This window comes from Anabrus simplex, chromosome 4 (assembly GCF_040414725.1).
Source record: "Anabrus simplex isolate iqAnaSimp1 chromosome 4, ASM4041472v1, whole genome shotgun sequence".
Taxonomy (NCBI): domain Eukaryota; kingdom Metazoa; phylum Arthropoda; class Insecta; order Orthoptera; family Tettigoniidae; genus Anabrus; species Anabrus simplex.
The window spans coordinates 32,986,374-33,130,552 of record NC_090268.1 but is presented as its reverse complement, the minus strand read 5'-3'; the positions used below and the strand labels follow the sequence as shown (position 1 = coordinate 33,130,552).

At 38.7% G+C, this 144,179-nt stretch overlaps 1 protein-coding gene across 1 annotated transcript; it reads left to right on the top strand.

The window, feature by feature from the left end:
* Positions 1–30,275: 30,275 nt before the first annotated feature.
* LOC136872370 (PX domain-containing protein kinase-like protein) lies at positions 30,276–134,125 on the top strand. The gene is made up of 10 exons (XM_067146180.2): positions 30,276–30,483; positions 30,756–30,944; positions 54,271–54,367; positions 57,074–57,300; positions 67,342–67,585; positions 67,674–67,916; positions 82,752–82,978; positions 83,072–83,152; positions 102,683–102,875; positions 133,530–134,125. The coding sequence occupies exons 1-10, from the start codon at positions 30,382–30,384 to the stop codon at positions 133,700–133,702; spliced, it is 1,776 nt and encodes a 591-aa protein (XP_067002281.2). The 5' UTR covers positions 30,276–30,381; the 3' UTR covers positions 133,703–134,125.
* The last annotated feature ends 10,054 nt before the right edge of the window (positions 134,126–144,179 follow it).

The following is a 144,179-nucleotide window of genomic DNA, read 5'->3' as shown; positions in this document are numbered from 1 at the left end:
AGACAAAGGCCACGAAGGGCATGAAAATGAAAGACTCCGTAGGCTTCGAGTACTCTAATACCGTTAGGGTCGGAAAATAACAAATGTGACCAAGGGAGGTCGGATAGGATAGATGAAAGTGAGGAGCCTGGCACAAGTAAGTGGAAGGAATGCCAGGACTCAGCTCAGGTCCCCGTGGTCGCCAAACCGCACTCCTAAGTTAAGAGCACCTGGGGCTCTGGTTAGTCGCCTCTTACGGCAAGCAGGGGATACCGTGGGTGTTTTTATACCGCCCCCACCCACAGGGGTTGGTTCGTTGGGAAGAACGTACGTTGGACAATCCTGCAGATAGCCAAATGCATGCTCTCCATCGACAACGACATCATGTAACGATGCATACTTGATAAATGCGGAGTGTATTAAAAGATTTCTACAATGGTCCAGGGAAAGTGCCCTGACAGGAGAGAATGGTTCACTAATGTAGGCCTACTGATTTGTATTGTGATATTTGACCTTGAATTATCAGCTGTCGTTGCGGAATCCAACAAGAACAGTAAGGGCTACCAATAAACATAGGATCCGTACACGCTTCCTCCTTCTGAACCACTTTCTCGCTCTTGATAATCTGGAAAATGTTAGTTTCACTCTTTATTGTATAATTAGTTTCACATGGTGCTTACGGTACCCCAATAAAATCAGTAGCGTAGCCAGGATCGGCCAATGGGGGGGGGGGGGGTTACAGTTACAAAATTAAGATATTACATAATGAAAGTGCTTGTGCTTGTGCGTGTCTGGTACGCGCATGCATGACTGTCATAAGGATACTGATACAAGAGTGAATTACTGTATGTGATATTCAGATTGCAATACACTACAAAATTCTTACTTTAAAATACAGAACAAGAACAATATGATCGAGGTCAGCAGTTTTATCTCAAACGGTATGTTCAGTTTACAATCTAAAATCTAATTTTCGAGGCTTCCTAGAAAATAAATTTAACACATCTGTTGGTTTTACAACTATGTCTCTGTGAATGTTCAAGGGAGCCAACCCGTTGAGTCGACTTTCACTTGTGGTATTTCTAAGGTAGGTTTTAAGGCGTCTTAATGTTGAAAATGATCTCTCACTGGCTGCAGTGGTGACAGGTAGGGTGGCAAACACTCTCAACAAGCAGTAGATTGCAGGGAGTTTATCTTGATCACATAAAAGAAGTTTATTGTTTACTGTCAGTTTCTATTTATTTTCTTTTTGTGAAAGTTCAATGGGGGGGGGGGTTCTAACCCCCAGTAACCCCCCCTGGCTACGCCCCTGAATAAAATATATACTTCCTTTACGATATTCTGCTATATATAATTAAAGCTGAATTAGACCTAGTTTGTTTTCGGTTATCCAAGAATAGCAATTGTATGTACATAACCAAGCACGACCAAATATATTTACTTTCATGTTTGCAATTATAACACTGAGATTCACTACGCATAGATGATTTAAAAGTGCAATATCAGCAATTACCTTCATCGTTTCAGCCAAGTATAGGGTCCTAAGAACGTTTATTTTCTTTTTCACATCCTCAACCGTAATTCCCGGCAAATGACCCTTACGTTCACTTGCCATATCATTGTACTTCTTCAAACGTAATTCTCTTTTTTTTTAAATGTCGACTTCGCGTTATAGAGGAAATCCAAGGTAGGTGGAGTATCTTGAGGAAATCGTTCTGGTAAAACTTTGTATAACCCTCACCAGGATAAATAACATATTCTAATAATCATGGCTGGCGGTGGCGCGAATGGACTCTGCCATTGGTTGAAGATTACGGCAATGAAACGTCGCTCCCATAATTCAAGACAGCGAGAAGTTATGACCAACTTACGTGGTATAAAAAGACTTAAAACAATGAGGCAATGTAACCGAGAAGATAATCATCCTTGTAGTCCGGAGTAAGAATGGAAAGGTTAAGCATATGTAATTAATAAGAATTGTTCCGAGGTATCTGTGGAAGAGCAGAGGTGAAAGAAGGTGCGGGGGTGAACGGGCCTCAAAATACGAAATTAAAGTTAAGATAAAATTTAACAAGGTTATATTTTCTTTTAAAAATCAAGAAATAACAAGCATGGCAGGTACAGAGTAGCAAGGCAACAAAAGTACAATTACAGTATTTACAGGATTTAGGCTTCGAGCCCCGAACTCACAATTCTTGAGCAATTAGCCCAGCTTTACCCCAAAACAAGTTTCAACAGAGGGGCAGAAAACCCCATTCATGCCCAGGAGCACTTGCTCCAAATTACACAGTAAAGCCTCCTCGAGGCACGCAGAACCAAATTTCAAAAAGAGCAAACCGCTCTCAACGTTCAAGCCTATAAAAGGCCACACCAAACTCCACCTTCAAGTTGTCCTCCAAGGACATGAAAACAGGGGGAAAATACCCAACCTACTGAGGCCTATTAAGTAAGGAAAGGTTAATTACATGGCCTCTAAAATACCAATTTGAGAGGAGGCGTTCTTGCACTCCTAATACACTTTATATAAAACCTACTTGGCACTAGGCCGTTAATGCAAGGGCTAATCCCATACTAAAGAGGTGACTTATATGAGAAGACAATTTACATTACGCTAGACTGGAAGAAACGGTTGAGAAAAATAAGTTCACCTCAAAGCAATATGAGTGGGAGCTCGAGAGGGTTAAGCACTCTCTATCCCAATTTGTAGTTTAAAAGATAGAATATATACTAAGTGTCTTTACATTTTAGGGGAAAAGTTACATGGTGGAAAAGCTTCGGACCTGCCCCGAGAGTTAAACTGCTGAGCTAGCAAGAAAAGAATTTATTAAACGGCCATTACCTTGTGGATGAACTGCTGCCCGAAGAAAGAGGCGCTTCCCGCCCCCTGCTACGTACTTTACACACTGAAAGATGTTACTGAAGTGGCGCGGAGATCCGAAAATCAGCAGTTTATATACTCTCGCGGAAAGTTCGAGGCGTTTCAGGAATGAGAACACCCTCCCACAAGAATTTTATTGGCTAGGGTTAAGCAACATATCCCTGTTGAGGAAGATACACCTGATTGGTCATACATTAATTAAAGGAATTCGGGATTGGCTAAATTCAAAACAAGGGGAAAGAAAGGGTTATACAGCCAACTTAAACAATAACAGAAAGAAATTTAACAAGGAACAAACTTTTGAAATAAAAATTTCTCCAAAAAACAGTTCTTTCACTTCGCACTAGGGTGCACCATTGTAGTTCTTCAGTAGTGTCCTCTAGAAGAGAATGATCACACTTCTTACTACAGGCAAAACAAAAATACATCGAAAACGACCCAGTTCAGAAACTTCAAAATTTCCAAGTAGTGACATCTTCTGAGAAACTTGAAAATTAACACATTAGATAAAGTTCAGACTTACTCCAGTAGGGGAGTTTCAACTGGCGCAAAGTTTGAATTAGCGACGTGGAGGTGTACCACCCGGTACAGACCTCCCCCCCCCACAAAAAAAAAAGAAGTTCCTCCAAGGAGCGACACAGAAGAACATAAACTTTTGTTTCAACCTAAGGTCCAAGCTATGATGTTGATATGGAAGTTAATTGCAGAAGTATTTACCAGCAAATTTTCTTAAAATGATTGGATCCAGTTTCAAAATTCTTGTAGTAACTTTTGAAGTAATGTCTTTGTGTTTGTAGAAGTTGAATTCAGAAGAAAACTTTTAGTTTTTAAAGTTGAGGAAGGATTTTCTAAGTCCACCAGATATTGCAGTTGGATTCAAAACTGTAGTAATTGTTGGTGTTAAATGTCCATGTAGCTGATTACATATATCCAAGGTTGATTACGTTAGACGGCCAGACCGGCCGCTGCTGCTTGTGTCCAGAGGAGGCCGCTCGGACCCCTCAAGTACACTGAGATACCGCTCGCCCGCACTATGAGAGGACTGAGATACCGCTCGCCCGCACTATGAGAGGAGTAGTGGAGTTGAAGCACGCCGCGCAGGTCGCGGGCCAGTTACAGGTTGTGCGCCGCACATCAGCCTTGGCCGGGAGGAGGACTCCGGCTCGCCGTACACAGGTTGGCCTCACTGGAGAAGGGCGGGCCCGTACCCTGCCTCAGGAGCGGTACGGCGCCGCGCTGCTGCGGGGGCACTGAAACATTAAAGCTCGGCGGCAGAATTTTGTTTGACCAGAATGATTTTTTTTGAGGGCACATTCATTGTGGCGAGGTTGAGGGGTCAGCGGCGTGGAGAAATTTATTTAACTTGAAAGCCACTGTGTGTTATGTTACAGGAGACGGGAGCGTGGTAATGGCCATGGTAAGGACAGGGTGGCAGTTTAACTGATCGGGGGAGGTTTACAATAAATAATTACACACAAAGGAAACAGATTCCAAGGGCAGAAGGCCTTAAAAGTGAAACCCCTCAAAAAATATAACCTTCCTATTTCTTTCAAGATTATATGAAGCAAGTTAGCACAGAAATTATACAGGTTTCACCTGCGACAGGTGAACCCTAAATATCCTCTCGGTGGCTGGATCGCTTAACAATAAGGTAACGGGAGTAAGGAAATCGAGAATGATACACGGCCCATGAAATCTGGGGGCAAGCTTGCCCGCGGGAACAAAATTCTTGACCATCACCTGGTCACCTACCTTCAAATGGGTGGGTCTCCGTCCACGACCATATCTTTCCCTAACCTTTTCATGAGACACTTTAAGATTGGCTTTAGCCTTCTTCCAAAGATCTTTAATGTTATTTGGGTCTATTGTCTCAGGTAGAATGTCACTCAGAGACCAGAGGTTAGAGAGCGGCGTGTTGGGAACAAACTTGAACATCAGCGAAGCTGGCGTAAACTTATGAGATTCATGAACCGCCGAGTTCAAAGCAAAGGCTAACCAATGCAGAGACGTGTCCCACCTAGAATGATCTTCATGATGATAGGCGATAAGGGCCGACCTGAGATTACGATTAACCCGTTCAGCCAGAGATGGTTGAGGATAATAAGCAGACGTTGTCACATGAGCGATGGACAGGTCAAAACAGAATTTACGAAAAAGATTGGATGTGAAAGCCTTAGCATTATCAGACACAATATATTGACACGGACCAAAAGAAGCAAAGATAGAATTTAGACAAGTAATGGTGGACTGAGCGGTAGCCAGCTTAGTCGGAAATAACCGGGAAAATCTTGTAAAACCATCTACACATACAAAGATGAACTTGTTGGCATTTCCCTTCGACTGGGGGAAGGGTCCTACATAATCAATATACAGGCGTTCCATAGGGCGCGACGCTTGGTGAGAAGACAACAGGCCTACCTTGGTGGACATGGTGGGTTTACTAAGCAAGCAGGATTTACAAGCCTTTACTAGTTCACGGATTTCACCGTCCATACCTTTCCAGATGAACCTTTCATGAATCTTCTCACGAGTTTTAAAGATGCCTAGATGACCCCCAATGGGGTCTCATGATAGTACTTGAGGATCATTGGTACAATAACCGCTGGAACTACAACCTTCATCATCTTATCATGCCTCGAAGGGCAACATAAAACACCATTCCTCAGTACATAAGGGACAACATGTTCCCCAGAAGAAAGGGTTTCCATAATCGGAGCCAGCATCGGATCTTCATGTTGGTATTTCTCAATGTCCCTAAAGAGCATGGGAGCATCTGTTAAGATGACATTAACCTCAGATAGTATGGACTCGGGAGGTGATGAACTATCGACCGATTCAGGGGTCGCGATGTCATTGGAAAACATACGGCTGAGTCCGTCAGCAACAACATTTTCAGTACCTCTGATATGCCTGACATCGAATTGGAAGGCAGAAATTCGGATTGCCCAACGGGCTATACGACCAGTACGACGCGGCCTACCTAAGACCCAGCTTAAGGCTTGATTATCTGTCTCCAGGTCGAATTTGACATGTTCCAGATAGAGACGGAACTTTTCTAAGGCAAATAAGACTGCCAAACCTTCGAGCTCATAGATGGAATACTTGGCTTCTTGAGCCGACAGAGTCCTAGATGCATAGGCGATGGGTCGCCTCCCTAGTTCAGTCTCTTGAAGAAGGACTGCAGCTACCGCCGACGACGACGCGTCGGTTTGGACGATGAATTTCTTCGAGAAATCGGGCATAGCAAGGACAGGGGCATTACAGAGAGCTAATTTAAGATCTTCGAAAGCGGCTTGTTGAGAAGGTCCCCACTCAAATTTGATGCCTTTCCTACGAAGAAGGTTCAAGGGTGCCGCTCTATTAGCAAAGTTAGGAATAAACTTCCTGAAGAAATTCACCATACCAATGAACCTGGCGATACCTTTGATGTCCTTGGGAGGTTTAATATCACGGATGGCCTGTGTTCTAGAATGATCGACTGCAACACCATCAGGTGACACAATATGCCCTAGGAATGACATGGAGGGCTTAGCAAAGGCAACCTTGGACAACTTCACAGTTAACCCAGCCTTACGAAGGCGATTGAGAACTTCTCGCAGATGATCTAGATGTTCTTCGAAAGTCTCCGAAAATACGACGACATCATCAAGATAGTGATACAAGTACTCAAATTTGATGTCGGAAAAGACCCTATCTAGCAGTCTAGTGAGTACAGCTGCTCCCGTGGGGAGCCCGAAAGGCACGCGGTTGTATTCATACAAATTCCAATCCGTGGCAAACGCTGTAAGGTGTTTAGACTCTTCGGCTAGGGGAATTTGATTATAAGCCTGATTCAAATCCAAGATGGTGAAGAACTTGGCCTTAAGAAACCATGAAAAACAAGAATGAAGGTCAGGAAGGGGCACAGATTGTAACACCACCTTCCGATTGAGAGCCCTATAATCAATGACAGGCCTGAAGCCACCTTGGGGTTTCGGGACTAGAAAAATAGGTGAAGAATACGCCGACTTAGAGGGCCGAATAATACCATCCTTCAACATTTGATCAATGATTTCCTTCAGAGCCTTCATTTTAGGTGGAGACAGCCTATATGATGGAAAACGGACAGGAAACGAATTCGTGACCTCAATTTTGTATTCGATCAGGTCAGTAACACCAAGAGTATCCGAGAACACATCTGGAAACGACTGACACAACTTACGAATACTATCAGCATGCTCCTCAGGTAGATGTCTAAGGTCTAACAACATCTCATCCTGGGTAGGCGAAATAGATGAACATGATACAGAATTACACTTTAACAAGGGGATTTTACAATTGGAAGCAAATTTGAATGTGCACGCCTTACTCTGGAGGTCGAGCACTAGACCGGTGTGAGAAATGAAGTCAGCTCCCAATATAATGGGGCAAGACAAGTGCTTGGCCACAAACAATTTAATTTTCCATTTAAATTTAAAAATACGAATTTTGACATTTAAAGAACCTAGAATTTCTAATGGAGATGAATTAGCCGAAATATATTGAACAGGAGATGAGCCATAGTCAGGTAGTTTACAAATAGATTTCAATTTTGAATACCATTGATCCGAAATAATTGAACAAACACTACCTGAATCTAAAAGAGCTGTTACAGGTTCATTATTTAATTCAATCTTGAGAAAAGGAACAGGTGCGGGGGTATCCGCCGCAATCCTAAGACATTCTTTGGGGCATTCAAAAGATAACTCTGAAGATTGAGTTTTCCCTGAATTTTCGACCTGTTTACCAGGGGCTGAGCCTTGGGAAGCAGAATTGGTCGACTCAGCCGAAGCCGCTAGTCACTATTATTAGTGACATTGGTGGAAGTTGCACTAGAAGTTGAGCAGGAGGGGGTGCTATTTGAATTTGGGCAATTCTTGGCGATATGTGAGAAAGCCCCACATTTAAAACAGCCTGGTGATGAACCAGCTCCATTATTTGCCCTACTAGATTTGATCAATGGACACTTATTGCGAAGATGGTCAGGCGACCCGCAAGCATTGCATTTACGGGGCGTGACTGGTCGGCGAGGTGGAGGCCGAGGATTACTAAAAGAAGGAGGGGGTTCTTTCGCGACACGCAAGGAATCGGCGTATCTAACTCCTTCCGCTGAGACGGCCAATGCTTCAAGTTCCGAGAAGGTTTGCGGGCACGCCGCGAAACACAAGTATGACCTATAAGATGGTGAAATACCTTCCACAATAGCTTGTACAATCTGATCCTCAGGGAAGTGAAGAGCAAACACCCTAGTATAGAACTTAATATCTTGGATGAAATCTGCCAAGTTTTCATCCAAGCGCTGTACACGATAATAGTACTTCTGAATAAGTGAGGACCTTGCCCTAGCCGGGATGAAGTTAGCTAGCAAGTGGGCGTGGAAGTCTTCAATAGATGATTGCTCGGCAATGGCTCTTACTATTTTGTCTGAGAGAATACCAATTGCATAGGGATAGACGATTTGCAAAATCTGACATGGAGAAAGAGAAAAAACAAGAGCATGGTCCTGAAATTCAACTAAAAACCTTAAGAATGAAATTACTTCACTGGTAGTGTTAACAGAAAACTTAGAGATACCTCTGAGCAACATTGCTAAAGGATGAGGCAAGCTGCTGAACCCAGGTGACATAGTAGGTAAAGGTTTAAGTGGCAAATATATTAATTCAGAGCGTACATTATTCAACGAGGTACGGCGTTCAGACTCGTTGTCCAATGGGGCAGAGGTTGTTTGAGCTCCAACGGTTTTCCTATTGACTTCTCCCTTAGGAGGCTCTTCCTCGCTACCTACATTCACCGTGGTGGGTTGATCAGTTTTGGGAGGAACTTCCCCAGTTAACAATTGGGTAACCTTACTGGACAATTCAGAAAGATTTTCAAGAAACATACTAGCTTCCTTCCTCTGAACGTCATTCAACTTCAGAGACAACAGATCGTTAACTCTATTAGAGAAATGAAATAACCTGGCTTGCACACGTTTAATTTGATTAGGAGAAGGATCATTTTCTTCAAAAAAACTAACAACAGATGCTAGCTCAGTAGTATTGTCAGTGATCGTGGAAAGAGAGTCGTCAATTTCTTTCTCTCCCAAAGTGGGGATGAAAATGGGCAAATCAAGGGACTCTCTAAGCTTATTTGTGTCTACCGCAACCGTGCCTCCAGATTGTACATTTCTAATAGTTAATTCATAGATCAACTCCTCCTTGCGCAAATAGTTAAGATGGAGAACATCGCGAGGGCCGGGCATGATGACAGAACAATTTTGAAAAAAGAAAAATCAACAAATTCCAGCAACTGAGAAAATTGTTAGAGTTCGGATCAAAGCAATGTTTAGCCTTCAAAAGGGGCTAAATTGAGACCCATTCAACCACGCTCTGCTACCACTTGTTCCGAGGTATCTGTGGAACAGCAGAGTTGAAAGAAGGTTCGGGGGTCAACGGGCCTCAAAATACGAAATTAAAGTTAAGATAAAATTTAACAAGGTTATATTTTCTTTTAAAAATCAAGAAATAACAAGCATGGCAGGTACAGAGTAGCAAGGCGACAAAAGTACAATTAGAGTATTTACAGGATTTGGGCTTCGAGCTCCGAACTCACAATTCTTGAGCAATTAGCCCAGCTTTACCCCAAAACAAGTTTCAACAGAGGGGCAGAAAACCCCATTCATGCCCAGGAGCACTTGCTGCAAATTACACAATAAAGCCTCCTCGAGGCACGCAGAACCAAATTTCAAAAAGAGCAAACCGCTCTCAACGTTCAAGCCTATAAAAGGCCACACCAAACTCCACCTTCAAGTTGTCCTCCAAGGACATGAAAACAGGGGGAAAATACCCAACCTACTGAGGCCTATTAAGTAAGGAAAGGTTAATTACATGGCCTCTAAAATACCAATTTGAGAGGAGGCGTTCTTGCACTCCTAATACACTTTATATAAAACCTACTTGGCACTAGGCCGTTAATGCAAGGGCTAATCCCATACTAAAGAGGTGACTTATATGAGAAGACAATTTACATTACGCTAGACTGGAAGAAACGGTTGAGAAAAATAAGTTCACCTCAAAGCAATATGAGTGGGAGCTCAAGAGGGTTAAGCACTCTCTATCCCAATTTGTAGTTTAAAAGATAGAATATATACTAAGTGTCTTTACATTTTAGGGGAAAAGTTACATGGTGGAAAAGCTTCGGACCTGCCCCGAGAGTTAAACTGCTGAGCTAGCAAGAAAAGAATTTATTAAACGGCCATTACCTTGTGGATGAACTGCTGCCCGAAGAAAGAGGCGCTTCCCGCCCCCTGCTACGTACTTTACACACTGAAAGATGTTACTGAAGTGGCGCGGAGATCCGAAAATCAGCAGTTTATATACTCTCGCGGAAAGTTCGAGGCGTTTCAGGAATGAGAACACCCTCCCACAAGAATTTTATTGGCTAGGGTTAAGCAACATATCCCTGTTGAGGAAGATACACCTGATTGGTCATAAATTAATTAAAGGAATTCGGGATTGGCTAAATTCAAAACAAGGGGAAAGAAAGGGTTATACAGCCAACTTAAACAATAACAGAAAGAAATTTAACAAGGAACAAACTTTTGAAATAAAAATTTCTCCAAAAAACAGTTCTTTCACTTCGCACTAGGGTGCACCATTGTAGTTCTTCAGTAGTGTCCTCTAGAAGAGAATGTTCACACTTCTTACTACAGGCAAAACAAAAATACATCGAAAACGACCCAGTTCAGAAACTTCAAAATTTCCAAGTAGTGACATCTTCTGAGAAACTTGAAAATTAACACATTAGATAAAGTTCAGACTTACTCCAGTAGGGGAGTTTCAACTGGCGCAAAGTTTGAATTAGCGACGTGGAGGTGTACCACCCGGTACAAGTATAATAACATTTCGCTGTCTAGAATTATGGGAGTGACGTTTCATAGGGCAAATATTCAGCCAATGGCAGAGTCCATTCGTGCCACCGCCAGCCATGATTTAATAAGAATAACATAGACAACTGCCTGCTGTCATTTCTTGATGCATCCATCTCTTGGCATAGGCCAGAGTAAAGTGTAGCTTCCACCGAAGTCCCAGTCAACATCCATGGCTGTGACAATATGGAAGTTGCTGGGGTATGGGTAGTGCTGAGTAATGACATTCAGAGCACGACTAGTGCATCTGAGTGTTATGAAAGGTGCTGCTCATAGGGTCAGTCGTGCTGCAATAGTACTTTCTGACCCAGTGAGGAAAGCAATGGCAAACTACCTCACTCCTCATCTTGCCTAGTACGCCTCATTTTGGTGCTGCCATTGGTTTTTGGGGTTTCCTTATAACCACATAACCTTTGGTGGTGCTATTTGAGGATCCAACCAGCCTCTGGGCTGATGACCTAACAGACAGACAACATAGACAAATAACAACATGTTTAAATAGTTCAGTGGTAGCGATGCAATAATTACGGATCTCAACACTGCAAAGCATTGCACCACTTATGATTTAATATGAATAAGAAAGATACCGTAAATAATAACATATTGAAATGGTTCTGAGCTAGCGGTACAATAATTACAGATCTCGTCACTTTAAAGCATAGATTACGCTGTTGTCACCCTTGGAATTCACATGACCCCAAATAATGGAAACAGAATTATATGTATACAAGAGAACAGTAGTATTTATAAGTGGTCCAGATCTGACGGTAACGTAAAACTCGACACAGTAAGATGTATATTGTGCTGATGACAACAGGCCTAAATCCACCTTACAGCCCTCACCTGGGGGCTTACGGCCCCAGACCCCCTTTGCTTGATCACAGTCCAATGGGTTTGCCGCTAGCCGGACCCAACCTATCCAGAACAATGATTTGTCACTAGCCGGACCTAACCTATTCAGACCAATGGGTTTGTCACTAGCCGGACCTAACCTATCCAGTTAAATGATTTTCTGACTAGCCGGGCCTCTGAAAAGTAACACTAATGGTCCAGGGTAGACGAATGCTGAAAAATTATTTCATACACACACATAACCAAAGTTTAACGTATATACATAGGAGGAGGGAAGGAAGTTTTATATCAAATTTTAGCATACCATATTGGAGAGCATCTAAAGAATAATTCGTTCCCTCGAAAATAAATACTTCTGACATAACAACCTCCGTACGGAACAACATCCATGTTTAACAATACCTTGTTGATTACCGTAGTAACGAAGAATTTATTTATGACCGTAGCACCTAACCACGAGTAAATTAAACAGCTCAACCAAAGTTGGTACTAGGAATTAGGAATTAAGTGAAGTTGGTACCAGGAGTCTCCAAGAATTTACTTACTTTCCCTTCGAACATACAAACTAATGACAAATGAACATTAAAGTCCGGCTCCATGGCAAAATGGTTAGCGTGCTGTCCTTTGGTCACAGGGATCGCGGGTTCGATTCCCGCAAGGGTCTGGAGTTCTAACCATCATTGGTTAATTTCACTGACACGGGGGCTAGGTGTATGTATCGTCTTCATAATAATTTCATCCTCATCATGACGCGCAGGTCGCCTACAGGTGTCAAATAGAAAGACCTGCACCTGGCGAGCCGAACATGTCCTCGGACACTCCCGGCACTAAAAAGCCATACGCCCAGTGAGCGGATTTATATGTAAATACATTTCTCTTTAGGAAGCTAAAATGAATTATATGTTGCATTTCTTTACGAATCATGACGTTGGAGTTGAAAAATGGAGTATTCATTTTCCATATTTTTCAATATTTTGGAGTTTAGCACATATGTTCCATATTCTTCGTCATTAACATCAATATAGTCCATATTTCGGCTAAAAAGTATTAAATTATATTAAATTAGCAGTCCTCTCAATAATGGGGAAACAAATTAAAATCTATATTCGAAAAATTAATATTTTAACTGGTGTGCAGGTCATTATTACGCCTATCCATGTCTGGGCTGATAAAATAAGCTGATAAGCGGTGCGAAGAAAGAGAGAGGTTGAGCCCGGAAGTGGTGGAGATCAGCCGGTCAATACCGCGACTATCTGAATCACACTTACAGCACTGATAAGCTGCGTTACATAACATCAAATACAGTAGAGACAATACGCGACACTCAGCAAGATATCGAGGGACAGCTATTAGAGATCTCTCTAACGGGTAGACCTGAGAACTACTGATTCTGCCATAAGAGCACGTGTATTTGTGTGTGAAGTTTTTGGTGTTATTTATGCGTTTTCAGTGAGTTGACATAATTAAATAGTAGCGTGTGTCATTCCTTGATATCTCCTCTCAACATGAGGGGAAAGGTATGCGCTGTGTTTGGCTGCAGTAACTATGAAGTAGAGAAGAATGCGCGGTCTTTCTTTCGCTACCCTCGTGACAAGAAAATGTAGGTAATATTGTGTTTGCATATATATTCTTCCAGCGACAAAGAGACTTTTATAGTACTTCATAATCTTCTGACCTGCTCGACCCATATTTTAACTGGCTTAACATATAATACGCATATTTTATTGTATAGTGCAGCAGTTAACCTTCAATACCGATGTGTTGTTGTAGGTGTGATCTGTGGGTTTTGAAATGTCACAGCAGTTATTTTGATAAGGTGTACAAGAAAGAAGGGACGTTACGCTTATATAAGAATTACAAGATCTGTTCAGATCAGTTCAGGCTAGCGACTTTAAAAATCCTCGACTATACAGCCAAGGGTATGCTAATATTTTTACTCTAATTATACATAAATATTCCTCAAGGCATCACTATCGACAACATTTTCATTCTTTTCTTTCTTTTATCCCTCTTCTCGGAGTAAAGCCGGGATTTTATAGATTTTCTTTGTTAGTAGGCTTCATGTTACGAGGAAAATTGTCCAGCTTTTAAATGGCAATTCATTGCATCATGTGTGTAAGGAATGTGCCGATGTTTTTATTGACAAGTGTCTTAATGTGATGATACAATGTTTTAAGTGAGAAAAAAGACAAATCTAACCGTAAAAGTTCAGGCAGGAATGCTAAAGAAAAAAAGTAATGCATAAATGAAAGATCAAGCCACTTCACATCTTGTTTATGTGTCTAATTTCAGTCTTTAAATAATAACCTTTTAAATAATTCTTCATTCATTTATCCAGAATTGCTTTAGCAACTTCGAACTTAATATCTCAATAATACTTTCTTTCTAGACGTAATTTATTTATCCATTTTCGTATATGCATTTCCATTGATATTTGAATTTAGCGCGACTTTTCAGGTCAAGTTACTAGGAGCGCCACCGTCGAATTGTCTCCCATTTTAACAAGGCTAAAAATCCGTAAGTGTCGCGTATTGTCTCTACTGTATTTGATAACATCGACTGTGTCTGTGCCATAATTTCATCGACGATTGGCTAGTGGTTTCCGGATTAGTTCGTAATTCGGGCATTCCTTTTGATTGCTTCATAACTCCATCTAGTTCACTACCAGTCATTCACAGTTTGAATTAGCAGTGAGACGGATCATAGTGCTCTTGTACGTTCAGTGTGTGCAGTTGTATATTGATATTAATTGAAGACATTAATTTTGTTACAATATGCCTAAAGTAGATCAGTCAACCAGATTAAAATTGAAAAGTTACGTATCAGAATTTAAAGAAGGTGGTTTATCAACTGACAGTAAGATATTATTTTGTAATTTGTGTCATTGTACAGTGACATCTACTCAAAGGTTCCTTGTGAAACAGCACGTTTCAACCATTAAACAGCATGCTAACAAACAACGAGATTCCAAGTAGAAACTGTTGTTTCTGACATAACGAGCAACTTCCAGTGTAACGTCCGAGTTCAACACCGATCTCTGCCGTGCTATCATCTCTGCTGATATACCTCTCTTCAAACTGAATAATCAGTGCTTCAGGGAATTCCTCGGGAAATATACTAAACCATCCATCCCGGATGAGTCAACGTTCAGAAAAACGTACTGTTCAGCCATATATGATGAAACTGTTCGGAAGATAAGGCAAGAGATTAAAGCCAGTCCAATCTGGGTTTCCATTGATGAGACAACAGACAAAGAAAGCAGGCTAATTGGCAACGTAATCCTTGGTTTGTTAAGCGAAGATCGTTGTAAACTGATTCTCTTGCACTGTGATGTTCTAGAAGACATTCTTAAGGAAAGGTTAGCTCCCCACCAACAATATTTTCAGTGTTGTCATATCAATGCACAATCGCTTCTTTGTCACTTCGACGAAATACAGGCTCTATTTAGTAACAGTAACTTGCATTGTATTTGTGTAACAGAGACATGGTTACAGTAGTCACTCAAATCTGATCTCGTAAAGCTGAATAACATGACGTTACATCGCCTAGATCTTTTAAATCGTGTAGGGGGCGGTTGCGCTATATATTGCCGTAGCGACTTAAAAAGTAAAATAATTATGACCTCAGATCCTAAGACTCCATTTCGACCTGAATTCATGTTTGTTGAACTCTTGGTTAATAATCAAAAACTACTGATCGGAGTGGTATACAAGGCGCCAGACATACGACATATATCTAACCTAGAAGTGGCATTATCGAAGTTAACTTCGCTGTACGAAAACATAATCATTCTTGGTGACTTCAATACTAATCTCCAAGTTACAAGTAACGAATCAACATACTTACAAAACTTATTCCATGGCATGGATTACAATATACTGACACTAGACGCGACTAACCATGTTCACAGAATAAACCACATGTCTCACACACTGATTGACCTTATTATAACAAACAATCCGCAGAAAGTGGTAAAACATGGACAGCTTGCTGTACCAGGTATTTCGACCCACGATCTCATATACTTATGTTACTCTCTCAAGGCACCAAAGTACAAAACCAGGTACATAATGCGAAGGGACTTCAAGCATTTTAATACTGAGATAATACGAAATGAAGCATATCAATTGCCGTGGAATGACATTCTACTGACTAATGACATTGATGATAAGGTTGACAGACTGAACTCTTTAATATTACGACTGTATGACAAACACGCCCCGAAGAAGCAAATTCGAGTTTCTCACCCTTCGTCTCCTTGGCTAACAAATGAAATTAAGTCGGTCATGGCAAATCGTGATGCTTGGTATAGGAGATTTAGGCGAACTGAAAGCACTAGTGATTTCGAAAATTACCGTATTCTTCGAAATCAAGTTAAGAATTAATTCATAACAGCAAGTATACATATATTCAAGAGATAACAAACAGACGAAATTCAGCACTAATATGGAAACATTTGCATCAGATGGGTATAGGTCGCAGCCTGACCATGCAGACACCCAGTATACCACTTGATGATCTAAATTCTCATTTTACGAAAGCAGCATACAGTAATAATGATATTACTGACAATAATGACTATGATGCTAACTATACTAATAATGATAATAATAATAGTAATAATAATCATCATCGACCAGTTGATGACCTAACTGATGATGATATTAACCCCATAAATGTTCATTCCCGAGTAAATCAAGTAAAATTCACTTTCAAAAAGTTGGTGCGAACGATGTGAAGCGTGTAATTTACTCCCTCAAGTCAGATGCTCCGGGTAATGACGACATACCATTATCTTTCATAAAAAATATTATTGGTGCCATATTACCTATTCTGACGCATATATTTAATCATTGCCTCGTACAGGGAGTATTCCCAACTACGTGGAAGCACGGTATCGTCATTCCTACACCTAAGAAGAATTCTCCTAGTTTACCATCAGATTATCGCCCTATATCCATTCTCCCACCCCTTTCCAAAGTACTAGAACGCTTGGTACACGAACAAGTCCTCACTTACTTGACTAACTTCTCACTGCTTGACCCTTACCAATCTGGTTTCAAGAAAGGACACAGCACAACGACTGCCCTACTGAAAGTAACTGATGATATCCGACAGGCAATGGACACTCGACAAGTGACTGTACTGGTTCTACTTGATTTTTCTAGTGCTTTTGATACTGTTGTTCCTCAACTGCTACTTTCAAAATTGGATTCATTAAATTTCAGCAAGACGGCAATAAACTTTTTCAGTTCGTACCTCAAAAATCGCCGTCAGTGTGTCAAAGTAAATAATAGCAGATCTGAGTGGCTTAACAAAGCCCTCGGTGTCCCCCAAGGGTTTGTACTTGGACCATTGCTGTTTGCAATTTACTTACATGATGTTGCCAAATCGATTACACATTGCAAGTATCATCTTTATGCTGAAGATCTGCAGATCTACTACCACTCTAGAACTGATAAAATTCAGAGTGCTGTAGAAAAAGTTAATGCTGAATTAAGTCTCATAAGCAATTTTGCATTGAGTAACAATCTCAAAATTAATCCTCTTAAAACGCAAGCAATAATCATTGGTACTTCGAAAAACTTACACGTCTTAAAACAATACGAAATTCCTCCTGTAGCACTAAACAATACCATTATTCCATTTTGTGAAACAGTCATGAATCTTGGTGTGGCTATAAGCGAAACATTGAACTGGTCGCAACATGTGATGAAAGTGTGCCAAAAGGTATATCAAAGTCTGCATCCTCTGAAGCGGTTTAAAAATATATTTCCTTGGTCCTTGAAAATAAAGCTCATTCAGTCACTCTTGTTTCCAATTCTCGAATACTGTGATACAGTTTTTATTGATATCAATAACGAGCAAAGCATGAGACTGCAACGTGCCCAAAATGCATACATCAGGTATGCATTCGACATACAACCATACGCCCATGTATCCCCATTCTATACACAATTATCTTGGTTACGACTGAATGGCAGACGTAGACTCCATGCAACTACTTTGGTGTATCAAGTGCTTTCTGAAAACACTCCTCCTTACCTATCCACCAGATTTCACTACCTTAGTTCCCTACACCTGTTCAATACCCGGTCAGGCTGTACGCTAGAAATTCCTGTGCATCGAACCGCAACCTACAACAGATCGTTCACGATCACCTCCACGAGCCGGTGGAATGAACTCCCCAATGACATCAGAGAAGCTAAATCTAAGACTAAATTTAAAATCCTTTGCCAGCGTCATCTTTTAAGCACTTCCAGCCTTTCTTGAGTGTGAATGGGATGCATGAATGAGAGTGAATATGGTTGTTTATTGCAATGTGTTCCTGTATATAATTTAGTTATACTTTACTCACCTTAGTTTAGTTAGTGATACTTTAGTTGCTTTAGTTATACTTTAGGTTGTAAAAATTTCATATGTTTAAATTTTATGTAAAAATTACATTGTATATACATGAAGTGGTTAAGTGTAAGAAAGGGCCGGGAGCCCTAACTTCGCCACAATAAAGACGCTTTAATAATAATAATAATAATAAAAAGTGCAATAACAAAACTATAGCAAAACTGTTCAATGAGGCTATAGGTATCCTCTAGCCACAGGGCGTAAAGTATAATAAAGTGTTACTTTTTATTAGCGATGCCACACCTTATAGATAAAAGCCGGAGAAGCATTATGTGTTGTATATCCTAAGATGACTCATTTAACATGTGTAACACATACCTTTCATCGTGTGGCAGAAGTGGTAAGAGGCAGTTACCCCAAAGTAGATTTATTGATTTCCTCAGTGAAAAAAGTTTTTCTCAAAGCCCACAGAAGAGTTCATCTTTTGAAAGAAATGTACCCAGAAATTCCACCTAGTTAGAATCGGCTTAGGCGGCAATGGAATTTCTGTCTGTTGTCAAAAGTAAGCTTATTACCCCATACCCTAGAGATATTCAAGATTCTCATTGTATTATTGCTTTACTGAGTTGTAGCTGGCGCCTATCAAACAACGTGTGTGTAAGTAATCAGATAAAAACTAAGTGTGAGTACAAGGTTCGACGATTGTGTATTTTATTTAATGAATATTAATTTCCATATTTTTAATTTAAATTCAGATTTTTATTATATATGTAAAGCAAGTCGTCAGTTAAGTCAGATATGGAACAACTAGATATCCCACCGGGACAAACTCATGACCGACTACTGTTCCGTCAAGCCATCCGACACGGAGTTTTCCCAACGTCCCTTACAAGTAAGAAGACTACATGAACTAAGTGGACCGAGGAGAGAAAGCTGGCTCATAGTCAGCACATGAAGGACTATTGGAAGAAGAAGAAAGCAACAACTTTACCCAAGAGTAGATACGAGCCCCGTGGTCCTCAGTAGGCCTAAACGACAAAGAAGAAGAAGAATATGTAAAGCAAGTAAATTAGTAAGGAACTCTACAGATGGCCACTGTACTTTCAAAGAACCCTGGATATGAAGAGATGACAAAGGTTGCTTCAATGCTGTGTGGAGATTTAAGTGTAAAATTAACACTGGATTTAACCCCAGCAGATATTGTGAAGTTGAATTATGCCCCCATTACCTCTTCCGATGTTGAACGCAGTTTCAGTCAATATAAATCTGTCCTTAGAGATAATAGGAGAAGATACACTTTCCAGCACTTAAAAGAACATTTTGTAATCCATTGTTTTGGTAACAGAGAATAAAAGAGTGTGTGTTCTTCAAATATATCAAAATGAGAAGTGCAACATTGTTGCATGTAGATCTACTTTGTTTAGCTTCTTTGAACTTTGATATTAAATGGAAATTAATGTTATATGTGCATATTAATGTTATAAGTCCATATATAATTCCATATTTCAATAACTAAATGTATATGTACATATTTCAGTAATTATTAGTACATATAAATCCGTTCCCTGAATACGCCATTTCATTTTTTCAATGGACATTAAACAGCGGTTCCTGCGGTGGTGAGGGTTAGAAAAAGTTGTACCATTGTTCTCTTCATATAACTCAATACCCAGTTTCACTGGTCCAATTTAATAATTTTGCGATTTGTGCAAGGTAATCTTTCAATTGCAAAGTAGTCAAATCGAAATTCGCCAGAAAGGCTACATTCCCGGAAGAAGGACAACGCAACCAATCAGGAAGAATGCGTCCATTAAAATAAGTAATGCATTTTCAATACTCGCTGGGAGCAACCAACCGTACGGTAATCAGCAGACCTCTTCTGGCAGGAGAGTACCTGGTGAGACAAAAGCGACTCCCGCTACACATGAACCGGAGGCTGTGGCCTCAACGTCACACACCTGGGACCCCGAATCGATCCCCAGTTAGGTCTCACCTATGGATGAAGAAACCACTTTGGTGATCAGAAAAGGTAGGGTCCCCCCAATTGTTTTCTACAAAGTTAATTTTTCCCGAGATACTAAATACTGTAAAGGTATTCTCAGTGAGGAGTTACGAGTAATCAATCAACGTGATTGCTTAAAATATCACACTGATAACATCGAGGATTACAAGAAGTTGAAAACATACTTCGAAAACTCAACTGCTCCCCACTACACCCATCAGTTACCCCACCTCAGACCATTAAAAGTTATAAGAAATCTAACTGAGACCGTCGATACTGACGATGTAAAAATGGAACTAAAAGAATTAGGATATGCACCTATAGACGTACACCGGTTCTCAAAAAGTGACAACAGTAAGAAAGTTATCAAACTCCCAGTATTCTCCCTGACACTTCCCCGGGGAGAATTCTCGGAGACAGTTTACAGCGTGTGGTATATTTGCAGCTGTAAAGTTCAAATTGAAGCGTTCAGAAGTAGTACGTTAATACCTCAGTACAATGTCTTAAGTGCCAGTGGTTAAACAACTCAGCTAACTATTGCTACATGTCTTTGAGGGGTGTAAATAAAATTTACTTTGATGTCCATGTACCGCCTTACCTGACTCGAATGGTAGCCAGCTTCCTGAACAGAAGATCGTTCTTTGAGAGTGAAGATGTGAGCGCTTCTCCATTCGCGGAGTGGAAGTAGGAGTACCCCAAGTCAGTACAACTTCACCGGTGCTCTACAGCCTCATGGAGAACGATTTTCCAAGATTACCGCACGTACGTATAGCGCAATATGTGAACGTCACCGGGAGAGTTGGCCGTGCGGTTAGGGGCGCGCAGCTGTGAGCTTGCATCCGGGGGATAGTGGGTTCGAACCCGACTGTCGGAAGCCCTGAGGATGGTTTTCCGTGGTTTTCCATTTTCACACCAGGCAAATGCTGCGGCTGTACCTTAATCAAGGCCACAGCCACTTCCTTCCCATTCCTAGGCTTTTCCTATCCCATCGTTGCCATAAGACCTATCTGTGTCGGTGCGATGTAAAGCAAATAGCAAAAAAACCGACATCTTAGCCTTAAATATTTATCTGAATATCTAAAGCTCTTTGAGGACTGGTACGACGTTAACCATGTTAAGGTTACCGCGACGAAGACGGTTGCCGTGACCTTTACTAGACTCAAAATAGATCCTCCACCACTGACTTTTAACAATACCTCCCTACCATGGCAACCCAGGACACGATATTTGGAAATGGCCCTGGATAGAGGACTTTTATGGAGAGATCCTATTGCCCAGGCTATCGCTACAGCAAACGTCCGTACGTCCGCTCTGTACCCTCTCTTGAAAGACAGGTATCTGCCTGTTCAACTCAAAAAGAGAATGAACCTAGCCTGCATTAGGTCTGTCTTAATGTTCGGCTGCGAAGTCTACGGATATATCCCCAAGACATAATTATATTATAGCACTACAGGTCGTGCTAAATAGGGCCATATCCATTATGACCAACTCCCCACGATTCACAAATCTATGAAGACTACACACCTCCCTAGAAATATCGACAATACGAGGTTCATAGACAAGACAGCTTTAGGTGTATTATGTCGTATCCCTGCCGGCCCTCAAGATTGAGGCATCAACATAATCGATTCAATTCATAATCAATTTCAAAATTGCCTATTAGGCGTAAAACCCGAGGACCGTAGCTAATGTATAAAAGATAAAACCGACACGTGTTAAAGTAGGGGTTTTTCATTCCGATTATATATTTCATACTTGACCGGATACGATTTCTCTCCGACAGCGAATATCTTTGAGGTCAGAAGAAACTTACCTTAAGTGAGTTTCTCTCTCCCTCTCTTTAATTAAAACAGAAACATAAGATACATTAATGTAAAGGGACCAGGTTTAAGTCCTGGGACATTCAGATCTATTTGTGAGACAAAAAATCCAATTTCTTTGATCCAACTTCTTTGATAGTGTAATACCGGCCTTAGATATTAAATGTACCACTAGTAAGGCCCTTCGTCCACCGGCGCAACGCAACGCAACCGAACATAAACCCAACTTGTTTTGGACAGTTGTATGAGAGTTGCGTTGCATGTTCTTCGTCCACTGACACAACTCTCCTGTGACGGACATATCAACACTTTGTCAGTCAGCTCCAGAATGTCAAGCCGTGCGGTACGTAATCGGAATGTTGTTATTGCGTACTAGCACTTGAGAAGGCTTCAAAAGAAAGCGGAAATGTTGGTTTCATTCTAGTGGCGTATGCTGGGATCAAGATGTGGGCTCCCACCAGACTTATGTTACCCCTTTTCGATGGTCGGTTTAGTGAACGTCATGCCTTCAGCGTTTTGGCCTGCAGCCTATAGCCAACGGAGAAGCCTGCTGTGTTGACCGTTGTCAAGGCTGCTTCACACGCTATTGCCCTGGACTCCGCTACTGCCAATGCTCAACCCCTGATCAGTGGAGATGGTACCCTAAGGTTTAGCAAATTAAAGTCCAGCTTTGTGGCTAAATGGATAGAATGCTTGCCTTTGGTCCGATGGCCCCGGTTCAATTTTCAGAATCAACCCCCTCATACTGTTAATTCCCCTGGTTTGGGAATTGGGAGTTCATGACGTCTTCTCCATTCATTTTATCCTCATTAGGTCACCACCAAGCCTATACAGATGCCATACACTATTATTATTATTAAATAAAAATGTTGAATTTTATAGCGGTCGCACCCATCGTTCACTGGTTAATTAGCTTCATCGGGAGATCAGTGGTGATGTCTGACCCATGATCACGGGTTTGATTCCAACCAACAAAAGAGAACACTAAACTTGAAAGATTGCATTACATTAAAATGTAAGCATTTAACACATTGTTCCATTTACAAAACTTGAAAGCATTGAGAAAAAAACGTCGCACGTATTTCTGAGATCAAGGCGTCAGAGAATGGCATTGCAGCCCAGACTCTCGTCCCTCTCCCCTCGACTCATACCATTTGCCACCGAGGTGACACCTCATTTGCAAATAAAGAGATTTTGATTTTTGATTTTAGCAGATCTACCATAACAAGAAACCTATATTACTCCTATAACAGCAGCCCTGCAGTGTCCTCCTACAAAGATGTAGAAGTAAACGGGAGTGAAATACCAGCACTATATCTATATAATTCAGTCAGAAGTATGAGGTGAGGAGGTATATACGATGAGTAACGCATGGTTGATAGCAGTGGCGGTTTGACGGACCGAAGCCTGGCACACCTATACACTCGGTCCCCCCTCCTATCCGATATACAGCAGCAAGCCATGTGGGATGAGTCGAGGGGAGGGGGACGAGAGTCTGGGCTGCAATGCCATTCTCTGATGCCTTGATCGCAGAAATACGTGCGACGTGTTTTTCTCACTGCTTTCAAGTTTTGTAAACGGAACAATGTGTCAAATGCATACATTTTAATGTGCTTTAGACTTCCATCATTCTCAATTGAGGTTTGGGCTTCGCTGATAACCTTGGTAGCCCTCAGTATACACTACTGGTTCAACCTTTCATTCGTGAAAAGTCGATCACATTCAGCTTCTGTGTTAGCCCGCCTACAGTTACGGCGAAATTTGCAATGTTGAATGCGTGAGCTCTGACTTATACCCAATACATATGTTACTTTAGCATGTGAAAGGTAGATAGAAGTGTACAGTCCTACTCTCAACCACAAAGTCAATGGCAGTTGGGATCTGCATTTATTACTCTAATCTTATTACTCTAATCGCCTCATCTAGTAAATTGGCTAGGAACTACGTCGTAGATCTGCTTTGTTTCTGATGTAGACTTTAGTAAATAGAAAAATTGCGGCGTGTTTCTTTTGTATTTAGAGGTGATAAATTGTATTAAATTTATAAATAAGTTGTGGTCGGAAAGTGCATTATCTATAAACTTTGTTACGTTATATTTACCTATAGGACCACTAAGAATATAGATATCTGAGAAATAAGATTTAGGCCTTCCTCTAAAATACCATTTCACCAATGCACAAATACCAATCTTATTGAATTCATAGCAATGTCCAACTCCTTGGCTGAATGGTTAGCGTTTGAGGCCTTCGGTTCAGAAGGTCGTGGGTTCAATTCCCGGCCGGGTCGGGGATTTTAATCGCGTCTGATTAGTTCGTCCGGCTCGGGGACTGGGTTTTTGTGTTTCTCCCAACACTTATCTTCATATTCAGACAACACACTGCACCACCAACCACCACAGAAACACGCAATAGTGATTACATCCCTCCAAAGGTCGGTACCAGGAAAGGCATCCGGCCGTAAAACAAGGCCAAATACACATATGCGACACACCAGTGACCCCACAGGTGTGGGAAGAAGAAGATTTAATTCTGTGCAATGTACATACAAAATCTTATATACAGTTACTCACAAAAGTATTCGTACACTAGAGGTATTTATAAATGAAAGAGATGTGAAATGTTTGAAATGTGATATTATAGCTTATAAATCTCATATTTATATTATATCATATCATCTATATGATATTTATGAAAATGAATACAGATTGTACATATGAACTTAAATCATTTCTGACCTTTGGGCCTATATAGGACAATGGTAAGGAATATCACAAAATCATTACAATACAGTGCCACAAACGTATTCGTACTAATCACAAAAGTATTTGCACGCATCACAAAAGTATTCGTACGCAGCACAAAAATACGCATACAACACGAATGTTCTACGAATTAGTACTTGGTACGATAACCTCTCTGTTGTATTACACTTTGTAGCCGTTTAGGCATTGATTTCACCAACTTGCTTGTTATTGATGGTGAAATAGCCTGCGTTATATTTATTTATTTATTTATTTATTTATTTATTTATTTACTTATTTATTATAGAATGTCCCAGTGAGCTAGTGGCTCAAGGAGGGACTACCCTTTACAATCACAGCTTGGCAGCTTTAAATTTCAGTTAACAGATAAGGCATAGGCCTACATATATAACAAGGGATGTTTTACAATTATTGATTTACATCATAACATCATTATTTTACATGGAAAAAAGAAGATATTAAAAATAAACTAAACTTAGGTGGCAAAATATGTACACAGTGGTTATCGATTTATTCTCCAACATATTGTTCAAGGAAGTACCTACGTACTTCTTTCTTAAATCTGTAAAACTTATTGATGTGTTTCAATTTGGGAGGTAGATTGTTAAAGGCTGTGCTTGCTGAATAAGAAATGCTTTTAACACCATATTTGGTAGTGTTAGTGGAATCTTTGTAAAACTGCTTTGCTGATCTTGTGTTATGGGTGTGAATGTCTTTGCTGTATCGTAGTTCTGTATTAACAGAAATCATATGATTTTTATACCTGAAAATAAACAAAGCTTGAGAGTATTTAATCTGGCATTGTACTGGTAATATGTTTGTTTCCTGAAAAACTTCCACAGATGGTTTTAGTAAATCAAATCCATACATAATTCTTAAAACTCTCTTTTGGAGTACTTCTAGTCCCTTTATAGCTTCATGTGTACAATTTCCCCATATTATATTCATGTCACTGATCTCTATACATGGATGGCTGGTGGCTTGGGTAGCAGTAAGCCGAATAGAAGATGACTGGCGTAGTAAGATGGCAGCGAGCGCACCGTGCAGTAGACCCACTGAATAGACCACGAGGAGCGCGCTTGCTTTGTTTATGCTTAGTTCAGTGACGCCAACCCCCTTGATTGTAGTTCCACGGGTGTTCTGTGCTGTGTTATTTCAGATGAAATAGTAGTGTATTTTATGAATTTAGGTTTGTTGCCTTGTAGTATGCTTGTAAATTCGTTCGTTCCTAATCTGTTTATCCTCCAGGGTTGGTTTTTCCCTCGGACTCAGCGAGGGATCCCACCTCTACCGCCTCAAGGGCAGTGTCCCAGAGATTCAGACTTTCGGTCGGGGATACAACTGGGGAGTATGGCCAGTACCTCGCACAGGAGGCTTCACCTGCTATGCTGAACAGGGGCTTTGTTGGGGGATGGGAAGTTTGGAAGGGATAGAGACAAGGGAGAGGGAAGGAAGCTTGGCCTTAAGTTAGGTACCATCCCGTCATTTGCCTGGAGGAGAAGTGGGAAACCACGGAAAACCACTTCCAGGATGGCTGAGGAGGGAATCGAACCCCCCTCTACTCAGTTGACCTCCCGAGGCTGAGTGGACCCCGTTCCAGCCCTCATACCACTTTTCAAATTTCGTGGCAGAGCCGGGAATCGAACTCGGGCCTCTGGGGGTGGCAGCTGATCACACTAACCACTACAACACACTGCTTGTAAATTACAAAATTAAATTTAAATGTGCATGTATTTATGTGAAATCCGAATGAAGAAGCATCCTACCGGGTATTAACATACCACAGTGTTCAGCTTATGGATGTACAAACAGAAACGATCAGCAGAAGGAGAAATTATTTCATCGGTGAGTTTTATACTGTACATAATAATCTTCTTAGAGTAGTGTATTGAGTTTTAGGTTTATTTTATCTTATTTCGCATATTCTGGGAGCAAAATGGCAATTTTTCTAGGTTTCCTTTCTCGAAACCCGAACATGGATTAGGAGTATTAGGTGGGAGACTTGGGAGCATTCTAAAACAGCTGTTCTCTGCTCCCATCACGTTGAAGAAGACTATTTAGATAAAAATGGACAAACTGCACGCCTTAGAAGTGATGTATAGCCAACTGTATTCAATTTTACTGAACATTAACTGCAAGTAAAGTAAAGATTTACTTATATTTTTATTTATTTGTCGTAATTAAACTGACGGTTTTGATGAAATAATTGGCGTGACCTTATAACAATCTTAGAAAATGAAGTCTGGAGGAATTCTAGACCTTATTTACATCAATACCGTAATGGTTATGGGTTTCAGACACTGGAGTGGTGGGAGAAGGCAAAGTGTGGTGGGTGTTTTAGGCTATCCCATTATACTGATTGTGGTATTTGGGGCTCATTTAACGGGTGTTACATATTTCTTATGATGACCATCAATATTGCTGTGGTAGCTGAATTTAATTAAAGAGGTCTGTAATAGTAAATTAAGCTGCAGGTAATGTGATATATTGACAAGTTTTGAATATTTTCTGGTTTTATGAATGTGTACATTTGCTTCAATGATATTTTAATTTGATAAACTGCGCGTTACTTCATAGAAACAGGAAACAGGAATTCATTATCAAGCACCGATTATGGTATGTCGAATATAGGCCTGTATAGTGAGCTACATTTATAGGTACATCATTTTAAGAATGCATAATTTCGTGACATACATGTACACAATTTACAGCAATGTTTCCAGAAACTGATTTTTACTCGTATTGTGTTACCGATCGCTAATTGCATGTATTCAGCACCTAAGTTAATATTAGTCGGCCGTTATTATACACTCATTTTTATTGCTATCCCGGAGATTTACTGACCTCGGAACGACGTGTCAGTGATCCCAATGTCCTTATCTTTTGAGTGAACATGTTCCTATATTTTTAATTATTCCAACGCGCCATGAATTGCGATTTAAAATTGACTATATTATCATTGCTTCCCCATAAGGAGAGCTCTAGGTTGGGTACGCCAACATGGCGAACCGCGCGCTCAACTCGGCGTACTTTCTCCTGCAGTGGAGAGCTGCCATCAGCGATCCATGTATAGAGATCAGTGATTCATATACATAAGGTGTGAATGTATGAGGGAGGTATATATGTTTCTTAAGTGTTGTTGTTTATTCCATAGTCTTTCAATCTTTTTAGTACTCCAATTACACTAATAATTTTTTTCTTTACATTTAAGATATGTTCATTCCAACTTAAGTTATTGTCCAAAGCCAGGCCTAAATATGAAAATTGCTTTACTCTTTCAGTTGGCTCATTGCCAATTTTTACTACATTGCAGATATTGATAATTTGTGTTGGTTTATGAAATATCATGTATTTTGTTTTTGAGGTGCTTATAGCTAGGTTACTTTTGTTCTTTATGATCTGTAGCACTTAGAGTATAAGTTTTTGAAGTAGTTTTCCAAGGTGAGACCACAAATTTTCTATAGGATTGATATCCGGCGATTGGGGAAGTGCTTCCAGTATTTTAGGGCAATTATATAACAACCAAGTACGCGCAAGTAATGTCTTGTACTTCGGCTCATTGTCTTGATAGAATTTGAAATTGTTCTCTATGTCTATTTTTATAGCACTCTCTTTGAAACTATTCTTCAGTATGTCTACGTACTTGTATTGGTCCATCGTGCCTTCAATGAAGGCTAGATTTACAACACCACTGGAAGACATAAAACCCCATACTAGTACTGAACCATCCTCGCACTTAACAGTGGAACTAAGATTTTTTATATTTAGTTCGTCATTTGTCTTTCTCCATGCTATTTGCCTACCATCTGGCCCAAAAATGTTAAATTTACTTTAACCAGTAAATATAACGTCCCTCCAAAAGTCTTCTGTTTTCATTGCATGTTCCACAGTAAACACCAATCTCTTTTTGCGATTTATTTCACTGATATACGTTTTTTTAAAGCTAGGTACTCTTCCATTATAATTGTTCCTCCTTAACACTCGCCTTACAGTTTCTGCACTTACTTTTGCACCAATATTGTTTTCATAGCTAGAAGCAATCATGGGTGCGCTCATTTTTGGATTTTATTTTATTTACAATAAATCGCTCACCTCTTGGAATCAGTAGTCTAAAAACGTCCTAATTTTGGTTCATCTTGAAGCCCGTTTCCTTTCTTGAATGTTGTTGATGATTGACTGGGTTGTCGAAACAGATTTTCCCGTGATTTCTTTAATCTGTCGGTGTATTTTAACTTTCTTGGAATGATCAACTATCAGCTGACGTATAATTCAATGGATGTGTTTTTACTTCTACGCGCCTTTATACTGTTTGTAGTAGCAGTAAACTGTTGCGGTCTGTGTCTGTATCACACATGTTAGCTTGAGTGCATTCTCGGCTTCGTTTCCATTCAGGTCAAAACCAAACCGATGTTTCAGAGCTATGTACGGATACTTTTTTGTGGTGCGTACGAATACTTTTGTGACGTGCATTATTGTTTCAGTTACAGTACTTCACGTTGCAGAAAAAAAAACTGTTTTCTGTACACGAGGTACCCCACTTGGACTATTGACTGTACATTTCGCATTCATATTTTACTAATATTAAAATTTCTGACGGTCATAATACTGTTATTAACATTGGACGGTGATTAATATCTCATGTGTACGAATACTTTTGTGAGTAACTTAACTATATAGATACCGTACGCTACACGATTAAACAACCAGTAGCGGGAGGTATTAAACATTTGTAGCCTAAGAGAGATAAAGGGTCCATTTTTTTAATACAAATGAATGAGATAACTTTAAGGGTCCATTTTTTCAATACAAATGAATGTTATAATGGTTAAGGTACCGTACAATATATTTACTTGGGACTAGTTTCAACGCTGTTTAGCGTCATCTTCAGTCAAAATGTTAGAACAAGCAGAGGTGCATAATATACAAACATACACAATACACAAAATATTACAGTATTATGTTTAAATGTAAGTCAAATGGGAATAAAATAGTAAATATATTTTCAATCACATGTTCAGAATTTGACAGTCATTATCGGAACAACACATGGAAGGTGAATTAAAATGGCAATCTTATCGTACAAACACGAGTTAAGAACTCAACAAACATAGTTTTTAAGAATACATATAACACTTTAAAACATTTGTTTACGTCCGAGTTGAACTTAGAACTCAACAAACACAGTTTTTTTTAAATACATATAACACTTTAAAACATTTGTTTACGTCCGAGCTGAACTTGGTAGTCAAGGGTTATATTTCACTATAATAACTAGTTAGTCTAACACTTTTCACTTCTTAAATTAGTTGCCTTTGAATTTCTTCTGTGCGATTACGAGTAACATTACCTACGTTTGTTACCGGTACTATTGAGCTGCAAATAGGTTAAATAGCCTACTCTGTTCAAACTCTGTTCAATGTTTGTTGCTAAGAGAAGATATGATAATCATAGTATTTTGTGTCAGTTTCCGCGAAGGGTGGTGAAAAATATATATTTATCAGGTAGTATTATTTTGAAAACTTTCATACTCCGCAGACATGATGATAACTATTTGATGATAACTAGGAAGTGATACAATTACAATTACGGCAATTACAGCAAGATTCGTTGTTTTGGTACTTGACAATTCGTTTATTCTTAACCGAGACTGTACAGTTGAAGATACAGATACTAACTCTCTTTGCCATTTCGCCTGTTGTTTATGTAACGTCAGTCATGGCGGACGGAGTGGGGCGTATGTGAGTAGTGATATGTGTTTGTAATGTTATGGACAAAATTTGACGCACTGATGTCGTTCCTATTACCAAGTTACGTTGATCAATGGCTGTATTTGAGAAGAAGATTCCGAGAAAAGTATGTTTAGATGACACTCAGGCATTGACATGCTTTTTTGAGAATGCACAGAACATTCAGGGGCATACGGTATGTCCTGACAGTCATTGTATTTGACTTTTTGATTGCTAAATAAATACTTTGAAATCCATCATCACATTTAGTGAGTTCTACATTATTTCATTCATAAAGCTTTCAGATGATAACAGGAATACTTTTTATAGGGGATTACCCTAAAAAAAAACTTTTGCAACAGGTTCTCATGCAAGAATCATTTTTAAGGTTATTGTGCTGATAGCAGTAACTCTTCATTACATATTGTTACAAACTAATTAATCTATTTATTAAAATTTGTAATATAGGAATATGTCATCCGTGTACAGCGAGGACCATTATCAGAGAAAACCTGGCACATAAACAAACGGTACAATGATTTTGTTACTCTTCACAATGTTCTTCAGCTGTCTGGACTTAATCTTCCTCTACCACCCAAGAAACTTATTGGTAACATGGATAGAGAATTCATAGCTGAGCGTCAAAGTGGACTTCAGGTATGTCATTCTCATATGGTTTAGGTTAGATGCATCAGAGGTTAGTTATACAGATTAGTTTCTTACATAAATATGTACATTTTCCTGCACCAGTGATGTTTAATAGGCTACTAGCCAACATTCAGTTCTGTATTACATTTCTGTCTGATATATTGAAGTTGTAACTAGGCTGGTGATTTAGGCCTACATAATACAGTGTAGCAGAAATATGACATAGAGTGATGTTTCTTCATTAAGTTTGTGACAAATTATATTTTTCATGAATATGAACCTAACCTCGCCTTGGCAGTGGACCAGTAGGCATACAACTTATGTAATTTGTTATGACTGTGTACCTCTTCCCTGGCATTTTCCTCATAAAAAGTTATTTTCCAAGAAGAATATTGGTGCAGCCGCTTTCATAAATTCAGACTAGGTTACAACTAACCTTTCAAAACAATAAAATATTAAAGATTATCAGAAGTTGCTTGTGATATGAGATAGTTTCTAATATTTTGAATCAAACCTACTATGAAGTGGTTCAGAATGTAGCCTAATGGTTTTGTAGCATCATGGAAAGAAAACTTAAAATTTGGTAGGCGATGTTCTCAAAAACTCTCATTAGTTCCATATAAAAAGGAACCACATTATTGCCTAAGACTGTCCTAGAAGTTTTGTTTTGGTTTTGTTACAGTTTTAACAGGCAAAATTGCAGAAATGACTACCCCTCGTACTACTTCTTGACCTTCGGTCCTTGGGGCCCCAAAATTGAGGACCCCTTGCAGGTGGGGGACACACATGTAGAATGCACCCGCAGTATACCCTACCTGTTGTAAGAGGTGACTAAAAGGGGCCCAAGGGGCTCTCAACTTGGGAGTGTGGATTGGCAATCACGGGGCCCTTAGCTGAGTCCTGGCATTGCTTCCACTTACTTGTGCCAGGCTCCTCACTTGCGTCTATCCTGTCCGACCTCCCTTGGTCAATTCTTGTTCTTTTCTGACCCTGACGGTATTAGAGCATTCGAGGCCGAGGGAGTCTTTCATTTTCACGCCCTTTGCGGCCTTTGCTTTCCTTCATCTGTTACTTCATTTTTCGAAGTGACGGATCCCTTCGTTTTTCTTCTTTTTTCTCTCTCTCTACCCCCTGTGGGTGGGGGACGCAGACGAATAATACACCCACAGTATCCCCTGCCTGTTGTGAGAGGCGACTAAAAGGGGCAACCAAGGGATGATAGTCTTAGAACCATGAAACTACTTTTGATTACTACCATCACGCGAGGAACACCATGGGTTGCCTTTACTTGCGAGTAGTACCACTATATTAGGTACGAAATAGGTTTGTGATTAGTACTAGCAGAGAGTGGTTCACCTGTGGGTTTGCAGTACCCGTGAGTCGTACCCATGTGAGCAACACCGTGGGTCTGGGCGTTGCCTGTGAGTTGTACCACTATATGAGCGACACCGTGGGTCTGCGTTGCCTGTGATTAGTACCCACTGTAGCTGCCTCTGTAGGTCCGTGGTAGAGTGTCGGCCTCCGGATCCCAAGATAGCGGGTTCAAACCCGGCAGAGGTAGTCGGATTTTTGAAGGGCGGAAAAAAGTCCATTCGACACTCCATGTCGTACGATGTCGGCATGTAAAAGATCTCTGGTGATACATTTGGTATTTACCCGACAAAATTAATTAAATCTCAGCCATAGACGCCCAAGAGAGATCCGGTTTACTCTAGGTCCGCTAGATGGCAGACAGAGTAAACCGGAACGTCGAAATTGACGAGCAGACAGCCAGATGGCGTCAAATCGAAATGTCTGCAAACGGTAGCTGAGGCCATACGATTATTATTATTATTATTATTATTATTATTATTATTATTATTATTATTAGTACCCACTGTGTGAGGAAACACCGCGGGAATGCCGGCGCCCGTGACTAGTACACCTAGGTGAGGAACCTCATCGGTTTGCGTTGGCTAAGAGTGGCGCTATTGTGTGAGAAACGCCAGAGGTCTGCGTTACCTGTACGATGTACAATACTTGTGAGTAGTACCATCGTGTGTGGAACACCGTGAGTCTTCGCTACTTTTGATTAGTACCCCAACATGACAAATACCAAGGTTCTACTTTACTAGCGATAAGTACCATTCTGAAGGTCCTTTGACCTGCGTTTTGGACTCCTTTAGACATCAAGCATCCTCGATTCAGGATTGTACTTTATAAGTGGTCCCTTGGTCAGTAACACTGTTATTTATGATCTTTTTTGAGTCGGATCCACTGTTTTTTTTTTGGTTCATATCCATCCATTCATTCTTATGACATTTTTTTATTTTGGTCAGTGGATGATTTTGACCTTTTTGTTTGTCATTTCATTTCGTACCATTAGGGGCCGATGACCTCGATGTTAGGCCCCTTTAAACAACAATCATCATCATCATCATCATCATCAAATTGAGGGATTTTAATCATAAATTCATTTTCTTGGCTTGGGAACTCTTATGTTTGTGTTGTCCCTTACATTCCTGCAATTCACACACAAATATTATATTCGATCTCACTGACATGCAGTGTTGCCCACCCTAGTTGGAGGATCTGCATTACAAGGGCTGCTTCAGGCTAGCAATAGCCACACAAAATTATTTTATTATTGTTAATTGTTAAAGGATAATATTGAACAGTTCCTTCCCTTAAAAGAGATAAAAGGAAGGGCCATGCACAGGCTCACAAACTTAATATCATGGGGTTAGAAGGGAAGAAGAGTTGACCAAGGGAGGTCAGGTAGGAGAAATGAAACTAGTTAGTGATAGCACTGGTAAATAGGAGCTATTTAGTGAAAAAAATTTCAGTCATGACTGAAAGGTGCCAGTTATTTATTATATGTTGTATTACTCTTTATTTATTTCTTACCTCCTGTGGGTGGGGGACGCAGATGAAGAATACATTCACGGTATCCCCTGTCTGACGTAAGAGGTGACTAAAATGAGTGACCAAGGGATGATTGTATAAGAACCATGAAACTACTTGTGATTAGTACCATCACATGGGCAACACCATGGGTTGCCTTTACTTGTGATTAATACCACTATGTTAGGTATGCAATAGGTTTGGGATTAGTAGCAGCAGAGCGATTCAGTGTGGGTTTACAGTACCCGTGATTAGTGTCACTATATGCGAAACACCACGGGCTTACTTTGCCTGTGATTAATACCATTTTGTGAGAAACACCACGGGTCTGGGTGTTGTCTGATTAGTACCACTATATGAGCGACTCTGAGAGTCTATGTTGACTGTGATTAGTACCCACCATGTGAGGAACACCACGTGGTAGTTCGGGTCCCTGAGGTTAGTACACCTAGGTGAGGAACACCATGGGTTTGCGTTACTTTTGAGTTGCACCATTATGTGAGAAACACCATAGGTCTGCATTACCTGTACGATTTAAAATACTTGTGAGTAGTACCCTAATGTGTGGAACACCGTGAGTGTACGCTACTTTTGATTAGTACTGCAACATGAGAAATACCATGGCGATAAGTACCATTATGAGGGGCCGTTGGCCTGGTTTTTGGACCCCTTTGGTTAACAAGCATCATCGATTGAAGATTGTGGTTTGGAAACAGTCCCTAGGTCAGTAATGTGTTTAGTTTCTGGGGAGGTGGGGCATTGTGGGTTGGATCCACTGATTGTTTTAAGTTCATAATCATTGTTCATCGTAGTCTTTTTTAATTATAGTCAGTGGATCGATTTTGGATTTCTTTTTAACTTTCAGTATTGAGTTGGATCTGCTGATTGTTTAAAATTAATATTTAGGCCTATCCATTCATTCTTCATCACGTTTTGAATTCTGGTCAGTGGATGAGTTTCGGACTTTTAAATTGGCATTACATTTCATCTCATTTCATACCATTGGGGGCTGATGTCCTAGATGTTAGGCTCCTTTAAACATGCATCATCATCATCACTCTTTATTTTTTCTTTAAAACATTTAGGCTTGAAAGACTTTTTTCTTGTATCTCCTAAGTAGGGCATAAGGCATCAATGAACTTCCGCCACCGGACTCTGTTCTGCGCCATCGTCCTGATCTCGATCCAGGTCTTCCCTCCTTTCTCCATCCCTTCCGCTATTACACTCCTCCTCCATGTGTTCCTTGGTCTGCCTCTTCTCCTGCTACCTTGTGGGTTCCATTCCAGGGTTTGTCTTGCTATGTTGTTTTAATAATAATAATAATAATAATAATAATGCTGTTTGCTTTACGTCCCACTAACTACTCTTTTACGGTTTTCGGAGACACCGAGGTGCTGGAATTTAGTCCCGCAGGAGTTCTTTTATGTGCCAGTAAATCTACCGACACGAGGCTGGCTTATTGGAGCACCTTCAAATACTACTGGACTGAGCCAGGATCGAACCTGCCAAGTTGGGGTCAGAAGGCCAGCTCCTCAACCGTCTGAGCCACTCAGCCCGGCATGTTGTTTTAAAGATGGTCTTAAAAAAAAAAACATGTAACTTCTCCACTACCACAACAACACTATGCATATATGCCTATTTCCGCTTCTCATCAAGACTATGAACTTTGAATTGTATCCACGTTCTTGAATACTACGAAGAATATTTTAAGACTTCTTGTTCTTATATATTCCTAAAGCTAAGTGAACTAATTTCTTACAACAGATGTGTTTTTAGGAAATTCTATAAAGAATTTTTCATAGTGTCAAGCTTATATGTTTTAAAACCATATTTAAAACAACTGTGTTTCAAATACTTTGTTCTACACACAATATGGCTGAAGGTGACCTTCAAATAGGTCGAAACTAGTCCCATTAAATGTTTATTTAATAAACCTTATTTAATTTGTAAGTTATTGAAAAGGAATAACTTGCTTATTATTTTATTTGGTTTAAACGACATCACGTCACCTCCGCAGAACCATACTGGGCGCTCGTCTGGCTACTGTGATTCAGACCACCGCCCAGTTGAATGTTGGGAGTCATAGAACACATTTCTACCAGGACTTTAAGGAGGCAACCACATTGTGTAGGCTTTACCACCCGACGAACAACTCATGTCCCTTTGCTGCCACCTCGATATAGAGATCAACATAAAATCAGTTTCATGGTCCGTATCGCACTTCAATAGATTCACAATTAAGTATTTAATTTATTTTCCACCTAGTCGATACAATGATTGCTTAAGGCAATATTTTTAATGGTCAAAAGTGGTACGTTTCGTATATTATCAACATCTTCAGCCACATAACACTGTTTAGATGAAAAATATATAAAATTGACAAAGTAATGCTTTAGAGGAAGTGTCCTTAAAATCTTATGTTAATTTTAAGGACACTTCCTCTAAAGCATTACTTTGTCAATTTTATATATTTTTCATCTAAACAGTGTTATGTGGCTGAAGATGTTGATAATATACGAAACATGTACCACTTTTGACCATTAAAAATATTGCCTTAAGCAATCATTGTATCGACTAGGTGGAAAATAAATTAAATACTTAATTGTGAATCTATAGAGATCAACGACGAGCATGGGCCTGTGAACCTCAGCATTGGACCATGGAACAGTGGCAGTGTGTGGTATGGTCTTATGAATCCCGATTACAGTTGTATCGACCTGACAGGCGTGAGAATGTGGCGTATGTTCCATGAAGCTATGGATCCTGCATGTCAGCAAGGTTGTGTCCAGGTGGAAGGTGGCTCATTTCTGATCTGGGCGGCGTTCTCATGGTCGCAATTAGGACCCGTTGTCCGGCTGCAGAGAGCGCTGACAGGTGCATGTTATGTGGACATTCTTTCAGACAATCTGCATGCCTTTCTGGCCCTGGAGTACCCTGATGGAGATGCCATGGTTCAGCAGGACAGTGCGCCATGTCACCGCTCTGTGGGCACGCAGGTAGTTCAAGGAACACTCCAGTGTAGTTACGACCATGGATTGGCCCTCCAGATCCCCTGATCTTAATTCAATCGAGCATTTATGGGATGCTGTCGATGGTGTTGTACGCTCCATGAACCCTGCACGAACTTCACAAGACCAATTGTGGGTAGCAGTGCAAGATGCTTGGGTCCAGATCCCTCCAGAACGATTCCAACACCCGGTAGAGTCGATGGTTCGCCGTATTGCTGCCATTTTGAGGACTCGCAGAGGAGCAATTCGTTATTAACATCACATTCAGTGTCTTCCTATGACTTTTGACCACTCATTGTACATACACCATATAAATATTAAGTGTTATGGATTGCTCCAGCTGGAGGTACCAGTTTTTACAGTGACAATGAAAATATTATGACTGTAGAGACATCATATGAATTCATTTGAAACAAACAGACTATTTGCGATGAATAGTCAATAATCATCAAGCACTCAACAAGAGTTTTTTGACCTGACTAGATGATCAGAGAAAAGAACATGCATGTGAGCAATGAAAGTGTGGTCCATGCATACACATTTCTCACAGTGTCCACATTTGATGAAAGCAGTTTGGTCACATTTCTCACAGACACACATTTCTGTTAATCCACTTTTGAATCTTGCTGCCAAGGACTGGAAATATACAAATGATTGAAGGCATAATAAGTGGTCTGTGTGCCACATGTTAATGTTAATGTTCACCTGTGGGTTTCCAGTACCCGGGAGTCGTACCCATGTGAGCAACACCGCGGGTCTGGGCGTTACCTGTGAGTTGTACCACTATATGATAAATCTGTGATCTGTGATAAATTTCACAATATTTTTTATATAGATTAAAGAAATAAACATTGGCAGGTTGTACAATGCCTGTTTACTTTGCTGGAATTAGCTTCTTGAAATCACCGAGCTAGCCTTAAATAAGGTACAGCCCCGGCATTTACCTTTTCAATCCTAGCTCTTTCCCATCCTTGTGTTGCTGAAAACCATTGATATGTTAGTGCGACGTTAAACCACTAGCCTCCTTCTTGGCCCCAGGGGCTCTGAACTTGGGAGCGTGGGTTGGCGACCATGGGACCCTCAGCTGAGTCCTGGAATTGCTTCCACTTACTTGTGCCAGGCTCCCCACTTTCATCTATCCTATCTGGCCTCCCTTGGTCAACTCTTGTTCTTTTCTGACCCCGAAGATATTAGGGTTTTTGAGGCCTAGGGAGTCTTTCATTTTCACGCCCTTTGTGGCCCTTGCCTTCCTTTGGCCGATACCTTCATTTTTCAAAGTGTTGGATTCCTTCCATTTTTTCCTCTCTGATTAATGTTATAAAGAGGATGGTTGTCTAGTTGTACTTCCTCTTAAAACAATAATCACCACCACTGCCTAGCCCCCTTCTTAATGAATTCAATGCCTCCAGGAACTGTAGAGTTGTATAGTTCATCATCTCTATTGGTTGCCCAGGAGTCAACCAAAAGAAGAACTTTAGTATGTGCTTGTATATCTGGTCACATTGCCTTTTCTAGGAAGACCTTTTAATCCCTCTTGGTCATATTAGTAGATTTGCTTACAAATGTCTTGATGTTCGCTAAACTGATGATAGGTTTTGCAGGAAAATGCCAGTGGGTTATGGTACAAGAACATACAAAAGGGCTAGCAGCTTTCCATCCATCACTATCCCTGGCATTATCATATAAGAATGTGTGGTTGCCGCTGTGGATCCAGCTACACCAAAGAAGTGCTTCCTTCCCTTTACTGGCAGAGTTCGTCCAGATTGCTACTCTTGATTGGTCAGCATTAATTACTTGATCTGGTGACAGAAGTTTTTTACAGTGACTATATTAATACAGTGTGAACAAGTCCATGCGGCCACCATATTCCTCCCAACCACTCCAATAGCTGATTGCATCACAGCAGGATTAGGGACAAAGAAAGTGAAGAAAGTATAAATTAATTAAAAATACACACACTGAATCTCATAATTATAATTTCTATTACATATTTATTACGTGACCAAACAGGAAAATTATGACACTAACAGATACATGTAATACATCCGAGATCTGTGTTAGGTTGACAGCATGTTGTTTACACAGATTGTGTGAGCTTATAACTGATTCTACTGTAGGTTACATACACACACATTTTATATATATTATAAGAGAAAATGTTTTATTTACAATAGATGACCGTTCTAGTTCACAAATGATTCAGTGCCAAATATTGCTGAATGGAAAGAAGTATCTCGGACATCTGGCTTTCTTAATCATGATGTGATGACATGGACAATTCACAGCAGTTGAAATAGGTCAGTTTTTCTTTTATTTAATAAGCACTCATTTCTTCAGTATATACTACGTAATTCAGTATGACAGGCAAATTCAACATAGAGTTACCAGATGGATTATCTTCAACTGCATTTTGCTCCTATACAGCTTTGGTTATTGTGCATTATTCTCTATCTGCCCAAACCTTCTGTTACAATTTTTCCCTGTAGAGCAGTGGTAGAATGTTTGTAGTAGACACTGAAGCATGTGATTAAAGTGAAATTTAAGGTAGAAGTGATCTATGAAGTGTTACGGGTGACAATAAGAAAGGAGTATCTGAAATTGCTGGAGGTGTCAAGTTCTCCCAGAAGTTACACAGTCAAAGTTAAGCAGGTACATTTGACAAAATACCCCACTATTCCACATTATTTTGTGTCTTCCACAGTAATATGTAGTTGGTCACAAGATTTCACTTTAGAGGATCAAACGATTTAAATTACAGACGTGTGCACTGCCATAGATTTTTTGCTAAAGATGGTTTTACTTTTCTTTCTTGAATAAATTTTTAGCCTAAGTACAATGCACCATATTATGAATATATTCAATAAAGCATGACATACAGGTACTGGAATTGTTGTTCTCTTTGTTGTTGTTGTTGTTGTTGTTGTCATTTGAGTCATCAGTCCATAGACTGATTTGATGCAGCTCTCCATGCCACCCTATCTGGTGCTAACCATTTCATTTCTACGTAACTCGTGCATCCTACATCTGCTCTAATCTGTTTGTCATATTCATACCGTGGTCTACTCCTACTGTTCTTACCGCCTACATTTCCTTAAAAAATCAACTGAATAAGTCCAGCATGTCTTATGATGTGTCCTATCATTCTATCTCTTCTTCTTGTCAAATTTAGCCAAATCAGTCTCCTCTCACCAATTTGATTCAGTGTAGGCCTATCTTCATTCGTGATTCGATCTATCTATCTCACCTTCAGCATTCTTCTGTAACACCACATTTCAAAAGCTTATATCCTCTTAGTTATCGTCCATACAGTGCCATGTTCCAGATGAAAGTTAGTTATTTTACTACCCAATTAACAATAGTCAACTACTTCCTTTTAGACTTCATTCCCTAATCTAATATTTCCTGCATCACCTACCATCGTTCGACTGCACTCCATTACTTTTGTTTTGGACTTATTTATTTTCATCTTGTACTCCTTACCCAAGACTTCGTCCATACCATTCAGTAACTTCTCAAAATCTTCTACAGTAAAATTCTTTCAAGAATAAAATTTACTGTGTCCACCTATTCAGTACAATTATATAATTATATATTATATTATTATATAGTATATAATATATATCGTCGTTGCCAGGACAAAACCTCCTGTGTGATAATATTTTTGGAGTTATACTGACCCGCAGCACGTACATTATGAAGAGCGAGAATGCCTTGACAATATTCATACAATATTGAACCTTAGATGACAAGAGACTTACTGGCCAAAGTTCTAAGCTAAATTATTTCACATAGAAGGTTTTGTCCTGGCAGCGAAGATATATTATATTATATAATATTATATAATTATATAATAATTTACTGTGTGCACCTATTCAATACAATTATATTTTATTGTCTTCAGTATGCAACAGATACGAGATTAGTTACTTGTAATCTTCTGCAGTCCCGGATAAAATAATATTATCAGCAAATCTCAGGGTTTTGATTTCCTCTCCTTGGATTGTGATTTCCTTCCCAAATTCCTCTTTGATTTCCTTTACTGCCTATTCTATGTAAACATTAAAAAGGAGGGGGGACAGACTGCAGCCTGGCCACACTTTTTCCTGGATTGCTGCTTCTTTTTCAAAGACCTCGATTTTTATCACTGCAGACGAATTTTTATACAGATTGTAGAAAATTCTTCGGTCTCGGTATCTGATCTCAATCACCTTTAGAATCTCGAATAGCTTGGTCCAATCAGCATTATCGAATGCCTTTTCTAGATCAACAAATGCCATGTATGTGGGCTTGTCCTTCTTAATTCGATCCTCTAAGATCAGACGTAAAGTAAGGATTGCTTCATGTGTTCCTACATTTCTTTTGAAGCCAAATTGATTTTCTCCCAACTCAGCTTCAACTTGTCTTTCCATTCTTCAGTAGATAATACGTGTTAAAATGTTGCAAGCATGAGATACTAACTAATGGTGTGGTAGTTTTCACTCTTGTCAGCACCAACTTTTTTCTGAATAGGTATAACAGCATTCTACCGAAAATCGGATGGCACTTCTCCTGTGTCATATATCTTACACACTAAATGGAATAACCTTGCCATGCTGGTTTCTCCTAAGGCAGTCAGTAATTCAGAGGGAATGTCATCAATTCCAGGTGCCTTGTTTCTGTTTAGGTCTCTCACAGCTCTGTCAAACTCTGACCTCAAAATTTGGTCTCCCATTCCATCTGCATCAACAGCCTCTTCTTGTTCCAGAACCAAATCATCTACATCTTTACCTTGATACAACTGTAGGATATGTTTCTGCCATCTTTCTGCTGTGTCTTCTTTCCCTAGAAGTGGTTTTTCTATCTGAGCTCTTAATATTCATACACCTAGATTTCCTTTCTCCAAGGGCTTCCCTGATTTTTCTGTATGCAGCATCTACCTTTCCTAGGACCATATAACCTTCGACATCGTTGCACTTCTCCTTCAACCATTCTTCCTTAGCTACCTTGCACTTTCTGTCCACTTCATTCGTTAATTGCCTGTATTCTTTTCTGCCCTCTTCATTTATAGCATTATTGTATTTTCGTTGTTCATCAGTCAGGTCTAGTATCTCTTGAGTTATCCACTGATTCTTAGTTAATCTTTCCTCCCTTCCTAACATTTCTTCAGCAGCCCTACTGACTTCATTTTTCATGACTATCCACTCGTCCTCTATTGTGTTGCCTTCATCCTTTTCATTTAGTCCTTGTGCAACATGTTCCTTGAAACAATCCCTCATACTGTTTTCTTTCAACTTTTCTAGATCCCATCTCCTTACATTCCTTCCTTTCTTCAATTTCTTAAACTTCAGATGGCATTTCGTGACCAACAAGTTGTGGTCAGAGTCCACGTCTGCTCCTGGAAAAGTTCTGCAATCCATCACCTGGTTTCTGAATCTCTGCCTAATCATAATGAAGTCAATTTGATACCTTCCAGTGTCTCCAGGTCTCGTCCACGCATGCAACCGTCATTTGTGGTGTTTGAACCAAGTATTATCAAGGACTAAATTATGATCAGTGTAGAATTCAACCAGCCGACCTCCTCTTTCATTCCTTTGTCCCCATCCGAATTCTCGTACTGTATTACCTTCTCTTTCTTGGCCTACTACTGCATTCCAGTCTCCCATCACAATTAGACTCTTGTCACCTTTTACATATTGTATTAAATCTTCTATATCTTCATATATTTTGATTTCCTCATCATCTGCTGAACTAGTACGCATATAGACCTGCGCTACTGTGATGGGCATTGGTTTGGTGTCTATCTCGATGACAATAATTCTTTCATTTTGCTGGTCGTAGTAGCTTACTTGCTGCCCTTTTTTCTTATTCATTATTAAACCAACTCCTGCATTTCCCCCGTTTGATTTTGTGTTGATAATTCTGTAGTTGCCTGACCAAAAATCCTGTTCTTCCTGCCAGTGTACTTAACTAATGCCAACTACATCTAACTTTAGTCTATTCATCGCCCTTTTCATATTCTCTAACCTACCACAATGATTCAAACTTCTAACATTCCACTCTCTGACTCGCAGAATGTCGGTATCCATCTTCTTGATGATTGCCCCGCCCCTCTCGTGTAGTCTCCACCCGAAGATCCGAATGGGGGACTATGTTACCTCCGAACTATTTTACCCGGGAGGAAGCCATCATCAGTACATCTTTCGTACAGAGAGAGCTACATGTCCTCGGGAGTTAGTTACGGCTGTAGTTTCCCGTTGCTTTCAGCCGCGTAGCAGTATCATCATAGTTAAGCCATGTTGAGTATTATTACAAGGCCATATCAGTTAATCATCTAGATTACTGCCCTTGCAACTTTCGAAAGGCTGCTACCTTTCTTTGGATGAACCATTCGTTAGTCTGGTCTCTCAACAGATACCCATCCGATACGGTTGCACCTGCGGCTCGGCTACGTGCTTCATTCGGATGCGCAAGCCTCCGCACCGCGGTAAGGTCACATTAAGGTCATATCAAAAATGTTGTCAGTAGACTTGCTTTGTGACTTCAATACATCAGTAGCTGGAAAACAATTCTTAATTTTCGAATACAAACTGAAATAAGCTCATTTGCTGTCCTTAAAACATTTAATTCTACTTAACCTCTAATAAGATAAGCCATAGGGCTCTAAACTCACAGTGCCTATTGGTATAGCTGAATGCCAACAGTCTAGCATTTTCAGCAATTCTGTGATTTACAACCCTTAAAAACAATGTGTTTAGAATACTGTATTAGGGAGGAATTTGGCGGATCGAGCACAGCTCGAGGCGTGGCCGATCAGAAATTGAACCGACTTGATCACACTATCTTGAGTCAGCTTCCTGCAGGAACACGAACAGCCAGTCCGACAATGAGAGAACATCCCAATCTGTTATGTGGTCTGCCACAAATGGTTCACAATTATAACAGCAAGAGATGTTCTCACCGAATTCACCCACAAAATAATAACTGGCAAGAATTCACCGACAGTACACTAGACCCACCTCCAAAACTAACCAGCATTTAATTCGAAATGGACATATTTCAATTAATTTTAATCACACAATGGCAAAATTGGATTAACCATTTACAACTGACCCATCTTAAAGTGGAAGATGATCTATTATTTAAAAGAAATTAAATATAAGATCAATACAAGTGAAGGGAATTATAGACATGAAATATTACTATTTTTAATGTCATATTGCACATTTTATCATTAATATAAAAATCTTACGTTGTCTTAGAATAAGTCGTCATCATCATCTTAGTGTTTGACCTGCAATGGAGCAGGTTCCGCTGTTTTGCAAGCTTGGTTTTATTTAGCACATCATTTGGAACAAGATGTCTTCTTGAAGGCGATGAAGCCAGCGTTTCTTGGGCCGACCACATGGCCTGTTTCCAGATGGCGTGATGCGTGATGTACAGTAGGTGAACCTTCTCTACGCATTATGTGGCCATACCACTAAAGTTGGGTCTCACGCATGTTATCTATGATTGGGGCAACTCCCATGATTTTCCGGATATCTAGGCTGGTGACGGGTCAATCCATGTGACCAGCAAAGCATGCATATCTCCACGACATGAAGTGGTTGCTCGTGCTTGACTGTTGCTAGCTAGCATTCAGAGCCATACATAGAGACTGGGTGAACAACAGTCCTGTAAAGGTGAATTGGTCTCCGATGATCACAGAAAACACCAGTTGTTTGCCACCACTTCATCCAGGCTGCATTTACTTGTGCACGGGCGTCTGAAATAGTGTCACACTCAGCGTTGACCTAAGAACCAAGGTTCTACTTTATTGAGATCTTGGCCATATATCTGAATGGTTCCATTTGCCTGTGGATGCTCTCCATGTACTCGGTTTTCTTGGTACTGAGTTGAAGTTCATGTGCTCTTAGTTTTTCACTCCACTTCTTAACCTGCTCTTGAATTTGTTGATCCTCCTCAGCAGCCAGTAGGACATCGTCAACATACAGGATTGACCAGGGGGGTGATGACTGGATATCGAAGGTGACTATGTCCATACACAAAATGAAGAGAAGCAATGACAGGGCTGATCCCTGGTGGACACCAACCCTAATTGGGAATGGAGGTGAAATTCCAGCAGGGTATGGGACAGCGCTGCTAGAGCTTTGAAAGAGCAAATTTATCCAATGGACATACTCTTCAGGGACATGTGTGATCTAAGTCAGGGCCTCTCAAATGCCCAAAATCTCACGCGTGCAAATCGAGGCGCAAGAGCTCTGTGCACTGTGAATCGGTTCCACTAGGTTCGGACCTACGCTTTGTCTCTGGGCTACTCTGCAAAGCTCGGCTCAACTCTGCTTGGATTTGGAGTACTATGGAGCAAGCGAGGAAGAGGGAGATAGGGGAAGCGAGCAAGACAGGCCTGGGAAAGAGAGAGACAGTGCTATTGCTCCAAATTGAGGAGTGGGGGATCTGCACTCTGGGCAACCAAGCGAAGTCATCTTTTGCACCATGCACAGTGCATGCACCAGGCGCATGCATCCTGAGAGGCCCTGATCTAAGTGAATGCCAAATCAGTTCACGAGGAACGTGGTCAAAAGACTTCTCCAGATCCAGGAGGGCAATGCGGAGTGGCCTGTTGTCCTCTTCCTAGTGTCTTCCCATAAGCAACCGAACTGCATAAATGAAATCGATCGTTCCACATCCTTTCACAGATCCACACTGGTTTGGAGTGACATTGACAATACTCCATAAATGCTGATCTATCATGCGTTCGATGAGCTTCAGGGCATGACATTATTGGCGAATAGTCCGATGGTTTGCGCAGTCATTTATATCACCCTTGCCCATCCAAATAATCTTAGAATAAGTAATGTATTAAATCAATGTACTTGTTATTTTATCTTTTTAATGTTCTTGTTAATGTTCTTCTGCTGAAGATGATCTCTATGAGATTGAAACTGGTACTGTATTAACCCTTTGCCATTCCCCATTTAAAGGTGGATGCCTGGCTGTAATTACCATGTTTTTGTACAGATTCCTTTAAATCCCAATAGGCACAGCAGCATAAATACCACCCTTTAAAAGAAAATAACTAGAAGTCAAATGAACAAATATATAAATGTAATTTCTTTTGCATTCATTTCTAAATGATTAGTGCATATAAATGTGTACTCACTCTAATTTTGAATATCCAAATTTTCGCTCCTGACGGTATTCCAAAAAGCACCCCATCCCACACAATGGTAGATTGCACTGCTTACATTTGAATGTTATTTGTTTGCACACACTTTAGCATGGCCAGGAATCTTCACAAGAGAATGAAATAATTAGCGGATGGACAGCCGATGAGTGAACTTCTTTTCCTGTCCATATGTTTGCGAGACGTGAAGTTCCCGATCAGCTGTTGCACCAAGTTGTGCCGGAAGTTCAGCTGTCTGTTTCCATGAGTTGTGAGAGCTGGTCGATTACTCATATCATAAAGAATGAAACTGCTCAAAACGCACACTTTTGATCACAAAACGAAAAATAAATTTCCACCATTTTTTAGACGATCGCCCTACCCCGTAGTATTCCCTTTTCAGATCACTGATGTCCACGCCACCCATATGTTTACACAGGTATAAATGATGAGTTTTCCACCTAATCAATACTTTATTTTACAAAGAGTTTAGAATTATTTACATTAAAAAACAGTACCGGTTTCGACCTGTAAATAGGTCATCATCAGCTGTTGGTGAACCTGCTTAATAGTGAGTGTACATAATAAAACATTACTAAAAATTAATTTAACAAGAATGCCTTATTCTAATATAATACTAATGTTAAGATATATACATATGTTACAGTTAAAGGGCTTTGACTTCTTGGAGTCCCATTCAAATATCTATGCTGTGTGCCAACGTTATGTCAAACAAGATATATACATATGTTGACCCTTTATTCTCTAAGAACTGTACCCTATTTTTAACCTCTCAGCTATACAATTTTTGGAATATGTGGCAGTCATATATCTTGTTTGACATAATGTTGGCACACAGCATAGATATTTGAATGGTACTCCAACAAATCAAAGCCCTTTAATTGTACCATATGTATATATCTTTAGTATTATATTAGAATAAGGCATTCTTGTTTAATTGATTTTTAGTAATAATGTTTTATTATATACAATCGCTATTCAGCAGGTTCACCAACAGCTGATGATGATCTATTTACAGGTCGAAACTGGTACTGTTTTCTAATGTAAATAATTCTAAATACTTTGTAAAATAAAGTATTGATTAGGTGTAAAACTCATCCTTTATACTTGTGTGCTCAAATTATCAATACGGACAATGAAGCTGATAGATTATAGTACCCATATGTTTCGTGAAATTTATGACAGCACAAGGACATGCAATTTCTATTTCTTCATTGCCTTTACCGGTTTCTCGTTGCACTGTACCATCATTCACAGAATCTTAATTTGTTGATGGCATAAGAACCTTTCTACACAACTCCGTGATTAGATGGCATGATGTGAGCTTGGACAAAAATAATCTCTAACTAAAGACATTGTTTATAAAGTAGGTCTGCTTGGGAAATATACACAGAAAATGCTGTCAACAAGGTCCTGACAGCATGCTGAGTCAAGGGAATACAGTATGGTTTCACAAGACCCTTCAATATTTCTCTTAACACACTTCTAATGAACGTGAGTGTGACGAGTGCTTTGGAACGTTCAGCACGGCAAGCTGGTGATAATATTCGAGTGCTCTGGAGTTTTAGGGATGGCAAAGAGTTAATGTATTTTTTATGTGAATACATACATTTAAAGATATTAAGTATTGATTAGGTGGGAAATCTCAGTCTACAATTGTGATTGGTCAGACTGTATCAATATAGTTACTGTAATGTTTCTCCTGATTAAGAGACCTGATTTCTCTCGTGAATTCATGACCTGTTTGTTCAGTATCAGCAGCCTCATCAACCAATCACTTTCTAACTTTGTGGGATATTTTCCAACAAACTATCTTAAACTTTTTTACCCACAAGCTGAAAACTGTGAACAGCAGGGAATTGTGAGGGTTAATTCTCTTCTTAAATTTCATTGCCCAGATTTGCGATGTTCGGTCACATATTATGGCGTTATCCTGTCTCTTTGCCCTTTGGTATAAAATGGTCATATGGTTGATCATATTCTGTAGGCTGTTTGGGTCTGGAGAGTACCGTTGTTCGAGCATGTTTTCAAAGTTTTGTAACGTTCCTACTCTTTACTCTTTATTCTTCTGTTCTGTGCCGAGATTGTTGTAAATTTCATGCAAGGTGCCATATCGGTTGCTAATCCAGGATACACAGATGGGGAGGATCAAAATTTCCATCTTTTCCCGTGGTTGTTTTGTCGATATCCTGTATGCATCAGCCAGATCCTTCTAGAGACTTCATTTTTGTTATCCTTGGATGGTGATGGCTGATAGGATGATCTGCTGCTGCTTCCTTGGACATCCACCACTGGTTACATTGCTTTATCACTTACCTTTGCTCCACTATCACTTTCTTCATCTGTGCATTTAGGGGCACTCAGCTCTGAGCATGCATCCGGGAGATAGTGGGTTCGAGCCCTACTGTCAGCAGCCCTGAAGATGGTTTTCCGTGGTTTCCCATTTTTACATCAGGCAAATGCTGGGGCTGTACCTTAATTAAGGTCATGGCGGCTTCCTTCCCACGCCTAAGACTTTCCCTTCCCATCGTCACCGCAAGACCTATCTGTATTGTAAAGTATTGGATTGGTGATTTTTTAATAAATTTGGTTGAAACTTTTACAGACTTATCAGTGTCGGTGCGACATAAAAACAAATTGTAAAAAAACTTTCTTAATCTGTCTTCTCATTGACTGCAAGTGTACTCACCTCCGCAATTACAGCTGCTTCTTTTCAATCAATCAATCAATCAATTAATCAATGCTGATCTACATTTAGGGCAGTTGCCCAGGTGGCAGATTCCCTATAGGTTGTTTTCCTAGCCTTTTCTTAAATGATTTCAAAGAAATTGGAAATTTATTGAACATCTCTCTTGGTAAGTTATTCCAATCCCTAACTCTCCTTCCTATAAATGAATATTTGCCCCAGTTTGTCGTCTTGAATTCCAACTTTATCTTCATATTGTGATCTTTCCTACTTTTAAAGACGCCACTCAAACTTATTCGTCTACTTATGTCATATGTAATTAATCTCATAATAGAACCGTATTGAGGATAATATATTAAAATTATAAAATTCTTTTATTAACAACCACCTACTCAATACAATATAATGTATTGTATTGAGTAGGTGGTTGTTAATAAAAGAATTTTATAATTTTAATACTTATGTCATTCCACGCCATCTCTCCGCTGACAGCTCGTAACATACCCTTTATTACATGTTATGAATTTGTTTGAAACTTTTTACATACCACTTAGTCGAGCAGCTCGTCTTCTTTCTCCCAATTCTTCCCAGCCCAAACTTTGCAACATTTTTGTAACGCTACTCTTTTGTCGGAAATCACCCAGAACAAATCAAGCTACTTTTCTTTGTATTTTTTCCAGTTCTTGAATCAGGTAATCCTGGTGAGGATCCCATACACTGGAACCATACTCTAGTTGGGGTCTTACCAGAGATTTATATGCCCTCTCCTTTACATCTTTACTACAACCCCTAACACCCTCATAACCATGTGCAGAGATCTGTACTCTTTATTTACAATCCCATTTATGTGATTACCCCAGTGATGATCTTTCCTTATATTAACACCTAGATACTCGCAATGATCCCCAAAAGGAACTTTCACCCCATCAACGCAGTAATTAAAACTGAGAGGACTTTTCCTAGTCGTGAAACAACCTGACTTTTAACCCTGTTTATCAACATACCATTGCCTGCTGTCCAGCTCACAATATTATCGAGGTTACGTTGCAGTTGCTCACAATCTTGTAACTTATTTATTACTGTATACAGAATGACATCATTTGCAAAAAGCCTTACCTCTGATTCCACTTGTTTACTCATATCATTTATATACATAAGAAAACATAAAGATCCAATAATACTGCCTTGAGGAATTCCCCTCTTAATTATTACAGGGTCAGATAAAGTTTTGCCTACTCTAATTCTCTGAGATCTATTTTCTAGAAATATAGCAACCCATTCAGTCACTCTTTTGTCTAGTCCAATTGCACTCATTTCTGCCAGTAGTATCCCATGATCCACCCTATCAAATGCTTTAGACAGCTCAATCGCGATACAGTCCATTTGACCTCCTGAATCCAAGATATCTGCTATATGTTGCTGGAATCCTACAAGTTGAGCTGCAGTGGAATAACCTTGCTTAAAACCGAACTGCCTTCTGTCGAACCAGTTATTAATTTTGCAAACATGTCTAATATAATCAGAAAGAATGCCTTGCCAAAGCTTACATACAACGCATGCCAAACTTACTGGCCTGTAATTTTCAGCTTTTATGTCTATCAGCCTTTCCTTTATACGCAGGGGCTAGTATAGCAACTCTCCATTCATTCGGTATAGCTCCTTCGACCAAACAATAATCAAATAAGTACTTCAGATATGGTTCTATATCCCAACCCATTGTCTTTAGTATATCCCCAGAAATCTTATCAATTCCAGCTGCTTTTCTAGTTTTCAACTTCTGTATCTTATTGTAAATGTCATTGTTATCATTATGTAAATTTTAATACTTCTTTAGCATTAGTCTGTTTATTGATTTGTTCACAAATAACACGCTTTTCACCTGTAAGTGCATCATCGGAAATACTAAAGTAATTATTACATGTAACTAATGTTGAAATTCATGCGAAACTTGTCCCTATAAAATAGTGTTGTAGCATTATGATCTAACAACATAAAACCAATTGTATTGAAAAGGTGGAATAAAAAATCACTGTAAGCATATAATACCAAAGTAATCCATCAACATAGCCATGAGCTTGCATTTGGGAGATAGTGGGTTTGGACATCATTGATCATCCATATCACCTTTGTCTGGCCTTGCAGACCACAAGTTCCTTATGTTGAAATACTTAGTATAGCAGCCCCTATTACCAGCTTCGGTTTGGCACGCTTTTACTGAAACACTCTGTATATCTCTGGGTTATAAGTTATCATTGCTTAAATTTTATATTAATTTCCATGCTTTCTCCGAAGAGAATTTCTGATTTACACGTGATTGGTTCAAACTTATAACTGTAATGATATAACCTTTTAGAAAAAAAGGCAATCAAACAATCTTACCTTACATCCCTTGAAACAGTGTTCCACTATTAAGACGTAGGCTTTTGCGACCGCGAAATGACATTATAATATATCATATTGGGGATGTTAAGTCTTGTAATACTTATCATTAGCTGAGTGTTTTGAACCTGCAACCAGGATCATCTTCAGAGCAATAACAAAGATGTTAGTTACAACATCACTCTGTAGTAGTAGCTAGACTCAGTTTAGAGAGACCCTGTTAGAAATGTAGTTCATTCCATGGCCTCCAGAGTCAAGGAGGAAAATGTTGCAAGGGTTAAATGTGAAGGGTAGCCATGATCTACTCAGTATGTAGCCATTCCCTGTATTAAAATTATCCGGATGTTTAGCAGTTTCTTTCTTCATTATGCCCAACTATGGAGCGCGATTGAACTTATTTAGCTGATGTCATTGCCTTTTTCTTCTCCCAAAATATCTTCATCTTCTCGCTTTGGCTTTTCTTGCGATCTTCTGATCAGGTTTTGTTGGTGGTAGTGCTTGGATGATGTTTAAAGTTGTGATTGTAGACTAATTTTCTGAACTTAGATCTGTCTAACACAATGTCATCTGTGATGTCTATTTCCTGAAGATCTTCTCCAACTTCGAGCAGCCAATTGTTTTTTTTACTTTCAGGTTCAGAATTCTTTTGGTCAATCTCTGATAACTCATCCTGAGAATATGTCCATAAAATGTCAAACATTTTTTCCTAAATGTGTCTGAGATTTTCTCTGAGTGTTGGTACAGGTCATGGGATTTCCTTATCATCCAAATTTCTCCTGTGCAGATTGGTCCAAAAATTTTCCTTAAGATTTTTCTTTGTTGCTTTTCTACATCTTTAATCAGTGATCTGCACACAATGATCAGTGTTTCAGATGCATATAGTGCTTCAGGCTTGATTACAGTGTTATAATGTCTTAATTTTGCATTTCAGGATATAGATTTTTTAATATTATATTTGGCCCAAGTGAGTCTGTATGCCCATTGTAGTTTAGAGAATCTTTCTTTGTTTGCTTCATGATTGAGTCCTGAAGGTTGGATGACTTCTCCCAGGTATTTGAATTTAGACACTTGGGATGTTTTGCCATTTTGTGTTTTCATTGGTTGTCCATCTAGGTACTGAAGAGATCCTTCCATGTAGTGAGTTTTCAGATATGAGATCGGGAGTCCTGTTCTGGATGCAATTTCATGGAGTTTTTAAATGGATGCATTTGCTCCCTCTCTGTTATTGGATAACACTGGTAAGTCATCAGCGAAGGCCAAACACTGTATTTCTATAGCAATTTCTATGTAGGTATAAAATGTTTTTTACAAACAACACAAGTTGCATCAAAAACGACTTGATGGTCATTATGGTATGTTCTGCCACAGCAGACTTCTCTGGCTGGCAAAATTGCCTGTGATGTTCCTTAATCCTCATTGCTACCTTCCTACATGTTTGACCAACATAAACCGATCCACAGGAGCAAGGAATCATATATCTTCCAGCACAGTTTAAACCAATAGGATCTTCGACAGATCACAAGCAATTGCCTATGATGATTAGGCTTAAAGATGGTCTTGATATTGTGCTTTCTGAGAATATTGCCTATCCTATCCATGACAGATTGTACGTATGGCAATAAGGCCGGACTAAAGGAGGAGAATTACGTGATAATCTGTCTTTTGAATTAGGATGTAGCACTTCGTCTATCTGTCTCCTTGAGTAGCCATTCCTCAGGAATGTTCTGGTTGTTTAACTTATCCTCCTCACGAACCTCCCTTGCTTGGCTGATAAGGGTGCTTAACATAGCATGCTATTAGTATGGGTAGGTTTATGGTCAACCGAATGATCTTAAGTTCCATTAGATTTCGTAGAAACCAAACATCTAATAACGGCAAACATCTTCCATGTTCAGTCTTCATGATAAATTATAATGTTTGGTTCTATGTTGTTCAATTGATCCAACAATATGGATAATTCATGTTCACCATGGGGCCAGATAATGAATGTGTCATCAGCATATCTCAACTGGATGGAAGGCTTGAGATTTTAAGATTAAAGACAGTGCTTTTCAAAATCTTGTAGATAGAAATTAGTGATGACTGGGTGCCAATGACAATTCCATGGTAACACCATATATTTGTTCATATATTGTACAGTGAAAACTGAAATCATGGTGGTGAGGACAAGGTGAAACAGATTATCAATGTCAGCAAGAAAAAATAGAAATTGCTAAATACCCGAATAATTTTAACAAAAGGGATGGTTATGCACTCAGTAGAACATGGCTACCATCCATAGATAACTCTTCAACATCTTTCTCCTTGACTCTGGAGGGCCTGGAATGAACTACATTTCTAACAGGATCTCTCTATCTTGAGTCTAGTTACTAAGGAGTGACAGTTGCTACTAAAATCTTTTTTATTGCTCTGAAGATGACCCTGGTTGCAGGTTCGAAATGCGTTGGCTGATGATGAGTATTACACGACCTAACATCCCCAGAATTATAAATTATAATGTTCCACTCTCTTTTGTTACCAGTACACAGATTTCTGGTTCATCTTATTTACAGAAATTAGATACACTTACAAATGTGAAAGTTGATCAGATGGGAAGTTCAAATCTTGTAAACAGTACAAGACAAGAAACTTTTCATATAGAATGTTCGTCCTGAGGTGCAATGGAATTGTTAAATCACTTTTGGTAGTGACTATGATATGGAAACAGCAGGGCTTCACTTAGGGGTTAATACATTTTTAAGTCTGACGAATTACATAGTTGAAAGAAAAGCATTTTGTTTGACTTTCTTTACGGAGAGCTGATTCCATCCATGTAGGATGTATCACCAGAATGTGCTGCCTATAATAAAAAATTTTGTAGTAAATTCTATCCTTTGCTTTCCCTCGTACTAGTTTCCACCGAATTCAGTGTTGTTGACTTTTTTTTTTTGCAAAAATAATGATCTGTACAGGAGTTAAAACCTGATTAACTGTTGAATTCATGGGCTTATGAATTTTTTGCGGATGAAACTATTTGGTGATGGATGATGATGGCGATGTTGCTGTTTTAAGAGGCCAGTCATTAAGGTTATTGCCCCTGAAACTTTTTCTATTGGCTTTCCATTATTTATACTTTCCTGAAAGTCATTTTTATTGCCAAAGTTTCAAGGTAGATTTTTATCCTACCTTCCTTTGTCAGTGTATTAACTTGATCTGTTTTGTTTTTTTCCATTTCAGAACTACATGAATTTCATCCTCATGAATCCTATCTTAGCATCGTCGTTACCTGTGAAAAAATTTCTTGATCCTGATAATTATGGGACTAAATTACAAGGTATATGATCTGACTTTACTTATTGTATTTATTTCTTGTTATCATTTTTTGTTACTGCATTCATTTTCTTGTTGTAATAATGTTACTGTTTTTACATCCCACTACTTTTACAGTTTTCGGAAATAGCTGTGCCAGAATTTTATCCTAAAGGAGTTCTGTAATATGCTAGTAAATCTACAAACCCAAGGCCGACATATTTGAGCACCTTTAAATACCACTTGATTGAGCTGGAATTGAAACCTTACCCCTGTGAGTGGGGGATGAAGATGAAGAATACACCTAAGCTATCCCCTGCCTGTCATCAGAGGCAACTAAAAGGGGCAACCAAGGGATGATTGAAAAGGCAACAGTGGAAGAGGTTCATCTCATGACAAGACCTGCCATAAGGCAGAATACCTAGATGATGTTGATGAGTGGGGAAAACCCTGGGTCACCTTTACTTGCGAGCAGTACCACTATGTTAGGTACTCAATAGGTTTGTGATTAGTAGCAATATGGGTTTACAGTTCCTGTGATTAGTACCACTATATGAGCGACACTGTGGGTCTGCGTTGCCTGTGATTAGTGCCCACTATGTGAGGAACACCACGGGATAAAACGAGTCCCTGTAATTAGTACACCTATGTGAGTAACACCATGGGTTTGCATTGCCTATGATTGGCAGCATTATGTGAGAAACACCACAGGTCTACGTCACCTGTGCGACGTACAATACTTATGAGTAGTACCATAACGTTTGGAACACTGTGAGTCTGTGCTACTCTTGATTAGTACCGCATCTTGAAAAATACCATGGTTCTACTTTACTAGCGATAAGTACCATTATGAGAGGCCGTTGACCTGGATTTTGGACCCCTTTGGACAACAAGAATCGATTCAGAATTGTGCTTTGTCAGCAGTCCCTTGGTCAGTAATACTAATTTTTCAATATAGTTTCTGGGAAGGTGGGGCATTGCGGATCAGATCCACTGATTGTTTTAAGTTGATAATCATTGTTCATTGTCATCTTTTAAAATTCCCAGTGGATCGATTTTAGTATTATTTTTAACTTTTGGTATTGTGAGTTGACTCTGCTGATTATTTTAAATTCAAATTTATCCTTTCATTCTTCATCATCACGTTTTAAATACTAGTCATTGGATGAATTTTGGACTTTTAAATTGTTGTTGCATTTTGTCTCATTTTGTACCATTAGGGGCCGATGACCTAGATATTAGGCCCCTTTAAACAATAAGCATCATCATCATGGGACTGAACCCATCAGCTTAATCTCAGAAGACCATCACCCTTCCACCTGAGCTACTCAGCCCCACTTTCTTTTCTTTTTTCTTGTTGTGCTGAAAATGTTAACATCAAGGGAAGTCCAAGAGATCACCATTATGTATGTCCAGTTTCTGTATGGGGTCAGGTATGAAGTGAGATGAATCTTTGTAGCAATTTTTTTCTTTAGGACCAGATGCCCTTCTTGACATCAACCTTCTTAGAGGAGTTAATGATATGAAATGAATGGCGCGGAAGGGAGTGGGGGAAGCCTGGTGCCGACACATAACTTACTCCTGTTGAATAATACCAAGGGGTCTGCTCTAGGCTTAACGTTGCCATCAGCAGCGGCATCATGTGCCCTCACTCCATATAAACATTGCGAAGAAGTTCAGAATTGAATCCAGGCTTATGGCACGCAATCTAGTGATTATAAATTGAATACTACCACCTGTCCTACCCTGTTGGCCAACATTCTGATGGTGAAAATTCTTTCCATCAGCAGGACTTAAACCGGCTAACGGCGGTGTTACAACATGTAGATTTGATGCCTAAGTGATCATGGTCGTCAGGCGGGCTAAGAGTACACCATTATATTCTTGTAATGTATTCTATTTTATCTGTGTAAATTTCTCCTTAACTAACTTGACAGTTTCACTGTTCATTGGAACTAGGACAGGGAACAAGTTGGTAGATGATGAAGGAAAAGTATTTGTTGGTCAATGAGAAATTATAGATACGTGGAAAAAAATGTATTGAATGAACAGCTGTTTTATGATAATTGACCACAACCTTCTCAAATAGATGGTGAAACAGAACGAAAAGGAGTATCCTTACTATGAAATAAATAATGCAATCATATAATCCTGCACAATGGGAAACAAAAATTTTAAACAGTGAGTCATCACTTCTGATGTTTTCAGCATCTTTCCTGGAGCACTTTTGCAAATTTTGTTTCCTGGTTCGAAAATTTGTAGCGGGACCATGGAGGCCCCAGTTGGTAATTCCATCCTTTCCTAAAAGGAATGGAATACAGCCTCCAATCAAAGAAAATGCCTCTTCTTCCTCAGAACTTGTAGACACTGTTTCACTATGCTGAGGGTAGGGTTCAGTCAGTATTTTCTACACCCATTGAATTTGATTTTAGATAATTTATTGTCCCGGTCCTCATGGCATTGGCTTCTTCATTCGATGGTTCTGCCATTTTACTCCTAAGTATTCTTCTAAGACAGTGCTACCTTTTTTTTCAGACTTCTTCCATATTTTCTACAAGTCTTGGCATTATGTAATCAGGACTCAGTAACAAGCATGTGTAAAACCCAGTTGTAAAACGAAATATTTTTGTTATCCTTGTCCCTGTGGCATTATGTAATCAGGACTCAATAACAAGCATGTGTACAACCTAGTCGTAAATTGAAATATTTTTTATTATCCTTGTTCTTGTAGAATCAGCTTTACAACATGTGAGCATGGCACTTCGAAGTGAGATTAATTATGAAGTGATCCGACCTGTGCCTGAAATGGGTTGGCGTGTTCGAAAACATTACATACTTGTAAAAAGTCGTAGCAGTCCTAAGGAGGAATTGTTGTTATCATGGGTAGAACATGGACCAGACAAGTACTTGGAAGATCGTGATCTGCAGGGTGTCTTCAAGAGTATTGCAACCCTTCAGGTCAGTAAACTGCTTCTTTTTATTTTCCTAGATCTTTATTTAAATGACTAATTCTCCTGTTCCATCCTTGCTTTACTAACAGTGCAGATCATTATCAGAGGGGATATTAAGAATATTAAAATCTTCTCTTAGTTTACACAACCAGTTAGAATGATGGTCCTGATATGGTTTGTGTGATATGGCTTAACCTATGAGCATATCGTCGCTGCCGGGATGAAACCTCCTATGTGAAATATTTTAGCTTCAAACTTTGGCCGGTAAGGTTCTATCATCTAAGGTGCAATATTGTGTGAATATTGTCAAGGCATCCTCGCTCTTCATAATGTATGTGCTGCGGGACAGCATATCTCCAAAAATATTATCACTTAGGAGGTTTTGTCCCGGCAACGACGATATGCTGTTACATGACTTTGGAGCATCAGTGTTTCTCATTAACTTAATTGGAAACCCAGCATTGAGCTGGTGGTTTATACTGGTTGTTCCAGTGTTGCGATAAAATTGAGAGATGCTAGTAATACCATTCCTTATGCAGCCAATCCCTGTTATGAATGGTTTGAAAATATAGCTCATAGGGTCAGTTGGTGCATGCATTTCAGTGGGCTTGGCAGAATGATATGAAATAGCAACTTCTGGCTGGGTGAGGAAAGCAACAGGAAACTACCTCACTCCTCATTTCCCTAGTATGCCTCTTCAGTGACGCCTAGGTTGTCTATGATAGCTTTTGGTGGAGCTGTGGAGGATCGAACCAATCTTCGGGCTGAATACCCGACATTCATACATAGTTTATCATTTTTATTATCTGCGTTGATTTCCCAATTTTGTGTGAAAAAAGGACTTCATTAAAACTCCCAACTAATCAACAATGTAAGACATAAATTCTTAATCTACCTCATTAGAAGTTTCGGTCAAAATCTGACCATCCTCAGCTACATATAAAGAAACTTAAGAACTAAAAAAACACATTGCACATAAACAATGATGTGACAAACTATCAAGATTACATAGTCTTCTAAGGTGAGTCGTCCTAAAATATAAGTTCAGTAAAAAACATCCACACTGTATAGTCGTAAAATCTCATGTAAGATTTGTCCTATGAATATTGAGAAAAACATTTTTAAAAAGGAAATTAAAAAAGTTCTGACTGTGATTAGACAAATTGCACCATCCTTAAAACTATTTGTTGAAAAAATGTACTGTACATTTATGTCTTGAAGTAAAAACAAACACCTTATTTACAAAATTTCACTGTTGACAGGTAACCGGCAAAAGTAATGCAGTACAATCTCTCATCATTTTGTGTTATAAAAACTACCACTGCAGTGGTGATACTTTGTTGTTGCAAAAGAAAGAAAGCCAGTGGAGCCTTATGAAAGGCAGATATCCATTGCGTTGTTTAAAGGTCAAACGGACCGATATGAAACTGGGAAATCAAACTGGTTTCAATCCATTAGATTCCAGGATGTACTGGTTTGAAAAAAGAATGGAACTCCCTCTCACCCATGACGATCTTCTTGCCGGTGCCTTATGTATTATTGAATTTTGTCTTAATGATGTTTATAACAGTGTTGAACAATATTGGTGCTTTACCCCTCCATCATTTTCAAACCAGTGAGATTGTTTGCTTTCTATCATAACACAAGGGTAATGGAGTTCAAAAGGTTAAAAATCCCACATATTTTCAGTTTTCTCTTAATTGTATTTGGCAGTTATACTCTGTCTTGTCCTTTCCTGATCTCTTCCCTTCTAACATTGTCAAGTGTAGGCCCTAAAAACAATTGCCACATACAGTATTCACATTCCCATCACTTGACTAATAGTAAATATTGCATTGATTGTTGATCTCCATGATCTAAATTTCTATTGTTCCTCTTATATGGGTTTTTACTTTGTTTTTGATCTTTTGCAAAGTATTTTCTCACATATCTCTAGTCCGTGGCTCAGTAATGCAATATTCTACAGTTACCAAACAGTGCCTTGTTTCTTTTCTTAAAGATTGAAGTAATACCACCTTTTACCACTCTTCAAGTATATTTCTTTTTGTTCCAAACTATTTGTAGTAGTATTCTATACAACCTCTGAATTCTATTAGGTCCTGCTGTTGTAATAATTTATACTGTGATTGCATTAATAATTAATAACAGACTAAGTGAAGGTACAGCATTTTATCATCAAGTCAGAGAGCATTTATGGGATGACAAAGTATCCAAGATAACAAAATTAACATTATATAAACAGTATTTCAAACCAACTGTAACATTTAAATCTAAGAATTTCATTTTTGTCTGTATTGAACTGAGAATGGAAGATAGGAAACTTAAAGGGACCACCTTTTCAATACAAGTAAATGTTATAGTTTATTTACAACATATATTTACACTTGGAACTAGTTTCGACGCTGTTTGGCGTCATCTTCAGCCAAAATGTGGGAAATAGGCATAGCATGTAGACATTTATATTATACAAGGTGTTACATCAGTGTGATTAAAAGAGAGAATATGAAGACGTGAAGTACAATGTCAGTTTCAAAATGGTCATGAAGGGCAAGTCAAAATTGTATAAACAGGAGATAACATAAACACATAAACAAAAAACATATATACATATAAACTAACAAAACCATGCGGAAGTACGAGATGATTGGCATTGGAGATTCAAATTAACATGTATCCCAGTATAAAAACCAACTCGTTATTCCCGATCATCGAAAAGAACTTACTTGCTAACAACCAACTAAGTAAACTAGAAGTTCAAGACTTTATGACTATATTAAGATTACTAATTAACAATAATTATTTCACATTTGATAAGATCATTTACAAACAAGATGGTTTGGCTATGGGTTCACCAGCCTCAGGAATTTTAGCAGAGATCTACCTTGATTTCCTAGAACACACCGCCATCGACAACAACATCAAATTCGCTAATATCCAATTCTGGGCTAGGTACGTAGATGACACTTTATAATCCTAGATGAACGCTCCATAGACATAGAGATAAACAACTCCATCAACTTTCTAGACCTAACAATCAATAGGCGCCCCTCTTCGTTCACATATAGTATCTATAAAAAGCCCACTCAAACGGCCAGTACTATAAGAAATGACTCACTACATCTCCAAACACATAAAGCGGCTACGTATAATAGCTTAGTAGACCGAGCATTCAAGATTCCGATGTCCAGGAAAAAACTTAAATAAAGAACTGAACACCATTCGCTCTATAGCAAAATTTAATGGATATAGTGAAACCTTTATTGAAAGAATAATCAATAAATTCAGACACTGCCCAAAAACCACCCTAATAAAAGACAATACTAGCACTGCCACGTTTTCTACATTCACCTTTAATAAAGAAATTTACAACGTCACCAATGTTCTTAAAAAACACAACGTTAAAATAGCCTTTCGTACTAACAATAGAAGCACAGAGATCCTACATAACTCTTCATCAATAAATAAAAGTAGTCCTTTTTCTAAATCAGGTGTATATATGTTTTCTTGCCAAGACTGCAAAAGCTCTTACCTAGGGCAAACAGGACGCAGTTTTAAAATCAGATATGCAGAACATGTCAATGCCATAAAACACAATCGTTTTTCCGCGGTCGGCCTACATATAAAAGAATTTAAGCACAACTTTACTGAAATAAATCAAGATCTTGAGGTATTAGAAATTCTAAACAAAGGTTCTTTCCTAGACGTCACTGAAAACCTCTATATTTACTTAGACCAATATTTCAATCCAAACCTTAACTTAAATGATATCTCAGAGAAACCAAAGATCCTATTCGACTTCATCATTGAATTTTTCAAAAATATTAATATTCCGAAAAACAGATCTGTCTTTCACATTATGCATAATACTTTGTCACGCCACACACTTTCACCGCATCACCCTCCATATCCCCCCTCCTTCCACTCCTCCTCCCCTACCGCTCCTTCCCTCTCCCCTCCTAATCCCACAATGGCCGCTCCCCAGACCTAAACTGTCTAATGTGCTCTGTTCCTCTTCATCTCGCGCCATAGCTTTACCACGTTAGGTCCCGCAATAATCATCATAGAAATCTGCCCCCACTCTACACGTAACGTTGCAACAATACACCACAAATATCAGCACAGTCAACCTCTAAGCTTTCAGAGGAACGTCTTCCTTAATTCGAATTTTGTATTCTTGTCGAGCTGAATATGTTTACTACACCCTCAACAAAGTGATTCTTTAACTACCATGTTCATCTCACACTTGGGTTCAGATATGTTATATGCATTTGTACAAGTTTGGATATATTGAGCCCTGTCTCATACTTACACTGCGCTTGACCTATATGGCACCTGACGAAGAAATATCTACAAATTTTAATTCTTTAACTGCCAATTTCACCTTGTACTACGGAAATTTGAATATGTTATTTGTATTTGAAAGTATTATTTAGTGAATCCTAACTCGTATGAATTATAGCTTTTGTTTCACCCTTCATGGACTGTTTCGAAATGGCATTACTGAATATCTACAATTCGAACCTTCACTGCCAAGTTCATCTCGCACCATGAGTTCAGATGTCATGTGCAATTCTAAGAGGTTGTTAAATCCTCACGTGCATTTGAACTACACTTGCACCATTGCCATTCAACGAATGATTGAACGCAGACCTTTTATGCCAAATCCATCAAGAAACTACTTTTCCAAGTGTGTTACATGTGGTTTTTTGCATTTATCGAGTCCAAACTCATGTTTGTGCAATTTCTGTCTCACCCTTCACAGCTGTTTTTTTGAATTGACGCTTATTGAATAAGTGATTTCAATCCCTAACTACCAAATTTCATCTCAACCCAAATATTTTTAAAATGTTATGTGCATTTTTGAGACGATTGTGTTTATTGAAATCTAACCTATGTTTTGTACTACACTCGCGGCAGGCAACATTCAATGGAAGAGTGTCTGAAATAATTTGAATCTCCAATGCCAATCATCTCGTACTTCCGCATGGTTTTGTTAGTTTATATGTATATATGTTTTTTGTTTATGTGTTTATGTTATCTCGTGTTTATACAATTTTGACTCACCCTTCATGACCGTTTTGAAACTGACATTGTACTTCACGTCTTCATATTCTCTCTTTTAATCACATTGATGTAACACCTTGTATAATATAAATGTCTACATGCTATGCCTATTTCCCACATTTTGGCTGAAGATGACGCGAAACAGTGTCGAAACTAGTTCCAATTGTAAATATATGTTGTAAATAAACTATAACATTTACTTGTATTGAAAAGGTGGATCCTTTAAGTTTCCTATCTTCCACCAACTGTAACATACGGACTAGAACGCTGGTAACTAATAAGAGACAAGATAGTAAGATCCAAGCAGTAGAAATGAAATTTTTAAGAACATCTTATTTTAATGTTTATTTTAATGTTCATAATCGGTTAAAAAGACAAGAAATAGAACTTGAAATATTAAAATCAGAGAAGACCTAAATATAGAACCATTAGTACAGAAGATACAGAAAGCAGGACTGAGATGGTTCGGACATGTAAAAAGAATGGGAAAGGAACGGGTAGCAAGAAGGGAATTGGAAAGAGAAGTTAAGGAAAAGAGACCAGTTGGAAGACCGAGAAGAAGGTGGATGGATCAGATTTGGAAGGACATTAGAGAAGCTGGATTGGATGTGGTGGAAGTAATGGAACAGGAAAATTGGAAGGACAGAAAAGAGTGGAGGAGCTTGTTAACCACACGCAGGTGACTGGAGTGGGACATTGATGATGATGATGATTGCTTCCACTTCTAGAGTTTTCCCATTCTTGAGGATTTTCTACCTCCATCATCTGCAAGTATTCATTTTTCACACCATCGTATGATGTTTTAACTCTCTTCTTTTGACTTAAGCTTTCCTTCTGCTCTGCTCTTTCCTTCATAAATTTTCTGGAAACATTCCTTCCATTCATTCAAAACTACTACTTCAACCTTCCATACCAATTGTGATATGGCCTATTAGCTGGTACTAGATTTTGTTGTCATCCATGACATTTCCTTCTGCTTTTATAAAAAAAAAGTCCATATATCATCTTTATCATTGAAATCTCTTTTCAGCTGCTTTGCTAAGTCTTTTCCGCTTACTAAGATTGTCTTCAATTTTATTCTTTAACCAGTCTGCAAGATTTATTCTCTTCTTCTCCTTTACAGCTTCAGCTTATCTTTCCTATCATCATGGTGTCTCCTTAAGCCTACTTTTTTGGTGATATCCTCCCACATACTTCCTCTGCTCCCTTAAGACCTGTTTACATGCAGACAGTAATTTATTGGTAACTAAATTTTTAACTTAATTTTAAGTGACTTGCAGTGTGTGAACTGTGAATTTAGTGGTAAGTAAATGATTAAATAACAATTCAGTCAAGTTGAATAGAATCCCGTCTATTTTTCCTTTGGGTAGACCTCCTACAAGTCGCGCGCACACCCATCAGAGTAGTGGGGGAAGCACTGTACTTGCTACTTACTACGTGTGAACAGGCACAATTTAGTTAAGTTCATAAATCCTGGGTGTAACTATATTTGTTGTTGATCACTCTGAGTTGGTTTTCTTTTTTTTCCCCTGGTCGTTCTAATTGCTGAGAACGATGGCTGCTTGGACAGAAGATAACACTCTAAAATTCGTTATTTGCTGTATATGCAGGAGTCCTGTTCTGCTGAAATGTCCACAATTTTCCTTCAAACAACTTTGAATTGATACGTGGCATCACCTTTTCCAACATTGTCTGGTAGACAGCTGCAGAACTCTTTAATCCACCTTCGCAAAAAATGCACCTCTGATGTTCCCCGCCAGGAAACCGCCCACGATATCATGATAGAAGCAGGATGTTGTCTGTGCTGCACAGTTGAAACTTTCTCTCTTGCTTCCTTGGAGGACCTTGCATACACATGACAATTTTGCTTGTTAAACAACTCTTCCGCAGTGAAAATGTTTTGATCTGTGAATAGGATGTCGCGATACTGGCTCTCCCATACGTCTATAACAAAGCCTGGGATCAAACCCAGCGTATCTGCTTTAATTTTTCAGTTAGTAAATTCCGTGTATATCTTTTATATAAACCAACATGTAAATCATCCTTCAAAATACATGACAGTTCGTGGAGGTATATTAATTTCATGAGACGAAATTGTTTGTTTACGCAAAGGATTGCATTGAATCCTTGCACGAACAACATTCACAAATTCTTTTCTGCGTACATACCTGGGACGACCCGATCTTATGTGATCAACAATTGCACCCATTTGTTTAAACCGTGCTATTATCCGAAACACAAATTGTTCATTAATACCAATAGGTTTCAGCATAGGAAAAATTTCCTTAGCTTGCCTTTCATAATGAAATAATGTCAATACAGCGATACGATTCTCATACATTCCCCACTCCATCTTTCACTGCTGCATGTTTTTGGCACACTGCAAGCTGGTTACTGATGATGACATAAAGCGTTGACACGCTTCTTCATACTACAGTACGTTTAGATTTTACTGACAAAACTTATGGCAGTACTGTGTAATTAACCATTTATCAAACCATGATGAAATCAGCTTGGGCCAGTTAATGGAGTTCTGTTGTCAGACACATTACAGTGCTTCATAAAAAAAATCTGTTGTCAGTTATGAAGTACTAAAATACTACTCAATGCAGGCCTGAGCACAGTGTCTCCTGTATTACCAGCACAGCTTACTATCTGAAGATCTAATATCCTGAACAGTTTTCTAACTGCCCCGTCTCTTTATAGTGATGAACACTTGGTTTCCACTCCATATTGTAAAACTCTTAACAACTTTTCCACAAGAATATGTCATTAACTTGATTGTTATGAATTACATTTGAAAAATACATGGGTTTGTCCTTATGTCTTTAAAATATAATGTTAGGGAGAACTGTTATAAACTTAAATTTCTCAAATTATAATTTCTACAATCACTGAAGAATGATATCTGAAACTTGATGAACAAAGAATGTTGATAGTCTGTAGCTTCTCTTAAGTTATGATTATCTAGAGTTACCATGTTTTGAAACACCAGTATGAGGACACCCTCAACAGGATTGATCAACATGGTCTTAGGATGGTAGAAATATAGAGTCCGCCCCGCAGGGATTATAACATAAGTTTCAATGCTGCTGTTCTTAGTTAGAAATGATTTTGGAGGAGAGATGTGTTCATTACGCCTGCCTGGTCCAACCCACCCACTCCTAGAAGCATATTTAATTTTATAACCTAAAGTAATGATTCAGGCACCATTATACATTGCTTCTGCCAAGGATCACATTACCAACCACTGCAAAAGAAAAAAGTGTCATGGCATCGGTAACCTTACACTTATTTATTAGCTTTAACGTATATTTGCACATCCAGGCTAATCTCTGTCATGAGAACAGTAGCCCCTTCAGGAGGTTCTTTTCTATGGTCGCGGCGAGTCTGGCCCTGCAGTGTAGTGGGTAACGCGTCTGCCTTCACCTGGTGGCTCTGGGTTCGATTCCCGGCAGGGTCATGGGTTTTTAATTGTAAATGATTAATATCCCTGGCCTAGGGACCGGGTGTTTGTATCGTCCTTAACATTCCTTTCCTCACATTCAACACTTTACACTTCCGCCATTTACAAAATACACGCAGGTTTCTCACATATGGTGCAAATAGGGGCAAAAGACCTTTCTAGGTTGACACCCTGAAAAAATAGCATTTTTAAAAAATGGTCGCGGTGCATAATGTCAACATGGCAAGAAAAAAATATATAGTCATATCAAACCAACAACCAACAGTTGGCAGCAATGCTATTCTACTCACCTCTACTTACTTCAGTGCTACTAGTGGAAACCTAAATATTAAACAAAGGACAGTCACTTCTCATGCGTCACATAGGGATGCCTCGTATTACTAACATTGCGGGGTGGACTCTATAGTTATGCCCTTAGGACTGCCAAATGAAACATTATTAGTTCAGTTTTATGTTGTCATATAGATACACTATATCTGCATAAGAAACAAACAAAATAACATATTTATCACTGGACTGATTCTATTTTAACAGTTCCCTTTTACAGAATCAACTGTCAGTCTGTTTCTCCCCATTGTTCACTGTGCTTGTATTAAGGAGAACAACCTCTCAACACAAGCATTATGGGCTGGCACTGCAAAGAAGAACAGTGCAATTTTAAGTAATTCCCTTAAATGTTCTTGACTATTACATGACTTAATGTACTTGCACAATTTCTTCTGGCTTGGTTCATATTTTTCATCATATGTGACTCTGAATTTTTTAAAAATTTGAAAATGGATCAAAACACTTTTCGTCATCAATTTCAATATTTTTATCCAAAAAAACTTCATTATCACAGCTATCTCTAAGCTAGCTAAAAAAGATCGATACATAGATTGTAAGCAATGCAAATCGATATTTTCTGTTTTATTAGCATAAAAGATCGACTGTAAGCGAATAACAATTTGATAATCGATGTAAAAAATATGTAACTTGTTGACAATATGAGATGAATACAAATCAGAATATCTTACTTCCCAAAAATAAAAATGTGAACATTAGCAGAAATTGTAGAAATGTGCACGGATGCTACATTAAATCTCAAAAATACAGACATGTCCGCATAAGTGCGGATGTATAGTGCCCAGTTCTGTTTGTTGAATAATTTATGTATTTTACATTATATAATTTATCAAGTGGGAGTAAAAGATCAGCAAAATATATTTTATGATTGATATCAACATGTACGTAAAGCACTCTGGCATGAAGAGGTATTTTGGTAATGAAGGGACAGTTTCAGCTTTTGCCTGACGTGAAAATGGGAAACCACGAAAAACTATTTTCAGGGCTGCCAACAGTGGGGTTTGAATCCACTATCTCCTGAATGCAAGCTCACAGCTGCACACCCCTCACCATTCTCTTAAAAAACATTAATAGGCTTTCTGTTTTTAGAAATAAATTCCCTTTTGCTTGTATGGCTAACGGAGATCTGTTTGGTTGTATTTTTATTAAATCATTTACTGTTTTGTTTTCCAGCATCCTAGCATTCAACCGGTGGACTTCTTAAGTTGCAGTGAGATGGGAAGCTTTGTTATTTATAGTCTAAATAATGCTGGAAGCTTACGAGATATGATATGTTCTGCAAAACCTAAGTTACAATTCATGAAGAAGTATGGTAATCCAAAACAAGTGAAGCTCCTTCCTGCTAGTGACATTGCTTATTATGGGAGGCAGATACTTGAAGCTCTTAGTTTTCTCTCTGAAAAAGGACTTCCCTATGGTGAGATTTTCTTTTCTTTTTAATTGTAATAATATTTTTGAATTTGTGTGAGTGATGATCCCTGTATGCTTATATTTTATTTTCACAGGTCACCTTCATACAGGAAACATAGTGTTAGAAAATGGAAGAGCAAAGCTGTTGGACATAGTGAATGGTGTTCTAGGTTTACCGTCATATTATAGGCCTTATTTTGTTCAGCATAAAAAGATACAGACATTGGAAAATATTGATGTGTATTGCTTTGGACATGTTTTATATGAAATGGCATTTGGGCATCCGCTTCATGAATCAATCTGTGATATATTTCCTTCAAACTGCCCTCCTCTTTTAAGTAAGTATACTCTCTAATCATAATTGATGAATATTGGCATTTTAAGTGCAAATCGTATATATGCGAATAATCCCTACATACGTATCAAAACCTGGTGGTGAGAAATCAAGGTGCAATTACTATTCTTGTCGAGGTTAGTACACTGCCTGTAACATTCAGAAATCTGAAACTTGGTATTTTTTCACCTGCTCTGTTGGCAACTCTGTTCCTGCCGCAACTAATAAGTGTGCCGCATCGTTTGCACGGTGTTGGATTGGGTAGTAGCACGTGATGTGAGTTCTCATTATAGGTTTTTCACAACTAAAGAAAAGCTCCACATTATTGAATAGGCAGAGGAAATTCATAATCATGCTTTGGGGAGGAAGTACAAGGACAAGAGTTGTGGTACGGTACGTGATCCGGGGGGAAATTCAGCTCTTTTTGAACAGAAAAGTGTTTCTGCTGGGGGGGGGCATTTCATGGGCAAATTTCCAGAAATTGAAAACAGGATATGCAAATATGTGACTGAAAAGAAAAGGATGTGATGTGCGGCCACGACTGAAATGTATCTGTTGAAAGCTAAATTATAGGGTGGAAGGCTAGCCATGGATATCTCATGTGTTTTTGAACAAAACAACTTCAGTTTTTGTTTTTTTTAACTGCACGATGTCTTCCAGTCAGTTCTGCAAAAATTTAGTGAATTTCCACAGATGTGTTGTCGGTTTGTGCCATGCAGACTGGATGCCAGTATATTTTGAAATGCTGCTGTAATATATGATACTAATGAAACTTATGACGTGAGGAATTCTTGTACTGCTTTTCCCACACTCTTGTGAGGTTGCAAGTATAGTTAATATGGACCGTAGAGGACCAAAAATGGTCAAATTCGTTAGTTCAAACTGTTATTCTCGTCATTATTCCGTATTGAAAAATAGCTGATTACAAAGTTATACAAGGAGTAATTTTAATACCATCTATTCAATACAAATTTATTCCACTATAGTGTGGTTAAATGCACATGGAAATTATCAGAAATTTGAAGGGTACATGCTTCGCCCACTATTTATTGGGCATCATCAGCCACAAACAATCTTAAAACACATATATTCTAAGGAGTCATAAAAATTTACTTAAAAAGTATTGATGAATATTTACAAGTGCAGTCCAGTGCGACGTGAAAACAGCTGTGCAGGCATTCTGACATTTTGACGAGGACGTCCAGTAACGTTCAGGTGAACCTCTGATATATTGTGTACGATTGAAAGGTAACTTTTCTGATGCATTAGGAGATCTTCTATTAGTGTCTGTGTCACAGTAGTCCCATCTGTCAAAGTGATTTCATCATCATGAAAATTTTTTGCTCCAGGGGAGTATTTTTCTTCCGCAGAATCACTAATTTTTTTCCTTAGCTCCGAAATTTCCTGGTCTTTCATTAGTATATCTGGATGAGGAGCGGGTTCTGTGTTGGTTGATTGGTCTAGTTTCAGTTTTTCCGGAGATAAAGTTCTTATGCCGTTACGGCCCTTTTCCTAACTGATCTCGTGTCACTGCGGTGTTCTCGCTCCGTCATAACCTAAACAGAAAAAAAGTACCGGTATTGTTGGTTTCTGAGCATATTACTATTAATAACAAGCATTTCAAGTCTGAAGTGTAATTTTAAATTTAAAAAACATAAAATAAAAGCCGAGATAAAGTTAATGTGACTTACTGCACTAGTCTCAGTTTTATTTCCATGCCAATTCGGTATTTTCTGGGAAGGAACAGCGTCCGATTTCAATATGTTCCGTACTGGGAGACCCAGTAGTTCATTTTTTCAAGTTTTGTTCGTAATCATCCAGAAGAAATTGTTCTGTACATATTCTTGCATTATTAATATTTATCTCGTCCATTCGCTTACACCAAGCTACCCATGTATTTTGGAGTGCCTCATTCTTTGGGAATCGATGGTAAAGTATGTCCTGAGTTTTGTAGCCAATATTATTACACAGAGCAATGGCACAGTTAGTTCTATTTTTACTCATTTCACTAAAACACTTAGAACACTAAAAAAACCAATCGCCTGTTAAATGAGAAATGAAGTGTTCACACCGGTAAGTTAGATTTTATAACATAGACCTCACTATTTATCACACACACACAAGGTCAACGCAACCAAGACTGCAAAGCGAGTGGCGAGTTCAAAGCTCACTGTATCTTCCCAGTGACGTCACGTTAGACTTGACTCGTTTGCCACCAAATGCGTGGGAAGCTGGAATACACCCCCCCCTGTATCAGCACAATATTGCAGATCACACTCTCTCTAAAACAAAGTCAGCTGAAACCTTATATTTTGGACCAGTACGTTAAACATTGTTTTCTGGTCACACTCTTCGACCATGAATTTGGAGGTTAAACTCAGCCATGTGCGAGGGAAATGACTTTGACCATCATCTTGAATGTGACAACACTTCAATCGACTTCAGTTGAAACTCGCTTTCAACATACGCGCCACAGTTGAAAGATGTGAATGCCTGTCCACTTCCTGGATTTTGTCTTCATTAGTAAGCGATTTCACGACTTTTTCAGTATCCATAAAGGGTTCTACCACAAGACAAATATGCACCACGCTAGTCAACTTCTCATGATATGTTCCTGATCCTTACATAGTCTGTCATGCGACAAATATTCGCTACCTTCACTGTATCACTCAACACAGAATAAATTTCTAACTTGAGAAAGGAATGCGAAGTACAAACACAAAGAGGCTTACTGGGTTAAGCCCAGTTCACACTAGATATGCCGAGCCATTCTGAGCAAGACTGATAAAAAATCGCTTATATGTAATTCGATGGAATCGTTCTCGCTTCATGTTGCGAGCCGTGTGAAGGGCCAAGGGTGAAGAATCAACAGGATGCCGCTCTTCACGTGTGTGATAACCATGGAAGACGAAAGATTGAATGCGTGCGTGAGTATCAAGAACTGTATGATTTATCGCACAAAAAATACAGCGTCATGAACCATAAGTTGAAGCTGTGGTCCAAAATTTCCAAGAAAGTTGGACAAGGTGAGTAAACAAAAGAGACAATCATTGTTTTTATTTCATTTTGAAATTGCTGAAGGACATACAAATTATGTACAACAAGACGTACGAACATATAAGAAAATACATGTACAGTTCTGTAAAAATGTTATAAACTCAATGAACATAAAATTGAAATATTTATAAGAGTCTGTAAAACAAATTCAGAGCCAAACATACGTTATCAACTGATTAATTTTTTTTACTTTGACATTTGACATTGGCTGAAGTTTTTCAATTTGTAATTAATTTAAAATGTTTGTAGATAAACTAAGAAATAAATTACAAATGATTTAGTTAATTAATGTAGTTTGAGGGACTTAATTAATTGTAAATGAAATGAGAGACTATATTCTGTCATTTTGCCATGGTACACTACCTGCAGGGGAATTGAAGTATGTCTTGAATTTCTCTCTGTTGCTAAACGTGGCCTGTTGGGCATTTGCACAGAGACATGGTAAATTGGTCAAAGCACTTGCAGTTTCTTCATTTGATGGTGCACTTTCCATGAAATGTAGTCGATCATAGCGCAAATAATTATGGAGGATGCAAGTGATCAGAATTATATTTTCAACATAATCGGGCTTAGAATTAATTTTCCTTAGGTAAATGCGAAACCTCTCAGTTAGAATACCAAACACGTTTTCCACCACTCTTCTCGCACGACAGCGTCGGTAGTTGAAAATTCATCTGTCAGTTATCTCGCACTTGATTCTCGGGGTAGGGCCTCATTAAATAGGTTTTTAGCAGAAATGCAGAATCTCCTAAAATCACCTGAGGTGCTGAAATATCTGATTCGGGCAGTACATGCACTGTTGAGTGCCCAAGATGGTAACTAAACGCAATGGTTCGGAACTAATCTCCAGTTGCAAGAAATCTGAAACAAAAATAGACCAGAAATTGTAATTTAACCTGAAATTATAATTGCGTACCTATAAATAAATTACTCTTTTTATAACATACATCCATGGCATGATATATAAGAACCTAATCTGTCAACAATCTTCGACAACAGCCTATACTAGTAATTCCGCGTCAAAACTGTACAGCGAATTTCGGGTGCCCAATTTCGACCTGTACTGTGTCACAGACAGACAGATAAATTTCTCTAAAATTCCAGATTTATGCATTGAAATGGTCTCTAATATGAGAAAAAGACAGACTAGTCAAATTTCGTCAGTCTCACTGATGTTCGTCCAATATGACGACCTTTTTTTTTGTTACTTACATCACAAAATATAAATTTTTATCAATATCGTCAACAGTCTAAAACACGATTGTCTTTTATTTGCAGATCCGCACAAACGTAAAGGACACTGGGAATCCCCTGGGGCTCAATACCGAAAACATACATGCAGCGCAAAAGCCACAACTGGACAGGAAGCTACCTCACCATCCAAATGGAAAAACAGTGAACTGATGGAGTTTCTACCTCCTTATTTAAGGGACAAAAACATCCATTATAAGGGACGATGGTTAACATGAATTTCACCCAGGTGAAGAGGATGAGGGTACCAGTCGGTTATCACAGGTGAATGAGGAGGTTGATCACTCTTCAAAAGCAACATCTATAGCTAGTAGCAGCCCATCTCATTCACAGTGTAACAGTAACATTCACTCAAAGTAATAAAAAAACAACAAACACAGCAGGTTGCAACTAGTGTGCTGATGAAACATGTTCTGGAAACAGAAAAAAAAAAGAGAGAGAAGATGATGAGGTTGACCACATTTTTTTGTCTATGAAGGGTACCTTTCAGAAATTTTCCAAATTTGATCAGTTGGTAGCTAAGCAGCAAATACTGTATTCAAAATTATAACAGACATTAAAGCACAAAGATGTCAACTACAACCTTTCTCTCAGTATAGCCAACAACAATCTCAGCGTCGTCCTTATTACCATCCCTTTTCAAGAACTCCTTCGGAGCATACATTTTCTACACCATCACCCATTTCACCTCAGGACATGCTCACTTCACCATCATAGCCATCATCTCCCAATCCACAATTCATACCAGTGAGCTACTCACAGAATCAAAACCAAATTTCTGAGCGTTCGGATTCATCTGTTGGGCAACCGCCTGCCCAAGGAGACCTTATCCGTTTTATAGCAGCATTTCAAGAGAATCAGTGAAAATAGGCTACATTTTTCAACAAGAATTTTATTTCTTTTACTGTATTTTTCTGTAATGTGTTCATTAATATATTTTAATAAAGTTAATTCTTAGAGTTTGCAATGGCGTTTACCTGAATTTATCCCTAACCATCCCTATACAAAAAACAAAAATTTGTCTAACGTACCTCAAACATAAAGCAAGTTTTTCAGCCGGCATGATGCATTCTTGGAACGAAGTATTCGTCTGTTGGATATCTGCTTCAATGAATCCCAACAACCACATAAAATCATAATGTGACATACGGAAGTACTGGTAGAATTTTGATTCATCGTCAACTAACTCTGGAAATAAGGTGAAAAATTCTCCTTCTCCTTTTCGCTTTGTCAGCATTTGTTGCACCCAGAACCTCCGACTGGGCATATTCTCCTCTTCTTCGTCTGAAATCAAGGCAATTTTAATTAATGATTCGATTGAAAAAAGCATTCAAATTTTTGGCACTGCTGTTTACTAGCGGACCTACTGGGATAGACTGAACAGAACAGGGAGACCGAGCATGGATCGGCTCAACCACAGAACGTATAGTGTGAATCGGCCTGAATCGATCCACGCCCGGATCATGACTTCCTCAGAACGGTTCGGCACATCTAGTGTGAACTGGGCTTTATTCAGCAATATCAGTGAAAACCTGAAAGTAAAACTGAACTCTCCTGAGGCTAATGGCTTGCTTCTCAAAACTAAAATTTACTCCCTAAATTTTTGGAATTCAGGGCCATTTCCGCGTAACTTTCCGCGAACTGGCTCGTGTTGCGTGGGCTCTAATCTTTGTTGGAAATAACATTCCTTTCACAAGGGATGAAAAAGAACAATTTCAGGGCTGGGAAAAATGTGATCATATTGAGCGGTAATAATGAAAATTTGTGACGCAATGAGTGAGATATGTTTAAATGGATTTAATACGACGTGAATCGGGACTTTGAATTTACGACGTGCTTCTTACTCTTAAATTGCACTTCTGTTGCTGCTGAAGACTTCCTCCAACATGTGCCATAGAATGCTCCACAACCTTGGATGGCTGTCCCTCCAACTTTTCAGGAATTTAGTAAGGCTGTTGGTAGTTTGAAACCAAGAAAGGTACCTGCAGCAACATTTCACTTGAGCTCATTCAAAATGGAGGCGTAATTCTGGAAATCAAATCAGGCTCTTCTCCCTGATCCTTCTAAAGGGGAGACTCAAAGAATCCTTGCTGACATGAAGTCCACCATTGTCAGAATCTTAAAAAAATGTGCGAAAGCATCTGTGGCCTTTATCATGGTATATACCTGCTCTCCATAGCTGGTAAATCTTTGCTAGGATTCTGTTGAATCAACTCCACACAGTCTTTGAAGGGGTACTTCCTGAATCTCAATGGGGTTTCCTCCATCCAGAGGCTTTATGATATGATCTTCTGTACGAGACAACTACAGGAGAAGAGCATAGAACAACGAAAGCCTCTACTTTTAGTGTTCTGCGATCTGGGAAAAGCCTTTGATACAGTTCACACAGAAGAAGTATGGCTGGTTTTAAAATGGTTTGGCTGCCCTGAACACTTTGTTGTACTGATCCAAGTACTACATGATGATATCTTTGTACATGTGCTGTACTGGAATGAAACATCAGAAGAATTCCCCTTCACCAATGGGCTTAAACAAGGTTGTGTACTTACACCAACAGTCTTTGTCCTGTATCTGGCAGCGTTGTTGTATGAAACATTGTCTGTGAGCAACACAGGTGCGGAACTTAACTGTAGATTTAATGCAGGACTATTTAATCACACAAGACTCTGATCAGAAAGGTTTGTCTCACCTATGTAACCATGTACCTCATCTTTTACCACCGGGTATTCATCTTGTTTTTGTTTCCTTTTTTTTGTTGTATTTATTCATCTTTTCTCCTATCTTACATTTCCTGTATCAAAAGTGAAGATCTGTCAATGAGTGTTGATACCCGCCCTCCTGATGAAGATGGGAAGCAGAAACAAGTTTGTCAGGGGTGAGAAGAGATGAATGTAAAAGAACTGGGCTTGAAGAGGAGAGAGCCTGTCTATTTGAAGATGTGGAGATTGTCCTTATCCTTTTGTGTTTCCATGTTTGTTCTTGTCTCCTATTGGTCCCTCTTCCTACACTGGCCTGTCATTTAGTTCATTCTGTTTTGTGTTTCTTTTCATGCTCCTATCTCCATATGACTTAATTAATTTACCCCTCAAATAACTCATGAACCATTAAAGATAGACATTCTGTTCTCGCTTTCAGTAATGGTGCCAAGGGCCTGACTCATAATTGAACTAGCAGTATATTCCTAGGGCATCAATATCTGCTTTGATAGCACCTTTAATGGAACTACTTTAAATACTTTAGTAGAACTACACTGTTTTCTACATCCTGCCTTAAACTTACAGACATTGCAAGTTTAATGCTGTGATAATTGGACAAGTAGCCTATTTCTTGAGAAAATGGAATAAATTTAAATTGCTTCATTTGTCTGCCTTGGGCCACCCGTTTGACTCAAACACAAACCAGGCAGTCAGAAGATGCACTACTTTCAAACATTCAGTGTAATGTTAACTACTATCCCCCATATTAGGGCTTTCTACTATGACGGCAGTCTCACTTGCCTACTGCCATTCACAATGGAGATGTGGCATTTTCATTATAAAGACAGGCCCCTTTTCCTAATGCCAGTCAGAATCGAGTTGGGGGTTTCGATTATAATCGAGAAATGCAACTCTAAAGCTAAAAACAAAGTGGATGTATTGCAAAAATGAAATGTCTCTCATTGAATTGTGATTATGAGTTACAGATTTAAGAAAGTGGTAACAGAAGAGAAATTTAGGTGTAGAGATTCTTAGATAAGATGATGATTTATGATGTTATTACGTAAGCCTAAAGGGGCAAGGCAGAGGCAAGAAATTAAAGTAGAAAACGGAAGAAGAAGAAGAAGAAGAAAATTACAGTAAAAATTATAGCTAATCCCAGAAAACACCTTACTGTGTGAAATAATGGGCTACACTCCGCGTGCTTTTGAAATATTAACAACCACACTTGAAGGTATTGGAAGACTATTTGTAACCTCTGACGGTATTCTGCAAATATCCCGCTTTCTTCCCAACAAACAACCATGAGTTACAGAAATAATGACTAAAATGGCATTACGTTACTTCCCTGCTGGCAAGCAGTCAGAGACGTTGCCATGGTAACCGGTAGGTTTGTTGCCGGTCACCCAATGCAGAGCATGAAACTTGCAGAAAATAGTAATTTTCTCTGTCATTTAAATAGTAGGCTAAGCAAAATTATGCACATAACAAAAGTTGTTTAAAATGAAGAGAAGTTTCACATACGGTCATCAGATTTTACAGAAAATCAGTAGTTTAAGAGAAAATTGAAAACAAAACCTGTCCTGGTTTTCATATAAACCCCTAGTCTCTTCAGCGATTTTTAAATTATATGCATATCCAAACCTGCCACTGGATGAGTATACACTAAATATGAAGTTTGGTCGAGATCTATCCAACCGTTTCGCCGTGATGTTGGAACAGCCAAACAGACACGAAAGCTAAAAACCACTGATTGGTGTTGAGTTGACCTAAAAAGGATAAATATCTGAAAAATTGACAAAATAAACAAAATTACAGTGGATGATGTTCTCTATGACAAGTTGTATATGGACAGGAAGAAGTGGAAGAGGCTCATAAACAGCACCCGGGAAAATGGAACTGTACAGTGATGATGATGATGACAGACAGCGAACCCCCTACAACTTTATTTATATAGATTTAGTATGTATTCAGATTTGCATTTACTATGTTGGAAATAACATAAATAAGTATGTGCCTTTGAAATCACTATGATGCACAGGATGACTTCAGACACTTTTTTTTTTTCCTCAGATGCACTCATGAAGACATATTTTGGTTTAGAGGGTACTATATTAATTAAATATGTTGATGATGAACAATACAATTTAAGATACCGTTTTTAAGTTAAAATAAAATAACTTCAAAACTGTCTGAAATCATCCAGTTTAACTGTACTAAATAGCTCTCTTTTTTTTTAACGGATGTCTTGTTCGTGTTGATATCTCCTGAAAAGTAGGCATCTAGAAAAAAAAAATATTTGAAGGACATTTTTAGTAGAAAGTGAAGAAGTCAATCAAGTTCTTTTTTGACTGTCTTGAAATTTCCAAACATTTCTTCAGAGACTAAAAGCAGGGGTTTAGTTGGGCCAGTAAAAGGATGACAACATACCATGAATGGAGAAAGAGGACACCCTATCTGCTGAGAGATAATGCTTTTTTAAAATACTGAATCAGTCACACGAACTGTAACTGGAAACTAACAATAATAACACTATCTTATTCCAGCTATATATTAAAATGTCTTTTCTTCACTTTCGACAAACATTTGGTTTCAGTATTGCTCATGTAAAAGATTCAGTAGATTATAGGTATATAATAAATTAATAGGAAATTACTTACATAGGAAATTTCCTCGCTGGGCCCTTTAAAGTTATATTACATATAACGTACGCAATTAGAAGGTATCAACATTGAGAGCTGAAAGTACTCTGTTAATATTGTTATGTTTTCTTTAATTGTATTCTCTGAAACAGTGTGTCTGTAAATTTTATTGTTGATAGCATCACAGTATTTTCCACAAAGAGCAAGACAGGAACGAAGTTATGAGATTTTTTTTGGTAACAGTACGCCAATAACTCCTTGCGTCAACAAAGAGAAAGTCTTGTTTTTCAAGCGATTCATTTAATTGGTTTAGTGAAACCCAAACATAAATTATACTCATAATGCAGAGTAAAATAAATTTGCAGTTGTGATGGTATTAGTCCAAGATCTGTAGCTTTGATCCTCTCCATCTGATCAAATATGACCTAGGCCACCATAGCACTGACGTGAAATAGGAAGGTTGTGAATTTGAATCCCACTGATGACCGATTGGCTATTTGTGTTCTGTACTTAACATCTCTTTAATACATATAGTGAACATCACCTAATATTTTGAAAGTTTATTTCAAGTAGATCAAGCAAGTGGCGGTGTGGTTTAGGTCATCTAGCTTGCATTCAGAAGTAGTGGGTTTGAACCCCACTGTCGGCAGCCCTAAAGATGGTTTCCTGTCCCATTGTCGCCATAAGACCTATCTGTGTCGGTACGATGTAAAGCAAATTGTAAACATGTATTTCAAGTACAATGTGGTTGTAAAAATTAACAATTTTAATAGTAGTACTAGTAGTAGTAGTAGTAGTAATAATAGGGTAATAACAATCATAATCAAATATTACAGGAACGGAATAGTGAAAACAGCTCCATAACTTGTATTTTGAAATATCAAAAAGTAGGCTCTTTTTTACATATTAAATAATACATTAAATCCGAATTGCATGTAGGCCGGATGCCCAGACCAAACGCGGACATGTGGGCACCCTAGCCAGTACTCACCAGTACTCAGTACTGATAGTTTAAAAAAAAATGCTGAATAAGTACCTACCAGAAGTTTCCATACATGCTAGAAAGTGTTGGTATGATCCAATGTTCATTAATGTTCTATTGATGAATATTTAATTTTTTTCTCTTGATTCAGATTTTATCTCTACAAAAAAGAGATCCAAACCTTTCCTACTGCTTATAAAATCATAAGGAGAACAATAATAGTATTTGAAACAGTACAAGGATATCCTGGTCATCACACCAAACTGGTTCAAAATGGTGTTAAATTACATTAATTTTAATCTATTGTAATAACTAATAACAGACTTCAGTCCATTAATGATAGACAATTCTTCAGATGTCTGATAGTCCATTTGGAATTGTGACTGCTGACAGTCATCTCAAAAAGGATTCAATTCTGACAATTTAGAGAATAATGTGCATCTTACTATTCACTGAAATTTGTGGTGTCCTTTTGAAAGGCCAGAAATCTTAAGATGCATTACATAGAGAGGAAATTATCAGGTATTTGTGTGTTCAACTTCACATTTAAGATTCAGGTAAAATAAACAAGGAAGACACAAATAAAGGGAGAAAACCAGATGATCTCCTCCCACTTACAACAGCAGTCAACAGAATAGCAGTATCCACAGCAGAGAGCAAATGAGCCTTCAACTCAATGAATTAAATTGTGACTCATTTTAGAAGGGCTCTTTTAGTGAAGCACGTAGCAGATTTAATTTTTATCAATCTTTCGGGCCCCACTCCAGTAGTTGATTTGCTGCCACATGTGAAGGGAGACATGACTGTGATCTGGTAGACATTCAACAGGAAGAGAAAAATGACAACAAAACCCGATTCCTCTGAATACATATGGAAAATGAAACATTAGGTGAGTACCAGTAGTTCATATTTTCCAACTAAAGCCTTGATGAAAAGAAGTGGATGTTTAATTATGACACCATGACTAGTTGATATTCCAGCTGATCTCTTGAAACATTTTTCTATGCTGACTAACGAAACAAGGCCCCACTCTGTTCTGGTGGAACTCAGGGTATTTGTATCTGACCTCTGATATTTATATGTTTTTAAGTAATTCCTCTTAATTGTCTGTGGTACACATCTGAATTGTTGATCATTTAATTATGTTGGTTTTCCCCATAATAACAAATGTATCTGAAATCACATCAGAATTGTTTCCTTGCTGCATCATTATTGAAATCCATTTTTCTTCTTTTGTCATATCTGTCTCGGTAGATCAGTTCATGATTTCAAGATCGCGGGTTCAGTCATGGCTGAGGTAGTTGATTTTTAAGGGGTAGTCAAAATCTTGGCTCTCCATGCCATTGTTGTTGGCATGTTAGATCTCTGATGGTGCACTTAATGTCACACGGCAGAATTAGATCAGCTCAGCCATAATAACCATCCAGTAGAATTCTTCTCTCATTGCTAGAAGAATGTTGAAATTATTAGGTAGACTGCCTGAATGTCATCACTTCAGAAGGTCTGCAGCTTGGTAGATGAGGCCATATGGTTGTTTATATTATCTACTGTTATTGTTTGTTGATAGTGAACACCATGAGTGCCCATATGACAGTTTCTAGAGGGGGGCCCTGACCTGGGGGTATGTAGTAATTTTAATATTTTGGAAGATAAATGGCGATTTGTATTCTGCGGTAGAATAACCCACGGTATCCCCTGCCTGTTAGTGATGGACGATACTACCGCTTTTACGTAATACTGACTTTTAAATCATTTCCTTGAAAGGAAAATATGTGACTACACTAGATTCTTGCCTTTCTCTGAGAGCTAGAGGGGGGCCGTGGCCCCACCTTGCCCCCGGGTATGGGCGCCCTTAGTGAACACTTACTTCCAGAAGAAAGACAATACCTTATGGGCTAAAAGGTTCAAGGCGGATTGAAAGAATGTATCGTATGTGCTGAGATCAGTTCCAACCTTTGCAACTGTGACCTGCTCAAACAATTTGTTGATTATAGTCATACCAGGTGAACCTCTTACATCACAGCATAGACTTCTGTTTGGCAAATTAAAGTTACAATGTCATCTGCGTACTGAAACCAGCTTGCCAAAGAAAATCAAATTGTTTAAGCTAAAAGGGAGACAAGAGCTTGGCTGTTATCTGGAGGTAAATAACAATGATAGTCCCGACCATATATGACGTTTCCTGAGTTACTACACAGAGAAAGCAAGGCAGCATCTGGAGGTCTAAAAAGGGAAACTGAAGATTGCCAAGGAGATGTGGTAGTGGAAAGACAAATTTCAAGGGGTTCCTGGAGAGAAGAAATTTACTTTCAAGCTATGTGGAAGTTAAGGAACAGCCAGGTCAAACCATGCCTGAAGATGAGGTTCAAGGCTACTAAGAAACTTACAAAAACAGGATCTGAGGGCTGGTTCGAGGTCCATTTAGCCTATGTGATTACAGTTGAGGAGCTGTCTGATGGTGAGATGGCAACTCTGGTCTAGAAAACCAAAAATAATGGGCAAGAGGATTCGTTGCAGAGCAAAGCTAAGGAAAGTAACACAATGGAAAGAACTTGAAAAACAATGATAGAATATGTGCAAGCAATGTACAAAAATTGTTTGCAGCAGTGTACTGGTACATGTGGGTAGAACAGAGAGGGTTTGGAATGAAACTGGACTATGGCAAGGAAGTGTGCTGTTACTACCGTTGTTTATAATGGTTGTGGACGAAATTGTGAAGGAGGCAAAGGTAAAATACGGGCCAAGGATATTGTGGAGTGGAGAACAAATAGAAAGGAAGTACAAGAGCAACTTGACACATTGTTGAAAATGATGGGGTGAAAGTCAGTATGGAAAAGGTTAAGACAATAGTGTTGACTAGAGAAGAAAGGGAAGGAAATTATAAGAATAAAAAGACAAAACCTTGAAATTGTGGAGAGTTTCAAGTACTTGGGAAGCAAAATGATGCAGGATGCAAGGGTGGACATGGAGATCTGTAAAAGTATTCAACAGGGAAATGCATCCTAGCAGAGTGTGAGACGTCTGGTGTGTAGGAAGGAAGATGTACTACTGCCCAATACTGACATAGGCAGCAAAGACCTGGAAATTAACAAAAAGACAGGAGAATAAAATCCAGGCCAGTGAAATGAAAGGACAGGGTAAGAAATTAACCTTTACCGGTTGACTGACTTTTTCTCGAAAAGGTTGAATGTCGGGCAGAACCTGACATGAGATTTACCATCATCTTTCAACAGTTATACGTTTCTTTACATAATATCAATGGTTATGTTAACTTCTCAAACGACTTCTTGATACATATCGAAACACTGCTATCGAATTCTAGCAAAAAACAACCAAGTGTTTCTGTTTATCATCTGCATACTCATACCAGTAATATAGATAACAAATGTAAATGTACCATTTTGAGCAGTTCAGACGTTATTGATGCACTTGAGAATTCTGACAGTGATATTAGGTTTCCTCGGATATTTTTGAAGGAATTAAGAGAAAATTGATGGAAAAACTATCGGCCGAGAGGTTTTTTGTGGTCTGAGAACCATGTCTCATATGCATATGGTTTGCCACGTCATCAACAGTCACTCATGTGTTATTCAGGATCATATCACGCACTTGTTCAATATTGGCATCCGTTACGGGTGCAGATTGACACCCGCATCTTTCCTCATCCTTCATGCTTGTGGAGTCCCTTTTGAACTCTTCAGTACACTGGTAAACACTTCACTGTGCCAAAACATTGTCCCTGTATTGAGCTGAAAGTCTTCTCTGAATTTCTGCTCCTGGTAAACCCTCAGACCACAAAAAACGGATTACAGAACGTTGTTCTTCCTTGGTGCAAACAGTCTGTGGCATGCCATCATTATGTCGCAACAGCCCAACCTGTACTGATCTGATAATGCTGAAGCCTACCACAGATGTAGACAACAGTGCCATCTAGTGGTTGGCGAGCACACAACGCCATGGAGCCAACCTAAAGAGAATTAGAGAAAAATTGCAGATACTTATTGACTTGCCCTCGTAGAAACATTTATCACAGTACAAGCTTGCAAGAACACTCCTCATCTTGCCTAGTTCGCCTCTTTTTCGCACTTTGGTGGTGCTATTTGAGGATCCAACCAACCTCTGGGCTGATAACTTGACAGACAGAACAAGCTAATACCTTTGATTTCAGTACAATAATTTCTGTTCACTATTTTCTTTCTCTTTTTTTCCAGAATCAGTGCTGGAGTCCATCCTTTCTTCAGAAGCATGCAAAGGTGGGCTTCCAACTATTTCAGCTCTTATGATGCACCCATTCTTTTGTTATTCTCCACCGCCAAGCCAGCTTTCAAGTTCTACATTAGGTGATCGACCCCACCTGAAATTCTCAGCTCATCTGAAAGAAGTTTTGAAAATGACTTGTCAGAAAACTGAAGCACGACTCAAGGATGAACAAAAATTGGTACTGTTACCTTTTACTTACTTACACTTTGAGTTATTCTGTAAGAAAGGTATACATTTACCTCTAATAGGAATGTGGGAATTTATTTTACAGGTACGGCATCAGAAACGATTGGCAAAAGTACAAGAACTTCTGAGTTCTGATGAGGAAAAGAAAAGAAGAAAACAGAAGCAGGTATGTTTTGCTTCATGGGTTGCTCAAGAAATTATTACTATTCTCACAACACAAGATTAAAAATGCCAGAGTGTTGGCACGTCCTCAGATAATGATAATAAATTAACATAAAATCAGAAATACGTACTATTATCCAAAGAGAAAGAACGTCGCCAATTGTGGAAGCACTGAACTCAAGAGGTCTTGTGAATCAACTTAAATTAAGCTTAATTAATTAAACTTGGCTGAAATAATAATTCGTCAATAAATAAAATACCTTTTCAGATAAATTAAAAGAATTAAGAATATAGAAATTCAGGCGTCAACCTCTTAAAAGAAAACAGAAAAGACCTCAGAATAATTAATAATCGTTAGTTGGAAGTAAATTAAGATTAAATTAAATCCTTACAGTCTGAAAATCTCAAAGGTTTCTGAGAAATTGAACGGTGAAAACATTCTAATGAAGTATCTCGGTTAACAAATTGCCCCACAAATAGTCATAACCCGCAAAATCACACAATTTCAAATATCGAAGCAATAATAATACCGTATTTACTCGTGTATTAGACCCCCTCGCGTATTAGACCCCCCCTGGCTTTTCGAGACGAAGAAAATGAAAAAAATAAATCTCGCCTATAAGACCCCCAACGTAATTCGTCAGAGAACGATGACGATTCCGCTTCGAAGCAGATACAAGTCTTATTGCAGCACTGATGACATTGCACAAATTTGTGAATAGTTTCGTCCGTACGACCTACGCAATGAAAAACGCGTCAAATCCATGCGTTACATCTGTGTTTCGTAGTTAAGAAATGTCCACCTCTTTAGCGTAGGTCTACTGCAGCTCTGATGACGTCGCACAGATAGGTGAATAGGCCTAGCTTCGTGTCCGACCCGCACATTGCGAGCATGCATCAGTCATGCTATATGTCTGTGTTTTGTAGTTAATAATGTCCGCCAGCGTAATAGTTAGCACAAGAAGTTCCTGTTTTCCGGGGTCTGACTTCGATTCCCGGTACTGTACTGCCAGAGATTCACGAATGGCAGGAAGGTTGATATGCGGTAAAAGCAGTACATGTAACTCCCCTCCACTGGGGGTGTGTCTAAAAAGAGCTGTACCACCTCGGGATGAGGAAACGAGTTTACTTTAGTTGAGAAATATTCGCGGTTGTTGCTATTTATACAGCAGGCGAGATCATTAACAAAGTGGTCGTTTAACATCTCGTAACTCGGGCCAATATAGGTAAATATTTGGAGAGAAGTAAGTTTAAAACGTGATAAAAGCTATTCAACTAAAACGATTGTTTTACTCGCCAACGCACCTAACAAATAATAATAATTTTATGTCCCCACGTACTTTAAACGATTTTCGGAGACGCCAAACAAAACATGCCCGGGTATACGTTAATAAAAAAAAGAGACAACGAACGTACAAAATTAAACATTATGAAAATAAAACGCATTACCGCCACACCTGTAGATATCCATAAATACGGCATATTTTCCTGTTATTTTTTTTTTTCATCGAACTTTTGGCACTATCAGGGCGATAATATACGATACCTAACCTAAACAATGTGGTCTGTCTTATCTCATGGACAGCTGTTTACGCAAATGCTGATGTGATAAATGTAGAGAACAAGCATGAAATATACTTAAAAATAAGGGTCTGTGTTTCAACAGCCGCAGTTATCAAAAGAATGTTTCCAGTTACTATGTATTACATTCGGAAGTACAACTCATAACATACGCTAGTTATCAGCTGATGGTTTGGCATGCCTTCTACAGCACGACTTTATTCGGAAGGAGTGGCTTCTGCTGCATATACACCAACTGCGAATATCAGAGACCATCTGGGAATAGATTTACACTGTTTAGACTCTATAGTCGGGAACGAAATTATTTTTGAAAGGTTCAAAAAGACGGGACCTCGTGTGCTCTTGATTGCAGTGCATGGCTCAAATAGAATGAACAATGAAGCATGGCTGACGCGACTGACGAGAGATAGCAGTGAAGATGACGTCACTTAGAATGCCGACACGCCGGTAGCAAGGCAGGGAAGTTGGCGGCGCAAGGCGATAATTCAAATGAAAGCAGTGATCAAGTTTACTGTGTGGTAGGCCTTCTGCTGAACTGACAGAGACAAATGACTGGCCATCAAGTTCTTTTGCATCAGTATTTAATTATATGATAACACGATACCCTTATCCCTTTCTTCTATGGGATCGAGTATGAAGTGAGACGAATCTTCGTAGCGAGTTTTTACGGCCGTATGCCCTTCCTGACGTCAACCTCACCAGAGGAATTAATGAGATTTAACGAATGACGTGATATGAGTAACTAAAACGGACTTTTATATGTACCGTAGGCCTAAAAGTCGTGTTCACCATTTTTTGTCTTTTTATGTTTAGAAATACTGCCTTCCGATGAAAATAGCCAGTATAACTTAAATACATTTAAAGTTTGTTAAATAATAGTATAGAATGTTTACACGTACAATTTATAGCCCTTTATAACCTAGAAGTCATGTGTTCGCTGCACAAAATTTTGACGTTATCGCATATTGGACCCCCCTTCATTATTTTTGGCTGTAAAAGTGGGGAAAAAAGGGGTCTAATACGCGAGTAAATACGGTAATTCAAGAACATGCAATTAAAATCAGATGTAGAATAACTAATCCAATATCACCCAAAGAGACGGTAACTCAGCTCAAATAAATAAGTCAATCACAGCAGTCACATCTGTCTGCACGCAAGATCATTCCCCCCCCCCAAAAAAAAAAACACATGACAGTCAAGCCATTAATAATAATAATAATAATAATAATAATAATAATAATAATAATAATAATAATAATAATAATAATAATAATAATCAACTGACCCTCAAATGTCAGTTTTAACACAGCAAGGCAAAATGTCACGTGTGCATTCTATGACATCGAACAGAAACAGATGACGAGCACCGAAATCAAATGAGAACTTGAAAAACCGAGTAACTCATTAGATAAGCCTTCCCAGAAAACACTTTTCTTTCTTATACTTGGGCAAGATGTCTTGAAAATATTTTAGATAATTAATATAATTATTATGACATTAAGGAAATGAAATTCAAGCGCCATAAGCTTATTCAGAGACTACTTACATGATAGATTAGTTGAGAGCTCTTCAACGTAAATATACCTTTACAGACATGAAAATTAGAAATAATTGAATTAAAAGAAAAATAAGTATCATCCATACATTTAAATTGAAACCCCGAGGACATGAAAATAACGTAGATATGATTAAGACCCGATACTCAATTCTTGAATTTTAAAACCACCTCGAAAAGTTCAAAAACCAACTGTAGACTTTCTTACATATCCTTCCTTTTAAAAGTGTCCATGTCTTTTTGCATGAAACGAAATGTCGTATGGCTTTTAGTGCCGGGATATCCCAGGACGGGTTCGGCTCGCCAGGTGCAGGTCTTTCTATTTGACTCCCGTAGGCGACCTGCGCGTCGTGATGAGGATGAAATGATGATGAAGACAACACATACACCCAGCCCCCGTGCCATTGGAATTAACCAATTAAGGTTAAAATCCCCGACCCGGCCGGGAATCGAACCCGGGACCCTCTGAACCGAAGGCCAGTACGCTGACCGTTCAGCCAACGAGTCGGACTCTTTGCATGATTACAGCACTCTCGTTTTGGTAGGTTAACAGTACAGAAATGGTTAAGATTTACTTACAAGGTCGGACGCTAGCATGTATCAAAATCAATATGTAAAAAAAAAAAAAAAAAAAACAAACCCATAATTCTTCAGGCCTTACGCCCAGATTGGGAAAACATCACCCTGGATCAAGTCCCAGCACCATTCTTCCTTTACAATTTTATCCAAGAAACAGGACCCGTAGCGAAGCGTCTTCTTCCAATTCACCCACAAGTATCCAATAATTCAAACAACTGCTCCTCAGAGTTAATTGTCGGCTCAAACTTCACTTATCGCGATCAGATAGCAGCACCGCTTAACTAGCTCTCGCCTCAAGTTCGAGTTGACCGCTAGATGTGTCACAATTAGCTATTAAGGAAGATCATTCCTTCCAATATTGTTTTCGTAGAGATGCAGACAGATTCACAGCCCATAAATATAGTGCAGAGTACATAGTACCCTAGCAGGTAATAATTGTAATTCCATTACAACTATGAGAACAAAAAAGGCAGCTACTACAACAAGAAATCCCATTAAATTTGTTATTTAGTCACTAGCATTTAATTAACATCCAATACTCATTAACAGAAACTATGAATGAGTAATTCTAATTTCTTTCATTATTATTATTATTATTATTATTATTATTATTATTATTATTATTATTATTATTTTTACATTGTTATGCCCTACTCAGGAGCACGGTTGAACTTGCTTAGCTGATATGTTGGCCTTCTTTTCCTCCCAAAATCTCTTCATCCTTTTGCAGAGCTTCTTCCTTCGTTCTTCTGTCCAAGTTATAGTAGCTCTGGTGTTGGGTTTGTCTTCAAAGTGGTGATTGTCGATTTTGGTTCTGAATTTCCATCTGTCCTGTACAATGTCTTCTGAGATGTTGATTTCCTGGAGATCTGTTTCAATTTCACGAAGCCAGCTGTTCTTGGTTTTAGACGAAAGGGCCAGGTTGAGAATTCTTTTAGTTAGCCTGTTAGTGTTCATTCTAATAATGTGTCCATAAAATTTCAATCGTCTTTTCCAAAAAGTGTGAGAAATGTTTTCAGAATGACAATATATTTCCTGGGATGATTTTTTTCTCCATATTCCATCTATACAAACTGGGCCAAAATTTTTTTGTAAAATTTTCTTTTCTTGTTTCTCAATGTCTTTGGTTAAAGATCCGCCACCAATGATTAAGATTTCTGAGGCATATAACTAGAGTTGGGTCGGAGTCGTTCAAAGAAAGGAGCGCGCTCCTTCGCTCTGCTCTCCAGATGGAGTCAGCTCCGGGGAGTCGTTCGAAGGACCGGATTGCTCCAAGCATCGCATGGCTCGAAGAGCCTAGCCTCTTCCACACCCCCACCCTCATTCACTCGCTCCTTCGACTCCCTCCAAGCATTGTATCTTCCTTCTTCCAAGAAGAATTATATTTTTTCCTGTTAAATATTTTAAAAATAAAGACGACAAACAATCTGTGTTGGTAGGCTGTACCCTTGTTCACCCCCACGCCTTACTACAAACTGTGTTTAGGATGTAATTCATCAAATGGCCAATAGATAGCATTGCAATACGGTTCTTCTCAAAGAATATCTTTCTTGGAAACCCGACAAATTGTGAGAAACACTTGCACAGGAAGAGACAGGGTATCAACATCTGTTAACCAGATGTGTCACTCTCAGTGTACCTGCCCCTGCCATAAAGGCAATATGACCAACTCAACCCGTAAACCATTCATGAATAAATAAATTCTCATAATTCTAATGTTCACTGAGAAAATTCTTCATTTCTCTTATGCAGAATGTGATCACTTCCATAACGCAGCAAATTCCTATGTCTTTCTTTAATTATCTATATATATAAAATAAGAGTTTTGTCTGTACATTGCTCAGAATTTGAAAAGAATGGTATTTCTGTATCGGTCATGTCCACAGTAACAAGAAAATGCATTTTTTACTTTTCTGTAATTTCTGTCTGTGTCTGTCTGTCTGTCTGTCTGTCTGTCTGTCTGTCTGTCTGTCTGTCTGTCTGTCTGTCTGTCTGTCTGTCTGTCTGTCTGTCTGTCTAGGCTGAGTGAAATGGTAGTTTAGGGGAAGGCCTGTAATTTAATTCTCAAATACTTATGTTATTAGTGGTCGTGTCTTAATGAAAATCGGTAGACAAAGATGGAAAATAATTCACTACAATATAGGCTATACACGCTGAGATAAATGGTAGTTTAGGGGCAAGCCTAAAATTTAATTGTCAAATATTTATTTTATTAGTGGTCGTATCTTCACGAAAATTGGTATGCAAAGTCGGGGAATAGGTCGCTATAATCTAGGCTATCAATAATGTTATTCGCACTGAGTGAAATGGTAGCTTAGGGGAAGGCCTGAAATGTAATCTATATATATATAACTAGCAAGATACCTGTGCTTCGCTACGGCATTATACTGAAATTTAGAATTTAATGCTTATTGTTTTATGTATCACTTTGGATCCGCCGAAATTCGCGATCTGACTCGTTTTCTGAGAGAATCCGCCAAAATTCGTGATCTGACTCGTTTTCTAATAGATTATGGCAAGTTTCCTCTCGTTTTTCTATCTTTCTTTCCAGCAATCGATTTCGTACTTCCCGAGCTAAGTCCAGGCATTCCACCCGGTCAGTTGGGTCCCTAAGTCTTTGCCATTTTTTCCTATAAGCATTTTTAATATGGATCAAATCCTTCAGGAGATCCAGCGTGGTGTCGTCTTGGGTGCCTTGGCGATACTGAACCCGCGGCCGGACTGCATTCTTAGTCATTACCCGTCCAGGACCCGTTTCCAGCGCGGTTCGCACATTTGACGAAGGTCATTATTATTATTATTATTATTATTATTATTATTATTATTATTCCTTCGTTATGCCCATTCATAGAGCGCGTTTGAACTTGATAGTTGGTTTGATGGTTTGTGCCTTCTTATCCTCCCAAAATCTCTTCATGAATGCACTGTGTTGCATCTTGCGTTCTGTCGACCACTTCCTACCAGTTGTCTTTTTTGGTTTCTCCCTAAATTTATGATTAGCTACTTTGGTTCTAAAAGCTCCACGATTTTCCATGATGTCGTCTGTAATATTTATTTCTTGGAGGTCCGCCTTAGTTTCTTCTAGCCATTTTATTTTGACCTTCTTTGAGTTGATTACTTTGAATAATCTTTTAGTTAGTCTGTCGCTGTTCATTCTGTAGATATGGCCATAGAAATTAAGGTGCCTTTTCCGTACAGCATCAGTAAACCTGTCGGTGAAGGAGTAGAGGTCCGCTGTTTTCCTCTTAATCCACATTCCATTTTCTTTCGTAGGACCATAAATTTTCCTGAGAATTTTCCGCTCCTGCTTTTCAATTTCTGTAATTTTAGAGTGACCACCTAAGCATATGGTTTCTGAGGCATATAAAGCTTCGGGCAATACAACTGTCTTGTAGTGTCGTAATTTTGCATTACGCGATATGACTCTTTTGTTGTAGTAATTCCACGTCAGTCTGTATGCCTTATGTAGTTTGGTGTTTCTTTCTACATTGGCACTACTGTCTAATCCTGATGGTAGTATAATTTCTCCAAGGTATTTGAAGGAGGGCACCTGTGAAATTGTGCCGTTTTCCATCTCTAGCGGAGTTCTTTTGCTATTTTGACGTAGATTTTCCATGTACTTGGTTTTCTCGTAGGATATCTGGAGGCCTGCCTTTGATGCTATATTGTGTAGTCTCTGTATGGCATACCTTGTTTCATCCTTGGTCTTAGTAATGATTGCGAGATCATCAGCAAATGCTAAACATTTCGCATTGACCTTGCTTCCCAAATTTCCGATGTTCACACCCTTGATATCCTTTTCCCACTCTCTAATAACTTTGTCTAGAACTAAGTTAAACAGAATAGGGGAGATGCTGTCACCTTGACGAACGCCCGTACATATTTCAAAAGGCTCAGAGATTTCTCCAAGGAATTTCACTTTAGAGGTCGTACTTGTGAGGGTCTGCTGGATAAGTGCTCTGGTCTTCTTGTCCACTCTGAGTTCTTCTAGGGTATCAAATACTGTCTGTCTGTCCACAGAGTCGTACGCCTTCTTAAAATCCACAAAGGTGACGATCGTGCTGGCACTTCGGCGAATCCTTAATATCGTCTTCAAGTTCCATATTTGTTCTGCACATGATCGACCTTTCCTGAAACCCGCTTGGTACTCGCCAATCAGATGATCTGTCTGTTTTTCTAACCGGTTCAAGAGAGCTTTGGAAAGGATTTTGTATGCGATTGGCAGTAGAGATATGCCTCTATAGTTGTTTGGATCTGCCTTGTCACCTTTCTTGTGCAATGGGTGTATTAATGCACACTTCCAATCCTGTGGAATCATTTCCGTTTCCCATATTTCTACTAGGATTGCATGAATTTTGCTTACAAGATCATCTCCAAGTTTACACATCTCCGCAGTGATGCCGTCCTCTCCAGGAGCTTTATTATTTTTAAGCGATCGTATAATCTCTGCTGTTTCCTGTATTGTCGGTGGCTGTGAATCGGGGTTGGGCATGGGCTTTTCAAAGTTCAGTCTTTCCTTTGGAGGATCACAATTGAGGAGGTCTCGGAAGTAGTCAGCTAGAATAGTGCAGTTCTCTTTGGTGTTCGTTTCTAATGTTCCATTTGCTCGACGGAAACATAAAGATGGTGGTTGATAGCTAGATAAATTCTCACGGAAGGTCTTGTAGAAATTCCTGGAGTTGTTTCTAAGGAAATCTTGTTCGATTTCCATGAGTCTATTTTTGTCATAGGCTCGTTTCTCCCTGTGGATTATTTTTGAGGAGATTTTCTGAACTTTTAGGAAGGTCTCCCATCTCTTAGTTGTTTGATGTCCATTCCACTGATTCCATGCTTTCATCCGTTCACCAATGGCTTTATCACAGGTCGTGTTCCACCACCTATGTTTGCGTTTCCTTGGAGGCTGCCCTAATTTCATGGCTGATGTCTGAAGTGTTTTACGAAGGCCTGGCCAGTCCTTGGGGTCCTGCTCTCGTATGTCTTGTAGAAAGGTCGTGGCGTTCTGTCGAAGACATTCTGGATCAACTCTTAGAGATCTTTTGTGTTTAGGTCTGCATCTGTTGGGTTGGAATCTCACTTTGATTTGTGTTAGGTAGTGGTCCGAGTCGACAAATCCCTTCCGTACTCTAACATTTTGGATCTCACACATATTCTTTCTGGAGATTGCGACGTGATCGATCTGGAATTCGCCCAATAACGGGTTTGGTGATTTCCACGTTTTCTTCTTATGTGGGGGTCTCGCAAAATGCGTAGACATTAGTTTTAAGACAAATGTTTTACAGAAGTCTATAAGACGTTCTCCATTCTTGTTCGTTCTCCAATGTGCCGAGTGATGACCAACAATCCATTTGTGTTTCCTCTCTCTGCCAACCTGTGCATTAAAATCACCTACTAAGATTTTCACGTGGTGCTTTGGAATCTTGCTAGTGGTTTCTTCTAAGAGTTCCCAGAAGGCTTCCACTTTCTCTGGGTTTTTCTTATTGTCAGTGTTTGTGGGAGCGTGGGCATTGACCAAGGAGTAAGCTTTATTGCCAGATTTCACAGTATTATTATTATTATTATTATTATTATTATTATTATTATTATTATTATTATAGATGTTCTGGACCCCACAGCGAGATGCAAGACCGCTACATGGCGGTAAATTACATCCTCTGCCATTGTCATTGTTGAGAATGTGACCAGCACCATTGTCGGGCGTAGGCAACTGTGCGGGATTTCTGGCCATACGAATGACATACTTCTGTGCATTATTGACCTTATTGTGGAGGTGAAAAATTGGACGGTCAGTCTCATTTCTGTCGTTTATTTCAAATGTGTTTAAATTTTTATTTATATGCCAGGAGAATCTACTGTAATCTAAGAACGTTCTCCGAAGTAAAAGATGGCTCTTGAAAACGAACCCAGGAAAGATTAAAAATGATCGGTTTATGATCAGAATAAGTACATCGAAAATCTACAGCCTGTTTCCAGTCATTCGACAGGGTCAGGAATGGAATGAATAAAGCCCCCATCTAGCGGCGACAATAGGAATTGTGCCGGCAGCCGAAACCGTTCGCACTCCTCTGGGGCCTGAGCAACGGAGGCTCCTTATAAATACATTATGAACAGTAAAATCAATTGGTCTCACCTCCTTTTACACCCCACCGCCATTAAGTTTATTTACCCCCCCCCCAATAAAAGAAGGCGTGTTTCTTTATGTTAAAGGAGATTTTAAACACTAATGTTCATGTCTATTACCTTCAGTTTTGAGATTAAATAATTCACTTTTTTCACTTTCACACTCCTCCCCCCCCCCCCCAAGTGAATTTTCCGGCTAAAAATACTTGTTTCTTTAATAATAAAGGATCTTCTAAATACCAATTATCACGACTGTAACTCTGTAACTTCTTCAGTTTTTGATTTATGTGTCCTCATTAATGGAATTCAACTCCTTTTCACTCCCACCCCCCAAGATGATTTGCCCCCACCCCCCCAAAACGCGTTTTTCATTGTTTTTAAAGGAGATCCAAATACCAATTTTCATGTCTGTAGGCCCTAACAACTTTAGTTTTTAATAGATGTAAATATTCTCATACAATTAAGTCAATTCATTTTTAAATTCTTTCACCTCCCCCCCCCTCCCCCCTTTTAATTGGATTTTCTGAGAATACGTGTTTCTTTACTTTAAAAGCAGATCCCAAATATCAAATTTCACGTCTGTAACATTTTCATTTTTGAGATAACAGTAGCCTAATTAAAAGAATTCAACACCTTTTTCAGTCACCTCACCCCCCCCCCCCCAAATCCACCCAATTGGTATTTCCAAAAACTAAAAATACACGTTTCTATTTTTAATAGAGATAAAAAATACCATTTTTCACTTCTGTAACATGTTCAGTTTTTTGAGATATACTGTATAAATTCTCATTTTAAAATTTCACCCCCTTTTTAGTTCCCCTTAAGAGGAGTTTCCAAAAACAAATCACCTATGTTTCTTTACATTTACAGGAGATTCCAAATACCACTTTTTACGTCTGATCATTCTACGTTTCTCAGATATTCTGTAGATATAGTCTTTCAAAAAATTCACCCCAATATGTCACTCCTGTTTAACCGCCATTAATTGGAATTTCCAAAAACAAAAAAATTACGTGTTTCTTTATTATTAAAGGAGATCCCACATACAAATTTTCAGTTCTGTAATATCAATTTCTGAGATATATGTATCCTCATTAAAGGCATTCAACCCATTGTTCACCCTTATACACCCCTCCTATTCGGATTTACAGAAAACAAAAAATACATGTTCCTTTATTTTTAAAGGAGATTCTAAATATAAATTTTTACATGTGCAAACTTTTAAAGTTTTGATATATAGATACACTCATTTTAAAAATTCACCCCCCTTTTCCCCTCCCATTAATTGGATTTTCCAAAAACAAAAAAAATAAGTGTTTCTTTATTTTTAAAAGAGATCAAAAGTACCAATTTTCAGGTCTGTAATATCTACAGTTTCTGAGATATAAGTACCGGTATCCTGATTAAAGGCAATCAACCCCTTTTTCACCCTTTTTCACCCTTTTTCACCCGTCCTATTGGGATTTTCTGAAAACAAAAAAATACGTGTTTCTTTATTTTAATGATGATTCTAAATACCAATTTCTACATCTGTAAACTTTCAAAGTTTTGAGGTATAGATACTCTCATTTTAATAATTCACCCCCCTTTTCACCCCCCGATTAATTGGATTTTCCAAAAACAAAAAAGTACGGGTTTCTTTAATTTTAAAGGAGATCCAAAACACAAATTTTCAGGTCTGTAATATCTTCAGTTTCTGAGATATAAGTATCCTCATTAAATGCATTCAAACGATTTTTTACCCCTTTCCACTCCTCCTATTGGGATTTTCCGAAAACAAAAAATACGTGTTTCTTTATTTTTAATGAAGATTCTAAATACCAATTTTTACATCTGTAAACTTTCAAAGTTTTGAGATATAGATACACTCATTTTAAAAATTCACCCCCCTTTTCACCCTCCCATTAATTGGATTTTCCAATAACAAAAAATAATACGTGTTTCTTTATTTTTAAAAGAGATCAAAAGTGCCAATTTTCAGGTCTGTAATATCTTCAGTTTCTGAGATATAAGTACCGGTATCCTGATTAAAGGCATTCAACTCCTTTTTTACCCTTTTTCACCCGTCCTATTGGGATTTTCTGAAAACAAAAAAATACGTGTTCCCTTATTTTCAAAGAAGATTCTAAATACCAATTTTTACATTTGTAAACTTTTAAAGTTTTGAGATATAGATACACTCATTTTAAAATTTCACCCCCCTTTTCACCCCCTTAGCAACGGAATATCCAAAAATCCTCTCTTAGCGAGCACCTACATCTTAATATGAATGTATCCCCAAAATTTCATTTCATTATGTCCAGTAGTTTTGGCTCGGCGATGATGAATCAGTCAGTCAGTCAGTCAGTCAGTCAGTCAGTCAGTCAGTCAGTCAGTCAGTCAGTCAGTCAGGACAAGTTATTTTATATATATAGATAAGAGTTTTGTCTGTACATTGCTCAGAATTTGAAAAGAATGGTATTTCTGTATCGGTCATGTCTACAGTAACAAGAAAATGCATTGTTTACTTTTCCGTAATGTCTGTCTGTCTGTCTGTCTGTCTGTACGTACACGCATCACGAGAAAACGGCTGAAGAGAATTTTATGAAAATCGGAATGTAAAGTCGGGTGATGAACCACTGCAATCAATAAATACTACATAACTAACCTAACTTTAGTTATGTCTTAAGTTAGTAGTGGTTATGTAAGAAGTTATTAAGTTTCCGATCACTTATGTCTTATACATTGTTAGCGTACCGCATATAATCGGAGATATTCATGAATTTGGATTTTTGTTACTAAGTCCATATCGGGGCCGAGTCACGAGAAAATGGGTAAACAGAATTTAGTGAAAATCGGTATGTAAAGTCTGAGAATAAGGAACTACAGTCTACGATATAAATAATTTTGTAAGACACCCTAATATCACAGAGTCGAAAGAAAACTAATGTGAAGGCCTGCAATATAGAAAGCTCATAAACTTTATCAACAATAACACTACATTGACCATTGTTTGTTGTGATGTGCTTTTTGTCTTCTCTTTCCTCTCATCCCTGATAGAGAGGATTACTGCAGCGTACCGAGGTTTTCTTTAATTTGCTTGACGTCGCACCGACACAGGTAGGACTTATGGCGACGATGGGATAGGAAATGAATAGTGGTGTGAAGGAAGCGGCCTTGGCTTTAAGGTACAGCCTGGTGTGACTGGTGTGAAAATGGGAAACCACGGAATACCATTTTTTTTAAATATTATTATTTTTTTTTTTGCTTAACGTCGCACTGACACAGATATGTCTTATGCGACAATGGGATAGGAAAGGTCTAGGAAGTGGAAGGAAGCGGCCGTGGCTTTAATTAAGGTACAGTCCCGGCATTTGCCTGGTGTGAAAATGGGAAACCACGGAGAACCGTTGTCAGGGCTGCCGACAGTGGGACTCGAACCCACCATCTCCCGAATACCATCTTCACGGTTGCCGGCAGTGGGGTTCGAATCCACTATCTCCCGGATGCAATCTCACAGCTGCGCGCCCCTAACCACACGGCCAACTCGCTTGGTCGTACCGACTGTAACAGTCTGCCTGTATATTGGTGGGAAGTAGCTGGGGTGTAAGATAACTTTCTTTAGCATGCCATTCCTCTGGTTCATACATTTTCGGATATATCTGGTACGTAACGCACTGGTTCATCATAGTATTCGAGCTATACAATCTCTACTCTAAGCCACTGATTGGAATGTGTAGTGTGCATATTTAACGGAATAATGACAGAGGAGTGTTCACAGCGGTCTACGACTTGGTTATTCCAGCTCTGGAATTTTGGACTCTTAGATTGGCACCGTAGTACTGTTCATTGAAAGTGAGAAAGTGTGCGGTTGTTCATTTGATAGAGTATTTTATATCATAACATTGCTTTCAATCGCTACATTCCTACTGAAGTTTTTGTAATGACCTATGTTGAATTCAGTTAGGAAAACCACCAACTCGGTCTTTCTGAGAATCCCGTAGCGAAGCACGGGTACATCAGCTAGTTTTATACTGAAATGAATGCGTCATAATTTCGAGTAGACAACATTATCTGCTTTTTCCGTTTTATTCATTGGCACTAATGATCCATTGTGAACTGGAGTTTGTCAAATATAGGTCTATGGTCAGTTTTGTCTACAGTGCTCAGTGGGAATCATGGCTTTAAGGCAAAAGGAAAAAAGTGACATTTGGAACTTTTTTAAAGATTTAGGTGATGGGAAAGCAAAGTGCAATTTTTGCTCAAAACAGATTTCATATAAAAGTGGCGGTACGTTCAATCTCTCGCGCCCTGTTCAAAATTTACATCCTACTATGTCGTTATCTACAGAATGGCTTACGGCCGCTCTTCCCTCTTCAGAAGAAATTTCGGATGATCGTAGGTCAGGAGTGGCTTCTATTGCAACTTCTAATGAAGATGATTGTGCAGTCACACCAGCATCAACTGAGCAAAGCGGAACGCCACGGAATTCAGGTCAGACGTCCATTGGTTCCTACATGCACCGACCTCTTTCCAACAAAAGGAATAGAGAAATTGATTTTTTTAGTTTTGGAGACAATTGTGGAAAATTACTTGCCATTCCGCATCGTTGAAAGTAAAAAAATTAGGACACTGATTCATAAACTTAATAACGCTTATAACTTGCCTATAAGAAAAACTCTATCACAAGTAATTCTTCCACAATTGTATAATATGACGAAATAATTTGTCAAAGAACAATTGGAGTCCGCAGTCTATGTGACATTAACTACTGGTGGTTGGACTTCTATGAACAACGATTCCTACTTTTCCGTGACGGGTTATTTCATCAAGGGAGTCGAGTTGGTATCCGTTCTACTGGAATGTTTCAAGTACGACGAGAAGCACACGGCTCAAAACTTGGCTGAAGAACTCATAAGAGTTGCTCGAGAGTGGAAGGTGGAGACTAAAATCGTGTGTATTGTTAGCGATATTGCTGCAAATATTGTGGCTGCATTACATCAGACAGCCTGGAGGAATATCCCATGTTTTACCCATAATTTAAATTTAGTTGTGAAGTGCGGAATCCACTGTGTTAAAGAAATCATTGCAAAAGTGAAAAAAATTGTGGACTTTTTCAAATGCAGCTCACAAGCTGAAGGCAAACTGCGAAAAATGCAGGAGCAGATGGGTGAACCAGTCTTGAGTATTAAACAAGCTGTGGTAACGAGGTGGAATTCCACCTTTGTTATGCTCGAGAGGATTATTGAGGTCCAACGAGCTCTAATTTCAACAAACTACCCTGATCTGCCGCAGCTAACTAGCGATGACATCGAGAAGATTAAGCAAGTTTGTGAAGTGCTCAGAGCTTTCAAACTGGTCACTGAAGAGATGAGCAGTGAGAAACAAGTGACAGCCTCTAAAGTGATTCTGTTGAGCCAGTCACTTAAACAATGGTGTACCCAGTTTGTAAATAACTCTGCAATGTGCAGGGAAGTGCAGGAGATGGCTCAGAAGATACTGGAAGCTCTCACAGTAAGGTTTAGAAATATCGAAGAGAATGCCATATTTTCAGAGGCAACAGCAGTAGATGCGCTTTAAATTACATGGTTTCGCGGATAAGAGTTGTTATAACTCCTGCAAACAAGGACTTATCTGCTTCTGTGAAATTCACCAACTTCCCGTCAGCTCAGATGATATTTCTCCTATTGCCCTCTCTGATAAGGAGTCCATTGTGTGAAGTTAAAGCTAAAGTTTCGAGTTTTGTCCGGAGTCCACTCCCAAAATCAGCTGCGATAATTCAAGTGGATAAATTATTTCAAGAGCCATTGTTGCCTCTGAAAGGAAATCCACTTGTTTGGTGGTCAGAAAGACAACTTGTGTACCCTTCTTTCCACAAACTGGCATTGGAGCGTTTGTGTGTAGTCGCTACTTCAACGCCTTTTGAAAGAATTTTTTCAAAGGCAGGGCAGACTATAACTGAGAGAAGGAGCCGACTCACAGGAAAGCGAGTGTCCCAGATTGTATTTTTAAATTCTAATTTAAGTGAGTGGTGTATTTCGGGTGATGTGCTTTGTGTAAATAGTTTGTACATAAACGTTAGCTTCTAGTTTTATATGCCTAAGAATATTATTATAGGAATGCAGCCAGATTAGTTTACCGTATTAAACACTATTTCATTCCATTTTAAGTGATAATTTACGGGCACGAAACAAATGTTGAATAGCCAATTTGGGCAGGCGCTGTGTGTTGTCAAAGGGCATAGTTTCAAACGTGGCGGTAAAGACAGACTAGTTACGTGTACGTGTCTAAGGAGCGAAGTTGGAGAGGGAAGAGAGGCATGGCGAGGAGTGGAGCGAGCTTGGGGGATGAGATGAAAGTCAAGGTAAGTTCTCTTCACTCTCTCTCTCTCGCTCTCTTGACGCTCTCAGTATGAGCGAGTGTTATGTTTGAACGGTCCGCCCTCTTGAAAGGAGCGAGCGGGGAGCCACTCCACAAAAAGAGTCGTTCATCAGTAACGACTCGCTCCTGAACGACCCAACACTACATATAATGCTTCAGGTTTGATAACTGTATTACAGTGTCTAAGTTTTGCATTCCGAGATATTGATTTTTTTATTATACCTGTTCCAAGTGATCCTGTATGCTTTCTGTAATTTGGAAATTCTTTCTTTATTTGCTTCGCGGTTTAAACCAGAGGGCTGAATAATTTCTCCCAAATATTTAAATTGGTTCACTTGAACAATTTTGCCGAATTTAGTTATCATAGGTTGTCCATCAAAGTATCATGAGGCTCCTTCCATGTACTGAGTTTTCTCATACGAAATTTGAAGTCCCGTTTTGATAGCAATTTCATGTAGTTTTTCAATAGAATGAATTGCTTCATCCCTATTATTGGAAAGGATTGCTTTGTCATCAGCAAAAGCCAGACATTGCACGTGAATTCTGTCTTTGCGTAGTCTTCCAAGGGTTATTCCTTTAGTTTCCTTTTCCCAGGTCCTGATTACTTTCTCAAGTACCAAGTTAAACAGTAACGGTGATAAGCCATCGCCTTGACGGACCGCGGTGTTAACAGGAAAAGGCTCTGATATTTCGCCTAGGAATTTAACTTTTGAAGTAGTGCCAGTTAATGTTTGTTTGTTTGATTAATTCTCTTGTTTTCTTATCCACTTGAAATTCTTCTAGAGTTCTGAAAAGTGTTTGACGGTCTATAGAGTCGTATGCTTTTGTGAAATCTACAAAAGTAATGACTGTTTGTCTGGTTTTGTGCATTTGGAGGATAATTTTGAGATTAAGGATTTGTTCTGTACAAGATCTTCCTTTTCAGAAACCTGCCTGGTATTCACCAATTAGATGGTCTGTTTGTTTCTCAAGTATAGCGAGCAGGGCTTTGGAAAATTTTTTGTAAGCAACTGGTATCAAGCTAATTCCTCCATAATTATTGATGTTCGTTTTATCCCCTTTCTTGTGTAATGGATGGATTAGTGCACATTTCCAATCTTCTGGGATTTCTTCAGTGATCCAGATGTTCTCAAGAATCAAGTGGATTTTCCAGGCTACGCTGTCACCTCCTATCTTCAGCATTTCGGCAATTATACTATCTTCCCCAGGGGCTTTGTTATTTTTGAGTCCATGGATTATTTCTTTGACTTCTTCCAGTGTTGGGGGTTCTGAATCTTGATTAGATGAGGGTTTTTCAAAGGTGAGTTTTTCTTTAGGGGATTCACAGTTTAAAAGATCCCAGAAATAAACTGCTAGAAGTGCAGTTCTCTTGTTTATTCATTTCCAATGTTCCATCTGGGCGTTTGAAGCAAAGACCAGGTGCCTGATAATTTGATAATTCTTCTCTGAAAGTTTTGTAGAAGTTTCATGTATTGTTTTTTTTTTTTGTAAAATCTTGTTCAGTTTCTGCCAATCTGTAGTGTTCGTATTTGCATTTTTCAGACCTGATAATTTTTTTTGTTTGTTTCTGTATTTTGGTGAATTCCTGCCAGGTTTGTACAGTTTTATGAGAATTCCAATTCTGACAGAATATAGTTCTAAAGTTTATGGCCTTGTCGCAGGTTTCATTCCACCACTTATGTTTGCGTTTCCTGGGTGGTGTGCCAACATTTCGAGAAGCCTTCAACAGTATGTCTTTGAGTTCTAACCAGTTCGAAGGATTGTGACTAGGAATACTTTCAAGGAAAGTACTAGTGTTCTGTTTAAGAAATTCCATCGACACGCAGGTTTTTTGTTATTCTGGGTTTGGACCTCTTTGGTTGAAATTTGACCTTGATTAAGGATAGATGGTGGTCAGAGTCAATGATCCCTTTTTTAACTTTAACATTCATAATTTCTTTTTGATTTTTCTTGGAAATAGCCACATGATGTAGTTGAAATTCTCCCAAGTGAAAATTTGGGGATCTCCAGGTCATTTTCTTGTGTGGAAGTGCCCGGAAATGTGTTGACATTAATTTGAGATCAAAATTTTTGCAAAAATCAATTAATCTTTCTCCATTTTTATTAGTTCTATTGTGTGCTGGGTATAGTCCTACAATGGTCCTGAATTTCTTTTCTCTACCAATTTGGGCATTGAAATCTCCTAATAGAATTTTTATGTGATGATTTGGAATTGTGGCTGTAGTTTCTTCTAGCAGTTCCCAGAAGTCATCCACCATTTGTGGATCTTTTTGATTGTAGTTATTGGTGAGTGCATGCGCATTAAGTAATGTATAAGCTTTGTTTCCTGATTTAATGCATAGTGTTGAAATTCTTTCAGAAGGCGAAGAAAAGTTAAGTACTGAGTTTACAATGTTTCTTCTTACAGCGAATCCTGTGCCGAATTTTAATGGTCTGTTATGAAGGGAGATTGCTGGCTTGCCTTTGTAAATTCTATAATTTCCTAAGTCAAAATGTTTTTCATCCGTGTATCTGGTTTCCTGAAGTGCTAAAATTTGGATGTTTAAGTTATCTAACATGTCTGTTAATTGTTTCAACTTCCCAGTTTTCCGAAGTGTGTTGATGTTTAGACTACCAAAGAAAGTTTTGCATTTTGGGCGAAGAGATTTGAGAAGCTCCGATACATTCCTGCATGATGTTCTCGGTCCCCCAGAATCCGATGACCGAGAAAAACTAGTATGTCTACTAGGGCCTGGGGTAATTACATTGTAGATTGATTCCATCATGTTATCAAATTAAAAGTATTGGGGACATTGATCTATGTCGGTGTCATGGTTACAACTGAAGTAGTGAGCTTCAGAGGTTGTTGAAGATGTTGGCGAGCTGTGCCTGTTTTTGGTCCGCGAGAGGTATTTTATTTCCCTCAAACCCTCCGGACAAGTCCGGCGAGCCTCCCGATCCGCCACCTGGGACGCGCCCAATAGGGGAACAGGCTGAAACCCCCACATTATTATTATTATTATTATTATTATTATTATTATTATTATTATTATTATTATTATTATTATTATTATTATTATTAATTATTTTCCTTAAATTGGGATAGTAGGTGGAGAAAGGGCAAGCCCCACATACACGGAAGTGCCTCCATCCTTACATGTATGTGTACATAAACTCTACTGAATATTTACATATACATATGTAGACATATTTACATTCCAAACACTGTACTCTTAGAATAATAATTATCTTATTACCCAGCCATTTATACTCTCACTCATATCCCATTGCCAAAATTGGCTGGGGTGTCTCTAGTAACACCAACAATACCGGGATAAGCTGAAGAAACATTTTATTTTTCAGAAACAGGAGCAGCAACAGAAACATCAACAACAACAGCAGCAGCAGCAGCAACACCATCACCACCATCAGCAGCAGCAGCAGCAGCAACAACAACAACAACAATTTTTAACCAATGGAAAGTCACCTGAACGCTCTGAAAGCCCGAACAGCACTAGTACAGCTACTTCTGCTGGTACCCTAACACCTCCCTCAGGTACAGATTAAAACATCCATTCTTTTGTTGCAGTCATTTCTGTATGGAATAAATGAATAAGGTTCAGAGCTAGGGTATATGAATACGTTGGGTTTCATTTTCTCTTATACTTTTAGAGTTGAAAACTTGTCTAGAACATTCTTATTGTTTCTTTACATAAAAGTGTTGATCAATAATATGTTATGGAGGGTTAATGCAATGATGTATGAAATAGGAAGAACGACAATGTATCATGTAACTTCGACTGATCTTCAGTTTTCTGACTACTGCAAATATAACAAGGAACTGCCAGAAATGCTTACAAAACAGGATACATACAGGGTGTCCCAGGAGGAAGCAGCCATACGTTAAGAGATGGTAGTATTGGTCATTCTAAAGCAAAAACATTATATGAACATATGCTTTCTTTTCAATACTTTCCGAGATACAGACCGTATTATGTAATTGTCAATTTGCCTTTGCAACTTATGTGTAATTGTTGCATAATTGTCCATTTCCCTTTACAACTTATTCTCAAAAATACGCCCACTAAGTTGAATGCATTTTGCAGCTCTTGCAGACATATGCTGTGTTGCTAATCAGAGCTGTTGTCTCTCTTCTTTAATGAGCGCTCAAGTGTTTAAAATGCGAGCAAGCAAGTCCTCCCTTGTTTGCACTTTTCCCTGAAGACTTCGTTATTTAACCAAACCCAGAAACAATAATTCAGCAGCGTGACCTCCGTGGCCATGCAACGCCACATCCGACACAACGTCCAGGATAAATCAGATTGAAATACCAGGTGTATGCATACGTCTTTCCCGGTTTCACTAAGAGATGGGCTTCTTCAGGCATGGCTGTAACAACTAAAAGGTTCTTCCGGTGTTCTTTCTCTATGATTATATAATCAATCATGGTCTTTGTTCGTCTGTCTCCCCAACCATACCTTGTAATCTTCTGACTGTTCTTCTTCCTAAACCAGGTGTTTCCAACAACCATTTGGTTCCTCATGCAAAAATCCACCAACAACTCGCCTTCTGGATGTACATTTCCATATCCAAAGGGCCCTACAACATCTTCATTTTCTTGTCTTTCCATTCCAACTTGTGCATTTAGATCTCCCATCAATAGCACTTCCTTATCTTCTATCCGTCTCTTCACGTCCTCTAAAAAGTCCTCTAGATGTTTATCTATGCAACCCGTTTGTGGGGCATACAACTAAAATAGATCTTTCATGCCATTTTCAAACTGCAGTCTCATTACCATCATCCTATCGCTGACGCATTTTGTATATTCCACATATTCTTAGATTTCTTTTCTAAGTGTGATGGACACTCCATTTTTTGCCTTAGGTCCTCCGCTGTAATACAGCCTGTATCCTTTCAGAGGAATCTCTCCCGGACCCCTTTTCTTGGTCTCACACAGTCCAAATATGGCTATACCTTTTTCTTTCATGAAGTCAACCAGTTCTTCTGTCTTTCCCGTCAGTGTCAGGACATTTACTGCCGTGGTCTTGATGTAGTTTAGTGCTGGTTGCCCACTTCTCACAGTTTCCCCAGCACCTGCAGAGCTGTGCGTCGCTTTTAGCAACCTTTTCTGAGGCACCATATCTGCTTTATCCATATAGACTATTGTTACGATGGGTTCGCCACACCCAAAGGCATTTTATACCTACTGCCAGGTTCAAAATTAGGCCGTCCCTAACATGGAGACAGACGCCTTTTGTAGCCGCTCCTCTGGAGTACAGATGCTACAGGTTTGCCCTTTCCGCCATCTCCACCGTACCAAAGTCCACCTTCTCTGCTGTGAGTGCCGTTGAGGTCTTCACTCGTTACCCTGAGCTGGAACCCATACCAGATGTTACACACCGGGTCAGTATGCTCTGGGACTCACATAAGCAGGGGCGCCACTCCCTGGGTAGGGCTGCCTGCCTCCGAAGAGGGTCCCTACCTGCTACCTGCAAGAAATTCACTAAGCAGGTTAAATCGGAACTCAGACAGAGAAAACAAGACACGCAGCCAAGTGACCAGTATACAAGTCCATTTTCTTCAGAAGAGGTACAAAAAGATTTGTACACACTCAGAAATGATAAAGCTGCAGGACTTGATGGCATATAGCCAGAACTTATAAAGAACTGTGGTCCAGCAACCAAACGTTGGCTTATAGACATGATATTGTATAGGCTTTTGGGCTTGTGCCGTGTCAAGAAAATAAGGTGAAATTCTTAACGTATCGCAGAAAACTGTGCTCTGCGTCCTCAGAAGAATTCTCGACTGTCCACGAGAAAGGCTTCTTAAACAATGACACTTTTGAATTTGGAACGTTATAATAGAAATAGAAGTGGAAATGGTACGTTCATTCACCACCAGGTGGCCCCCCAGGACGTGGCACAATGCTAGCGTTCGAAGCGGAAGCTGACCGAACTATCACAATCACACTAAGCAGTCCACATAACATGTTTGCGTAACATATGACAGGTGTAAGACATAGACATAAGCCTGGAATGAAACATCTGGCGACGAGGAACGCACGAATTTGGAAAAAAAACACTGAGACGAAACAACAATAGTGAAGGGACAGGGAAGGGAACTACCTATGTAAATTCTTAATGGCTGGCAACCAAGTATTACTTAATTGATAGCTGGTGTCCCTGTTGAAATTGTTAGGATTTCTACGTAATTTCCACAGCTTCCCGTATAATCCTGGACCTGTAGTGTCTAGTGTGGGTAAGAGCTCGAGCATCTTGGAACATGTATAGACAAGAAATGTGTTTTTCCACCAATCAATATTTAATTTATTGTAAACTTATGTTCTAACTTATTGTAACTTTTTACCTTTGACCACAGATATTTTAACTTCATGCTACTGTATGTTGCATTTTCATCCCCCATTAGACATCCAGATGTCTAACACAATAACAACTTGTGATTTTGTCTAATGGCTGGAAACTAATCATGTACTAGCTGATGATGGCCGTTAAGGGCTGAAACCAGTACTAGTGTAATCTGTTTACAATAAATTAAGTATTGATTGGTGGAAAACCACATTTCTTGTCTATACATTGAATCTATCAATACGGAAAATGACATTTATCTATATATATAAAATAAGAGTTTTGTCTGTACATTGCTCAGAATTTGAAAATAATGGTATTTCTGTATCAGTCATGTCCATAGTAACAAGAAAATGCACTTTTTACTTTTCCGTAATTTCTGTCTGTCTGTCTGTCTGTCTGTCTGTCTGTCTGTCTGTCTGTCTGTCTGTCTGTCTGTCTGTCTGTCTGTACACACATCACGAGAAAACGGTTGAAGAGAATTTAATGAAAATCGGTATTTGAAGTCGGGGGATGAGCCTCTACAATCTAGGCTATAAATCATTTTACTCACTCTGAGTGAAATGGTAGTTTAGGGGAAGGCCTAAAATTGAATTCTCAACTATTTATGTTATTATTGGTCTAATGAAAATCGGTATGTGAAGTCGGGGGATGAGCCTCTACAATCTAGGCTGTAAATCATTTTACTCACGCTGAGTGAAATGGTAGTTTAGGGGAAGGCCTAAAATTGAATTCTCAACTATTTATGTTATTAGTGGTCGTATTTGAAAGAAAATGGGTATGCAAAGTTGGGGAATAAGTTGCTACAATTTCGACTATCAATAATTGTATTCACGCTGAGAAAAATGGTAGTTTAGGGGAAGGCCTAAAATATAATTCTCAAATATTGTTGTTATTAGTAGTCCTATCTTGATGAAAATCGGTATGCAAAGTCAGGAAATAAGTCGCTATAGTCTAGGCTGTAAATTATTTTATTCACGCTGAGTGAAATGGTAGTTTAGGGAAAGGCCTAAAATGTAATTCTCAAATATTTCTTATTAGAGGTGTAGGCTAATCGATGAATGCTACATAACTAGGGTTATATAGTATTAAATTTCCTATTATTCATGTCTTATACATTGTTACCGTACTGGCTATGATCACAAAGATATTCATGATTTTGGATTTTTGTTACCAAGTCCATATCAGCGCTGAGTAACCAGAAATGGGTAAACAGTATTTAATGAAAATCGGTATGTAAAGTCGGAGAATAAGAAACTACAGTTTATGATATAAAATATTTTACAAATCACAGAATTGAAAGAAAACTAAATGTGAAGGCCTACAATATAGAAAGCTCATAACGTTGATCAACAATAACATTACATTGACCATTGTTTGTCGTGATGTTTGTGTCATCTGTTGCCCTTCATCTCCGGTAGATAGGATTACTGCTGCGTACAGAGTATTTTTTATTTGATTTACGTCGCACCCACATAGATAGGTTTTATGGCGACGATGGGATAGGAAAGGGCTAGGAGTGCCTTAGGCCTTAATTAAGGTACAGGCCCAGCATTTGACTGGTGTGAAAGTGGGAAACCACGGAATACCATCATCAGCGCTGCCGACAATGGGGTTCGAATCCACTATCTCTCGGATGCAAACTCACAGCTGCGCACCGCTAACCACACGGTCAATTTGCCCAGTCATACAGAGTGTAACAACGTGCCTGAATATTGATGGGAAGTAGCTGGGGAGTTAGATAACTTTCTTCTTTAGCATGACATTCCCCTGGTTTATAAATTTTCTGATACTACTGGTACGTAACACACTGGATCATCATAGCATTCGGGCTATTTAATCCCTACTCTGAGGCACTGATTGGAATGAACAGTGTGCATATTTAGCGGAATAATGGCAGATGAGTGTTCATGGCAATCTGTAGCCTGGTCATCCCAGCTCTGGAACTTTGGACTATTAGATTGGCACCGCAATCTAACCGCAGCACTGTTCATTAAAAGTGATAAAACGTGCGGCTTTCCATTTGATCGAGTATTTTATATGATAGCATTGCTTTTAATCGCTACATTCATATTTACGTTTTTGTAATGACCTATGTTGATTTCAGGTTAAGAAAACCACAAAGTCAGTCTTTCTGAGAATCCCGTAGCGAAGCACGGGTACATCAGCTAGTAAATAATAATACGGAAGCCAACCAGGCAAAACGTAACGCATTCAAATATCAAAACTTGAAAATTAAACTAATGAACGCAACCAAAAGCATTGCCTTTTTGAAGGAATGCCTTTCAAACAACTTAACACCGAAGTTTCTCCAGAAATACAATAATAAACACAGACAAACTGCTCAGACACGCAAAACACAAAACAGGACTAATGAAATTTGGTTAAAAGAAGAAATAAAATTCTTATATCGTAAGAAACACCACCTCAATAATGAACTTTATTTAACACATCTGAAAGCATCCCATGAACTCCCACATACCTATTGGAATTACTTTCAACAAATTTCCAGAGATAAAATATAAGACTTAGTCATAAAGAAACAAAACACACTAAACAAAAAACTGGAAGCACTGAAACAACAAAATAAACCAAAGCCACTAACCATAATCCAAAACAAAGATCCCTCTCTTCCTAACAAGGATTCCCAACATAAATTTCATCCACCTATAAAAACTCTTACACTAACCGCATTTGACGACGTAGAAACGGATATGTTGAGCAAGGGACCCAAACACAACTGGGGTAATGTATCATCCTACCAGAATATTATAACTACCATTACCAAAACAGAACTTGCTTTACAAAGGATTCCATATGATATACAAGACGAAGTTAGACACAAAATCAGTAGAAAGATCCCGCAATACATCTATAATATTCACAATAATAACTTAAACATGAATACCACCAATAGATCAAACTTAAACAAACACAAAAATAAAATAGAACAATCTACTAATAGCGAAGGCCGACAAGGGCAACACTACGGTCATTATGGATAAAAGTGATTACATAACAAAGACTAAAAAATGTTTCCAAGACAACACTTTTTCTATTAAACGCCGAGATCCAACCAATAACATACAAAGGAATTTAAAACATTTACTCAAAAACACACATTTTCTTCTCACCAAAACTGAATCTGCTAAACTTATAACAATGAACCCCCAGTTACCATCCGCGAAAGCCTACCCTAAAATACACAAAGAAAATGTAGCAATGAGACCAATTATAAACTATAGAGCCAGTCTAACCTATAAATTATTGCAATTCATCCAAAAATTAAAAAAAAAAAGCATTATTCATTTTTAGCAAACAAAACAATACAAAACTCAATAGATTTTTGCAACAGAACCAAAGAACTAAAGATCGAACAACACCATACCCTTGCTTCATTTGACATAACAAACATGTAGCATAACATTCCTGTTAAACAAACAATCAAAATAATAGAATCTAATTTAAAAAACCATAGCAACTTGAGCACCTTAGAAATAAACAAATTCATAAATTTACTTGAATTTGCCATAAACAATAACTATTTCAGATTTCACAATACCATATATCAGCAACAAGGCCTACCTATGGGATCTCCTGCCTCCGGAATATTAGCAGAAATATATATAGATTACTTAGAACACACGTCAATTAATAAAATAGATAATATACATTTTTGGTGCAGATTTGTTGACAATATCTTCATAATTATAGATAATAAACCCACTGACGCACAAACTATACAAGACAAACTTAACACTTTAGACCCCCAAATTAAATTCACGAAAGAAACCGAAAATAACCGTACACTAAATTACTTAGACTTGACAATAACCAGACACGACAACCACTTATCCTACAAGATCTACAGGAAACCATAAAAAATGACTCCATTCATCCCAATACACACAAAAGAGCAGCCTATTGTAGTATGGTATATAGAGCTTTTAACATCCCAATGACAACATAAGACCAAAATAATGAATTGAAATTAATCCATGACATAGCTAAACATAACGGATATAGCAAAGAAATGATCAACAAAATCATTCACAAAATAAAATCCCAACCTAAAACTAACTAAAACAGCCAAACACAAAAAAGATTATGCCCTATGTACCTTTAACAACACCCATATATATATATATATATATATATATACCATAAGTAATATTTTTAAGAAGCACAACATGAAAATAGCATTCAAAACCACACACAACAGCACCAACACTATACATAACACTAAAACAGTCAATAATAATAACAAATACAACCAATCAGGTGTCTACCGTATCAAATGTAACAACTGTGACACAAGTTATATTGGACGTACAGGCAGAAACTTCACCATCCTCTATAATGAACATATAAATGCAGTAAAACATAACCATTTCTCATCAATAGGCCAACATGTAGAAGAATCTAAGCATAGTTTCACAGACATCAATAACGATATGACGAAACTAAACATAAACTCTTAAGGGCCCACTGCTCAACATAACCGAAGATTTCTATATTTCTTTGGACCAATACGCTTATCCCAATCATAACATTAATGATATTACAGAGAAAACCAGCATCATTTTTGATAAAACCATTCCGGCATTAAAGAATGATTACCTCAAAATAGTAAACACACGCTCTAACAAACCAACGAATCACAAGCCCAACCCTGCCCCTACTTCCCCAATAGTCACTCCTTCCTCCCCTCCACCTACATCCCCCTCCACAGCTAATATGAGCCCCAGACGCACTCGTAGTAGAACACAGCAAGCCTTCAGACATATTGGTACAAGACCTCCACAACAATAGTAAGTACTCTTTCCATATACACACCAGGCATTCCTTCATACACACACTATACTTATATTAGCTTATCTTCACAGACTACAACCACAAACGAACGTAGACGAGAGAGGTGTCGCCACCAACAGCTTCTAAATTCAAACTCAAGACCTGCAGTTTATTATATTTAAAAAAATTTACTGGAGTACATCACAGTTGGATTATATAACATAAATTTTTTTTTTTCAAGACAAAGGTGACCAATATGACACATATCAGCCTCAGAACATTCTCGAAGATTACCTCACACAGCTAAACCAACATGACATAGAAGCAAGGGAACCACATAGAAGATAGAAGAATTGAATCTAAGCAACGTGAACTTAAATTTTAATAAGTGTCTAACCTATACATACCGAATTTTAGTGTGTTAAAACTTTTTAAGTGTTTTACATTGTGGCCCATGTGTTTTAATATGTTCTGTATACTCATGTTCTAACTTATTGTAACTTTTTACCTTTGACCACAGATATTTTAACTTCATGCTACTGTATATTGCATTTCCATCCCCCATTAGACATCCGGATGTCTAACACAATAACAACTTGTGATTTTCTCTAATGGCTGGAAACTAATCATGTACTAGCTGATGATGGCCGTTAAGGGCTGAAACCGGTACTAGTGTAATCTATTTACAATAAATTAAGTATTGATTGGTGGCAAAACACATTTCTTGACTATACATTGAATCTATCAATACGGAAAATGAAATTTATAAATAATAACATCTTGGAACATGACATCATGACCCGACGATAGAGCGTACTCAGCTATTGCCGATTTGTCAGGTTGGTTGAGACGAATATTACGTTCATGTTCTTTGATACGGGTACCAATGGACTGGCATGTTTGGCCGATGTATATTTTGCCGCACGTACAGGGAATTTCGTATACCCCAGGATGTAAAAGTGGGGACAATTTGTCCCTAGTTTTACTCAGACTGTGAGCAATTTTAGTGGCGGTGCCAGACACTGTTTTTATATTGTGTTTGCGGAGGACTTTGGCAATTGTGGTGTTGTGGATGTAAGGCAAGTAGGCAGTTCCCTTCACTTCTTCCTTCTGTGAGATTTGCTTGGTAGTTTCTCTGGGATGCAGGGCTCTATGAATTTGCAAATCGCTGTAACCATTACCCTTAAACGCGACTTTGAGCGGCTATCAATAAAGTAATACTTTTTTGCCAGCCATTAAGAATTTATGTAGGTAGTTCCCTTCCCTGCCCCTTCACTATTGTTATTTCGTCTTGGTGTTTTTTCCAAATTCGTACGTTCCTCGTCGCCGTATGTTTCATTCCAGGCTTATGTCTATGTCTTACACCTGTCATATGTTACGCAAACACGCTATGTGAACCACTTAGTCTGATGGTGATAGTTCGGTCAGCTTCCGCTTCGAACACTAGTGTTGTGCCACATCCTGGGGGGGGCCACCTGGTGGTGAATGAACGTACCATTTCCACTTCTACTTCTATTATAACGTTCCAAATTCAAAAGTGTCATTGTTTAAGAAGCCTTTCTAGTGGACAGTCAAGAATTCTTCTGCGGACGCAGAGCACAGTTTTCTGCGAAACGTTAAGAATTTCACCTTATTTTCTTGACACGGCACAAGCCCAAAAGCCTATACAATATCATGTCTATAAGTACAGGCCGTGAAAGCATTAATGGGAACATTAAAATCCTCTATGGGGAGGATACTTTCAAGACGGCTTCAAAATTCAGTAAATTAAGGAGAAAGAAGTCTATTCTTCTTTCTTCTTTGTGCTTTCTTTATCAATTATTTCAATTTTAACTGTTTCTACTGAGATGCAGGGACCATAACATCATTCCCAACTGTGTGAAGCTGAAGCACACGTTAAATACACCGAAAGCCAGGAGAATATATCAATGCGCTAGCAAGGCTCTTGTGATCGAGAGAGTGCATAACACTCGTAGGGAACTGGATTCAGTCTCCCGAGAGTTGTTTCATTTACACCTGATGTTAAGCAACACTCTTTCGCGGGAATTGTGGTTGACTTTCGATCGCATTACTGCTATACAGGCTGAACAAAAATTCAACCAGGTGTTATTCAGACAGAAATCTAAGTTCCTCCGTCTAGCTCAGAAACAGGCGGTCTCTCGCACGAACCCAGGTGCTAGTAAAACTGTCGTCAATCTTTCCAAGAAATCCTTAGATGAGAACCAAATGGCAGTTCTAGCTAGGGGTCTTAATTTCGCTGTCGCTCCCTCTAAAATTCCAACTGAGGAGTTAATTACTTCCGTTGAGGCAGCCATCCACAAACTACCTACGGATGAGGCTGAGGAGTTAAGACAGAAATGTGTGAGACTCATAAGGTCCGCTGTTGTACCGGCGCCCAATTTAACAAGAGGCGAAAGGAGAGCTCTGAAGGAACTTAGAGATGATTCCGAACTGAGACCATTCTCTGAGCTGATAAGGGTAATGCGACAGTGGTTGTGGACACTGACGACTGTAAGAATAAGATATCGGTTATAGTGTCAGAGCCTTCCTACAGACTGAGCTCACGTGACCCCACCACTCGTGTGTCCAACGCCACCGCGAAGCTCTTAAGGCAATCATCAATTCCAAAAGAGGAGGCTAAACATCTGTCCCCGGGGGATGCAGTGCCACCTAGATTATATGGACTGCCTAAGATCCATAAGAAAGATGATCCCCTCAGACGTATTGTTAGTGCAATAGGTTCTCCTATGTATGCTCTGGCTAAATACCTAAGCAAATTGCTTCAGCCACACATAGGTCGTACTGAATCATACTTCAGGGACTCTTGGTATTTCGTCAACAAGCTGTCAACCATAACCCTTCAACCTAATGCACTTTTGGTGAGTTTCGATGTGGAGTCCTTGTTCACTAAAGTGCCGATTGATTAGGTCATGTCTCTCATTGAACACCTGATCCCTGAGGACATTACTAAGCTATTTTACCACTGCATGACATTCAGCTATTTCTTGTGGGGTGGGAATTTTTATGAACAGACGGATGGAGTGGCTATGGGAAGTCCATTTTTGCTCGTAGTAGCTAATTTCTTTACGGAGCATTTTGAGGAGGAGGCTATTGCTTCGGCGCCCATCAAGCCTATGATATGGTGGAGGTATGTTGATGATGTATTTGTGATCTGGACAGAAGGTCCTGAGAAACTCCATCTATTTCTAGACCACCTAAATCAGCAGCATCCGTCAATAAAATTCACTATGGAGATGGAGTCGGACGGATGCCTTCCTTTCTTGGATGTTCTAGTAAGAAAGAAACCGGACAGCTCCTTAGGACATACTGTCTATCGTAAGCCTACCCACACAAATCGCTGTCTTCATGCAGATTCTCACCACCATCCAGCACAAAAACAAGTCATCCTCACGACACTCACCAAGTTTAACAAATAACTTACTGTTATTATTCCAACTCACCAAGAGGGCGAGACGAATTTGTGAGCCATCACATATCCAGATGGAGATGGACACGCTCAAAGTCGCGTTTAAGGGTAATGGTTACAGCGATTTGCAAATTCATAGAGCCCTGCATCCCAGAGAAACTACCAAGCAAATCTCACAGAAGGAAGAAGTGAAGGGAACTGCCAACTTGCCTTACATCCACAACACCACAGATCGAATTGCCAAGGTCCTCCGCAAACACAGTTTAAAAAACTGTGTTTGGCACCGCCACTAAAATTGCTCACAGTCTGAGTAAAACCAAGGACAAATTGTCCCCACTTTTACATCCTGGGGTATACAAAATTCCCTGTACGTGCGGCAAAGTATACATCGGCCAAACATGCCGGTCCATTGGTACCCGTATCAAAGAACATGAACATAATATTCGTCTCAACCAACGTGACAAATCGGCAATAGCTGAGCACGCTCTATCGTCGGGTCATGATGTCATGTTCCAAGATGCTCGAGCTCTTACCCACACTAGACACCACAGGTCCAGGATTATACGGGAAGCTGTGGAAATACATAGAAATCCTAGCAATTTCAACAGGGACACGGCTATCAATTAAGTAATGCTTGGTTGCCAGCCATTAAGAATTTATGTAGGTAGTTCCCTTCCCTGCCCCTTCACATTTGTTATTTCATCTCGGTGTTTTTTCCAAATTTGTACGTTCCTCGTCACCAGATGTTTCACTCCAGGCTTATGTCTATGTCTTACACCTGTCATTTCCCTAATCACCTCAAAGCTATAGACCCACAGCTCTACTAATTGTTACATATAAGCTTCTAGAAAGACTGATCTTCAATAGAATAGCTCCTGGAATTGAACACCTTATTCAACTTGAGCAAGCTGGTTTCCGGCATGATCGAGACTGCGATGATCAGGTTCTCACTTTGACTTCCTTCCTTGAAACAGGATTTGAGAGGAAAATCAAAAATCTATCCGTGTTCCTTGATCTCACGGCTGCTTTTGTCATTGTTTGGAAAGAAGGCATTCTCCTGAAACTCGTCAGGGCAGTATCATGTCTAAAATTTTCACCCTGGTAAAAAAGATGCTCATTAACAGATTTTTCCAAAATCATACAGAACATGCCCATGGTAGATTCCATAAACTAGAGGCTTGCCCCAGGGATCAGTCTTGTCTCCCATTCTCTTCAACTTATCCATGATCTCCCAGAAACCGTATCTTCTAAGTTCATCTGTGCTGATGATATCACCCTCACCATACAATGAACAGACTTCAATGAGGCAGGAGACATTCTATTCCAAGACCTTGACAAGATGGGTGATTGTTTCAAAAAATGGCACCTGAAACCTAGTCCACTAAAGACACAGGTAGCTACGTTCCACCTAAATAATAGGCTGGCAAACTAACAACCTACTATCAGGTTCGGAAACCACACACTACAGTGTAATACCAACCCAAAATATCTGGGTGTAACTTTAGACAAGTCCTTAACCTATCAACGCTATCTTGAGAAACTGGCTGCTAAGCATGAAAGCTGTAACAACTTGCTGGGTAGACTAGCTGGTACTTCTTGGGACGCAGATGCGTGTACACTATGAACAACTGCTCTAGCAATAGTATATTCACCGGCTGAATATTGTTCCTCTGTATGGCTCAATAGCTCCCACACTAGTCTGGTTGATGTCCAACTGCACCACACAATGAGAATTATATCTGGTACTCTGTGCTTCACTCCTATTCAGTGGTTACCATTACTGAGCAACATTTAGCCTCCTCACATCAGACGGCAAAGCACCCTTGTTAGGCTGTGGACCAGGATAGTGAAAAACAGTTACCTCCCAATACATCAGGATACAGGTATAATCATTTCGTGTGGCTATTTCTAGCCGAGTGCAGCCCTTGTAAGGCAGACCCTCCGATGAGGGTGGGCAGCATCTGCCATTTGTAGGTAACTGCATGCTATTGTGGTGGAGGATAGTGTTATGTGTGGTATGTGAGTTGCAGGGATGTTAAAGGTTAAAATACCCGACCCGGCCGGTAATTGAACCCGGGACCCTCTGAACTGAAGGCCATTACGCTGACCATTCAGCCAACGAGTCGGACCAGGATACAGGTGAAAATGGCGTAACGAGACTCAAATCATGGAAACCTGCCTGGAAGATGGCAAAGGAATTAGTTAATTCACATTTTAAGTCTGATGAAATATGGAAGTATGAATCATCTCAATCACACCCTCACGGTATTGTCAACATCAGGGATCCAACTACAAAGTTGCCTGGGTTCATCCTTCCTCGCTCCACCTGGACCACACTCAACAGGATATGCTGCGGAATTGGAAGAAGTGCTTCTGCTCTGCATCAGTGGGGCTGGAAAGACTCTCCAACTTGTGACTGTGGTGCTGAAGTGCAAACCATCGTGCTCATTCTGAAGGACTGCCCTATGCGAGCTTTTGCTGGTTCCATCGAGGACATTCATCGAGTGACCCCTGAGGCACTCTCTTGGTTGGAAGAACTGGACATTCATCTATAAGGGACTGAACGACCTCCACATTAACCTCCTTAATCTGGACTTTGTATATATTTTTTATGTATATAGAGTTAATTGTATTTTTTTTTCTGTTAAGAACTTTTACTTAGTCAATTGCCAACTGTAGAATCATACGCTAAATAAATAGTAATTTTCATGTGATGCACTTATGTACGTACAGACAGACATGATGGAAATTTAAAAATTGTTTTTTCTTCTTATCATGTCCATGGCTGACACACAAATACTAATTTTGGAAATTTCTGACCAAAGTATAGTATACTGGTACAGTAGATACAACCCTGGAAATGTTTTGTCTAAAAGAGGTCAGACCAAGAAAATGCCCAGTCATAGGTTGAAAGGAGTGGTACAAAATATACTGTTCGTGTGGGGTTTTGAATGGTTTCTTGGAAAAATGTCACTAATTGAAGTAGGACAATTTTCACTGTAATTTCATTCAGTAGAAGTATGTCAAAAGATGATCTTGACTTATGAAGTATGCCATTTTCTTGGTGTTTTAGGTGAAATAGATAGTACACCCATAATAACTTAACACATGGAGGCAGTAGAGCTACTTTTCTTTTAACATTCCAGTGATCAGTGATGCTTAACTCTAAATCAGGGATGTAGTTGCTAGGTGGTGGGTTTCTGTGCATGATAGTATAATATTTAATAACTTCCACTTCAGAGCATGGTTTGAATTGAGGGGTGGTCAATGAAATTGCTATAAAAGTACAGATGCCCACTAGCCCATGTGATTTTATCTTGACAAGTACAACCAAAGAGTAGTTGAAAAGATGACATATTAAAATTGTCAGCATGGCCTAATATCCCAGAAAAACATCAACGTTTGTCAGTTGACATTGGCTCTGAAAGCATCCGGCTTCATAGCTAAATGGTTAGCAAGCTGGCCTTTGGTCACAGGGGTCTCGGGTGAGATTCCCGACAGAGTTGGGAATTTTAACTATAATTGGTTAATGCCGCTGGCACTAGGGCTGGGTGTTTGTGTCGTCTTCATCATCATTTCATCCTCCTCAAGACTTACAGGTCGCCTACAGGTGTCAAATGAAAAGACCTGCATCTGGCGAGCCGAACTTGACTTCTGACACTCCTGGCACTAAAATCCATACGCCGCATGCACCAGTACCAAATAGTTATATTTCATTGACACAGTTAATTTAAGTGAAAACTCCACATGTTGGTAACCTCTTGCCAGTGCATTCGAGGCTCTATTGCCTTCAAGAGTTCTGAAAAATAAGTAGAGGCATGCCCGTTTATTGAACTCCTAAAAGATTTGGCAACCCAACCCCACCCACCTCCTCCCAAAGTCATCTCATTTTACTGAAAGCATGCACAAGTGTGTTCAATTTGCTAATATTAATTTTTTGAATACTCTTTAAATATCTCTTTCTTTTAGTATGGTATGTGCAGTCTTCCTCTTGTATAGTATTAATCATCTCTCTAAATGAGGGGATGATTGCTTAGTTAAACTTCAAAACAATTGCCACCATTACCACACCTATACTCTGAGTGAGTCAACTCAAGTCCTAAGCGGTGTCTTTGATGTTATACGTGTTTCATAAAAGCCGTTTATATTACCCGCCAGGTTCAGCAAGAGAACTGAGATGGAGAAGGGGAAAAAGAGGATGTGCTCACATGTGGAAGGATATTTTTCTCGGTTCTTGAATTGACTTTCGGTGTACCATGAAAGGGACTGCTTAGGACCTGAGTTGATGCTGACTATAATGATTTTGAAGCATCAATTTTAAAAAATTAAAAGGAAAATTAACCTTTGAATTATTTGCAGTTTCTCATGTTCAGTTACCCTTTCACTTCTAGATTTATAATCTAGTTTGGAATGTGGATCTTACTGTATATGCATAAATTGAAAATCTGTTAACATCATTTTTTAATACCTAGAATGTGACATATTTTGTTAAGAATGTGCTGCAATGAAGAGGATCCAAGGATGCAATATGAAAAGTTTAAAGTTATCCCATCTCCTGTCTAAATTGCACCTCTCTGCCTTGCCCATTTTGCACACTTTTGGTCATGATGTACAGAATCTTCCCTTCATTTTGTGTTAGAGGAACAAATTCACACTTTTGTATAAAACTTTGGGTTAAAATATATTTATGATTGAAAATAAACTTTTCTATTTCACCATTGGTTGCTATTCTTTCTTTGTAGGCCTGAGAAGCTGATGTGGAACATACAAGAAGTATAAGGTTAATTTGTCAAAATATAAACCTGTTTGCAGTATTCCTGCATGTTTGCATTTGAGATGTTTCTGCATTGCATACAGTTTTCTTTTTAATTTGTAACTGTTCAATATTATTTTTCAGTTTGTTCAAAATCTGTGTTTCATACTGGTGGCTTGATTAGTGATACTGAGTAGAAAGAGAGATGTCTGTAAAATGAAATATATGAGATAAAGTTTTTGTGAAGATTTTTCTACATTCTGAAAAGCTTGACAATATTTTACAAGTTTTGTGAATTTATTCTGAGCACTTTCTGATCCCTTCAGACAAGTGTTGTTAAAGAGATCTTTTAGTATAAACAGCTGCTCTAAGGATTGGGTGTAATATATTATGCTGTAGGGCTATTGAAAGATGAATTTGAAGTCTTCATCCATAACAACAAATGCTGAAATAAAAAAATGAATTTCATACAGAATGAATTTTTTTTTTTTAATATGTTATAAATTATATGGTCAGATTGTTTAAGTTATGTGATATAAATGGTATGCTGAGCTGAATAGCTCAGACAGTAGATTGCTGGCTTTCTAAGCCCAACTTTGCAGGTCCAATCTTGATGCAGTCTGGTGGTATTTGAAAGTGCTCAGATAACGAGAGTCTAGCTCCTGAGGGAGCAATAGTTTTGTGTATCGCCACATAGCGCTGTAAGAAACTAATCGGAGCACTTTGGGAAACTTCGGGCAGTTTGCTGCCGCGTAGCTCAGTAGGGAAGGTAAATGTAATTTGTCAAGGGAGCAATGCGGTTAGGGGTGCGGAGTTGTCAGCTTGCATTCGGGAGTTCAAATCCCACTGTCGGCAGCACTGAAGATGGTTTTCCGTGGTATTCCATTTCCACACAAGGCAAGTGCCGGGGCTGTACCTTAATTAAGCCAAGGCCGCTTCCTTTCCACTCCTAGCCCTTTCCTATCCCATCGTAAGCGTAAGACCTATCTGTGTCGGTGCAACGTAAAGCCAATTGTAAATATATATACACTACTAGCTGTACCCGCAGCTTTTCTCGCGTGGGTTTCGTAACTTGATAAAAGTAACCATTCTTCGCTACTGCACTAAGACATTTTCTGAAAATTCCTAAGATATAAAATCTCACTGAAAACTTGAGTTTCATTTACCCCAGCACCTCTTTGCAAACCATGTTTGTGGTATTGCCTTTTAGGACTAAGATGACCAGGCTACTGGCAGAGTTAACTCCGGATAATGCGGCATAGAACAGTCCACACGAAGAAAAGCCCTCTCTCAAGTTAAAAAAAAAAAAGATGCATTTCTTTCTTTTATTAAAAAAAAAAAAAAAAAAAAGAAGATTCCAAATACCAATTTCCATGTCTATAACATCTTAAAGGAGATTCCAAATACCAATTATTACATCTACAACATCCGTTTTTGAGATATAAGTATCCCCATCAAACGAATTCACCCATTATTGTCCTCTTAACCCCCCTGAAGTGGATTTTCCGAAAACAATAAAATACGTGTTCCTTTAATTTTAAAGGAGATTACAAATACTAATTTTCATGTGTGTAACATGTTCACTTATTGAGATACAAGTATCATCATAAAAAAGAAATCAATCTTTTTCACTTCATTTCACCCACCCCCCTCCATTAAGTGGTTTTTCTGAAAACAAAAAAAATGTGTTTCTTTATTTTTAATTTCACAACTAAAACATCTTTTGAGACATAAGTATCCTCATAAAAAGAATTCAACTCCTCTGAAGTGGATTTTCCAAAAATAATAAAATACATTTTTATTTAAAGCAGATTTCAAATACCAGTTTTCATGTTTGTAACATCTTCACTTATTGAGAAATAAGTATCATCGTAAAAAATAATTCAGTCTTTTTCACTTCTCTTTACTCCCCTCCCTCCCACCTTTAAGTGGAATTTCCGAAAACAAAAAAAAATATGTGTTTATTTTTAATTTCATGACTGAAACATCTTTTGAGACATAAGCATATTCATAAAAATAATTCAACTCCTTTTTCACGCCCTGCACTTAAGTTGATTCCCACCCCCCACACCCCAAATACATTGTTCTTTTATTCTAAAAAGAGATTAAACTTCTGTAACATGTTTAGTTTTTGAGATAAACTGTGAATATATCATTTTAAAAATTAGCCACCCTTTTTTTTTTTTACTTCCTCTTAAGCAGAATTTCCAAAAACAAATTATGTATGTTTCTTTACTTTTACAGGGGATTCCAAATACCAGTTTTCAAGTCTGTAACATGTTACGTTTTTGAGAAATACTGTATAGTCGTTTTAAAAATTCATCCCCTTTGTCACTCCTGCTCCCCACCCCCGCTTCCAAGTAGTTTTTCCTCCCCAAAAAAGTGTTTCTTTATTTTTAAAGGAGATCCCAAATACCAATCTTCATGTCTGTTACATCTTTAGTTTTTGAGATGTATCCTCATAAAAGGTATTCACCGAGCTCAATAGCTGCAGTCGCTTAATTGCGGCCAGTATCCAGTATTCGGGAGTTAGTGGGTTCGAGCCCCACTATCAGCAGCCCTGAAGAAGGTTGTCCGTGGTTTCCCATTTTCACACCAGGCAAAAGCTAGGGCTGTACCTAATTAACACGTTCCGTGCGGTTCGGGTCACCATGTGCCCCGAAACATGTTACTCTTATCCGTCGGTGCGAACTTCCCAGAATTGCGAAGTAAGTAACTACGTCCTAGTTACGAATTTCCGTTAACTAATGGCAACATAGTGTTCCAATTGAAGCAAAGGATCGAGGCATACTGCTAGTTTTGATCGGCCCACCGGTGACCCGAAGGAAGTTTTTTTCATCTTCCATTCATATCGCTTCGGGTCACCCTGAGTCCCGATTGTTGTCTGACCTATATTTTTACGCGGGAATCGCTTAGCGCGGTTACGGTGAATGAAGAATAGAGTGTTGCTGCCCGCAGATAGTAGATTGTTGTTTAAGGAGTACCACCCTTCTGATATCTGCTTTCTACATTGCTCTTAGGAAAGCCAATAGAGGTTATTGGAGTTATTGGAATAGTTATTGACATATTTACTATCTTCCGTATATAATATTTACAAGCAATTTCAAGTCCTTTTTTAGGTATGGAGCTTTCACATTCTGACACACCGGTGGCACGGAAAAGAAAGAGGCTTAGGACAGCATTGGGGTGGGCCTATATCATGTTCCGTGCGGTTCGGGTCACCATGTGCCCCGAAACATGTTACTCTTATCCGTCGGTGCGAATTTCCCATAATTGCGAAGTAAGTAACTACGTCCTAGTTACGAATTTCTGTTAACTAATGGCAACATAGTGTTCCAATTGAAGTGAAGGATCGTGGCATACTGCTAGTTTTGATCGGCCCACCGGTGACCCAATTATTTCCGGGGTCATTTCTGTTTCACGCAATTGTTGAATCGGAACACTGTCGCACAGATAAATACACTGGAATGTCTCCTCAACAATAACGCACACAACAAGTGCACTTGCATTGTTTAGGATTTAATACTAGGGAGTAAACAAAGTCAAATTCGTCAGGTCACCGGTGACCCGAACCGATAATAACTAAAGGCAGCATCGGGTCACCGGTGGGCCGATACGACGTAACATTAAGTCATCGAAATTCACTGCCGCAGGGAACGTGTTAAGGCCACGACTGCTTCCTTCCCACTCCTAGCTCCTTCCTGTCCCATTGTTGCCATAAGACCTGTCTGTGTTGGTGCGATGTAAAACAACTTAAAAAAAAGAAAGTATTCAATCCCTTTTTCATCTTATATCATCCCCCTTTTCTACAAACAAAAATATACGTGTTTATTTTTAAAGGAGATTCCAAGTACCAACTTTCTCATCTGTAAACTAGTAAGCTTTTGAGATATAGATATACTCATTAAAACAATTCACCGCCCTTAGCGCTGGAATATTAAAAAATCCTCCCTTAGTGAGCACCTACACTCTAATATAAATGTATCCCCAAAATTTAATTTCTTTATGTGCAGTATTTTGGCTTTACGATGATTAATCATAATACTAATATACGGTAGTTGGTCCGTTGTTGGACATTATAATTTTTTTTTTCTTTCCAGCTAACTCATTCCTGGTTGCCAGCATTTCGCTCATCAGTTGGTAAATTGCACACCTTCCAAGGCGCATGGCTAGTGCATATCGTGGAGGCCACTGCATAGGCTACTCGGAGCCACCAGCAGTGCCAATCCACTATGAGAGACTTTGTCTCATTACCATGCATCTTGGTAGGTGTGCTGTTTACCAACTGATGAGCCCAACTTAGCACACTGGGGTGAAACGCTGGCAACCAGGAATGAGCTGGAAAATTTATAATGTCCAATAACGGACCAACTATATTAGTGTTATAAATTTACTCATTTGGGACAAATATTTCAGGTTTCCTATGGGAATCAGCATCTGCATCAGATGATGAATCAGTCAGGCAGTCAGTCAGAATATGTTATTTTATATATGTATAGATGGAGTATTGTCATTTCCACTAGGACGTGAACTTTCCAGTCACAACAACCTGACTCGTATGAGCTCTTCTTGAATTACTGTGTGATACATTCATTTTTTCTTTATTAAATCTCATATAAATATCACTTATCTCAAAACCCAGTTTTTAAATCTTTCTAATGTGCTTTTCTGGGGAGTCCGAGACCTTGGAGCGAACCGAGACTTTGTCTCTACAGCAAAGCAGGCATTCCGAGTTGCCTACATCTTGAAAGAATCCAGTGAAGTGGTGGTGGTGGTGGTGGTGGTGGTGGTGGTGGTGGTGGTGGTGGTGATGATATAAAGATGATGAAATAAGAGTGTTTCTTCATGCAAATTATTCTCGTAATGCTATTGCAATCGTGCTGATGAATGGAGGGATAGCGTGACATCTAGCAGCACTATTTGAACCAATAGTATTTAAATAATATATTATTGAGGTCCACCTTTTCAATACAAATTGTTTCCTCTTCAATACAAATTGTACAATGTTTTAAATTACATATGCGTTCAGGGACTATTTTCGACCTAACAGTAGGTCATCATCAGCCTAAAGAAAACCAAACACAAATGCATCAAAGAAATTAAACAATGTAAAGACACAAAGGTCTTAAAAATGTACATACCATATAAGATATTAAGATAAGAAATTAAGAGATGCGCTGCACTATGTTAAAAATAGCTCTATGATAGGGATTCATAAAAAATCCAGTGCGCCGTGCAACATTAAAAAAGTTGTTTAAGAAAGAGATCCTTAAATTGCTGGTTAAGGATATCAGTATTGGCTGGCTCTTAAAGATGCTGCTTTTCATTTAAAGATCAACTGAGCTGAAGTCAAGATGTTCATAAATTCAGTACACATGGATGTGAAGCATGATGTTAGAAAGTCTTTTCTGTTTTTAGAATCTTGAAGGATGAAGATTGTTGCGCGTGGAGGCTTAATACATAATAGTAAAGAAAGGTGGTTGGATTTTGCAGTTCAGTGCGGACCGTACAGTTGACATTGAATAAATGACAGCTAGGATAGAAAGAGTTAAGTTAGGGGGAAAAATATAAATAGATAAATATGCCATATGGGAAATATTTCGCATTGTAACAAGCTGAGCGGAGCTGGAAATGAAGCATGAATGAAGAGTGGAGTGGGTGAGGATCAAACGAAGTGAATGTGAAGGAGGTGCAGGGAGAAAGATAGGAAAGAGGAAGGAAGGGAAGCGGAGAGAGCAGAGGGGTGGGACGGGGGAGGAGGTTATCAAGGCGGGGCTGAGGGATGCGAGAATACAGAAGATTGCCTAAGTAAAGTACTGTAAATAGAACGAAAAATCAGACCTTGACTATTTGATTTTGTGTTTCTGAAAATGTGAATGACCAGGTCAAATATAATATTCGTTTTTTTGGAAATGTAATTAAGATTGTAATTTGGATTAAAATATTGGTCCAAATGTATAAAGCAGTTCTCTGCTGTGTTAAGGGGTCCTTTATTCATAACTTTGAGTATTTCCATATCATGCTTAATGTCAGTAAACTTATGATTGTAATCGTTCATGTGTTGTCCTGCTGCAGAAAATTTATTGTATTTCAAGGCATTGACATGTTCTAAGTATCTTATGTTGAAGCTCCTTCCTGTCTGTCCACCATAAGTAAAATTACAGCTGTTGCATTTTATCCTATATACTCCTGATTTTGAAAAGCAGTCAGTCTTATTAATAGAAGTTGAATTGTGTAAGATGGTTGCATTGTTATTGATGGTTCTGAAGGCTATTTTAACATCATGTTGTTGAAAAACGTTAGTGACTTTATAAATATCTTCATTGAACGTGAAGGTAGAAAATAAGTAACTTTGGGTTTTTCTTTTTGCAGAGTGGTTAAGAGGCGATGTTTGTATTTGTTGATAATACTTTCAATGAAATAACTATTGTATCAATTAAGTTTAGCAATCATACAAATATTGTTCAATTCTTTTTTAAGATCACTTTCGGGCATTGGTACAGTAAAGGCTTGATGAACCATACCATTATATGCCGCTCGTTTATGGAGTTGGGGATGTGAAGAATCTTGACGAATAGTAGAAGCCGTTTGGGTAGCTTTTCTGAAAGTATTGTATTTTAAGGAGTTTGGTTGTCTAATGATGGTCAAGTCTAAAAAATGTATTCTTTGCTCATTTTCAGATTCGAGTGTAAATTTTATCTGTGGGTCAATATTGTTGAAGTTAAAAAGAGTGGTAGCAGCGTCTGTTGTTCTCTCATCTAAGATTACTAAAGTATCATTCACATATCTAGCCCAAAAAAGAATATTGTTGAAGTTATTATTGTTATCAATCTTAGTATGTTCCAAAAAATCTAAATAAATTTCGGCTAAGATACCTGAGGCTTGCGATCCCATGGCCAAACCTTCTTGCTGATAGATAATACCATCAAAAGTAAAACGGTTATTATTTAAAACTAATTTCAGGATGGACATAAATCTTGTATTTCTAAAGCACTTAGGTGGCTGTATTTACTTAAATTGCTTTTTATGATAGGGTATAATTTAGATGTTTGAATACTAGGATACATATTTACAATGTTGAAAGATTGAAAGGAATGATTAGGTTGGATATTAAACTTATTTAGATTCTCAGTCAGTTCTGTAGTATTTTTAACAGATATTTTTACATAAAAAATTATAATATCTTCTTAGAAACTTTGGAATGAATTGAGATGTCTTATATAGAGGGCTTGGTCTATAATTGATGATCGGGCGAATGGGGACGCCGGGCTTGTGTATCATCCACTTTAGCAGTGGGAAGGCATAGATTCGTACTAGTTAATTTCGGTTTTTCTTGATCAGTTAAAAGGAACAAAGTATTCTTTAAAGTTGGGTTAAGTAGGCTTTGGATTTTTTGAGTAGGGTCTTTTTTAACTGCAGTAAATGAACTTTCAGAAAATAATTCTTTAGTTTTACCTATATATTCATTTCTTCCCATTATAACCGTTGTATTGCCCTTGTCAGCTTTTGTGACGATAAGATTATTATCAGAAATATTCTTTTTAAGAGCGCATATTCGTTTCAGTTCGATGACTGATTCTTTATTGATATTAGAGTTAGTGGGATTGCTGTTATTATTTGAGTTAAGAATGTTAGTAATTTTTCGTTTTACTTCAAACCTTATTTCATCCCGTTTTTTGATCGGTAATTTATTGATGGCTAGTTCATATTCTAATACCATGGTGGTAGCAGTATTAAGTATATTAAGATTAGGCCAGTTGTGATTAGGACCTTTGGCTAGAATTGAATTTTCTTCATCATTCAAAGGAACATTGCATAAATTAGTAATCGGTGTATGAAAATGAATCATTGTGCTAGTGAAATTTCTATTATCATTAAGAAGGTTGTTGTTAGGTTTAGAATTCTTGAGTGTACAAAGCTTCAAGGTTTGTATTGAAAAGGTGGACCTGAATAATATATCATTTAAATACTGTTGTAATCACAGTTCAATCATAATGAAATTTATTTCTTTTAACTATTTGAACTGCCACTCCTCTGTCATTTTAATATTTGAGAAGACCGCGCTTGCAGAAACCTTTAGTTACCTTGTAGACAGCGTCCCGGTTTACAAGATCCACAGCACCAGCAATCTCGTGACATTATGTACCACAGCTTGAAACTAAAGCTCCCACACCAAAGTTTCCCGAAGTGCTCCGATTATTTTCTTACAGCGCTTTGCGGCAAAACACGAAATTATCGCTCCCTCAGGAGCTAAACTCTTGTGCTCAGATACATCAGACTTGTGTTCGTAGATTTACTGGCATGTTAAAGAACTCCTGCAGGACAAAATTCCGGCACCGTAGCATCTCCAAAAACTGTAAAAGTAGTTGGTAGGACGTAAAAATCAATAACATTATTATATACACGATATGATTCATATTGGCAAACAGTTGTCATATTTAAAAGTATTTAAGCTTTTTACGCCTTTTCAATCATGAAATTACCAGCGTTTTGCCCCAGTATAGCAGTGGGCTCATCATTTGGATTGGTACACCTTTCCAAGAGGCTGTCAGCTAGTGTGCTGTTGAGACGCCACTGCAAGCCTCCTATGAGGACAATGCAGTGACGGTGCACTAGGAGAGGTATGAGCCTCCATTTGTATAAATGCCTGCCTTTGGCCTTTATATCAAAGATTAAGTACCCAGAAGGAAACCATCATTTAATTTCATTGATTGCAAATGTTAAAAACATTTAAGCTCTTTAGGCTTTTTCAATCGTGAAATTACCAGTTGTCATATTATTGGAGAAAATATTTCTTAACATAAAGGAAAAGAGTTGCCAGATCATAATTTACAATGAAATTGATTTTAAAACAACTTAAGACAAATTCTAAATATACTGCTTTCTCTTAAATTCACCTCTTCCTCCTTATTTCTTATCTTCATCTGTAGGAAGGGGAAGTTAAGTCCTAGTATCTCTAAATCCTATTTGACATGAATACACTGTGTGCATTTGCCATGTTTCATCTCAGACTTTACAAACTATCTCTGTACATATCTTTGTACAAACTTCTCCATATTTCTTTATCAGACGTCTCTCATAATCAGTTTTAATGTTCAGTTATGTGTGAATATTGTAAACATCCTTTCTAGCATTACTACTATTAGGTGTTATATCTCTTTCTTTGTCTACTTCTGTATCTTATTTGATGTTTAGTACTTTCTTTCTTTCTTTCTTTAGAATGAAATTCTTAGAATGTGTATTTTTGGATACTAAATAGAAATGGTTTCTTCCATAAGGAGAATGTTAATTGACTTCCTTGTTTGACTAGTTCTTTATTATCAATCCAAATTTGTACTTGTTTTTTGCCCACAGTTGTAGTATTATATTGGTATAGAAGTTTTATAATAAGAGGTTGTATGACTAACTTCATATCAGACTAAATGAGGGTCTCACCCTGAAATTAGTAACACAGTAGAAGTTCGTTATAGCGAGAATTCATAACGGCGAAAAATTTACTTGCTATAGCGGATTGTCGTTATATCCGGTTTTTCGTAAAAGTTGGGGATGAAACCTACACACATTAAAATCAGTACATAACGGCAACCAGTTTGTTCAAAACTTGCATTTTTGCAGATTTCCATAGTACGGCATACTCGTTAGTTATTTTCCTAATTCCGAGACAACATGAACACGTATGTTCTGTTTCATTCTGAAAAGTTGGAGTAGTATCACTCCAGTGGTTTCTGTGGCAAAAGTTTCAGTTTTCTTATTCAAACAGCATCGCCTATAACCTAACTTAACCTTTTATGTATCATGAATACTTATTTCAAATGGCAATAGTGTAACCAGATGCAATAAAATACAGTGAAACCTCGTTGGTGCATTCCTCATTAAGATGATTTCTCATTTAGCACATCGTATTAAATCTTTTTAAAAATACCTCACTTATCACATCACAAATTTTCACTCTTGCCACTTAGTAGCAGCCTGCCTGGTGGCCATGATTTTTAAGGCGTCGAAGTCTAAAAGATGATAAACTTAACCATAATAGGTATTTTGTTAAAAATGAAGCCATGTTTTCCAGTGTTGACTTAGTTAAATGTAACAAAGGCTTTTCAGTCTGTCAAACACATAGCAAATACAATGTAAATTAAAACACTAAAAGCATATCTGTAAAACACACACTAACATACAAAGAATGACATGTTTCGTTCTACAAGAACATCCTCAGATTCTATCAAATCACTTAAAATAAGCTTATATATGTACAGTATTGTTTACGTAGCGTAAACTTGTCAATGATAGAGAGATAAGTGATAACATGAAACAGTAATGACAAAAAATAAATTATATACAATTATAATATAGTGAAAAACTTACGTATTTATCTAGACTGCCGATGTTAAGTCTGTTGTCACCAAACACTATATTATAATATATTATAATTGTACAATTATAATTGTATATAATTTATTTTTTGTCATTACTGTTTCATGTTATCACTTATCTCTCTATCATTGACAAGTTTACGCTACGTAAACAATACTGTACATATATAAGCTTATTTTAAGTGATTTGATAGAATCTGAGGATGTTCTTGTAGAACGAAACATGTCATTCTTTGTATGTTAGTGTGTGTTTTACAGATATGCTTTTAGTGTTTTAATTTACATTGTATTTGCTATGTGTTTGACAGACTGAAAAGCCTTTGTTACATAATAGGTATTTGCTTTGATCCTGTATTGACTTGTCTAACTCTATCAAAGAATAAATAGTTTCTTTAATAGAAGTCCTAAAGGTCCGACACCATGGTTAGCCGGTTTGAGTACCGTTGGTTGAAAGCATTTTTGCCATCAGAATGTTGGCCGGTAGGTTAGGGGAGATGGTGGTATAAAGTTTCTAATCACTAGATTGCGTGCCAAAAGCCTGAATTGAATTCCAAAGCTCTCCGTAGTGTTCATTTGCAGTCAGATCATATGACGCTGTTGATGGTGATTTGTCCGTTGGGTGGAGACGTTAAGCCTTGAGCACACCCCTTGGTGCTGTTCAACAGGAGTAGGCTATGTGCTGGCACCTGGTTTCACTTTTCTACTATCATATGTCATGTCATTCATTTCATCTCATTAACTCCTCTGATGAGGTTGATGTCAGGAAAGACATCCGGTCATAAAAACCCACGACGACAGATTCATCTCAAGTCATACCCGACCCCGTACAGAAACGGGACAAGGGTTGAACCACTTAGTACTGTCACATTTTGCCTTGCCCTGAAAATGTTCTTTGTCACCCCTTGTGAAAGGAACGTGATTTCCAACACAGATTAGAGTTCTTGCCACAGTAGGCAGGTCGGGGAAAGTTGCATGGAAATGGGAAATGGCCTTGATTTCCTGAACTTTAGAAAGTAAATTACACCTTTGGGAAACAAGCAAAGTTCAATTTTGATCTCCAGTTTTCATTGGTATTGCTGAATAACCCAGTAAACCTGTTTTTGCATGTATTTTGCATTCCATTCAGAAGTTAGAAATTCATTCTGTGTTGAGTGATACAGTAAAGGTAGCGAATATTTGTCGCACGATAGACTACATATGGATTAGGAACATAATCTCATGGAGATTACTAGTGTGGTGCATATTTTTCTTGTGGTACCCCAGTTATGGATACTGTAAAAGTCGTGAAATCACTTACTAATGAAGACACAATCCAGGAAGTGGACAGGCATCCGTATCTTTCAACGGTGGCACGTACGTTGAAACTTAACTAAGGTTAAAAGAAGAATTCTACCTTCTAATACTTAATGTTTTTATAGCTAGTTCATGGAATTACAAACATAATCCAGCTTAAAGTCTAATTTTTAATTAAAAGTTTAGTATATGTTTTGTTTCTAAAGAATGGAAAAAATGCAAAAATTAGCACTTATAATTAAAAACACTGATGGTAAAGAATGATGTTGGAAATGTTTATATTTTATGCTAAAACACACAAAATATGTTGATGTTCATGTCAGTGAGAAAATCTATGTCCATGACTTTACATAACTTGAAACTAACATTGGTGAGCTTCAAATTTGAGGGGAAAATGTTATATGCAAAAATGTTAGTTTCAAATAAAGTTTATATAAAGTATAACAACAGGGCTTATGCCATGTTGAGAAAATAAAGTGAAATTCTTTACGTTTCGCAGAGAACTTTGCTCTGTGTCTTGAGAAGAAAATCTCGACTGTTCACCAGAAAGGCATCTCAAGGAATGAGGTTTGAATTTAGATGTTATAAGTGGAAACAGTATGTTTATTCATCACCAGATGGCTCAGCGGACGCGATACTGCACTAACGTTCGAAGCAGAAGCTGACGGAACCATCAGAATCAGTCTGAGAGGGAGTCGCATAACATAACAGGTATACACACATATGAAAGTATGACTTTGACATAAACCTGGAATGAAACATCTGGCGATGAGGAACGTATGAATTTGGAAAACACCAAAACGAAATAACGATAGTGAAGAGGTAGGGAAAGGAACTACGTACGTAAATCCTTAATGGCTGGCAACCACGTATTACTTAATTAATAGCCAGTGTCCCTGTTGAAATTGTTAGGATTTCTACGTATTTCCACAGCTCCCGTATAATCCTGGACCTGTATTGTCTAGTGTGGGTAAGAGCTTGAGCATTTTGGAACACGACATCATGACCCGATGATAGAGCGTGCTCAGCTATTGCTGATTTGTCCGTCTGGTTGAGACGAATATTTCGTTCATGTTCCTACTTCTACTTACTTCTACTACAAAGAGGATTACTATGAACAGACAAAAGGAGCGGCAATGGGTTCACCGCTGTCACCAGTGGCTGCAAACATTCTTATGGAACACTTCGAGTCTGCTACATTAACTACAGTGCCACTGAAACCTAAGTGCTTCTATCGTTACGTAGATGACACATTTTCGGTCTGGTCACATGGAAGGGAAACATTAAATGAATTTTTGGAGCACCTAAATTCCATTAACACTAAGATCAAGTTCACAATGGAAGTAGAAAATGAAGGTAAATTACCTTTTCTTGATGCGTTAGTATACAAGAAGAATGATGATACACTAGGTCATGCAATGTACAAGAAACCTATTCAGTCTGAAAGAAACCTTCATAAGTCCTCACACCACCACCGCTGCCAAATAGCAACTCTCCTTCGAACATATTTACTGGGATTGCAGATGCTGATAACTGCTCGAGTGCATTAAGAGAACTGACAGTATCCATGAAGAAAAATGGCTCTATGCCAGGAGACATAGCATGAGCTGTGGAGATCAAGGAGCCTAACAGCGTTAGTACAAACCGGGACAATAGAAATAAGAAAAAAGTATTCCTTCCTTCCTTACATGGCAGGTATAACTGACAGAATAGGGCGCATTCTTAGGAAGTATAATTATAATTCCTGTTTTCACCACAGACCGGAAGCTCAAATCCCTGTTTCAATCAGTCAAAGAAAAACTACCTTTTGAAACACCGGGCATCTATGAAGTTCCATGTGGTTGTGGTAGCTCATTATTGACATGACAAAAAGGCTTGTTAGCACCAGGGTGAAAGAACACATCAGGTCAGTCAAGAATGTTACTTTTTCAACCTCACGTAAAATGCTATAAGCCAGTCTGCCACAGCAGAACAGTTCTACGGTACAGACCATGAAATTCTCTTAGACCAGGCAAAGGCCATTGCTCCTGTAAAAGACTTCTATGCTTGACTTGTAAGGGAGGCCATAGAGATAGAGCTGAGCCAAAATAACATCAACAGGGAAGACAGCTTCAAGTTATCAAATACATGGAGACCTGCACTCCAGAAATGCATGCATAACACCAACATGGCACAGTGCAACGCACTCAAGAAACCGTTGACAGAGGGCCGTGAATCAGTAACTTCTGTCCCAACCACCACATCACAGTGCGACGATCCCTGAGTCCAGTTAGTGGCGGGGGGGCGCCGTGGATAGTATGATCATGACTACCACGTTCCTTCAAAGAATCTCTTTGCTTACTGTCAGAGGCAGACCTTTACAGGCCCTGACAAAGGCCAGTGTAATTTGGCAGAAAGGTCAGCTTTGTTAAATGTATATAAGTGGCTTCAATCCAGTTAGCATATTCATTTCTTTATTTTAATACAATGAGCCACGAAAACCTATGTTCATTAATTAGTCAAACACATTTACTTACTTTTACAGCATTTGGCCACATTTCATATACAGTATATTGTGACTCAAAGTGATAATCGTGTAGTGGCATGTGCATCAGTTTCAACCTAATGTTTCTGTTTCCAGTTCATAACAGAATGAATCTTATTATAGCAATGTTTTTCTGCCCTCTTGAAGTTATTCTTCCTTAGCTGGGATCAAATCTGTGACCTAGGTACCATTAGGATGACATTCCATTCCTCATACAAAATATAATTCACTAGTATTACTTTGTTTCCTTCCTCCATTCTCCACAAGTGGTAAATACTGTGTGGATTTCAGGAGAAGAATGTATTCCTAATGTTGTCTTAAGAAACTAACTATAGAAGGATACGGTTCAGTTCAAAATGTTTGTGCAAGTATAATGTTGATGTTTATTGCCAAAATAATGAAAATTGTCTCAAATGATACACCAACTGATTATATATTGGGCTAAGAGTGAGCTCTTAAACTTTGTGTTTCTTATCTAGCACTTCTGGCTTTCAAAACTTAAGGTCCTTATTTATTAAGGACTGATTTAAAAAAAAATCTGGTTTACCTTAGATTTCTTTTTCCTGTAATCATCATGTCAAGCAGATACATGAGACTGACTGCAGGCACTTTTGAGAGGAAAACATTTTTCTGTTTATTCCTTTAGCTGTATATTCTTTTTTTCTTCTGTTTTTTCTTTCATAGGTTTGACTGAATGTTCCTCACCACCTCCACCACCACCAATTCCAGTCATTCAGTCATCAGGCCAGGCTCCAGAAAGGTCAGCTCTACTTGATTCCATCTGCAGCTTTAACAGGGCAAAATTACGGCATTCTACCGTGAAAGAGTCTCTGCCATCAGCAGGTCGTGTTTGTTAGAAGATTCAACTAAAAGTAAAAGGCTGTTAGATTGGTTGTGATAAAATAAACATGCTGCTTTCTTGAACAAAGAAGTTACCCTCAGTAGATTTTATATGTGTATATTAGAATTTATTCTGCATTTATCTGCTCTGATGAGTTTTACTCTTTCTGTGTTATTTTTTTTTAGGCTCTTCACTGTGTAAGAATTTTGTTGTCTCTTTCTTGTGCAAGCCCAACCAAACTACATTTTTATTTTCTAGTAATAAATCCTATCTTACCATTCTTTGTAAAGTAAGTGATTCCCAAGCAGCGTATTAATGGTTATTGCATGAAGGAAGGTGATCAAAGATAGGACATGAAAAATTATTAATATATAATTTTGTAATATTTTGAAGATACGTACCAGTCTGCTCCAATTTTTAAAATTTAAAAATATATATATGCTTGAGAGTTTCTTCTTATCAACTGAACTTTGGGTATAGTTCCATTTCTCAAGAAAAATAGGAACTAGTTTACTGCAGAGACTTGCGATACCCTTGGAAGCTTACTGTAGTTTTGGTTTAATAGAGGACATCGTTGAAGGAAATGGTTATCTATCCCAATTTTATATTCGCACTTGACTTTGGCCAGTGTTAGTCATATAAAGAAAATGGCACTTTGTCATTTTGTAGTGGTTTATTATTGTCACCATCATCATGTCTTCTATAACCATTTTCATATCACTAGGCTGCTTGACTCAGATGGTAGTGTGCTGGCTTTCTGACAGCAAGTTGGCAGACTGATTCTGGTTCACCCCTATAGTATTTGAAGGTGCTCAAATACACCAGCCTACTGTTGGTAAATTCACCGACACATAAAAGAACTCCTGCAGACAAAATTCTGTCAGCTCCAAAAAATATAAAAGTAGTTAGTGGGACGTAAACCAATTAGATTGTTGTTGTTGATTATTGTTGTTATTATTATTATTATTATTATTATTATTATTATTATTATTATTATTATTATTATTATTATTATTATTATTATTATTATTATTATTATTATTATTATTGATGTTGTTATTGTTATTATAATACCAAGTTTATGTGCCATAATATATGCTTCATCTTCTCAGACTCGATGCACAAAGTTTTCTTTATCATTTTCAGGTGATTTGAAAACACTATCATTCTAATTTTTGCTCACTAATGGGAATGAAAAATGATGTTGGGTGATTTTTGCATCTGATCTTGTGGGAATAAGTTAACTGACAAGAAGCATAACATTTCCCATATCTCTCTTAAGGTACTAGTAATACTTTTATTCTTGATACAGTATTTGTAGTCTGCCGATATCGGCATCTGTTTGCTGGTGATCAGCAGTTTTCTCCTTCCTAGCATTATTCCCGCACTGTTGTGGGGTCTGCTTGCCTGCACATCTGTCTCCATCTGGTCCGATCCAAGGCATCTTCATGGGTGACACCCACATACTCCATGTACTCCCTGAGCGATCCATCCACTGCTTCATGTGTCTGCCACATGGTCTCTGTCCACCAGGGTCAATACCTTCGTTGAACGGCATTGTTCATAGCGCAGTCAAATCACAGTAGTCCAAGACACCACCAGAGCATTCGCATTTCCATCACATGCAGAACCTGCTCGCGCTTTGCTGTTGCCCGTAGAGGGTGACTGGATGCACTATAGTTCTGTAGATCTTCAACTTAATACGTAGATGCATCCGTCGATCATACTGGACCATATTTTAAAAATAATAATATTACTCGAGGCATTCAGAAATAATTTTTACTACAATTTTTTTGTGTTCACAGGAACCATTTACTGAACAAATACAGATTATATTACAGGTATTCCCCACCAATGTCTGTGCACTTCTGCCATCATTTTGGTAGCTTCCATATTTGCGTAACAACCCATTGTTTTGGGCTATCGCGGTGTGACTGGTGGACAGTTGCATAAAGTTCATCATTGGTGGTTAACTTCTTACCCTACATGGCCTCTGTCATTGCGTCTTGGGACGTGGGCTCCCAGTATGCTTCCATTCCATACACTGGCTTTTTTTTTTCCCCTGGAGTCTCATGGAAGAACCATGACTCGTCAGTGGTGACCAGACACTCAAAGAACTCTGCTGGATCTGCACTGTACTGTTGCACCCATTGTGCACACACCTTCTTCATCTTCAAACCCTCATGGATGATGGTGTGGATGGTTCCCCGTGATAGACCCTGTTGCCTTCTTTAGTTCATCAAACGTGATTCGCCTGTGGCCTGTTATCAAGTCATTGACAAACTGGGTATTGTTTGGTTTGAGTGCAGTTGCTGGACGCCTAGTGCTTTTGCATTTTTCAGCTCAGTCCCTGCCGACTCTGAACTCTGCTACCAACAGAACAAGGAACTGCGGGTTAGTGCTGTTTTCCCACATGAGGCTACTAACTTCTTGTGGATGTCTGAAGCAGTCACTCCTTCCCTCGAGAGAAACCACACTGTCCACCGTTGCCCATGCTTGTCTGCTTCCATGTTGTCTTATCGACGTCCACCAGCGTACTGCAATGCAGCATGTATGGGAAGCAGTAATACCATCTGGTGATGGTAGATAGTACTATAGTCCATTTTCATGCATACATCGCCACACATTTCAAACTGCTACTTTGCAGGAGTTATAGAGGGAGTGCCAATCAATATTGAACGTACTAAATAATTCTACTTGTACTGCACCTATAACCCAGTTTGCTTAGACACCTTCTATGACACAATCAACCAAATAAACTGAGCCAACTCTTATAGTACTTTAAACTCCTTAGTTGTTAGCATACTGACAGCTAGCTGTGTTCCTTTGGCCAAAGAGGATGTCGTATAGTCAACACAGCAAATTCCACTACCACTAACAACATTGTACTGTATTGATCAGATAACTCCCTGTGTGACTAAATGGATCACATACCAGATCCTTAGTTTTGTCTTAAGTTGGTACCAGAACATGGTATAAAACCTGGGGCCTAAAGCAGTTTTCTACCCTAGCCATTAGACAAAGGAAATGGTGACATGATGGAACCAGAAACCCAGATTTGATTAAATCGTGCCAACTTTAGGAGGCTATCCTAATGTATCCTCAAAAGGGGCACAATAGCCAAATGACATTGGTGCTGGTTTCAAGCCAGCCATGGTTGTAATCTGTCAGTACATGTGAAATGCCATGTCCTCTGGATCTAATTTCACATGTCAATGGGGGGCTGTGGCTATGATCACAATATCTACAGTTGTGTAAAACTATGAGTATAAGCTTGCTTTTTGTTTTTCCCTAGCGATATGTTTCTAGCTGTCAGTGGTGAGTTGGCGTAGCCTGACATAAGTAGCAGAATAAGCTTGAGTGGAGCTTTTAAAAGTAGGAAAGATCATAATATGAGATAAAGTTGGAATTCAAGAGGACAGAATGGGACAAATATTCATTTATAGGATAAGGAGTAAGGGATTGGAATAAATTATCAAGGGAAATGTTTGATACATTTCCAAGTTCGTTGAACATATTTAAGAAAAAGCTATATAAATAAATGTAAATACGAGGTAAACAATTGACACCTGGGTATTTATTTATTTATCGTGTCAGAAGTACAAAGTAAACGAGACAAAAATTAAACAGGAAATTTTAAACATTGGTTGACCAAAAATTGGCCATGACAAGCGCATTTGGAGTTGCTCTCATTAGATCTTTAATGGTACAAGTGGCTGGAGAAGAAGGACACAGTAGAAGATGCTCGTTAGTCTGCTTAGTACCACACTTGCAGTAAACTGTCTCTACAGGAAGGCCCCATTTCTGTAGGTTGGTCTTGCATCTCGTGGTACTGGAGCGTAATCGATTGAGAGCCTTCCATGTTGTCCGCTTTTCAGAATGTCCAGGAGGAAGTTCTTCCTTTGGAACCATCCATTCTCTCAAATGTTGACATTTTTCCCATCACATTGAGATTCTTGCTTGCTGTGGTGTTCCTTTAAGAGCTTCAGTGGTTGTCAAGAAGCTCTTTCTTGATTTCAGCCTGGGATGTGCTGGTTGACAGGCATATAGAGGATGGGCTTCCATAGTCATAGCCTTGCTTTTCTCATACCTAGCAGCAATCTCACGTCGGATTTCAGGTGGTGCTATACCGGCGAGACAGTGGAGTTTATCTATGGGAGTAGGTCTTAAACAACCTGTGATAATACGGCAGATGTCATTTAGTGCTACATCTATGTTTTGGCATGGCTGGACTTATGCCACACGGAGCATGCATACTCAGCAGTGGAGTAGCACAGTGCTAGCGCGCTTGTTCTCACAGTGCAAGGGTGAGCTCCCCAAGTGGTGCCTCGAAGTTTCCGCACTATGTTGTTTCTGGCAGACACTTTTTGTTTCACGTTTAGGCAATGTTTCTTATACGTAAGCGTATGGTCCAAAGTCGCTCCCAGATATTTTGGAGTAGAACAGTGTTGAAGAGGGATTCCTTCCCAGGTGATTTGTAGGGTGACAGTAGATCATTGATTATTGATGATGATGTTGAGGACATTTTACATTCAAAAGACAAATTAATACTGTCAGCATACTGTGTAGCATAAACCTCTTGATAACTGAAATTCCATTGTTGAACAAAGTTATAAATAACAATATAAGATGTTACTGGTACATTATTAAGACAAGAAGACAGTCTCCGTGGCTCAGACGGCCACATGTCGGCCTCTCACCGCTGGCTTCCATGGTTCAAATCCCGGTCACTCCATGTGAGATTTGTGCTGGACAAATCAGAGGCAGGACAGGTTTTTCTCCGGGTTCTCCAGTTTTCCCTGTCATCTTTCATTCCAGCAACACTCTCCAATATTACTTCATTGCATCTGCCAGTCATTAATCATTGCCTCAGAGAAGTGCACCAGGCTTCGGCAGCCGGCACAATTCCTATCCTTACCGCAAGGTGGGGGCTTCATTCATTCCATCTCTGACCCGGTCATTAACTGGAAAACAGGTTGTAGGTTTTCATATTAAGACAAGAAGGCGAACATTGTACGAGAGTACAGGGAGCAAGAGAGAGAAAGAGAGAGAGATGCTGGTACAGGTATTGTATTATCGTATACAATATACATTATTGTGGAAGCAGCAACTCAGATCGTTAATTGCTCAGTAAACAAATCCTTGCTAGGGTTGCATAGTTGTGAGCTTGCATTTCTTGAGGCCCCCTTACACCTGCGGCTGCTGGGTTTGCCCATGCGTTAAACAGCATTATAATACACCAATATTGATACAACTAAATAAAATATTCTTTATGAAATTGTAGAAACATACAGTACATATATGTGGTTCATAGACACTTCAAATCCTATTAGCCCCTCTGTGTTAGAAAATGTTCTTGCTACAAAAGAACACTTAGTTATTTTAATCCTTGTTTTAATTATTCTTGTTTATTTTCTTGGACCTGTATCGTATTGCAAAACTATCTTATAACATACAGAACTTACATATGGCCTGTTCAAATCTTGAAGGAATTTATACAGTATTAGTAAATATGTTAGCTCTAATGGTATTATACAGATGTGTAAAATTTTACTTAGGGAAAAAAAAAAATCATAGAGTAAAATTTTCCAGTCTGTGGTCCCCAGGAAGTTTTACTTTCCCCAGATGTTTTGTTTGCAGCTTTGGTTGAAGTTCCATTCTGATGTCAAGGTTAGGTACAGTGGATCGGTGGTTGGACATGCTTATACTGACTTCTGGTTTCCAATTGGCTCATGTGATGGCTACCACCTGGCTGATTTGCTTTAGGCTTTCCAGATTCTGATTGCATCACACTGGGCACCTTGTATGCTGATTGAATCATCATGGCAGATTAAATTCTGACTTGAGTGCACTAGGAGTATGAGCGTGAATTAGATTGGTTTAGACATAGCATTATGGCAGGTACCAAACTCATTGAGTTGGAGGTTTTTGCCCTTCATATAAATTATTCCAGTACTTGTAGATTTTAATGGCTTCATGGTATAGTCAGACATGGTAATAAAAATAGTAGGAAAAACATCAGTGTTCTGGAAATTTTAAGGAAAACATGATCTGCTGCATAAAAGTCTAGCTTCTGGGGGAGCAATACTATTATGTATCGCCACATAGTGCTGTAAGAAAATAATAGGAGCACTCTGGTCAGTTTGCTGCTGCGTAGCACGGTAGAAAGGTAAATTTAATTCTTCGAGGGAGAAATTCGGTAAGGGGTGCGCAGCTGTGAGCTTGCCCTTTTCTGTCCCATCGTCACCATAAGACCCATCTGTATCCGTGTGACGTTCAGCCACTCGTAAGTATACACATACACTATGGAGTATTTTCATTTGTACTAGGACATTGAACTTTCCAGTTGCAATGGCCTGACTCATATGAGCTCTTCTTGAATAACTATGTGATACATTCATTTTTTCTTTAATAAACATCATACAAATATAACTTTTCTCTCAAAATACAATTTTTTATCTTTCTAGTGTGCTTTTTTTTTTTTTTTTTTTTTTTTTTGCTTTACGTTGCACTGACACGGATAGGTCTTATGGTGACAATGGGACAGGGAAGAGCTAGGAGTTGGAAGGAAGCGGCCATGGCCTTAATTAAGGTACAGCCCCAGCATTTGCCTGGTGTGAAAATGGGAAACCACGGAAAACCATCTTCAGGGCTGCCGACAGTGGGGTTCGAACCTACTATCTCCCGAATACTGGATACTGGCCGCACTTAAGCGACTGCAGCTATCAAGCTCGGTCTAATGTGCTTTTATGGGAAGTCCAAGACCTTGGAGCGAACTGAGACTTTGTCTCTACAGCAACGCAGTCATTCCGAGTCACATGCATCTTCGAAGATCTAGTGAAATGATGATGATGACGATATAAAGACGATGAAAAATGTGCTTTTATGTACAATTTATTCTTGTAATGACATTGCAATCATGCTGATGAATGGAAGGATAGCCTGACATCTAGCAACACTATTTGAACTGCTGCTCCACTGTCAATCTGGTACTTGAAAAGACTGTGCATGCAGAGGCCTTTAGTTACATCGCAGACAAATGGTAGACGTCCCGATTTACAAGATCCACTGCACCAGCATGCTTGCAACATTACATGCACCGAGCTCGATAGCTGCAGTCGCTTAAGTGCGGCCAGTATCCAGTAATCAGGAGATAGTGGGTTCGAGCCCCACTGTCGGCAGCCCTGAAGATGGTTTTCCGTGGTTTTCCATTTTCACACCAGGCAAATGCTGGGGCTGTACATTAATTAAGGCCACGGCCGCTTCCTTCCCATTCCTAAGCCTTTCCTATCCCATCGTCGCCATAAGACATATCTGTGTCGGTGCGACGTAAAGTAAATAGCAAAAAAAGAAAAAAGAAAAAAAAGGGAAAAAAAATGACATGCCACAGCTTGAAACTAAAGCTCCCTCATCAAAGTTTCCCGAAGTCTTCTGATTATTTTCTTACAGTGCTTGCAGCAAAATATGAAACTATTGCTGCTGCTAGCGTTTTAGTACTGACTCAAATGGCAGTTTTGACAGCTAGCATTTTGACTGACGCTATCTACAATATCTACCAAAAAGTAATAAGGCACTTGTTCACAATGTTTGTTGGGTGGTTGTCGCTCCGTTGAAACCTCGTAATGCCACCTCCTGCAGCTATAATGGTAGCCACCCTGTTCAGCATGCTTTTGATGAGTGTGTGCAGGATATCCTATGAGATTCATCGCTATTCCTCTTGCACCCATTCCGAGAGTTGAACATTGGGTTTTGACCGCTCCTCTCGAGACCTCACCTGGCAGTCCAATTTGTCCCAAAGTTGCTCTGTTGGACTGAAGCCAGAACTTTAGGCAGGCTAGTAGTCCAGTCAGTGAATACTGCATAGCAACCCCCAAAACATGGTACCTAGCATTGCCATCCTGGAGGTAATAAGGATCCATTCTATAAAAATGCCACAGTGATGGGAGCATTTCATTATCCAGAATGTTACAATATACCTCTCTGCAATGGACAAACACCAGTGGTCCCCCATGCCAAAGCACAAAAAACAGCCTCACACAATCATTCCACCACCACTGAATTTTGTTAGTAGTTAATAATAGGACTGAATCCACCTTGTTCGATACACAGTGTTAACAAACTTTAAAATTAATACATAATTATCTCAAAGGTAGACATGGTTCAACCCCTTGGGCCATCGTCAGTATATACAATTTTTTTTGGAACATTAAAATACAAAAACACTTCTGTGAGAAAGTCTCTTTAGAAAATCTTCTTTTAGGAAAGTTCTTGCATATCTCTTATTATGATAGGTAAGCATCGTTAAATTTTTCTTTGGTTTATGTTCTTGTGGAAATTAAACACAGAAGTAAGTAGTGGAAGCTTGTTGGACCTTAACCCATTCCCAGCGTCAACCGTTTATAAGCGTCAAGGTAATTATTCGCAAGTTGCATGAACCGCTTATAAGAGTCATCCGAGTTCATGTGTGTATTACAGATTGCATCAACCGCTTATAAACATCAGAAGTGTATGGATACTTCTGACATCTATTGGCCTCATTTTTCAACACATTACTATAAATTATTTCCATGGAATATCATATTCTGTGTAGAATTCATGTGGCTGTGAACACACTTTTTCTCTGTGGTCAGCATTCGAAGCAACATCGCTTCCACGCTAAAACCCCTGTGTAAACAAAGTAATATAGCAGTGATATTAAGTGAATGCTTTTGCTTTGCGACAAAAGTGAAAACGAAAGTGACAATTATTCTTCCGAATCGAGTAATGAATTCCACGATGACAGACATGAATATGAAAAAATTGAAGAATTTCAGACTGACTAAGTTACGTTTAGAGGGCCACGCAACAGATTCAGTTTTACCAGCAATAGTGGGATTCATACTAACTTTGGAGATAATCCCGAACCATTGACAATATTTGAACGTTTTCTTAGTGATGAAATTTTTAAAAATTATGCAACACATGGAAAATCAATGCTCAGTTAAGGGTTCAGAGTTTTTGTCAAATGCAGACTAAGGCTGATTTGTAGTTGTCAGTGTTCTAAGAGTTATAAAAGTTACTGTTCGGTGAGGTAGAACCTTCTGCAATCTACCCTGGAGATATCTACCAACAAATACACAGGGTCAGCATATAATGAAATGCAAAACTATCACAACTTAAATTGAAAGTTACAGATAAATAACTATGGTAACAATGACGAGAGCAATTGCACTCTCTGTTTTTAATTAGAACTAGTCAGTACGGACCAAAAGATGAATTTCGTCACGTGTAACTGTACACTCCAGCAGGAGCCATTCCCCCGGGTAGACGCCACACCCATACATGTCCATCAGACCGAAATATTTTGAATCTTAACTCCGCAGAACCGATTTCCAATGCTCCAGTAACCGGTCGCAACAGTCCAAACCCACCTGCGCCACCGAGCTTTACTGCCTTTTGTGATATGGGCTTATGTGCTGCTGCTCTACCAGAATATCCGCGTTGGTGGGCCTTTGTATGCAATTTTCCAGTAGATACAGATACTGCTGTTGCTGCGTGAAACTCCTGTCGGATAGTAGCCGTCAGTAGTGCCCTATTTTTGACAATTTCACATTTTAGATTTCTGCTCTTTCTGTCAGTCAAAATTTTAGGTCACCCAGAACATGCACCATTGGCACAATCCCCATCCACCTTCCACTTTCTCAGAACAAATGCTACTATTGATATGGGTCTGTTACATCACTGCAATCGCCCTGATAGATACTAGCCCACAATCGTGCCCTTATTGAAGTCGCTTATGTCGGCGCTTTGTCATATGTTGCATATATCGGCCACACGTGTCAAATAATAATCATCATATCATAATCATTATTTTCCAGCTTCAGTTTCCTGGGTATGGTGTACAAGCGCTCACCACTACTTCCTGTCAAAGTATAGTTTCTGTTCCTTTATGTCCTCCCACTTGGCATTCCTCTTGCTGACCTCCGATTTCACTGTGTCTATCCACCTATTCCTTGGTCTCCCTACTGACCTCTCCCCTTTCACTTCTCTGTCAAAGTAATTCCTTGCTGTTCTTGTTCTGTCCTTCCTCATAACATGTCCAAACCATTGTAGCCTGCGTCTTCCTAAAAACTCTGTAACAGGTATTTTGATGCCAGCCTCCTTTCTAATCTTGTCCTTGCTGGTCTTTTGGTTCATTGTTCTGATGAATGTCATCTCTGTTGACTGGATTTTACTACTTGCCTTGTTATGCAGGGTACATGTTTCGAGTCCATATGTTAGAATTGGAATGAAGTAGGTCAGTTTTACTTTCTGTGATATTTTATCATCCCAGAGTAAATTTCTCACTTGAAAATAGAAGCTTTCCGAGTCCTATTAAGTATTTCTTGGTTTACTGTGTTATCTTTTCAAATGATACTTTCAAGGTATTTGAAGTTAGAAACAGACTGCAGTAGAGTTCCCTCCATGAAAATTATTGAATCTGTGCCTTGTCTGTTGATAGTCATTTCAACATT

Bases quoted from the DNA above. Each gene is read 5' to 3' on its own strand.
- LOC136872370 (XM_067146180.2), top strand. From the start codon at position 30,382: ATGGCTGTATTTGAGAAGAAGATTCCGAGAAAAGTATGTTTAGATGAC. The intron at 67,917-82,751 runs GTAAGTATACTC...CTTTTTTTCCAG, and splicing joins AAACTGCCCTCCTCTTTTAA to AATCAGTGCTGGAGTCCATC. The intron at 82,979-83,071 runs GTACTGTTACCT...TTTATTTTACAG, and splicing joins TCAAGGATGAACAAAAATTG to GTACGGCATCAGAAACGATT.